This window comes from Ovis canadensis, chromosome 4 (assembly GCF_042477335.2).
Source record: "Ovis canadensis isolate MfBH-ARS-UI-01 breed Bighorn chromosome 4, ARS-UI_OviCan_v2, whole genome shotgun sequence".
NCBI lineage: Eukaryota > Metazoa > Chordata > Mammalia > Artiodactyla > Bovidae > Ovis > Ovis canadensis.
The window spans coordinates 84,485,803-84,619,918 of NC_091248.1; the positions used below are offsets into that span (position 1 = coordinate 84,485,803).

Consider the following 134,116-nt stretch of genomic DNA (forward strand, 5'->3'; position numbering starts at 1 on the left):
ATTTATCCACCCCCTTATTAACAGATTGTTAAGCTTCAGATTTTTCACAATTGAAAAACAATGCCACGTACACTGAACATATATACTATGTACTTGCTTAACTGTTTCGCTAAGACAGAGTTCCAGAAGTGAAATTGTTAGGTCAGTAACTAATCTTTTAAATCTCCTTAACCCATCAGTTAGGTAAGAATCAATAAGTATTACTATTTAGGATTTAAATATTATAACATTTCATTAATAGATTCGCTTATAATATGTAAGTGTATTTTTTAAAAAAACATACTTTTACAACTTTAAGAGTATGGAGTAATTTTGGGAAAGATTATGTTTTAGTTACATTAATTTCATATGTGAGTAGCTTTCTGCAAAAGCAGACTAAAGTCAAAGTTGTTTGCAATGTTTTAGCAATATGTCATCAAGTCATATGTCTGTATATATTATTTTTAACATCAATGTCCAAAGCAGCCAGTCTTCATTTCAGCAATGCTACCCATAACTAAGGATGTTTATGGAGATTGACAACTGTTAAACCACTGAATGCTTTTCAAAATATATTCAAAAAATTTTATGTGTGAAAACATTTCATCTAGGAAATCTAATTAAAAGCAAGGTTATATGTATTTGAAACCATTACAAGTAAGTAAACTTATAAAATTTCCTGCTTTTCACCTAAACTGTTTGAAGCCTTCTACAAACAGTGTAATGGTTACCTAGTGTGTCAGGTTCTATTACGTGAGCTAGAATATGTTTTCAGAGAAGAAGCTTGCATCCGATGACAGACACTTCCTATCTGCTAGGACTCATGTATAAAAATTGGAACATTGATCCTTTCATGTAGAGATTTTCCATAGCAAGAAGATAAAGGGAAATCTTGTTATGCTAACTGATTTACTAATCAAAAGTAGCCAGGACATTGAAACCTAGAAACTAGTTAATGGTTTGTAACAAGTCAGAAATAAAGATGTTCAACCAAGAAAATGACATTAAGCAGCACTGGCTACAAGAGAAAAGAGCAGCCTGTCAGAATCACACGAGGACTGTGGTGACAGGTAGACAATAAAATGGGATGACACTGGGTCCTCTCACCAGGGGTGTTTCCAACAGCTTTCTCTTGGGAGTTTCCATGCACTTCCTTTGTAGGAAACCTTCCCTTTAAAAATGGCAGCAGACCCTTTGGAGGTCTTATTAAAATTCTCCTTCTGTGTTATGAAGTGTGTTGTTTAAGGCAGATGGCAGCACCCGAACAGTTCATTCTTCATCGTATAAAGGAAAGTGAGAACAACAGTCACACCAAGAAGGTAGCTTGTGGCTGACACATCCCAGTAACATTGCACGGTGGCCATCGTCAGAGAGGAGATGAATCAAAGGGGAAAATCAGTCCACAATCCCACCTAAGATGGCAGAAAGCATGAATCTAAACAGAAGCAATATGGTACATAATGAATATTTCATATTCAGATTGATACCCATTATATCTGCAAACAAATTTCATATACCAGTTAAAACCTCCATAGCACCACTAGGATAAACATTGTTTTTTGTTTTAAGAGAAATTTCCTTTCATTCATTCTCCACTATAAAACTGCAGCTAAAACAGTGTAACTCTTCCTACCTCATTATGGACTATAAAGGCTATGCCATGCAAGAACTGAAAGAAAGCAAAGAGCCTAACTATTGCCCCATGACTTCTTTCGTACAAGTAATTTCAAGGAATCAATCTACTTTATCTAAAATAATGCTATCACTTTTTTACTTAACCCTGTTCTAATGTAAAGTTAAATAATTTCCTGTATGTCTAAAGTAGTATAATACCACTAAACTATTTCCAATAGAGTAATAGCTTTGAGAACACTCTTCTAAACCATTTCTCTCTTTTTTTATTCTATCCCAACATATTTTAAGTTATATGACAAAATAAACATTTCATAACCTTTTTCAGCTGAATTTTTTTTCTACTAATGTCATTTCAACCAGTGGAAGATCTATATTTTCCATGCTGCAGTTCAACATCTAGAATTATTTCTGATATAGATTAGCTGTCCCTTCATGAACCGTGAAAGACAAAATCTAAGCCTCTTTAAGCCCGTCTTGTTTGACAGCATGCACGTATTTACATGAAATATAAAGCAAATATTTGTTCTTTTCATACAAGCTGTCAGCACAAACTTGCATTGTTTAGAAACCTGTTTAGACAAACAGAATTGGCATTTACCACATAACATATGGTAAAAGGTCAACAATAGGTAAAATCAAAAATTATCGAAAAAGGAATAAAGCGTTGACATGCATTTGTGGAACCAAAGTTGATCACATTATGCTGAAACTCATATAGTACATTGACAATTAAAACTTCATTGTTTATTCATTGTTTGTTTAAGAAAATGTGAGGCTTAATTTTAGTTGCTTACTTATCAGAGTATTAACTTTTGGTTCACTGCAGGGATAGGTGTAAGAAAACTGATACCTGGAAAGTTCCCAATTAAAATTGCTTTTCAGATTTTTCTCCACAGAACTTTCTAATTGTTAATAGGAACATACTCTGGACATTTCTTGATATTACTGCCACCTAATCGGGTCACTGAGCTACCAACTCCAACTGCCCAGGACAGTCAGGCTCTTGCTTTAAGGAACCAGTGACTCCTGAGTGTGCAGGAGCAGTGGTTTACTGAAAAATCAAACATGCTTTCCTCCTGCCTTTAGGGTTTGCACTATCATGGCTTTCCTGGCGAATGCCTCCATCCTGGGGGCACATTGCCTCTATCTCTAGACCTGCTCTGTTCTGAAGCCACAAGGACAGGACTTCTGCTTCCTGTGGACAGCGTCCCATCTGCTGAACACACATTTTAATAAGTGAACTCTATTTCAAGGGAAATACCTATTGGTATTAACAAGAAAATAGCATCTCTACAAGATTCTCTGAAAAGAAATGCTGTCAGTGCCACTCATTCTACCTTCAAAGACAAGTCCCTGTAATTACTTTCTCCCCTTCATTTCCTTGTCCGGATAAAGCAACAAGATCAAGAGAACCTATCCATTTTCCCCAGATACCTTCCAAACTGTGTGTCCGCTTTTGCAGGCTGGGATCAGAAATTTCATTATCTGTATTTGTATTAGTAATTCACTGCACAGAGAGAACAGGGGGCAGAGGAGGAGAGCAAGCATGAAAGCAAACATCAGACAGACAATTGTATATATGCAAATGCTTGCAAATTTCTGCCAGCATCTCCCTATCTATAACCAAGCAACATGGAAGCCTATTCATTCCTCAGTCTCTTCACTGCCAAACATAGTTGTGGATTTGAAGGGGAAAATTCAGGAAACATTGAACTTTCAGCCACTGAGACTAAATCTAACTCAAAAACTATTATATAAAAGGCTAATGCATAAATATAATCAATGATTTTCTAGAAAGACATGAGATATGCAGCCTCCTGGCCACAGAGAGCAGAAAAACAAAGATGCCCTGGGAGGGGGCGGGAGAAGGGATCTGTAGCAAGTGACTCTCCAGCCCAATTGTCAGAGGACTGAAAGGGTTACCTCCAGGCTTCATGTCGTGCATGTGCACAAGGTGCCTGGGCGAGAAGGGGTATGGGAAACCAAAAAGAGGCACGATGAAGAAAATGCCCCCCAATTCATAAATACAAAGCGTTCACTGTCAAATGAATATACATGGTGTTTGAAATGACAACAAAAATCATCATGTATTTTGTTTTGCCTTGAAATCAATTATTCTCAAACTGTTGGTAATAGAAAATTTCATGACTTCATTCTTATATGTATACTCTACTCACTGTAAATCCCTTTCACATATAGTAATTCCATTCATCCACAAAATTATGTTTCAGTGTAGGGTCAGCATTATACCCAGTTTACAAGTAAAGAAACCTGGACATGGAGGTTGAGCCAGCTCCACTGTGAACAGAGAGCTAAAGGGGTGGGCCTGAAGAAAATCAAGAGACTTGTGAGAAGAGAAGGGAAGTGGGTAGGTGAAACAATGGATGTTTACTATGTCTACTAGTTGTCCTTCAGCTACGGACCCTGATTCATTCTGTCTGGTATTATGGTGAGGTGTTTTCATGTGTATCTGCTCTCAGATGGACAGCCCCTGAGAACTATGTATCTGTTATCATTGTATCTCCTGAAGGACTCAAGACAATCCTTAGAATATAGGATATGCTCAATAAATGTATTTTTGACATTATTGTTTCATTAAACTAGTTTAAAGAAAGTGAAAATGAAGTCGCTCAGCCATATCTGACTCTTTGCGACCCCATGGATGGTAGCCTACCATGCTCCTCCGTCTATGGGATTTTCCAAACTGGCCTTTTAAACTAAAAGACCACTTCAGGTTTTTTAAGTTCTGTGGTGTCTTGTTCCTTTTATTTCATGGATATACATAAAATCTCAAACACTGTTAAATACTTTCTAACACTGTCACAAGAGAAGACTCTACACATGGACATCACCAGATGGTCAACACTAAAATCAGATTCATTATATTCTTTGCGGCTAAAGATGGAAAAGCTCTATACAGTCAGCAGACAAGACTGGGAGCTGACTGTGGCTCAGATCATGAACTCCTTATTGCCGAATTCAGACTTAAATGGAAGAAAGTAGGGAAAACCACTAGACCATTCAGGTATGACCTAAATCAAATTCCTTATGATTATACAGTGGAAGTGAGAAATAGATTTAAGGGACTAGATCTGATAGACAGAGTACCTGATGAACTATAGACAGAGGTTCATGACATTAAACAGGAAACAGGGATCAAGACCATCCCCATGGAAAAGAAATGCAAAAAGGCTCTCTGGGGAAGCCTTACAAATAGCTGTGAAAAGAAGACAAGTGAAAAGCAAAGGAGAACAAGAAAGATATAAGCATCTGAATGCAGAGTTCCAAAGAATAGCAAGAAGAGACAAGAAAGCCTTCCTCAGTGATCAATGCAAAGAAATAGAAGAAAACAACAGAATGGGAAAGACTAGAGATCTCTTCAAGAAAATTAGAGATACCAAGGGAATATTTCATGCAAAGATGGGCTCAGTAAAGGACAGAAATGGTATGGACCTAGCAGAAGCAGAAGATATTAAAAAGAGGTGGCGAGAATACACAGAATTGTACAAAAAGAACTTCATGACCCAGATAATCATGATGGTGTGATCACTCACCTAAAGCCAGTCATCCTGGAATGTGAAGTCAAGTGGGCCTTAGAAAGTATCACTACGAACAAAGCTAGTGGAGGTGATGGAATTCCAGTTGAGCTATTTCAAATCCTGAAAGATGATGCTGTGAAAGTGCTGCACTCAATATGTCAGCAAATTTGGAAAACTCAGCAGGGGCCACCGGACTAGAAAAGGTCCGTTTTCATTCCGATCTCAAAGAAAGCCAATGGCAAAGAATGCTCAAACTACCACACAATTGCACTCATCTCACAGGCTCTAAAGTAACGCTCAAAATTCTCCAAGCCAGGCTTCAGCAATATGTGAACCATGAACTTCCAGATGTTCAAGCTGGTTTTAGAAAAGGCAGAGGAACCAGAGATCAAATTGCCAACATCTGCTGGATCATGGAAAAAGCAAGAGAGTTCCAGAAAAACATCTATTTCTGCTTTATTGACTATGCCAAAGCCTTTGACTGTGTGGATCACAATAAACTGTGGAAAATTGTGAAAGAGGTGGGAATACCAGACCACCTGACCCGCCTCTTGAGAAAGCTGTATGCAGGTCAGGAAGCAACATTTAGAACTGGACATGGAACAACAGACTGGTTCCAAATAGGAAAAGGAGTGCATCAAGGCTGTATATTGTCACCCTGTTTATTTAACTTATATGCAGAGTACATCATGAGAAACGCTGGGCTGGAAGAAGCACAAGCTGGAATCAAGATTGCCGGGAGAAATATCAATAACCTCAGATATGCAGATGACACCACCTTTATGGCAGAAAGTGAAGAGAAAGTCAAAAGCCTCTTGATGAAAGTGAAAGAGGAGAGTGAAAAAGTTGGCTTAAAGCTCAACATTCAGAAAATGAAGATCATGGCATCTGGTCCCATCACTTCATGAGAAATAGATGGGGAAACAGTGGAAACAGTGTCAGACTGTATTTTGGGGGGCTCCAAAATCACTGCAGATGGTGACTGTAGCCATGAAATTAAAAGACGCTTACTCCTTGGAAGGAAAGTTATGACCAACCTAGACAGCATATTAAAAAGCAGAGACATTACTTTTTCAACAAAGGTCCATCTAGTCAAGGTTATGGTTTGTCCAGTGGTCATGTATGGATGTGAAAGTTGGGCTGTGAAGAAAGGTCTGAGTGCCAAAGAATTGATGCTTTTGAACTGCGATGTTGGAGAAGACTCTTGAGAGTCCCTTGGACTGCAAGCAGATCCAACCAGTCCATTCTAAAGGAGATTAGCTGTGGGTGTTCTTTGGAAGGAATGATGCTAAAGCTGAAACTCCAATACTTTGACCACCTGATGCGAAGAGCTGACTCATTGGAAAAGACTGATGCTGGGAGGGATTGGGGGCAGGAGGAGAAGGGGATGACAGAGGATGAGACAACTGGATGGCATCACCGACTCAATGGACATAAGTTTGGGTGAACTCCTGGAGTTGGTGATGGACAGAGAGGCCTGGCATGCTGCAGTTCATAGGGTCGCAAAGAGTCGGACATGACTGAGCGACTGAACTGAACTGAACACTGTCAAAGACAGAACTTCAACAGTGGAAGCAAATAACCTATGTTCATAATTTACACATATTTTGACTGTCCTCTAAAATAATTTCTTCTGTTATTTTTTACACCGGTAAGAAAGAGTAAGCTTCTGTGGTGCCTTTCTAAGTCACTTCATTTTGCTCTTCTATTTTTGTTCAGCAAATGTCATATTTGCTGAAAATCCGAGTGCCTAAGACTCCCTGTGTCCTTTCATAATCTGTTAGCATGCAGTTGTTCATCATTTGGATTTCACTGCAGTGTAGAAATGACCTTAGTCTTTCCTTGAGTCATTTAATTTCCATCTTTCTGGCCTTTCTCAAGGAGTCTCCTCAAAGCCTGTAATCTCAAGTACCACTTCTTTTCCTTCTTTCTGGGTTTATAGCCACCCTGCTTGAGATGGCCCAGCATTTCCTGCAGTTAGACATGGCCATGAGCCTGAGTTCTTACCAAGAGATGTGGTGATGGTTACAACTACCAGATCATCTGTTTAAGGATGTCTGGGGTTTGATTTCAAAGAATCCAGGAAAGGGGAACATATCTGGGGCACAGAATGGTACAACTTCTACCATATGACCCTAACTTGAAACTGAGTGATGGGCACATGGGGATGAATTATACTACATTATCCCCACTTTTATTTCAATATATTTGGAATTTTCTATTGAAAAATAAATTCAAAGGTGCTTGCCCTAGTTGTGTTATCTCCTTTCCTTATCACTGGCTGGAAATAGAAATGACTGGAGCGAACTTGGAAAGCACCTGTGGAGGATGGCAGAGCCAGCCCCCCAGCCTGGGTCCTGGAGCAGGACTTGTCCACCTGTCTTGTAGACTTCCTGAAAGAGAAATTGATTTCTCGCTCATTTGAGCTATTGCACTCTGATAGCTACAGAGTTCTCTACATAACTCAAGCCCCTTATTTAGTTACATTCTATTTCAAAACAGACTGGACCATAAAGTCTTTGGACCATGAAGAAGGCTGAGTGCCGAAGAATAGATGCTTTTGAATTCTGGTGTTGGAGAAGACTCTTGAGAGTCCCTTGGACTGCAAAAAGATCAAACCAGTTAATCCTAAAGGAAATCAATTCTGAATATTCATTAGAAGGACTGATGCTAAAGCTGAAGCTCCAATACTTTGGCCACCTGATGCGAAGAGCCAACTCACTGGAAAAGACCCAGATGCTGGGAAAGATTGAGAGCAGGAAAAGAAGGGGACAGCAGAGGATGAGATGGTTGTATGGCATCACTGGTTCAATGGACAGGAATTTGAGCAAACTCCGGGAGACAGTGGAGGACAGAGGAGACTGGCTGTGGTGCAGCCATGCAGTCGCAAAGAGTAGGACACGACTTATCGACTGAACAACGAATTTCAAAACAGTCTCCTTTACTCTAACAGCCAGCACAGTCTCACTCATCTTCCCCATTCCTTTACTTTTCTTGGGCTCTCTTATTGGTCGGCAGGGTTTTAGAACTCAATCAGCATTTACTATGGTTACATTTTTTTTGTTCCTCTGGAGATCAGGCTGAACCACAAGCCATACAAACACCTAGATGGCACCAAGACTACCTTAAATCGCTCACAATCCAACTCACCGTCAAAACCCTTATAAAAATGTCACTTTTTAGTCTGGAAGTCTATTATTTATACAGTTATTGACAAACTTGATTTAGAAAAGAACTATACGTTACTATAGCAAAACTTAGGAGGAAGTAGTAATGTTGAGAACATCTCAATCAGATAATAAAAGGTTAAGAAAAAATTTAATTTTCTTTACACAAAATATGTTTGTATTCTAAACCAGTATTCTTGCCTGGAAAGTCCCATGGACAGAAGAGCTTGGCAGGCTACAGTTCATGGGGTCACAAAGAGTTGGACACAACTAAACGTGAGTGCACACACACACACACACACACACACACTCTAAACCACTGTGTCGGCTGCATCTGATCCACCAGTGTTTTGTCGCTCACCTCCCCAGGCCAGCACAATCCAACACAGTGCTTTCAGGATCTTTGAATTTCAGTGTGTATACAAGGCAAATGCTCCCCCATCCAGAAGTTTCTGTCCTTCCCTGTGGCCTCACACCAGCCTCTTCCACACTGACCCTGGCCATAGATTGGGCTCAACATGTATAGCATGAGGTCCGTGGGTTAAAATAATTTTCTAAAAGGAGTTGTTAATCCTTGTGATGAATTGCCACAGAAGGTCACAGACGCTTTCTCCAAAGGTCCTTAGAAATAAAGTAGATTTTCACAGAATGACTTTTAGAGGAGGTCCCGTGAAGGTCAGAGGATGAACTTAGGTAAACCAACAAAGAGAAAAAGCAAAAACAGGATGCAAGCTAATATTTGTTATTCGTTGAAACTAAACAAAAGGAGGAGTTTGGGGAAGTTCTCTTTTCAGGGTTAGACTGCAGGTTTCACTCTACTCACTTTTGCTCACAGGGGAAAACCTAATCAGCTGTAAGTACAGCCGACTATTCCCACCCTCGGCCCCCCAGTATTGTTCACACTCCACACTCCTCTCCCCGTCCTCCTGTCCACATCCTTCAGGAGAATTCTGTCTTTGCCAGACTAGTTCCTGAGCTATGGCTGCCCAGGTTGAACGAAGTGTGGGCAGGAATCGAGAGAATTGGGTTTACATTAACAGTAAATAAGGCTAGAGAACAAGGAAAAGGCAAGAGCCAGTGTGGGCTAGGATCTGGAAGTTTGGAAGAGACTAAAATTATCACAAGTTCAAAAAAAGCTGACAAGAAATGTGAGATGTAAATATCTATGTCTATCTATGTATATCTATCTAGAGACAGAAAGAGAAGAGGACTGAGGCTTTTAAGAAAGTTTTGGAGGTTAGTATCAGAGTCCTTTGGTATTTTTTAAAGAAAATTCAGTAAGGCTTTAAATTATTTTTCAGTTGCTTTTTAAAAGTCAGACTGGGCTTCAGCTTTAAATGGGATTATATGACATAGCAGACTATGTTTGGAAAAAATACTAGTCTGTCCATCAAGTCAAATATTCCAACTTAATCATCCACTATTTATTGAATATTGATTACTCTATTATGTACAAACTGAGCTAGGCACAGTGTCTTAGAAACAAATTAACCAAAAGAAATATTTCACCAAAATATTTCATCGAACGGTTTCTTCGATAACCGAAAAGAGGAATCTCAAGCAAAGCTTTGATTGACTGCCATGTAGACCTCGTGAATGGACACCTACATCACCATGTGAAGGTCTTCTGCCACAGAGAAATGAGACGTGAGGCACTGCAACAGCAGGTTCTCCTACACCCTCCCAACAACCAACGTCTTCCAGTTCCAGGAGGCAGACCTCTCTGAATCACCTACCACCATTCCTGAAGTTGGTCTACTGCTACTTTTGCTAGTTCTACCACAGGAAAGGGGCTTTAAGAAGGGTCTGTATACCCTTTGCCTACATAGGAGTGTAACTCCTCTCTGACTCTGGAACTCCCTCTGTATTAAACTGTGGCTGGTGCTGGGAGGCTGGGGCCGGCCAGAGATAAAATGCATATTCTTCATCCTCCAGGGGCTTCTGCCTGAAGAGAAGATGGGTGACCAACCGTGCAGCGCAGGGGCATGGGTGCTGCCAGAAAGGCAGTGCGAATGTGAAGTAGGTCCTGCGTGGAAACAGCAAAAGCGTCCCTGCCCTGCAGGGGGTGTGGTCAGAGTGGGCATCTGCACCAGGAGACATTTCATTAGAGTCTTGAATAACTAGGTGAAATGAACCAGGCAAGAAGGCATGAATAAGGAAACCCAAAGAGCCTTTCAAGCAGAGGAAACTTGCTCTGATTTCATCAGCACCTCACAACTTGCCCTCAGGGTGTATTATTATCTTCATGTTGTATATAAAGAAACAAACTCCAAAAGGTTGAGGGACCTACCCCACGCCACTCATCTTTAGGCAGTGAACCTAAGATTTAAACTTAGCACCATACTCCCTACCTCTTTACAGAACCTGGTCACTGAAAGGGAATCCTTCTCATTTAGTGATATCCACATTGACTTCCCTGGGGGCTCAGTGGGAAAGGACCCGTCCAACAGTTCAGAAGACGTGGATTCAAGCCCTGGGACAGGAAGATATCCTGAAGAAGGAAATGGCAACCCATCCAAGTATTATTGCCTAGAAATCCCAAGGACTGAGGAGCCTAGGGAGCTACAGTCCGTAGGGTCACAAAGAGTCAGACATGACTTAGTGACTGAGCATGCAGGCACCCATCTCTCACACCATATCCTCAAGCACACTTACGATGAACATGTACGTGCTCAGTTGCTCAGTCATGCCTGACTCTTTGCGACCCTATGGACTGTAGCTGCCCAGGATCCTCTATCCATGGGATTCTTCAGGCAAGAGTATTGAAATGAGTTGCCATTTCCTCCTCCAGGGGATCTTCCCAACCCAAGGATGGAACCCTCATCTCCTGCATCTCTTTACATTGGCAGGCAGATTCTTACCACTGAGCTACCTGGGAAACCCAAGGATGAACACAAGCGTCCCTTAATCATTCTGGGAAAAATATCTGAAGTATTATAGACTCAAAAGATCATGAAATTGTTATTATTTTTTTGGACAAAATTTTGTAACAGTATCCGGCCCCCACCCCCAGCACACGCACACACACACACACAAATACACACACACAATATATCAACATATGAAAGGGACTGGGAAGTCCTGCAAAAATAATAGGCCATGAAAACTTCCACCCTACCTCCTTTTTTCCTCTTCTTTCTTTTTTTAAAATAACATTTATTAACACCTTTAAAGACATTCTGTATTTAGTCTTTTTATTGTACTGATGAGAATACTGCAGTCTACAGAGGGTGGGAGCTGCCTTTGGGTATGTGTTAATGGCAGAGTCAGAACTCAATTCCACAGATTTCCCTCCTGTCAACACTCTCTTGGGTAAATCACACTTCAAAGTGTCCATTCCATACCTCCAATATATAAACAGTACACACAGCACAAGAGCTGATAACCTTGTAATTGTCAACTTACAAATTACTCTCTTAAAAAAAATACAAAGAAATCCCTAGGTGAGAGCTGAGATGGTGTATACAAATTTGAAGTGTGTTTATACACACTATTAATCGCCCTTGTCATGGTTTACACTAGTTATCCAAGTCTTGCTGATATCAATTGTTTATCTTCACAGACTTCCCACTGAAATAATAATACTAATAACAACTACTAGCTCTTTTTTTGCTCTCAATGTGAAGGATAACATTAATATATTGATGCAAATTTCCAGTGTTTATCTTCATGCATGCACTTAAATGGAACCACAGCTGAAGAAATCACTTCTTAACAAGATAATCACAAAACAAATCTTTGTACCAAGTACTTCATTACTAGATCAAATTCCATTATCACTAACTAAAAAAAAAAACAAAACTTTGGAATCTGGTTGGAATCAAGACAGCAAAAAAAAAAAAAGGTGGGAGAGGAGATTGGAAATCCTTTTGTTTTTGCAAAGATTCACATTATAGCACTATTTCTTATATTAAAATTGAAGTTGTTTGACTGGAAATTCTTTAACGTACAAATTTAAAAACATATTTCAAGAGCAGTCAGTACTCAACTTCTTAGAGTATTTATGAATAATAACATACTAGAAAAGGTCAATTGGGCTTTCTGTCTAAAAAGTTAAATATTCAGCGCCTGTATTCTGCATTTGTTACCAAAGTCCCCTTTATCAGCAGAAGGAGGCAAATGATACCCTGAAAATGTTTTAAACGTGCAACTTTGCTTATCTTCCTGTATTAATGATCCTTATGGCAGTTGTTACATTAACCTTATCACATTGCACAGCAATAGGGGAAACCGATTGTGAAAAGAAGAAAAAGAAAAAGCATTTAGTTTAATCTTGAAACCTTTTTTTTTTTCTAATCGAGCATTTTTCTGATTGTCAAGGAGGGTGAAAATGAATGTTAGATTTTTACTGGGTTTTCTTAAAACCTCAAAGAAGAAACTAGACATTTCCAAATGGGTGACTCATTAACCATCATATACTGTGAAAAGGACACAAATTAGACTATCGACGAATGGCTCATTCTATGAATTCTGGGTTTCCTGAGATCCACAAAGAGGCTCTGACTAGGAGACAGTCAATGGCTCCGGAGAAAGCCAGTTTCTCTTTCAAGGCTCCAAATCACTTATTTGTGGATATGTTATTCAAAACTTGCCATTTGCCTCTAAGACGTCTATGTCCTTCTTCATACATTCATGTGCACGTAGAGGAAATTCAAAGGCTCCATCTTTTAATCCCTTTTACTTTTGACAATAGTAAACCTGACCCTGAGACCCTTCTATCTTCTTATTCTCTCAAGGTGCTTGAGAAACCACCTAACTTTATGGCTAAAATTAATGTTTTTATTCAACTGCAGATGCTTGAGCTCAACACCCGTACCAGCAGGGTGAGAATCAGCCCCTTTCATTCCTTCAGCCAGGTAATATGCTTTTTCCTTTTTTTTTTCTTTCTTTTTTTCATTTTCCTTTTAATGCAGAGCAGGGCTACTGATTACAAAGAGGCAGTCTGACTCCAGCAATAGGTCTTCTTCACTAATCCTCACTGTCATGGAAATTCCAGCTGCTACAAGAATAAGAGGCTCAATCCATATTTGCCAGCTCTAATATGAAATCTGTCAGAACCCAAATTAATGAGTTCCAAATTCCTTACATCACGATAACAGGTTAAGACTGGTCAATTAATTACATAAATCCTTCCCGATTCATTGTGCGTTTGCAGCCCAGATTGTGTCTTACATTACTCCATGACACAGGCCTTTTGGCTCCTGTTGTTCTGCAGAAAGGCCCCATTTAAGTGGAGGCTGCCTGCCACGGCAAAATGTTAAATGTCACCCGTTAAATTTGCACTTTTCTATAATTGCTTTTGTTAAAAAAAAAAATTAAATTACAGCACAGGGCTCCCAGTACACCACTACGCAGAGGGCTGGGGTTGTACTGAATGGATCCCAGGGCAGGCAAGCTGTCTCTTAAGGTTTACACAGGTGTGATAGTTTACAGTCTCCTTTTTACCTGGTGCCCGGTAGGCAGCAGAGCCCAGAACGTGCACGTTTATGAAAAATATACCAAATTTCCCTAAGATCGATGGCAACAGAAACATGTATTCAGAAGATTCTTTTATGAAAAGATTAAAATAGGATTCTTTAGCCAGCTTCCCTTTTGTTTACCAGTGCAAGTATTAGATATATAAAACACTTGATCTAATCACCTTTTCAGGACTATATATTGTGCAGATGTGAGTTATACCTGTTCAGGTCTTTGTGTTGAATGTTGCTGATGGTTTTGCTATTTGTAACTGGCACATACCTACAGAGGGCGAATAATTGAGGATTAAGATCTCAAAAGACTTTTTAAAAAGTATCCAGACTTTAATCCTTATTAAAAAATCAAAATGCACCTGGAATTCCAATGGTTAGATTTAGATCTAGAACTGTAAGGGGTCCAAGTTCGGAATTCCGAGTGCCATCTCTCTTCACTGCACTACACTTCCGGTGGAGTGGACTCTTTATGCACCTAGTTGCTCTGTATCCAATGGAACCAGTGCCGGTTGTATTTCCTGCGTCATCCTTTTGACAGCTGGCTGTTCTGAGAATAAGTAAATGAACAGATGACGCTCCGAAGTACCGACGGAAACCTGGGTAGGGCGTGGGTTCTTTCCACTTGGAAGCCCCACCATCACACCACCAGGCAGAGGCTAGCCAGACCCCAGGAGGCGCATTCTCCCACGGATCGCCGGGCCACCCGCTGGCCTGGCAGCGCCCCCCTCTGTCCTCCTGCAGCCTTGCACCAGGTCTGCCACTGGCCGCGGCCTTTTTTCTAGGGTAAAGGAAGCTCGGCCTCTGGGCTCCCTTCAGTGGGGTGAAGGACTTGTCTTTCCCTATACGTTCCCCCCACACTCCCTCCACACACACGCACACATCAAACGTAGACCCAGGGCTGTTTCAGGACCCAGAAGCACGCGCTTCTTCCTCGGCGACCCAGTACCGCAACCAAGCGCACCTGTCCCCTCCCTACCCACAAGGAAGGGGGCGCATTAACGCGAAGGCGCCTCCACCGCAGGGTTTATTTAGGGCTCTGGGGAGACTACAGGGGAGAGGGGACAACCAACGTGTGCGGTGCGGGCGCAGATAAAACATTTGGAACGCGTGGGCTTCGCCCCAGCTCCATCGCGACCCCGGAGCGCTTCTGGGCCCCTAGAGGCCACAACCACACCCTAGCCGGCAGCGCGTCTTCGCCCTCTCTTGGGCCCGGCGGCGGGGTCGAGGGCGCAGCGCCGCGCGAGCTTCTGCAGAACAAAGACGAGTCCAGCCCTAGAGTGAGAACCGCCGCCGCCGCCGCCTCCCCAGCTCCGGCCCGGCCACCCTGACCCAGCTAAGCCCGAAACCCACCCGAGCGACTGGCGGCAGCCGGTTCCACGCCCGCTCCCAAACCAGCAGGGCCCCGGAAACGACTGAACCTGCAGTCCCCGGGGGTTATCGATATTCAAACCTCCCTCTCGCACCAAGCCCGTCACCTCAAGCCCCTCTGCATTATTATTTTTATTATTTTTTTCAAGCCGCCAAGCTGTCATTCTATTAGGAAGGGGGCCTCGCGGTGCCCACGTTCGAGCCAGGTGGGCAGGGGAGGGGGCACTGCAGGTCGGAGCTGTAAATCCTGTCTCTTTGCGGTTGTTGTTCCCACTCACCACCCGCCGCCCCCCTCCACCCGGGTTGGTTTTTTCTTTTTTTTTCCCCTTTCTTTCCGCCTAGCAGTTGCTATGGGTTACCAGGACGGTTGCCATGGGTTACCGGACTGAGGCCGGCTGGCTCGCTACCTGCCACCCAGTCGCCGCGGCCGGCGGAGCGGCCCGGGTGGGAGGCAGCGGGAGCGCGCGTGTGCGGGCAGCGGCGCGGGGAGTGTGCGCGAGCCGGCCGGGCGCCGCAGCCAACAGGCGGCCTGGGTGCCGCAGCGGGAGCGCCGCCGCCGGTGGGGTGGGGGGCAGAGCTATAAAGAAGGCCCGGAGGTAAGAAGCAAGCAAAAACACAACCACAAGTTATACCCGTGCTGTGCCTCTAGCAGCAAAGACAAGCGGTGTGGGGTTTTGGATGCGTCTACACTTCTCGTCGGGGGAGAAAGGGTATTTTCCTGTTTAGCATAAACCATCTGTATAGTGTCTTTAGAGTTTAAATTCCGCAGAAAAATTGTAGCTTTTTTTTTTTCTTGTTTCCTATTATTTTGAAAGGAAGTCTTTGGAATTTTGGAGAAAAGGGGTCAACTACCAGTTTGCGCAGCTAAAATAAATTAGCGTCCAGTGCACTGTTCCTAACAATGATCTAGAAAAGTTTCCATCAAGAGTGAAGAGCAATTGTGTTTGACTTAAAGGAACAATGGTGACTCGTTTGTGAGCTGCATATGGCAAAGAAGAAAGCCAGAATCCTTTGTAAATATTTCAAATTTAAAGCAATTGTTGCTTATGTACATCGTAAAGTTTTTGAATTCCATTCTGCTAAAATGTATTAATTCCGTATGACCTTTATGTGCAAAGGAAAATTGTACCTATGCTTTGAATGTCTAATTACAATAATTTCAGACAGTTTTTTGTATTTGAAAATGTGTGTATATACATGTTATATATATATAAAATAAAGGTCTCTATTCCAAACAAAAGCAGAAAATAGTATGAAATAAATTGTCCCTCTGTTGAAAAGATGCTGCATTGTATTCACAAAGTGACTTAAATTATTAAGAAGAAAACTTACTTAGAAATAGAATAAGCTTTTGCTATTTTTGTCTTAAAATTTTAGAAGCCTTTCATGGAAAAGGGTCTTCCTTTATGGCTGAAATATTGAAAACCTTATCTGTACCACAGCTGCTCAATAATGATGAATCCTCAAGGCACCAAAAAACATAAACTGAGTTCAAAACAGCATTCAATTTAATGTTGGGATATAATGGTAATTGTGGCTAAGCAAAATGAATTTGTTTAAATTCTTAAGAGCCATAAAATAATTTTTTTAATCTTACTATAGTAAGGTTATTGCATATCACTTGTTTGTATTTAATTATTTAGTAAAATATGAACCAGAGTTAAAAAGCTCCTGCAAGATATTTAATATCTTAAGGTACATAATTCAAGAGTAGCATTTCTGTTTTTCCTTAGTAATTTTTAAAACTTGAAATTTTAACTCAATTTCTTTAATCACTTTCTTCCAAGTGAGACTTTAAAAGAAGCCCTAAGTAACAGGTTGTTGACTTTCATTGTTGACACTTTCAGATTATACATAAACTCAGTTCTGAAACAGAACACATAAACTAGCTTAATAGGTGAATATCGTGCCCTTTCAGAATTAGCCAGAGAAACATAGTTTTGCTGTATATAAATCATAAAACATCCAGGTTAAGAATTCTTTAAATTTGTTACATTTTAAATAGTTTTAAGTAAACATCTATTTTATTTAGTCATGTAAGTAATTGTTTTCTTTCTCTAAAGAAAGCTTTATAAAAATATGCCAGAGAAAAATAAGAGACTTGAACAAAGCAAGAAAGCCACTAGGGGCTGAAGTTCATTTAAATCTCTCAGCTGCTGGGAAATCAGTTTTAAGAAGCCAGTACTTAGATATCAAAACAACCAAACCAAGGCTATGCCTTAAATGTATACAACTACAGTGAATATGAAATCAAATTTTAACAAAATTACCCATTAAAAATTACTGATAATTCAGAAATATACTGAATTTAGATCTAAGTCAGAAGAAATATATTGTATAAAATAAGCAATCCAACAAACATGTTTTTTTCATGTTTAATGTGAAAATGATGATCTCATGAAGTTTACATACCACAGTATTACGCATTACTTAATATCAATTTTGACGGCTATAGTTTCATCATCTAAGAATTACATTACAATTGGTGGCACGATATATGCTTTTCAAAACTACTGTAAAACATAACATGAATACAAATACATATTGCCAAGGAGCTGGTGACCACACTGAAATGACTGAATAGCAAACTTCACATGTCAGCAAGATAAAAAGAAATTGCTAAATCTTTTTTCCTCCAGTATTAAAATAATGAGTCTTAGATGATAAAGTAATAAGATCCAAGATACATTAAATCAAAATATTTACAAAAAATTCAATAACATTTTAGACCAAATAGAAAACAAAAAGGGAAAATTAAGGAAATCATTTATATTCTATATTTAATTTTTTTCTGTTGACTCTCAGTTAACAAGTATTTCAAAGACTTTTTAAAATAATACAGTAACTTTTAATAAACTAGTTAAAATGAGGGTGAGGTAACATTTAATTAAAGCAACAAGTTATCCCCCTTATATAAAGATATCTTCTTGTTAATTTCAGAGATATTTCATACCATTCAACAAGGAAGACATATGAACAGTTATCTCAAGAAAATGCTGCCTCATCTGAAATTTGAAGTTCAAGGTAGTTTATCTAAGATATTTTATCTTTGACCACTATAAAAAGAGACATTTTGTTAAATTATACCAGTCCTTAGGCAGATGCCTTAAAAGAAAGGACTTTTTAAAAATGAATAATTAATTCTGAAATTAGCAAGTTCATATCCTTTTCTATATTATGGGAATATTTACTGGCAAATTTTATTAATTTTTATAAGATCCTACTTTTAACTTAAAGTAACAAGCAACCGTCACAGATACTGAAAGTTATCTAGTGCTAAGAAATTGCACATTAAGTCAGAAAATAAATCATGAACCTCTAATTCTAATTACACACAGATAATGAAAACAAATGGTTGTTCCCAGAAACCATGTGTTAAAGCTGATTTTGGACAATGAAAATGTATTTCTGAATCTATATATTGCAGATTCGTTACCGCTAAGCCACCAGGGAAGCCCTCTATATATTGCAAATATAAGCAAAATGACTAGCGCTATTTCTGGGCTTTTTATTTTTAAAGATGTAAACATTATTTTAACATGTCTCTATTCATAAGATACATTTTCCATCTAAGTGTGAAATAGAATAATGGAAAGGTTAAACACTCTTAAAATATTTCAATCAACCATTCCAAAGCTCAGTGTTTTTCCAGTGCAGAGGAGGGACCCACAAAATTCCAGCTGCCTGTCTGAGAGGCATTCTGGTCTGTGCCGTCAGTCATACACATACCTGCTGTGTTTATGCTAACACTGCCCCAGTAATACAAGAAGAAATGCTCCATCTGGATTTGAAATGCTACCTATTTACCTATCTTTTAAAATGCAATAAAGCCAACTAGATTTTGTTTAAACATATAAATCATTTCATCTGAGGGCAGGATCTCATTTTACCAATAGCGTGCGCTGATCAAGGAGAGTGCTGCATTCACAGGCTTTTAGCTTTTCACAGAAGCTTAGCCAAAATAAGACAACATAAAAATACCACTAATAAACAACACAACATCTCTACAAATTTAAATACTTAATATGACAGTGAGCTTTAGGTAAGAATATATTATTCGCAAGCTTTATTCTCTATGACTGGACACAATTTGCTATTCCTAAAATGGTAACATTAGAATTATTTTTCAGGATTCCTGCGGAGCTGTGCTCATTTTACATCCGTGCGAACTGCTGTCATCACTACTATGTCCAAACCCAGAGGATGAACTGGAAAAGAAGAGAGGGGGGAAAATAATAAAAAGAGGAAATTGGTTTTCACAACACACTCAAAGCCTGAGTAACAGAGGAGAACTTTAATTATCTCCAGTCACAAAGAGAGACAGGAAATTTGGACTTTTAATTAGCCATTTGGAGTGCAGTTGGATATTTTTTTAGCTAGATAATTTAAACGCGAATAATTCAAGTCTGACTAAATGAAAGTCACATAATCAGAATGCAGATAATTGAATTTCTACTGCATTCATTAATTCAGTGTGGAGGTGTGTGTGAAGACTACTATGATGAGCTGTCACAGCTCAATAAAATCTCAGTCAATTAATTTTTTCATTATCTTAGTATTACATCAACAAAAAGTGGAGTGTATATATGTCTATACACATGCATATGTGTACGATGTGTTATATAAATATGTATACGTTAAATCAAAATGCAAGGAAATACCTTTCTGAATCATAATCTATATCGTTTTCTTTTTTTCCTTCCTCTTCTTCAGGGAAACGTCTGTTCATCAAGGCAAACTTGTGAATTGCTTCTTCTACAGAGTACTTGGTCTGCCCAGAAACACATGCCTCGATGTCTTCTGAATTCAGATGACTTTGCAGGAAGAGGTGAAGGCTGCTATCTGAAAGCAGAAGTGCATTCTGTAGAACCCTATGTAAAAGAAAAAAGAAGACACGATCAGTGCACAGGGAGGGACAGTTAGAGGATGGGAGAGAGAAAAACATTCGAAATGTGCCACTGAAGTGATTTCTCTACTCTGGCAAACTTGGCATCAATTACAGACTCTCCCTATTAAAAGGATGAAAGCATATGTTAACTTTTATTCGATTATTTGGAAATTTAGGTGAGTAAAAACATGAAGCTAATAGTTAAGAACATCTGTTAAAAGAATAACTTCAAGGACATTTCTTCAATTTAACCATCTGTTATGACCATGTGGATTAATTATGGAAATATTTTGCTTAGATAGAGAAATTTATTCTGCCTTTAAAAAATTTACTGCCTACCAGCATGTCAGTTCTGTGATCTTTATTGGCTAGGCTGTCATGAAACATCAAAACTTTCAACAACTATTAAAAACTGTATCAAAAAGTCAATACATTTCTCAGCATGTCTTACATTTTCAAACTTTACAAAGATGCTTATATAAAGGTTCACAAGGGCTCAATTGAGAGGGAGCATTTTTTGAATAGTTAAGGTTGACCTGAAATTTCTCCAGAATCTTCAGCATATTTTAAAATGAGTCACTAAATAAAATTGCTCCCAGCCAGTTTTACCATGTATGTAATTAAAATATGATAAGTCTATAACAAGTACATAAAAGCCTTCCCACATTCCAAGATCAAAGTTTACAAAGGGAGTACAGATTTCAGCTAGTACATCATGGAGAATGAAAAAGTGCCCTGTAGCCAAAGATATACATGCTCAAATTCATTTTATCAGTTAATGTGTCTTTTCTGAAATGCATATCAAAGAACACCCTTATGTTTAAATAAAAACTGGTTTTCTCTTTTTAGCAACGATTTTGACATATGATAATTTAGTCTCTGTTAATAGTTCAATAATGATATAACACAAAACACTAAGACCGGATGCTGGGGACAAACCGGGAACACTGAAACGCAAGTATAATTCTGTTCAACACAGGATTTTTCATATGGAGATCTATGAGAAATAGAGTCTTTCAGACCAACAAAACTTACCTTATATTCTGCGTGTTTAAATGCAGAAAACAAGTTAATTAGAAAAGTAAACAAGTTAATTAGAAAAGTAAATCTCTTTTGATCATTCATGTCAATTTACTTAAAAACCAAGGTCACTGGAATATTTCCTTCTCTTTCAAATAAGACAGTTATTTCTTAAAGAAGGCAAGCATCTAACAATACACAGTATCAAAACCAGAATCTGGCTGTCCTCTTTGCTTCAGATAGGTTTACAAATGGTTTTTGAGAAAACTTTCTTTACTGACCTACTAAAATGAAAAGTAAAACCTTTGTGCGTTTTTAAAAGGCAAAGCCTCAAGCAAAATAGCTAAATATTTCTACTCTTCCATGTCCTCTGCCCTGAATTCCCTCAGTAAATGACCATATCACATGATGAAGATTAATTTACCAAGTACAAGGAGTAAAGTAGTAAATCCTTTTTACTACTCTTTGAGATTTATTTTCTACATTTATAAATGTTTACCACTCTTGTTTTAAATGCTTCAAATCAAGAGAAGATTTATACAGCAACGACCCATTAATATTAACTTGAATTCGCTGTGAAGTTTGAACTGAGTGTTTCCTGTGTCCTTTTGTCAGTGGTTTCCTGCCCATGATGTTACAAGTAACTGTTCATGGGATTATACTTACTGCTTTGTTTCTGTTGGAAATGTGTTTTATTTTCTTTATAAAATAATGGGTAATCTTTAAAATTGATTTTGGATGCTTCGAGGCATTACACCACAAAAGTAATGAGCACTAATGCCAATGATATTGGACACAAATTCATTTTAGCTTTATTTCATGTCTAAAGCAATTCTATTGAGCCTTGAACTGGTCACACACTGTTATTAACTTGCTAGTAACCTAACACATGGGTACAGCAAACAAAAGTGATCAGAGTCCAGGTTGATCAGAACCTCGAGGCTACTGTCTTTTTTCTTGAACTATAATTCAATTTCCAATTTTACTGTACATTAGACTCATTATTTCCTTCTTGTCTTTCTGCTTCATACTGCCATCTGGAGGACACACAAGTGAACAGCCAGAGGGAGCTTGGCACACCTAGTTCAAAATTCTGAAAGGGGAGAAGGATGTGGCTGGGAACATCTGAAGACCGGTACAGAGTCTTGAGTGCAATAACATCTGCCCAGTTTAGGTTTTGTGAATTTCCTCTGTCTGGTTAGCTAAATTTATGCCATTGTACTCCATGGATAAGTTTTAAATAAGCAAAAATAATTTTTAATTGTATTTATGATTTTTATTTTCAGTCAAGTGTTTCATTCCAAAATTAAAAATACAAAATTTTCAGTGTTTTCCCATCTGGTTCAGTAAGCATAATTAGTTCATTTTAAGTAATATCTGATTTACTATATATCAGAGTATTGTGACTGCCATCATAATATTAAATCCTATTTTTACCCTAGTCATACTTAAACCACATTTGCCACAAACAAATTTAATAGCAGAAAATCAACTCCAAACTTGACATCAACTTCAAACTTAAAGAGTACTTTGTAAAACAGTCAGTAAAATGTCACCTTTATAAGTCTCCATAAAAATAAACGTATATAATTTTCAAGCCCTCATAAAAGGAACAAAAAATAGCCTCTAGAATTTTAAAGGAATTTTAAGCACAAGGTATTTATAACATGAGCCAAAAGTTATTCCTTTCTCCATAATAACTTTAAACAAAGCAAAACCTGTTTTTGCTCGAATTAAACACATTTGAAAATCTGGTTTTCCTCAACACGAGTTTATTAGGTGTATTCTATATTGCTTCAGCTGAGAATATATATAGCTATGCAAATCATGTAACCCTAACTAAGGATGCCCTGAGTCTACAGAACCCAATATAATGATATATATACACATCTGTATAGCGGGTGGAAGGTTAGCAGTTTGATGTAGAAAAAAAAATTAATTCAGCCTGTTTACCTCTTACCATGAGAAAAAAACAAAACCTACAAATCTTCATTGAAGACATTCATGATCTGTGCTGTGGTGCCCTCTATTGAACATAAAGACTTATGAAAATTGTGTGTGTGTCTATGTGTGTGTGTGTGTCTGTGTGTGTATAAAACTAGCTGTAGTGTTTCCATGATACCCTTTCATAAAAAATTTTTTATATAAATTCATTAAATTTTTAAGACATACAGAACTGTAATATGAAAGTCTACCTTGTAAGGTACGTGTAGTTATATTAATGGGATGAATTCAGTAAAGAAGAAAAGCTGGCACCCACTTGTGATAGCAAAGTACAAAAAATAGTAGGAATGCCAGTTTCATAGCTGGAGACTTACCAACAGAGCTATAATTTAGTCTATAACTTCTTTGTTCATAACTATTAGTAAAAGTGACTTACAATTTAAAATTAGCCAGGGAGGAAATCCCAAAGGGAGATTATACCCAAGACTGAGGAAAAATGAATACATTTGAAAAATTTCACAATCATACCAACTTTAGCTAGCATTTAAGAGTTCTAATTATAAAGCTGCCAGTTCCTGGGATTAATATAGTGCCTCCGCCTTTCTTATAATTTCCTTATCTATAAAACTGAGATGAAACTTGACCCCTAATATTGTCATAGGTATTGAGATAAAACACGTAAAAAGCTAAACATAGCCAGTCTTCAATAAAATGGTATAAATTCCTCTTATTTGGTACCTCAGCAAAGGAACAACTTTCTAATTTCTCTATGAAGACTGCCTGGCTATGTACTTTGTTGTCAAATATGTATTACTTCACAAATGACCTTAAAATGGAAAAAATACATATTTATATTATAGATACACACCTATGCACAGAAATAGCAGTATTTTGGTTTCAAAGAGGTTGAACATATATAACACTCTTGGTTTATAACTTCAAAATTTATATAAAAACCAAGTTTTTTAAGAATTCAAAAAGCAGCATGTTTTATTTGGGGCATTTATTGGGGAGCCCCCTAATTTCAGTCCCCTTCATCATCACCAGTTTAAAAACCAAGTCTTAAAAATACATGCTAAAAAGGGAATTCCTGGTGGTCCAGTGGTTGGGACTCTGTGCTTCCACTGCAGGGAGTTCAGGTTCAATCCCTGGTCAGGGAACTAGGATCCTACATGCTGTGTGGTGCAGCCAACAATAATTAAAACTACACGCTAAAAATCTACAATACACAGGCATATTCCGTACTTTAATATTGTGGTGTTTTCTTCTTAAATTCCAGAAGTGCCCTACAAACAAGGAACAGGGTACCAATAGTAGCCTCACTTAACGGGTAACCCACAGGGCCTCAGAGGACACCAAGGTGGGGCCAGGACACAGATGGCTGAGTTGCACGTGGCATCCAGGTTCCCAAAGTGGGCTTAGGCTGGGGGGACAGAGGGGTCCACTAGAGGCAAAGACATGCAAGGTTGCTATTTCTACACACATGGGACAAAGAACAAGACTATGTATCAGATTTGAGGGGCACAGAAAAGACGGTGGGGAGGATAGCAGGGGCCACAGCATTCAGAGCATTTAAATGAGGACTGAATCCAATGGTGTGGTATTAGACTCCTTGTTTCCTTCAGGAGCAGACTACACAGAAGCACCAGCTTTCATTTTTCATGTGAAATTCATCTCTTGGAGACTAATGTTCACAGACCATAATGGGACAAATACTCACAATGGTGTCTGCTCCATGATTTGACTTCTGGATGACATCAAGATTCAACTTTAATGAATCAAGACATCCCTGATAAGTAAGCAGTTGCCTCCCCGCTAGAATGGAAGCTTCAAAAGGACATGGATATGTGTCCGTCTTGTGCAGTCCTATATCCTCAGTACCCAGCCTGGTCAAAAGCAGTCACTTCATACATTGGCTCACTGAGTCCTTTCCCAACCCTCCTTTGAATGACACAACTATCCATGAGGTCGGTGATGCGTGTATTACATTATTGCACTTTCCAGCAAACCAAGGCTCACAGGAATGATTGACTTTTCTGAGGTTACAGAGCCAGAAAACAACCAGGAGCCAAGATTCACAGGAGAGCTGGAACCCAATCCCTCGAGCTCCTGACCCAGGACACTTTCCATTATGACCTGTGCATGAAATTCAACCAGCAAACTGCCAAACCATACAGCGTGCAAGAATAACCTAGAGTAACTAAGCACAACCCCTCAACAGCCTACTGACTCTCACACCGGCATGAATTTGGCTGCCCAATTGTGCAAGGAAAGGTCATGTTCAAAACAATGAAGTAATTCCTAGTCAAAAAAACACATGCCTTGAGCTTAACAAGCAACATAACCAAAGAGACACATGGTGTCCTTTGATGTCAAATAAGGATACTTCTCTACAGAAAACAGGCAGCTCCCCAGATGCTTACGGAGACTTCAGGATATGACTAGCCCTGTCCAGGACTCACTGGCGATGGCTGGTCTGCAGTTTTCCCCAGTAGCATCTGGAGTGACAGGCCACTCTGCAAACTTGTCTGTGGGGATCAGCTCTTTAGGGAGAGGCCATCAGCCACCTGGGTCTCATATAGACAATTAAAATTGGAGCTATCCCCAAAGGGAAAGGGCAGGAAAAACTTGAGCAGGTTTTTGTTCTGTCATGCCTATGAAACGCCACAGAACACCACTGTTAGGATTTCTGAGGACTTGGCTTGGTTAGATTCTTCTGTTCTCTTGTCATTTTTATTCCTCTGTTTCTACCCTCCCTTTTTCTTTTCCAGCCCTCCCTCAATTTATAACCTTGGCTGTTGCTGTATGTCTCCATGACCCCTTCAAAGGAAAAGCATGATACCAATCTAATAGAAATAAATATTAATATTCATGCGGATACTTAATACCCAAGCCTTTGATGAGTGAGCCATAGAGAGAGAGAGCCAGAGGGCAGTATATTATTTCAGGCTAGCTCAAAGGTGCCAAGTAGAAAATTCAAGATGGCTTCAGATCCTGAAGCTAGTAGAAAAAGAGTTCAGGAGACTGGGCCCTGCCAGTAACTAGTAGTCATAGGACTCAGCTTATTCCCTTATCTATAAATAGGAACATAGAAAAATTAGCTCAAAGCTATTTCATGTCTAAGTGCATTAAAACAGTAGCTGGCACTTGGATATCACACATTATATTTCAGTCTGTTGTGAGAGCTTTACATTCATTAACTGATTTAATCCTCTTGACAGCCTTATGAAGTAGATACTATTATCACCCCATTTTACAGGTGGGCAAACACAAGCACAGAGGAGGTAAAAGGCTTGCCTAAATTCCCAGCTAATAGGTAGCAGAAGCAGGATTTGAACCCAGGCAGTCTGGCCTCAGAGTCTGTGTGCAGATTAGTGTATTGTCCCACGGGATGAATATTCCAGGATTACAGAGTAGAAATTTAAAAAAGAGGAATTATAGCAGTATGAATTCAAGTCACTTTCACTGCCGTACCAACCATTACCAAGTGTTCCAGAGCTAATAACCCACTGTGTACATGTGTGCTAAGACAATCAGTTGTGTCCAACTCTTTGCAACGCCATGGACTGTACCCACCAGGCTTTTCTGTCCATGGGCTTCTCTAGGCAAGAATACTGGAGTGGGTAGCCATTCCCTTCTCCAGCAGATCTTACTGACACAGGAATTAAACCCATGTCTCTTACATCTCCTGCATTGGAAGGCAGGTTCTTTATCACTAGCACCACTTGGGAAGCCCCAATAACCCACTAAGACTATTTAAACACCAATAAATACTCCCTTATAAACATTCCCTCCAAAGAGTAGCAACAAGTTATTCACTCAGAGGATCTCAGAACAGTGTTAGCAGCCCACTGTAGAGCTGATGTTGGTATGTCGATCCTAAACGTTGTAAATAAAGAGAGTTTCTAAGAAGTGCCTTTTAATAAGGCACATTTATTTCCTGGCAAATTTTACTCTTGTCAGCTAAACTCCCAAGCAATTTGGCTCTGCTTTATAGCTTAAGGGAGTATATATTTATTATCTGATTCAATTAGTTCATTGTTTTCTTTCTGGAAGGTTTGGTCCTGAATATGCACTGTGTGAGGTAAGCCACAAGGTGGTGCTCTAATATAGGAAATGACTGAGCACAGCACAGCACAAATCGATTTATAGTTCTCAGGAGGACTAGTATTGGCTTCTATTGCCCAATACCTGAAAGTTACTGTAGAGGACTGAATTGTGTCTCCTTGAGAGAGATGTTCTTCTTAAATCCCAGTAACCTATGATCATGACCTTATTTGGAAATAAGGTTTTAGCAGGTGTAATTAAATTAAGGATCTCAAGACAAGATGATCCTGGATTTAGGGTGGGCTCTAAATCCAATGATTGATGTTCTTTTGAGAGAAAGGAAAGGAAATCTGAGACACAGAGAAAAGAAAGACATGTAAGGATGGAGGCAGGGATTAAACTAGCTTCCCTGGTGGTTCAGACTCTGCCTACAATCTGCCCAGGTTCAATCCGCAGGTTGAGAAGATACCCTAGAGAAGGGAATGGCAATCCACTTCAGTATTCTTGCCTGGAGAATCCCTTGAACAGAGAAGACTGGTGGCCTAAAGTTCACGGGATTGCAGAGAGTCAGACACGACTGAATGGCTAACAACATAGGAAATAAATTATTGAGCATCCCTCCAAAGCAGATTATCAACATTTTAGAAACAGGAACATTCTCTCCGGCTTGACCACAGGACCCTCAGTTCTTACAGAATGCTGTGCTCGCATGTCCCATCTGGCCACCAGAGTTTCTGCACACTTACTTTCTGAGGAAATCTTCCAAACCCTGACGACGCTGATCTACATGCTGGCGATTGTTCATGTTGAAAAATAGGTTTTTAGATGGAAGTTCTGGCAGTTGTCTTATGAGAAAGAAAAAAAAATTTTTTTAATCATCAAATCAAGGTGATTTAGTTACAGAAATCCCTCAAAATGAAAGCAAATCATGCATGATAATTATCACATAATTATTATATAATTATACACATATTTTATAGTTATATTATACAATAAGGATATGAAGAAATCAGTTAACTTAAAGAAAAAATATTTTTAAACATTTTTGAGGACTTTCATGATCAATACTCATATAAATTAGTATAATTCAAGTGGTAAATTTTGAATTCAGAGGCAACAGCCAAAAAAATAAAGCTATATATTGCAATTGAGAAGAAAGCCTACAAAATCCTTCTTATATATCAATACATGTCAATTTTTTAATTGATGTATATTGTTTACAATCTTATGTTAGTTTCAGGTGTGTTCCATTGTTTTTCAGGTTGTTATCCATAAATTATTACAAGATATTGAATATAGTTCCCTGTGCTATTCATTGTTACTTATTTTATATATAGTGGTGTGTCAAATTTTTAAATATTAAATATAATAATAAAGTCTTTTTCAATATACTCTTTAAATCACTTACACCAGTAATGCATTACTTTGGAGTCTCTGCCTCAGCCACACAAATTCTCTATACCTTCTTCTCACACAGGATGTTTTCATTGTAAAACACATGCTATTGGTCTGTTTAAAGAAAACAAAAAACATAAGCCAAAAATGTGCTTTTCTTGTATCTTTAACACTCTATATGTCCCAATATTCATTTAAAGTAGGATTTTAAAAATCAAAAATAGATTTGCATTTATGCCAGACTCAAATCTTGCATATAACCCACCAACATAGCATCCATGAAGACAGCTGGGGTGACATTAATGAGCAGTGATGTCCTAGGGCAAGGCATGAACCTGCCTTTCCCTGAGTCCTGACATAGCTTCCTGCTCATCTATAGCACTCCTTTCAGAGGCAAATCATAAATATTAGACAAAATCCTGAAGCATAAATGATCAGTAAAAGCTCAGGGTTATCCATTGCATTTAACCCCATCCATCCATCCGTGGAGAAGTCTTTGGGGATTAGCGACACCTTCTCATGGTCCTCAACGTGACATTGCAGAAGGCCACGTCCTTGATACGGCCATCGCCACAGACCACACAAATCACCAGGGATCCTGAAGTCACCTTTAAATAAGAGATCAGCATTCCCCTTCTCTACTAGGTGTGCAAGAGAGTGTGATCAAGTGAAAGAGGCGTGTAGTGCACAGGACAAGTATGTATGTGGAGAACCCAAAGTCCAGTACTGGCTCTGCTATAAGGAAAGTGACTTGAACTCCAGTTCCTCAGATGGGAAAATAGGGATGAGCTAGCGCATCCCTGTTTCCCAGGGTCATTGTCAGGACTGACAATATGCAATGGTAAATGTTATCTCAATATTATCATTAGTTACTAGATGTAACTGGTACTTTCTGTTACTTTAAGGCAGATTTAGGAAAAGCCACCCTCAGAGTCCCTACCTGAAGCAAAACCTCGATGCTTCTCCTGTGGGTTTTACCCAAGGCTGTTTCTCCTTTGTGTAAAACAAGAGACTGGCTTATGTCTATTGGTTTTGTAAGAAGATCTCTATTCTGCCTATTAATTTCAACATTCTATTTAATAATCTTTATACTACCAAATGAGAAATTTTTTTGCCCCAGAGATTGATATTATTTCAAAAACTGTTATCAACCTGCTTAATATGCACCAAAGGCTGTTTTCTCTGGGAAGTGTCAGTGATAGTAGGCATTCCTAACCGTCCCCATGAGATGTACAGCACAGTTCCTGGTATTCCTGAACTTTATAAAATTCAAAGAATCTCAGGATGCAGAGAGGTTAAGAAATTTGTCCACAAAGTAGTTACTGGCCTAAATCTCATTGTGGACAATTTAGCAGCAAAACGCGCTAGATGGAGTTTGTAGCACAATAATAACATTGTGGTGTGGATTTCAAAGCACACCAGGGCCTCCCTCTGATGTGACCCTTGGGGACTCAGTCGGCAGGCCGTTTACATCAGAGTTTGTGCCCCAGTGAGGCCTGGGTGGGCATCCTCTCAGTGCTCTCTCCCTAGAGAGGACCAGGCCACTGCAGAGCCTCCTGAGCCTTGGGCACAGACGGAGTCCAGGTCAGCTCCCTTCATTTCTCTGCTCAGAACCACTGTGGATGGAATAACTGGAGATCCATGTGGTGCCCACACCAGACAAAGGTCTATCTATAAGTCCTTCATTTGCAGGACAAGCTCAGGAGAGAATGCATGAAGGGCTACTCACCTCGACCATCTGTTAGTTTAAAATTCCAGGTAAATGCTACGACTTCAGAGTTGTCTGGTATTATTTCCCTTGAGGCTAATTTAAATGGTTTAAACACCAGCTCCTCTACCTGCAAAGCTCTATGGGTCTATGGGTGCAGTGTCTAAGCAAGGCTAACTAGAACTATCCAGGCTCCCCACCCATTCCTAGTCATACAACAGGTGGAAGCCTCTTCAGGATCAGGTTACACTGAGAAAACTAATTTATTAAGTTCCTCTAAATCTAGTTGCTGATTTCTGCTATCTACCAAGCCAAGAACATGTATTTATTGTCAATTTATTAGAATCTCAGAGAAGTGCCAACCACTACTACCACAGAAAAATGCCGGAGCACTACCAAATAGTACTTGTGGAACCCATTATTTCTGGCTTTTAATGGACATTTCTGAACTCACATCAAGTTATTTATGTAGAAAAGAAGGATCTATACTTTCATTAACTCCCTAAGGATAATTCAATTTCATACCTACTATAAAGTGTGTCAATAAATATGTCAAAATTTGACCCACAAATTTTTTAGAGGAAGTCAGAAGGCAACTAAAGAATTTCATTTTCAAATGCTCAGTCTTATATACTCGTGTTATAATTTTCCACACAGAATGCATATCTAGAGTGACCTTATGGGTAAAACCAAAGCAAAATCAAAATACAAGGCATACCCTGATAATGCCCTTCAACACCATCATCAAAAAAAAAGCATTCTGAGTTTTTACTTATTTTCTAAGTTGAGGAAGTTTGAAAGAAAAAGGGAAGAAAAGAGAAAAAAGAGAAGTTCAGTGGCATTGAGGTGACCAATATAATAATTTAGCTACTAACAATGGGAAGAGTAAAAAGTGGCTAAATTTTATCTCACTTGTATAATACTACATAGTCACTGAGAAAATCTGAGCCCATTTCTATGCTTTCAAGAGAAGTCTGAACTAAATTAGACAGAAGAAATGACTATCTTCATGGTCAAGGGCTAATAAGCTATATACACCTGTGGGCCAAATCCAGACACCACTTGTCTTCACAAATAAACTTTTACTGGAACACAATTACAGTCATTCATTTATGTATTGTTTATGGCTGCTTTCAGTTATCCTGAGAGTCTGTACGGCCCACAAAGCCAAAGATTTTTACTACCTGGCCCTTTACAGAAAAAGACCTTTATTCAAGATAATTATAGGAGGCCACACAACACACAATACTCCTCAAAAGATTATGATACAGTATTATTTCCTAATAAAATAAGTCATTTCTAGTTAATTACTTCTCTTAATTACTCAGAATTGAGACCAAGGCAAAAATAATTGCACATATTCATTTCCCACTTTTCTGTTCTACATATAAAACACTGCACATCTCTTTTCCAGAGAACTCAACATCCTCTCAGAACTTAAGATTTATCAGGTAATATAGTCTGCAGAAATATGCCATAACAGATCATAAAGAAATACCATTAATGAGCTATAAAAACTCTGTGAATTTTAGATGTTTCACATCTTCAACATGAAGGCAATAAACATTAAAATATTAATATTAACAAAGGTACAACGAGGAATTCAAATAAGTCCATTTTTCAACTTTAGGAACCATCATATTACTTCATTTAAGAGACAAGCATTAGTTGCAATCATTCAAATTCAGTTCTTTGAATTAGAAACATTTTTATAAATTTCACTTATATCGTAGTACCCATCAAATGAATGCTACCTAAAAATTACTATGATTTCTATGTACTATTGATGGCATACTTACATGAATACATATCTCATAGTCGATATAAGAGTGCCAGAAGTCCTCCTTCTGAATCCTAGGATCTCGAACCCAGACACTTACAAATTCCTGTAAGGGCATCACAAAGAAATATGTTTCCAAACTGCAAGTAGGGCTCCGAAGGGCTGAGAGAAATGACTGTACTAGAACAAAACTGAAAGGCGCTTTAACTTATGTGGTTGTAATCCTTTAAAAAAACAAGAAGTTAATGAATCAAGCACCACAGGAAGTCCAAAAAACACTATTGCCACAAATGGAATTTTTACAATAATGCAAAACTGAGCTGGGCTCGATTTGGTTTTACAGGTTATATGAAGACAATAAGAACAGAGTATTCTGAAACTGATTTTCAATTTTTAATCATGAAAAATAGGTTCACATTTTTATCAAGTTTTAAAAAAGGTCATTTCATTTCTCTGCATTAAAACTACAGGCCCTGCCTGATAAGTTACTTGCTGCTGCTACTGCTAAGTCGCTTCAGTCGTGTCCGACTCTGTGCGACCCCAGAGACGGCAGCCCACCAGGCTCCCCCGTCCCTGGGATTCTCCAGGCAAGAACACTGGAGCGGGTTGCCATGTCCTTCTCCAGATAAGTTACTTGCTAGAACACTAACAAGAAAGAGTGACAAAGGTCGTGTGAAAAGCAAGCAAGGAGGGCTGAAAATCACTTTTGCGCACCCCATGCCTGAGAATAAGCAATACTAACTTAGTAATATGAACAGAAAGATGGGTACTTTTAACATATGTTTCTATTCTTAAAATACACTTTCCCATGTGGTAAACTACTTCTTCATAACAACCTCATGTTATAGGTAAAAGTTAGAGAAGTTAAAAAAATACAGAGTAGATCATTTTATTCCTTTTTAAAGATAATAAGAACAGGAAACACGGGGTAAATTTTAAAATACTTTTTGAAAAAGTGCTCTTCACTACATCAGCTTAATTTTAAAATATGAAAACATGTACAACAAAAAATTGTTATGTTTGGCATGATAATCTTTGAAAGTATTATTAATACATTTGGTGATTATAAATTTGCTAACTGAATTTCATTTTACATATTTTTAACCTTTTGTTTTGAAGAAGAAAAAAGACTTCAGGACTGAAATTGTAGGCATTTCTACTGCTTTGCTTTAGCACATCTGAGAAGCAGGCTGTCAATCCTCCAGAGCAGCAGCAGAAGAAATATTATGGAGTTTTCTGGACAAAGAACCTCCATTCTGTTATGCAGATAATAAAATGAGAGTGTGCAAGACAGAAAATTAACAGAAAGGGAGAAAGACAGTCCACATTCCCTTAAACAGCTTTTGCTACCTGTAAGTCTCACCTTCTAAAGTAATACTTTGTTCTTGCATTGGAGATTTCTACCCAACTGCTTGTTCTCAATACGCATACAGAGGTGAAGACTTAATGCTCCAAAAAGACTTATTTTGAAATCTTTTCATTATGTATTTTTAAAGTCATTTAGAAGACAGACAATAAAAACAAGGCAACAATACAGCAATGTTCTAAACATTTTGGCCATTATTTCTTAAACACACATTCTTAATTATAAGAAGGATTAGAAAAACAATTGTTGATAAGAGCCCCTCTTACATAAAGTGTAGCTGGTTCAGTGTAAAGCAGATTCCGCCCAGGGGCAGAAATGAAACAGAACCCAGGCACCCTGCCCTCAGGACACATTTCACCGCCATCTGCTACCAGAGTGTGTACTTAACTCATTTTCCCGCAGTGCTTTTCACACACCCATAGTTCTTAGAAGGAATGAATCAATCATCAGTGAATCAATAAACAGAGGGACAAATAGGTTAAGGATAGGAGAGAAGATCAGAGTCCAGGGTAGACCACATCTAACCCTCTAAAGTGTCCCCATACACTCAGGGCAAGACAGAATGTTGACAAGGGCTACCAAGGTTATCCTGCCCCCATTCAGCCGGACTAAGGGAGAAGTCTCCTAGTCAACCAGTCACATGTAGGCCACACTCCCTCACAGGGTGCTGGCAGCTCCACTTTTCCACTGGAGAAGCAGAAGTTCTTGAAAATCCCACAGGGAAAATTAAATATTTCCAACAGTTCAGTGTTCCACATTAACAGCAGAAGACACACACCCGTTACTGAAATAGTGAGCCTTTCCCCAGGTTAAACAAAAGCGAAAAGACAAACAAATGCATTTGCCAATTTTATACAAACCTGTCATTTAAAAAAGGGTTTCTGAACTAAAATTATAGAATCCACAGTTACTACAGCATCACAGACTCCTTGACCACTCAACATATTATTAATTGAAGATGGTAGTAATGACAAATATTTCTCAAAAAAATCAGAACTTTTCCCCCCTGTTTGTCTGCTATTGCCCAACTACTAACATCTAAACTTTGAGTAATATGTCCCTTTTCATGGAAAGAACACTGAAATTATGGTCACAAGACCAGGGGTGAATTCTTGTTCACTTACTTCCTAAATTATGTGCTTATTCACTGAGCCTCTGTTTCTACATCAGGAAAATAGGAATGATGGCTATCCAACCTATCTCAGCTGTTCATTAAGAGGATCAAATTATAAAATACCTGTGAAAGCAGCAGGAAAATTTTATTGTGCTACATGAAGTCAAATATTATATAGACAGGAAAGTGCTTATAAACCCAAAGCATGAAGGTCTTCCCATAGACCTTGGTAATAAGCAATTCAGAAAAGCTAACACAATTATCTTTTTCAAGTACAAATTTATTAATTTAAGAACCTAGTAGCAAATACTTTAATACTGTAATTTTTCAGTAAAAGGCAGAGACCTGAAGATTTCACAGGACTTGCTCGGAGCAGGCCCCTCATAATATTTGTAGAAGGAATGAATATCATAATGACAAATTACAGTAAGGAACCTAGTTCCCTCATCTTAATGGGTTAGAATTCTCAGATTCTACCTTTATTAATACTCATTACATCTAATCTTTCTGTAGGGAAGGATATGTTGAAAACAGATTCTAAAACTAAGCTGGGAAAAAAAAAAATCTCCTAAGAACACAGCAATGCAGGCTCCAATGAGAGCGTATTTTGAGTTGGAGGCACACTCAAAATACACACTCAAAATTAACTATGGTGCTAAGTCTCCAAATACTTTCTCAGTCCTGAAAATCTTTAACTTGGTTGAAGTGCTAAATAGTAAGCTTCCTTCCTTCTCATTCCCTTCCACATCTCTGTGGCCCTGAGAGCCATCCCAAGCTGCTGTTCTTCACATCCTGTTACCATTCCAGGGTGACCTCATCCAAACATATGGTTTCAAGCACACAGCATGAACTGATGATTCTCTCTCCATCTCGGTCCAGGCATCTCCCCACATATCCAGCCTCCTGCCCAGAAGGTTCACTTGAAAATCCCATTAGTGCACAGAGTCCACACCCTTCCCACATCCTCCTCCTCATCTCATCCCCAGCAACCCAAGCCAAAAATCCAGAGTCCCCAGACTTCTGTTTTTGACTCGCTGACCAAGTCCTGCAGTTTCACACTCCTCTGATACACACACCACTCTATTCCCTCTGTGAGTGCTCTGACCCAAGGACGGATAGCATGCCCAATGTTAATGCAAGTGCTACTAATTGATCTCTGGGCCTGTATCCAATTCATCCCCCATATTAAAACAAGAACAGTTCCAAAGCACACATCTGATGATGTCATTTTCCTGCTGAAAATCCTACAAACCTGTCCCATGACCTTCAAGATCAAGTTCAAACTCTGTAGCTAGCACAATACAGCCTTTCATGATTTTCACGCTACTTATCTCCAAAGACGAAGCTTGGGTCACCATACATGATAGGTCATTTCACCCCTGCACGCCTCTGAACACGCTGTTCTCTCTGCCTGCACTGCAGTCCTCATCTCGCTTTCTGCTTTTTCCTTTATTGTCATCATCTGGTTCTTTCATTTTTTGCTAACTCAAATCCGTTTTCAAAACGTAACTCAGTCTCTAGAAATCCTTCTGAAATTCCTCTGGAAATCCTCAGATTCCTCCAGTCTGATTAATTTGACTCTTCTCCAAGCCCCTGCCGCCTCCAGGCAGACCTTGGGCATCCTCTCTTTTCACCGTGCCTTGTTGCACTGTACTTACCTGCAGGCCTCCTTCACTAGATGCTAAGCTCCTTTAGGGTAGCTTAGGCTTTGCAGTATAACTTAAGTGCCTGGCACATCCAAAGCAGTCCATTAATACCACTTAATGAATAAATGAATGCCTGTAGGAATAAATGAATTGTCTTCAAGGGGAAAAATAAAGATGAGATCAAACTTCAACTGAAATAAAAACCTCATCCACTTGGGCTCTTGGACTCCATGAATTAATGATAAGTTATTTAGCAGCTGGTCTAAAGTTTATCTTAATTTAACAAACTCCTTCCTCTAAGGGCGTGCCAATTAACAGCACATGGCTACAAGAGCAATGTTTAAGATCTATGAGAATCAACTGTTTTTCGAGCACCCTAAAGAACTCCAGAAGCACCTATTTACATAGAAATAATTGAAAATCATCCTGAGAGCTCCAATAACCGGAGTCCCCTAAGACTTCTACCAGATGACAATTTGTTTGCCTAGTTGGAGTTAAAATGTGTACTTGAAAGTAATAAAAGTACATTTATTTTAAAATATTCCATAATTCAGATGGGCCTCCCCTCCCCCACACCACAATTAGTAGGAATTAGTGAAGTTTCACGATACTTCCAGCTATGAACAGCACACCCAGGAAGCCAATGTTCACCTATAATCCCTTAATTAGACGCATCCCTCATGATCCTGCCCACCATCCTTCAAGGGAATGTTGACAGCCTGTCAGCCACAAAGGACAGCTCCAAGTTCCATACCTAGAATCATATGGATTTCCTATGAAAATTGCTTCTGCAGCAGCAGTTAGTCAATTTAATAACCTTATTAAACACTTTAATGACTTCTTGAGCCTAATGATTATTTCTAGTATGAAGAAGTCAGGCAGAGTAGAATTAAAAATTTAAGCTAACCGATCCCTACTGTTCTCCATGTGAAATAGGCTTCTGAAGAAAGACTGCTGCACTGTTTGAAAATCTAATTCCTATGTTGTCTTATAATAGTCACGCCTTGGTTCCGGTGTACCCCCTTCCCTCTCCCAGCCCCATTCCACGTTCAACGTTTATCCACGTATCCATCTACCTTGTCTTTTTTCCCTTAGTCCTTATATGAGATGAAATCAACAGTAAAAATCATCATACTGAACAAAGCATGCATATGGGTCATGCACTGCAGTGTTTTACACGTTTTCCTTTAATCTTTACAACAATCCTAAGAGGTCAGTAATATTATTACCCCATTTTACAGACTTTAAAAAAAATTGGCTTCTAAAGCTTGAACAACTGGCTCAAAGTCAAATGGCCATTAGGCTCAGCTAGCTTTCAAACTCTGGTCTGCCTTGCTCCAAAGCCTGGGCCTTACACACATTCTATCTGGTGGTTCTTAAGCAATAAATAATAAATCTCCAATTTCACTGTATTTTCAATTTCACATAAGTGCATTATTCTGGAGTGGAAAAAATTATTTTCTTTGCTCTTAGCTACAGCATCAGTTCAACCAGCATGCTCTTCTGAAATTCTGTCCCACTAGCCTCTCAAAGGCCTTATATTTTATTTTCATATTTGTAGCACCAAGCACAGTACTGGCATCCATTAGTAAGTACTCATGAAATGCTTGAGAATTAATTAACCAAGTGATTTCCTAGAAGATTCAAAAAGAAAGGATGTATAGGTTCTGTATGCTGAAAATTATAAGATGCTGTTGAAAAAAATCAAAGAAGTATATACTTCTTTGTATATATTTATGGATTGGATGGTTGGCTGGCAACACCGACTCAATGGACATGAGTTTGAGCAAGCTCTGAGAACTGGTGATGGACAAGGAAGCCTGGCGTGCTGCAGTCCAAGGGGTCACAGTCAGACATGACTGAGCAACTGAACTGAACTGAACTGATGCTGAAGCTAAAACTCCAATACTTTGGCCATCTGATGCGAAGAGCTGACTCACTGGAAAAGACCCTGATGCTGGGAAAGATTGAGGGCAAGAGGAGAAGGGGGCAACAGAGAATGAGATGGTTGGATGGCATCACTGACTTACTGGACATAAGCCTGAGCAAACTCAGGGAGAGAGTGATGGGCAGAGAAGCCTGGCATTGCCGCAGTTCATGGGGTCACAAAGGGTGGGACATGAGTTAGTGACTGAATGAACAATAAAACTTTTAGAAAAGAAATATAGGAGAAAACTTTTGCAACCTACAGTTAGACAAAAAGCTCTTAGATTTGACAGCAAGAGTATAATTCATACAAGGTAAGAGAGCTAAGGACTTCCCTGGTGGCCCAGTGGTTAAGACTCAGCACTCCCAATGAAGGGGGCACAGGTTCGATCCCTGGTCAAGGAACTAAGATCTTGCATGCCACACACTCCAGCCAAAAAATAAAATACTATAAATAAATCATTTAAAATGTTAAAAAAAAAAAAAAGGAAAGAGAGCTAAATTCTACCTCACCAAAATTAAAAGCCTTTGCTCTGTACCTCCTGCAAAGAGGCTGCAAAGACAAATTGCAGACTGGAAGAACATATCTGCAAATCACTCAATCCTCAAAGGACTTATAGTTAGAATATACAAAGAATTCTCAAAACCCAACATTAAAAAAAAAAAAAAACCACACACAAAGAATTCAACTAGAAAATGGGCAAAACACATGAAGAGACATTTCACTAAGGAAGACACACAGACAATGAAGAAGCCCATGAAAAGACGTGCAACGTCATTAGCCGTTGTGCGTGTTTGTTAGTCGCTCAGTCATGTCCAACCCTTTGCAACCCCATGCACTGCAGCCCGCCAGGCTCCTCTGTCCAAGGAATGCTCCTGGCAAGAATACTGGAGTGGGCTGCCATGCCCTTCTCCAGGGGATCTTCCCAACCCAGGGATCGAACCCAGGTTTCCCGCATTGCAGGCAGAATCTTTACCATTTGAGCTACCCAGGGAGCCATTCAGTTCAGTTCAGTTCAGTTCAGTCACTCAGTCGTGTCTGACTCTTTGCAACCCCATGAATCGCAGCACGCCAGGCCTCCTTGTCCATCACCATCCCCCAAAGTTCACTCAGACTCACGTCCATCGAGTCACTGATGCCATCCAGCCATCTCATCCTCTGTCATCCCCTTCTCCTCCTGCCCCCAATCCCTCCCAGCATCACAGTCTTTTCCAATGAGTCAACTCTTCACACGAGGTGGCCAAAGTACTGGAGTTTCAGCTTTAGCATCATTCCTTCCAAAGAATACCCAGGGCTGATCTCCTTCAGAATGGACTGGTTGGATCTCCTTGCAATCCAAGGGACTCTCAAGAGTCTTCTCCAAACACCACAGTTCAAAAGCATCAGTTCTTCAGTGCTCAGTGTTCTTCACAAGAAGCCATTAGGGAAATGCAAATTAATACCACAATGATATGCCACTACATACCTATCACAGTTTCTAATGGTATTATCACTATTTTTTTATTTTAGCCATCTTGACAGATATACTTTTTAAATCTTCACTGTAGTCTAGCTTTAATCTTTATAGTATAGTAAACATAACTGTGTTAACTGAAAAAACATTTATTCGGATTACAAAAAGATGAATACAGACAAAAGATAATGCCCAAAGCAGAAGGTGTTAGGCTCATGAGTTTCAGTTTTTTAGAGCCTTGATGAGAATTTTATATCACAAAAATGAAAACTTGTTTCATTTTATACTCCCTTTCTCAGAATATTTTTTTCCTATTCCAAAGTATATACCATTTTATATGTTCATGTATTTGAACTGGAAGACTCATTCATTCAATCAAAATCTGTTGAGCCCTGGCTCAGTGCCAACAGAGAAAGAATTTAACCCAACACCTTATTCACCAGGGTTCTAACCAGGACTCCCACATAATAATCTCAAAACGAAAATTTAGCCCATTTCACACAAACTACATTCTTTTACAAATAACATGCTTGAAAGGCAGAAGAAATGTACCAAGTAACCTTCCTTTATTTCTTGATAACAATTATAATAAATAACCTAAAAGACATACTACAAGGGATGTTACTCGTCACTTTATAGCTTGAAGTAGGTTTAAATGCCATCCTCTGGCAGTTTTGAATGATGACTTTTAAGAAAGCTTTTATTACTTCAGGATAAATAACTGTGGGTGAGCTTTGCCTTTTACATGAATTATAATAATTTGTGATGTTACAAGCTTCTCTACACAAGCAGCATCCAGAATTAAGTACAGTTACCTTTCTGCATCTCATAATAAATTAGGAAAAGTGAGTCGAAAAAGACTCACCTTTTACAACAAGAAATAATTGCCAACCTGTGTTAAACTACACCACAAGAACACAAAAGATCAGCAAAATCCAAAATATGAAAATGTCTACAGGTCAAAAGGTGCAGTTTCTTCAACAAATAAATTGCACAAGGGGGAAAAAGGGCAGAATAAGAGGTTTTAAGCAATATATTAACCAAATGTCATGTGTATTCCTTATTCGAATCAGGATTAGAATAACCAAATATACAAAGTTTTTTTCAACATCATCAGGGAGACTTGCACACTAATATTTGATGGTATAAAGGAATTAATGTTAGTTATTTAAGCTGTGATAATGTGGTGTGTTTCTAAGAAGGGTCATTTGTTAGAAATGCATACCGAAATATTTACAGATTAAATTACACTGTGCCTAAAATTCATTTCAGATCATTCACCGGGTGGTAGCAGAAGGAAATGGGTGGGGGTGGGGCTTGGTCATGGATTAATAATGTGTTAATTGTTGAACCCTTAGGCATATAAGGGTTCATTATATTGTTCTACTTTGTATATGTTTAAATTTTATAATGAAAAGTTAAAGCCAGTAAAAGAAGAGAAGCAAGAGAGGAAGAGAAAAAGGGATGGAACTCATCTCAAGAGGACTGCTTTACCAAGAGACACATATGGCAACCGAAAGTGAGAGGAAGTCAGAAATGTGAATCTAAGAGCTAACCTGAGTTCAGCCTGTACTAACACCACTAACATAATGACGTCCTAACACTTACCTACCTCTGGAAAAGAAGAGTTTCTCACTATCATAAAAATAAAATATTATGTAACTAGAGAGAGACACAATTGCAAATTCAGATGATAACACCATGAAAATGAAGTCCCCCTCCAACTGCACTCCTAGTTTCTTGTCCACCTATCTAGGACTTTTATATATTTTTAATATTATATATATATACATATAACTGGCATATATATGAATATAGCATGTATACATGTGCCACACATATATAATATTATATACATAAGTAGCATATCAGTTCAGTTCAGTTCAGTCGCTCAGTCGTGTCCAACTCTTTGCGACCCCATGAACCACAGCACGCCAGGCCTCCCTGTCCATCACCATCTCCCGGAGTTCACTCAAACTCATGTCCATTGAATCCGTGATGCCATCCAGCCATCTCATCCTCTGTCATCCCCTTCTCCTCCTGTCCCCAATCCCTCCCAGCATCAGTCTTTTCCAATGAGTCAACTCTTCACATGAGGTGGCCAAAGTACTGTAGTTTCAGCTTTAGCATCATTCCTTCCAAAGAAATCCCAGGGCTGATCTCCTTTAGAATGGACTGGTTGGATCTCCTTGCAGTCCAAGGGACTCACAAGAGTCTTCTCCAACACCACAGTTCAAAAGCATCAATTCTTCGGCATTCAGCTTTCTTCACAGTCCAACTCTCACATCCATACATGACCACTGGAAAAACCATAGCCTTGACTAGACGGACCTTTGTTGGCAAAGTAATGTTTTGAATATGCTTTTGAATACGCTGTCTAGATTGGTCATAACTTTCCTTCCAAGGAGTAAGCGTCTTTTAGTTTCATGGCTGCAATCAAGTGATTCTGGAGCCCAAAAAATAAAGTCTGACACTGTTTCCACTGTTTCCCCATCTATTTCCTATGAAGTGATGGGACTGGATGCCATGATCTTAGTTTTCTGAATGTTGAGCTTTAAGCCAACTTTTTCACTCTCCTCTTTCACTTTCATCAAGAGGCTTTTTAGTTCCTCTATATATGTGTCTATATATGGATGTGCTCACTTGTGTCCAACTCTTTGCAACCCCATGGACTGTAGACCTCCAGGCTGCTGTGTCTATAGAATTTTCCAGGCAAGAATACTTGAGTGGGTTGCCATTTCCTTCTCCAAGGGATCTTCCCAACCCAGGATTGAACCTGAGTCTCTTACATCTCCTACACTGGCAGGCAGGTTTTTTACTACCAGAGTCACCTGGGAAGCCACCTGTACATATATATATATAATTTTTAATGCAAATGGGAGCACACTGTAAATACTGCTTCATACCTTGGTTTATTCATTGCAAAATCTTTTAGAAATGTTTATGTGTGAGCACATAAAACTCAATGCTATTTGTTTTAAAACAAATTGTTTACTTTAGTACAGTTTTAAACATACAGGAAAACTGTTCAAAGATAACAGAGAATTCTCATATATCCTATATGGGATATATGGAAACTATATACACAGTTTCCCTAATTATTACACCATATCATATATGTAGGGAGGAAAGGAGGAAGGAAAAACAAATTGATTTCTGGCGATTGGGAAAGGGTCATGTCTTGTCTGATCGTTGCCCTTTAAATGTCCCCAGCATCACAGGACACCAGGTAGAGGCCTTGCTTATGGATATTCTTCAGTATTATTCATGGGTTCCAGATTAGTCAGTTTCCAGTCAGAAATCAACATTTAAAAATGCTTTCCTAGAGCAAGCCCAAAACATTACCATCAGTCAGCCTAAGTGTATCTTGGACATCTAAGTGTCAAGCTCAGAGCCAACACATCCAAAATAGCAGCACCTCCCTTCTAACTCTCCCTGTAGGGGCCTGAGTGGCTGGGTCCTCATGGGGCCTGGAACTTTCCCAGACACTTTGGTTCTGCTCTGCTCAGGGTACCTGCTGCCACAGAGCTAATGGATTTATTGTCACTCAAGTGTCAATAAATGGTGAAGTGAAGTGGAAAGTGTTAGTCGCTCAGCTGTGTCCAACTCTTTGTGATGGCACGCACTGTAGCCCCAGGCTCCTCTGGGCATGGAATTCTCCAGGCAAGAATACTGGAGTGGGTAGCCATTCCCTTCTCCAGGGGGTCTTCTCAACTAGGGAACGAACCTGCACTGCAGGCAGATTCTTTACCATCTGAGCCACCAGCGAAGCCCTAATAAATGGTAACTGACATTATATCCAATATAAAGTACGTGCATTTTGAAGGAATAAAAACTCTTATCCAAAAGGCATGAATCTCTAGAAGTTTAACTCAGCCATCACGACTCAGGAGAGCTGGGGAGACACACACACACAAAACAGGTCTCAGCACACCCTTCCTGTCACATCACATACACAAGACTGTCTCACTTAAACCAAGAAAGCCCTGGGCAGAGGAACAAACCCAGTTCCTTGGAGGGGCTAGAATGTCACACTCCATGAGACTGTAAACTGCTTATTTACATATCACATAAGATGAGCTCCACGTAGCTGGAGCCAAAGGGCCTTAGTAATATAGAAAACTCAAACTGTTCATTCTGGACATTAAAATATACAGAGAACAAAAATGCCTGACTCCACAAAAGACACCGTCTGAAACGTGTTTCCTGTCACAGCCACCTGCCTTTTCATAAGGGTTCTGGGTTCTGTCTCATTAAACAGAAGAGTTGATTCAGTTGGGTCCATCTAATTATTCTTATTAAAATATGTAACCATAATATTTTAATTGTAAATTAAAGCTGCATGCATGAATGAATCTGAATTCATTTTAATTTTACAATGGCCCAGTGCCAAGGCCTTTTTATGGGGAAGATCCATCAGCACGGATACTGCTCTCGTGGGAATTCAAACCAATGTGCAAATGGAACATGTTTAACTAACAAGGGAGCCTCTCCCTCCCTGCTCTCCTCTCTCTAGATTTATTGCAGTAATAAAGCTATTTTAACGAGAGAGTGCAATTGACTCCCCACCACCCTCAATCTTTAAAAGAAAAATTTACCAAACTTCTAGGCTGGCACTACCAGTTAGGTAGAACCAAGACGTCAGTCCGGGGCCATCTGCATCTTAAACTTTCTCTTTTTTTGCCACACCGCATGGCTTGTGGGATCTTAGTTCCTCAACCAGGGATCGAATCTAGGCCCTAGCAGTGAAAGCATGGAGTTCAAACCACTGGACTGCCAGGGAGTTCCCCGGTGTGCATCTTGAACAAGGATGGTAACTAGGTCTCGATTCATGTGCCAACCTCATGATTAATTAGCAACGTTTCCTGTGGGCACTGAGTGCAAAGTGCTTATACACACACTGCCCCCTGGGTCCGGATTCTAGAATAATTAGGGATACTGCATTCAGCCCTCACATACCTAGTTGTGGGGGAATCGAATTCTTTTCCACTAAACAGCCACCAGCCACTAGAATATTTAAAGTCTCCACCAAAACCTCCTCCACTGCTAACTGGCACTGACTCCAGCGTGCTGCTGGGTAGGTGCTGATATAAAAATACCTTGATAACTGAGGCTTGAGGAAAGCCTCTTCTTGACTTATAAGCTGAGGCCTGAAAAATAAGGAGGAGTCAGTCAGCCAAGGTGGTGTGAAAGCAGTGGGAAAAACATCTATGAAAGCGCAGGAACCCAGGGCTAGCAGAGCAATAAAGTCCCTGAAATAAGGAGTGAGATGGGTGCTGGGTGGAGGAAGGGTGGGAGACAAGCCTGGGGAAAGAAGCAGGGTAAGATCATCTGGAGCCTTAGAAACCACATTGAGGAATTTGCACTTTGTTCTAAGAGCAACGTGTTAGAAGCCAGGAAGTTACTCTGACCACATGCAGGAAATGAACTGATATGTGACGAACATGAATGTGCTATGGCACATTGAGAATCTCGCTTTGCTGTGCTGGTTTCTTGCTAACAGAGGCCAAAGTAAATTTCTAGACATTATACCTCTTTCTCCTTATGGGTATTTTCCTTTTCAGTTGAAGGACTTTCCAGTTTAAAATTCTTTAACGTTATGCAGTTGCATTAACACTCTGTGTGTGCAATGCGCTCAGTCATGTCTAACCCTTTGGAACACCATGGACTGTAGCTCACCAGGCGTCTCTGGCCATGGGATTCTCCAGGCAAGAAAACTGGAGTGGGTTGCATTTCCTTCTCCAGGGAATCTTCCTGACCCAGGGATTGAACCCAGGTCTCCTGCATTACAAGTGGTCTCTTTAGTGACTGAGCCACCAGAGAAACATTAATGTTATAATAACATTAAGGTTATGATGTTATATAACCTTAATGTTATAATATTACATAATTATTTATAATAAAGGACTTTCACAAGGTCAATAAAATGCTTTCTTTATGTAGTCGGTTAAAATTTGTGTCTAGTTTTTATGAATTGAAATGAACTAAAAATTAACATCAAGCAATTAAACCAGCCAAGTCAAAAAGAAAAAGAAACGCTTCTTCTAACCGGAAAAAAAGTCTCTGTTGCTTTCATGGGGAGCTTTCCCCACCAAGAGAACAATTTTTAAAATGTGCCTTTGGAATAATGCTGGCTGTCAGCACAGCCCTGCTCCCTTGGCATAGCCTGCCCAGGGCTCAGGCCGATACAGGTGTGTAGTGAAGCATTCAGCTTACCTGAAGGGAGGTCTGGCCTCTGCCTCTGACTACTGGGAGGTGATCTCTAGGGCCCAGAATGTCCTGACTGACAAGAGTTTGTTTGCCTGGGCTGTGACCACAGGACAGTCTAACAATGTGAATAGGTTGGAGGCTTAAGGTCACGCTGCATGAGCCATGACCTCTGGAGGAACTGGAGACTAAAGGCCTGATCCCAGGAGGAGTGGACACTAAAGACTGACCATGCAGGCAGGATGTTGTTGTTGTTGTTCAGTCGCTAAGTCGTGTCTGACTCTGGGACCCCATGGACTGTAGCACGCCAGGCCTTCCTGTCCTCCACTATCTCCTGGAGTTTGTGCAAGTTCATGTCCATTAAGTAAGTGATACTATCTAGCCATCTCATCCTCTGCCGCCCTCTTCTTCTCCTGCCTTCAATCTTTCCCAGCATCAGGGTCTTTTCCAATGAGCTGACTCTTCAAATCGGGTGGCCAAAGTATTGGAGCTTCAGCATCAGTCCTTCCAAGGAATATTCAGGGTTGATCTCTTTTAGGATTGAGATCAATATCTGAATATCCTGGTTTGATCTCCTTGCAGTCCAAGGGACTCTCAAGAGTCTTCTCCAGCAGGCAGGATGAGCCTCAGAGAAATCTCTGGACACCAAAGGCTCTGGGGAGCTTCTCTTAGGCATTATCATACAGAGGAGAACTACTATCACACCCAGCAGCTCTGCATTTGGACCCTTCCAGGCTGACCCTCTGCACCTCTCCCTTCAGCTGATCCTAACTGGTATCCTTGCTCTGTAATAAACCATAACCGTGAATGTAACTGCTCTCAGTGAGTTCTGTGAGTCTTTGTTGTGAATAATCAAAACTGAAGCTGGTCTGGGGAACCCCTGAACTTGAAATCACTACTGGAAGTGACGGCAGTATGAGGACTTGCAGTTTGGCCAGCTTCACAGAGAAGGTGTTTCCTGAAGCAAGCAGCTTGGTCCCAGTACTGTTTAATACAAGGACAAGGAAAAAGCATCCCTGATCATGGTACTGGGTGGAGCTCATTCTGTGAGGATGTTAGGGAGACTGACTGGAAAGGGATACAAGGTAACTTCTGGGGTTCTGGAAGCATCCATACCAAGTGAAAACCTACTGAGCTGCATACATAAGATATGGGCATTGTATGCATTTACTGCAGTTTACATGTGTTATACCAATTTTTACAAACTAAAAAACAAAAACACTGCCTTTGAAAATGGGGTGGGGGGCAGCCTGGACTACAAGTGTGGAAGTGGGCTGGACTACTGAAGAGACTCTGAACTCAAACACAGGGCTGAAAGAAAGAATGAGAGATCTAGCAAAGAAGTTTTCTGGAAGAATTCTCTGAAATGGATTGTTCAGGGTTTTACATTTGGGGAAAGCAAACTAAGGACCACGCAGCCGTGTCTGACTGTGTCTGCGACTATGTGTGTATACACGGAACTGTTGCGTGTACACATGTGACTGAGCCTGAAAGGTCCAACGAAACTACTGAGTTTCATTCAGCTCACCTAGTAACGACATGTGTACTACCACAATCACCAGGGCAGACAAACAGGTTCTTCCGAGGGAGACCGCTCAACCCAGGGCTGGTGCGCTGGTCATCCTACCCATCTTCCAGCCAGATAGCAACTCAGCAAGCTGGAGTCGGAAGCCTGGGAGGCCAGGCTGGGATGGGGAAGGGACAGCCTTCCCCAAATTATGTGAAACCAACCCCAGAGATCTAAGAGGCAACAAGCAGGACAAAACTGAAACTAGTGGCAGACAGTTACCCTGGGTGGTTACCAAAGGTGGGGGAATTCAGAATTAAGGAACGGAGCAGAAAACCCGAGACAGCAGGCCAAAGGGAGACTGTTCAAAGCAAAGCGGGGAGCAGAGCCTGGGAGAATTCTGAGTCATGGAAAAAGATACTTTCAGAAGCAGTGGATGGGAGCGAGCAGAGAGAAAGTGCAGCCACTGGAACCAAAGAATAAGGGCCAAGATGGCTGCAGCGATGCTGGGGAGAGAGGGTGTGGGAGCAGGAAGACAAATGCTTTGTTATTTCATTAGCCCCCTTCTATGATGCCCTATGGTATCTTGGCTTTCCTCTACAGATTTATGGTTAGAGAACGAAGATCCAACCTTGAGTGAGTCAAAGCACATGAAGTCTTTATTTTCTGATTTCTTAAGACATACCTCTTTCTGCTGTTCTGGAAACATCTTCAACACAGAACACGATCAATCTGAAAAATAAGATACAACACTTGGTGATTTGGAACCTCCACACAGGAGTAGATAGGCCCCTCAGGGCCTCCCGCCCAAACTCTCACTGAGAACCTGCCCTCTGGGTCTCTGAAAAGTGTACCTGTGCTCCTCCCAGACCCTAGACCCTGCAGACTACACAAGAATGAAGATCGGTCCACCTGGGGATTGGGCGTTTGGGACATGGCAAGACCAAGGCAGCTAGATGATGACAGGCCTTCGAACTGAAGATGAGGCAGAGTCAGGCCAGAGTCAAAATCTTGGGAAAATCAGACGGGGCTGGAGATGTCAGTGAGCAGAGGGGCCATGAGGCACAGCAGGGCATGCTGGTTAGCACTGAGATGGAGAGAATGAAAAAGATACCCAGAGATCCACCACTGAGAAAGGCCCTGACGGTTTCACTATCAACCCTGTATCACTATCAACAGCCCATTCCTTTGACATTTAAACTACTCCGAGTTCAGATAAGAGATGGTGTGGCCTCAAGAAGGACAAAGGTTGGAACCTTGACTCTGACCCACAGTCAATGCAGGCAGCCTATCGGCTGATTCCAGACCCTGCATGTCCCTAGGATTGTCTATTGTTCCTTAAACCCTCATTTATTACAACAGCTCATCGGAGTTAACACCTACTCCTTGCCCCTTCCCACACCCTCCCCCCCAAAAATTAAATCCCCCGACTATAGACATGCACACGCACCTTACAATGGAAAGGTGGCTATGACTGCAAAGTCAAAATCTGCCTTTATTCTGATAAAGTACATCTGACCTCATTTTTCCAGATGATTATCATCCACAAGTATTTCCTGAATCTCTAAAAACATCCCTGGAACCCTAGGGAATACGAGGAAGCAGGAACACCAGCTCTGGCCTCCAGTCCCACGTGGTGTTGGGGAGGAGAGAACCCACAGCAGACAGAGGAAAGAGCTCCTGCAGGAGGAGAGCAAGCCTAAACAGGGAGGTGGGGGGATGTCACCTGGGAAAGCTTTACTGAGAAAGTACTTAAGCTGAGGCCTAAACAGTGGTGTGATGTAGCCCAGAAGGTAACAGGAAAAAGGCATTTTAAGCAGAGGGACTGGGATGAGCAAAGGGGCAGAGGCTGGAAGGAGGAGCAGCTCAAAGAGTTTTGGTTATTGAAGGAATCTCTGCATCCCCTGAGAAGTAGGCCATGGGTTGCATCCATCTGGGGATTTGGCTGAAACAATGATTTGGCGGGTTCTTGACCCCTTCCAGATCCTCCTGCCAAGTCCCACTCCTCTTCCACGATGCTGCCCAGAAATCACCTACCAGCTCTTGCCCCAGCTCTTGGCCCCCATTACACAGTGAATTACGCGACTCCCTGCTGGCATTAACCTCACTGGCATCACAACCTTTGTATATTCTGTCTCCCCAGTTGGCTGAATTTCTCCAACAAAGCATTCTGTGTTTTCTTGTGTAAACTTCACAACCATCCTGTGAAAGAGATTTAAATGTCCTTACTTTACAGGGCTTCCCTGGTGGCTCAGAAGGTAAAGAATCTGCCTGCAATGAAGGAGACCTGGGTTGGGAAGACTCCCCTGGAGAGGGAAATCGCAATCCACTTCAGAATTCTTGCCTGGAGAATTCCATGGACAGAGGAGTCTGGTGGGCTACAGTCCATGGGGTCACATAGAGCTGGACATGGGTGAGCGACTAAGCACACACTTCACAGGTAAGGAAATAGAAGGAGGGTTAAGTTGCCCCAGGTCACAAAGGAAGGGAGAGATGGCAAGTCCACTTCCCAACCCTTGTCTTCTCATTGCCCAAGGCTGCCTTCATAACTGTGTGATGTAGACAAATGGTTCAAAGTTTGGGTCTTAATTTAATTCTCTCCAAAGGGTTTGAGTTTTCCAACCTCTCCCAGCCAAGGCAGAGGTACTCTGCAATTCCCATGGGGCATTGGCTACCCTGAGAAGCTAAAGACCAAGTCAAACTGTAAAAATAGGAAGCTAAGAAGTTTAAACCTGTCCCAAAACATCACAGAGAACACATGGTCAAGCTTTAATATTTTGAACCTGGATAGTGGGATAGGGGTGCAGTTAGGGGGCAAAGAGCTTTATTTTCCACTGATACACTTCCATATTGTTTGAATTTTTCCATAATTTTACACTTTATGAAGTAATAGTCATTTAAAAATAGACACCATAATTCTATCAGAAGTGTTAAAAAAAAGAGATGACAGGCCCAACATAGAGTTACTTGTGCTCAAACCAAGACTTAATTCCTAACCCGTCTGCCATTACAAGGCTGCCCAGGTGGTGCTAGTGGTAAAAAACCCACCTGCCAACGCAGGAGACACAGAAGACTTGGGTTTGATCCCTGGGTCGGGAAGATCCCCTGAAGGAGTAAATGGCAACCCACTCCAATATTCTTGCCTAGAGAATTCCATGGACAGAGGAGCCTGGTGGGGTACAGTCCATGGGGTTGAAAAGAGTCTGACACGACTGAAGAGACTCAGCACGCACTGCCGTTACAACCTTTCCCAAGAGTGCAATCCTAATCAGTGTGGAATTTTCTAGTCAGCACCAATGAGGCCGCTCTTTCGATCCCCCAAAGGAAGATGAGGTAATCCCCATCTGTCCCCCCAGGGAGGTTACCTAAGCCAGAAATGATCCTTTTGTTTGTTTGCGGCTTCTTTGTCTTGCCTCTGAAAACCTCTCCCTCTCTGCAAGCCTCTGGAGCCCCTCTCTGCTTGCTGGGTGGAATCTGACAGATTCATGAGTCGTTCAATATGCAAATTAGATCCGTAAAATCTATCAATACTTGGTTGCATTTTTGTTATTCTACAGAAGAAATAATGACTCAAACACAAATTACAGAAGTTTTTACTTCATGTTAAATAAATAGCAGATTCAAATGTAGGAAGAGATGCTACCTTTACAACACGTGACACACCGATAAAGTGGGGGGGGGGAAAGGAAAATTATATACTTTTAAAAAGAAAATAAAGCAATGTATTTGATGACTTTTCTTACTCTCCCTTTGTGGGGGGGGAGGGGGAACAGCTCAGTTAATTTCACTTTTTGTGTTTGTTTCATTTCCTCCCACAATGTTCAGCAAGCTTTCTATTCAAAAAAAGAGAAAAAAAATCACTGACTTCTTATTTTCATCTATTTAAGGATTTACCATCAGTGGGGTTATTTAAAATTCAAGGTTTAATTCAGTGCCAGTTTTCCCCAGAGCAACTCTTGTTGGCACCTATGTCCTTTGCAGGTCTGCAGTGGGGACTGCAGGTGGGGATAGGGGTGGAGGGCACAGTCCTCCCCTCCTCTGGGGGAAGTTCTTGGCCAGGGTCTTGCTGCAGGGGGTGGCTCTACAGGTACCCTGTTTCCTATCACCTGGGGGGCCCTCCTCAGACACAGAAAACAGCCTCAGGGATGGGCATTGGACTCCAGAGAAGCCCATCCCTAGGGTAGCCAGGTGCCAGAGGCGTGGCCTGGCGTGGAAGGCAGGGAGGGCTGGCACCGGTTTCCTCTCAGCATCTGCAGTAGGAAACACCAAGACTTGGCAGCTCTCTGGGTCCTGAAGCTAGGAAATGATGGTGAGAAAATGGAAAGATAACAGTGCTTTAACTGGAGTTCTGCAGACCAGAGCTTATACTTGAAAAGAAGTCATGATGCAGATAAAAGATCTCTTGAGATAGTAAAGAAACTGGCCACCAGAAAAGCTGGGTTTGCAGAAGCCAACTTCAGCTGCTGACGTGCACGCGGCTGCCTGCACCGGCACCATGACTCGCAGGTCTTACTTCCCCAGGGGCTCAAGTGCCCAGGGCCTCCGGCTCCCGCGCACAGCACCCTTACGATAGACAGCCTCTTGGTCGACCTTGAGGGAGATAGCAATTCATGTAACCAAAAGAGCTCAACAAAAAAGAAAAAAGAGCTGCGCCAAAACATGAGAATGGACAGAAGCGGGGCGCCCATGCACTTTTGAGAAGGGCCAGCAAGGTGTGCAGAACCATCCGTAAACCAGACGCATGTTGCTCTTCTTAGAGCTTTATAAAGGCAAAACTCAAATGGAAAAATAAGATGAAATATGAAATTCAGTTAAAGACAAAAATTATCATTTTTTTGTCTGGAAAGACAAAATTACCATTAAATTTTCCCAGCATTTATCACGCAAATACTCACAAATATATTAAAGAGGGTGGCTGTTGTTCAGGCACTAAGTCATGTCCAACTCTTTGCGACCCCATGGACTGCAGCACGCTAGGCTTCCCTGTCCTTCACCGTCTCCCAGAACTTACTCAAACTCAGGCCCATTGAGTTGGTGATGCCATCCAACCATCTCATCCTCTGTCACCCCCTTCTCCTTCTGCCCTCAATCTTTCCCAGCATCAGAGTCTTTCCTAATGAGTCTAAAGAGAATGAGCAGTCTAAAAAAATTACTGGTTCATAATACATAAAATAATGAAATACTAAATTGCTAATCTCTAAGACATCTCTACAATGGGTTCCAATTATGGTCATAACTCCAGTACTCTTGCCTGGAAAATTCCATGGACTGAGGAGCCTGGTAGGCTACAGCCCATGGGATCGCAGAGTCGGACACGACTGAGCGACTTCAGTTTCAGTTTCAGGGCAAACGTAGGGTCTGAAATCCAGAAACAAGAAAAAATATATACATACGTATAATATTTTAGCCTCACAACTATTTTGGAGGCCTTTAGGATAAGTGCTACCTTTGACTTACGGATGCTCCAGACACAAGCATGTGCATGACCTCTCCTTCCCTTCATACACATGCTAAGGAGAGTTACTGAGGGATAGCAAAATACAACCAGGATAAACAGAGTTCAAGGGGGAAAGTCATAAAAAGCAGATGAAGGAGAGAGGAGGTGACCACTAGAGCAGACAAGCAGGCAATACTGGACTTCCTAACATGTGCTGTGACATCCTCTCTCCTCAAAACAACCCAAACTTCCCAGATCAAATCCGAAAATATTTTTCACACTTCCCGAACAGTCTCCTTCCTCTTTAATGCTACCAAGTTTCTCCTAATTAGTGATTCATCTGGTCTACTCATTTTCCCCTTGTAGAAAAAGCTGATAAATCTCAGAAGTTGGGGGAGGGGTATTAGTAATTTAAATATTTAATGTGAGTCCAATTGGATTGCATTTCTATTAACCAAGAGCGATCAATCTTCACCTACTCACTCCCATCCCCCACAGCACAAAACCATGCACTCTTGGTTATATGGAGTTCTTTCCAGTCTGATGTATCCCTCAGCGCCCTGCCACAGGACCATGAAAGACCTAGGCACACAGCCTCCTGAAGAAGAATAGAAGATGCCCTGCTCTTTTCTCCTGTCAACAATTGGAGAGGCATTCTTTCAACTCTCCACTCACCCTACCCCTTCACTTGATAAGAGGACTTCCCATCAAAATACTACCTGATGGTAGCATCAAAAGAAAAAATATCTGGAGGTCCAGTGGCTAAGACTCTGTACTCCCCAATGTAGGGGACCTGGGATCCTTTGTGCTGCAACTAAGACCTAGCACAGGCAAATAAATAAATATGTTTTTTAAAAAAAGAATAAAATGCCTAGGATTAAATGTATCAAAAGTGCAAAACACAGTCTGAAAACTCAACACACTATTCAAAGAAATTAAAGATCTAAACAAATGGAAAAACATCCCATGTTCATGGATTGGAAAACTTCATATTGTTAATATGTCAATTCTCCCCCAAACTATTTGACAAATTCAGCACAATCTATATCAGAATCCCAGATAAATTCTTGCTAAAAACTGACAAAGCAATTCTAAAATTCCTATCTAATTGCAAGGAACCCAGAACAGCCAAAACAACCCTGAAAAAGAAGAAAAAGTAGGAGGACTCTTATTTCCTGATTTCAAAACTTGTTACAAAGCAATAGTACTCAAGACAGTGTGGAACTGGTACAAGAATAAACAAATAGATCCACAGAATAGAACTGAGAGTCCAGAAATAAACCCTTACCTCTATGATCAACTGATTACATAAAGGGTGCCAAAACCATTCAGTGGGGAAAGAACAGCCTTTTTCATAAGTACTCCTGGGACAAGAGGCTAGCCAAGAATTAAGTTGGACCCCTACATTATGCTATATATAAAAGCTAATTCAAAATGGACCAAAGACCCAAGTGTTAAGAGCAAAAACTATGAACTCTAAATGAAAACAGGTAAATATATTCATGGCCTCAGATTTAGCAAAGGATTCTTAGATATAATACCAAAAGTATGAGCAACAAAAGAAAAAACAGACTTCATGAAAATTAAAGTTTTGTGCTTCAAAGGATACCGTCAAGAAAGTGAAAGTCAAAGCACAGAATGAAAAAATATCTGCACGTCATTCATCTGATAAGGAACTTGTATTCAGAATATATAAAGAACTCTTACAACTCAGTAATAAAAAGACTTAAGGATCTAAAGTAAAACAGTCATGGTATAAATGAAATTTTCTAAGAGAATAGAATTTATATGTTCTCACCAAAAAATTAAAGGTAAATAAGTGAGATGATGGGTGTGTTAATTAACTCAATGGGGGAATCCTTTCACAATGTATACATATACCACTGTATTGTACACTTTAAAAATTTGTCAAATGTACCTCAATAAAGCTGTAAAAAAATACTAAAAAGACTTACTTTAAAAATGGGTAAAGGATCCTGAATAGACATTCCTCCAAGGAAGATACACAAATGGACAATAAACACATGAAAAGATGCTAGATGTCAATAATCACTGGGGAAAGCAAATCAAAACCACAGTGAGATACCACTTCAGTTCCATTAGGCTGGCTAGAATAAAAAAGTCAGACAATAACAAATGTTGGCAAGGATGTGGAGAAATTGGAACTGTCATATATTGCTGGTGGAAATATAAAATGGTACAGCCCCTTAGGAAAACACTCGTATTTTCTCAAACAATTAAACAGAGTTACCATTTGACCCAGCAATTGCATTTTAGGTATATACTTAAGAAAAATGACACAAATGTCCACAGAGAAACTGGTATATAAATATCAGCATTATTCGTTAACAGTGAAAAAGTGTAAACAACCCAAATGTCCGGTAATGGACAAATGGGTAAGCAAAGTGTGGTGTATCTATGTAAGTGGTGTATCTATATGAGGGAATATTATCTGACAATAAAAAAGAATGAAATACTGACACAGCTACAACAGAGAAAAACCTTGGAAACATCATAGGAAGTGAAAAGAAGCCAGTCACAAAAGTCCACATATTATGCAACTTCCATTCACATGAAAATCCAGAATAGGGAACTTTATAAAGACAGAAAAGAGATTTGGGGTTGCTTAAGGCTTGGGGCGGGGGACAGTGGGTGAAAGAATGGAGATGGGGGTTACAAAGGGTGATAGCTAAAGGACAATGAAATGAAGTAATGAAAATATTCTAAAATTGACTGTGGTGATGGCTGCACCTATCTATGAAGACACTAAAAACCACTGAATTGTATATTTTAATTGGGAAATTGTACAGTATGCAGATACCACGGCAAAGCTATTAAAAAAAAAAAAAAGTAGAGTACTATCTAAAACCCTTCATTCATACCCCTAGTGTCAATCATCCTGCAAACCACATCTGCCAAGAGAAAAACCCTGCAGGCACCATCTCTCCCAGCCCTTGTGGCTGCCTCATCCCTACCTGGTTCTGACTCCCTCCCACCTTTGCCATCTCTTCTTCTAACCCTGTCTTCCACCATGCCCTAGGAACCCTCAATCCCAAGCCAGCAAATGTCTCACACCTGCATTATCTCAGCAGCTTTAGCTGAGCTTAGTCCTGGCTTCTCCACTCTCCTCTTCCCTGTAACCCTCCCAGGCTGAGGCTGCTCATGTCCTCAGCACTCCCATTTCTCAAGATAAGGAGAAACCAAATTCCCCTGGTCATTGTCATCTCCAGACAATAACTGCCAAGAAGCACCCAGAACCTAGGCATGGGATCCAACTCCCTTCTCCTCACCTCCCAGCATCAGTTCCTTCTCCCCAGACTCCTGCTCCTCATCTCTTCATTTTTAGAGGCCTCCTCCGTGTGTTCCCCGCCACTTTTTCCTGATCCCTCCAAGGAGGACCTCATTCACAGCATGACCTAACGGTCCCTGGTCTCACCCTATTAGCCTGTTCCTCTTCATTCCTGTAACCTAATCCTTTGTTTATCAATAATTTATCAATCATGTGGCCGCATCCCAACCAGGAACTGTTCTTTGAAACAGAACACTAAAAGCCTCCTCTGACCACCACAGCCAACCCTTCCTTTTCTCACTTTCTCACTGTCATACAATTTGCTCTTCCTCTTGAATGGAAAGCCACCAGAAGTTTTGATCCTACCCTCTTATTCCTGCTCCAGACTTCACTTCCTTACCATTCAAGTTTTCTCCCCTCCAGCATCCTTATTTTCCTGTTCCATTGACACACAGCCCCTTTTATCTACCAGTCCCCCAAACACGGATCAACATAGCCTCTGTCTCCTCCACTTCTCTCTTGTCCTGTTCACTGTCAAAGAAAAATCCAGTCATTTCTGTGACAGGCTCCATCTCCAGGTTCTGAGTTCCAGCCTAGGTGGGATCCTCCAGGGTTCAGGAGCCCCTCCGCTCATCCAGCAGCTTCAGACCATTATATCTCATCCAGCAGCCTCCTCCTCCTCCTGGTCTACTCCCACTTCATCAAACAGTAAGACCATCAGGTTTATACTCTTCATCTTGGTCCTCTGCTACCTTGAAATCTACCCATACATTCACCCACTTCCCTTAGTCTCAAAAAACACAAAACATAAAACTCTTCCCTGTCTTCACGATCTTATCTTCCCTACCTTCCTCAATACATCAGTCCATCAATTATCCTACCTCCTTAATAACTCCAGCTTCTTTCTTTTCACTAGTCCCTTCTTCCCCAACAAGCAAGCTCGGGTTCCTCTCACCCCAGTGTAGAGGGGAAGGCCTGGCTAGTCCATCAGTCTAGGAAAGACCCGGCACTGCGGTAGACATCAGAGATGGGAAAATGACCAGGTCCTGGGTTTACTTACATCAGAGTGGGAGAAGAAGGAGCGTTATCCAATAAATGGACAACTCATCCATAAAAAAGAATGAAAGTTTGCCATTTGCAAAACATGGATGGATTCAGAGGATATTATGCTAATGAAACAATTTGTCTGAGAAAGACAAATACTGTATGATATCACTTATACACAGAATCTAAAAAATACAAAACCAGTGAATATAACAGACTTTCCAGGTGGCGCTAGCGGCAAAGAACCCTCCTGCCAATGCAGGAGACATAAGACTGGGTTCAACCCGTGGGTCAGGAAGATCCCCTGGACAAGGAAATGGCAACTCACTCCAGTATTCTTGCCTAGTGAATCCCACGGACAGAGGAGCCTGGCAGGCTACGGTCCACAGAGTCGCAGAGTCAGAGTCAACTGAAGTGACTTAGCACAGCATGGTGAAAATAACAAAAAAGAAACAATCACAGATATAAAGAACAAATTAATGGTTACCACTAGAGAGGGGAAAGGGAGAAGGTCAGGATAGGAGTAGAGGATTCAGAGGTACAAACTATTAGGTACAAAATAAATAAGCCACAAGGATATATTGTACAACATAGGCAATATAATCAATGTTTTATAATAACTATAAATGGAGCATAGGAGAAGGCAATGGCAACCCACTCCAGTAATCTTGCCTGGAAAATCCCATGGGCGGAGGAGCCTGGTAGGCTGCAGTCTATGGGGTCACGACACGACTGAGCAACTTCACTTTCACTTTCATGCATTGGAGAAGGAAATGGCAACCCACTCCAGTGTTCTTGCCTGCAGAATCCTAGGGATGGGGGAGCCTGGTGGGCTGCCATCTCTGGGGTCACACAGAGTCAGCCACGACTGAAGCGACTTAGCAGCAGCAGCTTTTAAAAATTGTGAATCTACATTGTATACTTGTAACATATAACATTGTGCATCAACTGTACTTCAATTTTTAAACACTCCAGGAGGAGCAATCACCTTGTGCCAAAGTCCCAAGGCAGAGCAAGCCTGGCTTACCTGGAGCTAAGGAAGCCATGGGGATGGAGCTGGTGGAAGACAGAGAGGGGCTCAGAAAGGGAGGCAGGCGCCCTGTGGACCTCAGTGAAGAATCTGGACAGCCTGCGGGCATTTCCAGCAGGTGAGAGACAGAATCTGACTTACAGACTATCAGGGGCCAGAACAGAAGCAGGGAGGTCTGTTGGGAGGCTACTGACGTGGTACAGCTCACAGGTGGTGGTGGCCCAGACACAGAGCAGCAGCAGAGGGAGGTATGAGAGGCTGTTGGTGTGCTTCCCCCTTTGTGCATATCCAACTGGACAAGAGAGTAAGCAATGACCCACGGCTGCGAGGAGAAAAGGACCACGGCATCTATCTATTCAAGAAAGGTTCAAGACTTCTTGGTGGTCTGCGCTCCCAATGCAGGGTGCACATATTCAATCCCTAATCAAGAAACTAAGATCCCACATGCTGCAGAGTACAGCCAAAACAAATAAATGCATTTTAAAATAAATAAATAAAGTTGTTTGTTTTTTGTTTTTTGTTTTTTTAAGAGAAAGGTTCTGCGAGACATGCTTCAGGGGAAGAAGGCAGACACTCACGGTAGCTCAGGCCCTGCAGGTGATGAGTGAGGTCCTGGTGGGGAAGAGGGTGTTCTTCTCCCCACCTCCACACTGACACCAGAGGCTGGTCTTAACTTGCAGATGGTGAGTGGCCTGTGCTTGGTGGGGGACCTGAGCAGTTTTTGTGGTGAGGCACTATGCATGGCTTCCCAGCAGAAGCCACAGACTCACACTCACCTTCCGCTTTAATCAGGGCAATTCCGAAAGGGTCACCACAGCCTCGTCTCTGCTGCTCCACACCCGTTCTCTGTCTCAGTCACCACCCCCATCTCACACCCAAAGGAGGCCACAATCAGAACCTCCTTGTGCACATCCCCATCCAGACATCCTCCAGGCACCTCAAACTGACTGTGTCCCATCCAGGCTGGCTGTCGCATGCCACCTCTTCCTGCCCGCCCCCAGAAGACAGCCAGTTCTCCCTCCTCTTATGCCATCTGTCTTAGTTAATGGTGTCAGTATCCACACACTGACTCAAGCAAGAATCCCAGACACCATCTTTGATTGCTTCCTTTCCCTTACTTTACAAATCCAGCTGGTCAACAAGCCCTGACCATCCTTTCTCTCTAAAGCCCATTCCCTGCTCACAGCCTCCAATGTCTCTAGCCTAATTCAGGCTCTCGACATTTCTATCCTGGACTCGAGCTGGAACAATGGTAGATTCCTGGGCCGGTCACCCTTAGCAAGTGCTTATAAACGATTTTTGAACAAATGAAAGAGAATGCAAAAATAAAGAAAACGATTGAGTGAACAGATGAGTGAGGAAATCAAACAAAAGAATCAATGAATGCCGTGTAGAAACAAAGAAAACTAAAAAAGATATAATCTAGTGGAAGAAATGCAGCCAAGCAGGTACAAGGTGTCAGGTGACATAGTGTTATAGCGTGGGAGGGACGGAAAATATAGAGATTGTCTTCCAGGTGTCAAGGATGAAACTGGGCACTTCATATATGCTTCACACATGACTCACCCAGAAACCATGTGATATACTGTGCTCCAGATGGGGAAATCGGCATTCAAAGAAGTTACTGAAAGATAACTACCCAAGGCCATCCAACACATAGGGGCAGGGCTCAGACTCAAACCTAGGTCTGCAGTCCCTAAATCCCATGTTGGTTAATGGGCACAGGCTTAAAGGACGGGCCAGACTCCAAAAGATAATGATAATAATCAACACCCAGAGAGTCCTTCTGCCAACGGTCACTGTGCTCAGCACTTTACATGTATCCTCACAAAAAATTCTATGAGGTAGATGTGAATATTAGCGCCATTTTAGACTTAAGAAAACATAAGTACCAAGAAGGTAACAAGTAATTTGTCAAAGGTCATACAGCTACTAAGCAAAAGAATTGAGATTTGAGCCCAGGTGGTCTTGCTGCCATGTCCATGTTGCCCTAATGATGGAGGTGAGATGCCAGAGGTGGGTTCCAGGTGGGAGGAGTGGTCTGATTACCCAGAGAAGCAAGAAGTTACAAAAAACTTTGGAGAACAGGAAGTGACTCATTGTGGCTGGGATCAAGAGGTGGTGGAAAGTGGGACTCCAGGGAAAGGTGGGACTAGACAGGCAGCTTCCTATCACCTGGTCCAGGCCATTGGCCTGACTTGTCTGATCAGGTTCCTCCCTCCTCCACAAGGTAGTCAGCAGTTGGAGGAACACATTCACCGTTTCCTTAACCAAGGTGTTTCGTTTTCTTGCATCTGAACGTGGAAAAGGCAAAGGAATAACTGACTGGTTCAAGGTTTTACCGTTAACTCCCCCATATTCCATGGAGATAATATCAGTGCCATGATCCCTTGGCATTGATTTTTTTAATTATTTAAGATAATTTTATTTATTTGTTTTTGGCTGCACTGGGTCTTCATTGCCGTGTGGGCTCTTCTCTAGTTGCAGAGAGCAGGGGCTACTCTAGCTGAATTGCGTGGGCTTCTCCCTGTGGTGGCTTTTCCTGCGGTGGAGCACGGGCTCTAGGGCATGCAGGCTTCAGCAGCTGCAGTTCCCAGGCTCTAGAGCACAGTCTCAGTAGTTGTGGCACACAGGCTTAGTTGTTCCACGGCATGCCGAATCTTCCTGGATCAGGAATCAAACCCATGTCTCCTACATTCTCAGGCAGATTCTTTACCACTGAGCCACCAGGGAAGCTGTGGCACTGATTCTAACACATATTTAGTTTGAAAAGATTACCCTATTTTTAAAAGTCCTCTCTGATTTTTTTCCTGGTACTGTAAGTGTCCAATACATTGTCACCTTTACACCTCATTGTGCTGTGCTGTACTTAGTCGCTCAGTTGTATCCAACTATTTGTGACCCCATGGACTGTAGCCCACCAAGCTCCACTGTCCATGGGATTCTCCAGGCAAGAATACTGCAGTGAGTTGCCATACCCTCCTCCAGGGGATCTTCTTGACCCAGGAATCGAACCGGAGTCTCCTGCATTGCAGACGGATTCTCTACCAGCTGAGCTACCAGGGAAGCCGTTACACCTCACTACTATGAGGTTATACACAAGTCTGTCAAATACAAATTTCTGTTAGGAACACTTTAGCAGAAAAAAATGAAAAGGCAGATCCCTAAAACTAACTTTTAATTTGAAAACTTCTTTGGGAAATTAAAAAAAAAAAAGAAGAAGACCAGGTCCACCAAATAATCCAAACAAGTCCTTGGGTCATTTTTGAGCCTACTGTGGTCATAATCCATCAACCACAGGAAAAGGTCATCTTGAAATCTGCAAGTGCTATTCTAGTTCCTTCTTTCTTGAAAATCTCAGGGGGGAAAATGATCAAAGCCTCCCAGCTTGAAAGAGACCAAGATGGTCCTTCCCCATGGTCAGGAGGACAGACTAAGTAAGATAGCCCAAAGGAATGCCCTCTGACCTCTGAAAGTAAATATTCTAAAGCAAAAGAACTATTTTGCATTTTTTAGTTCAAATTAAATTTAAAGTGGTATAATTCAGGAAGTTTGAAAAACAGAGAAGTAAAATTACCACCCATACTTAGGATGACCATATGGCCTGGGTTAGTCAAATCAGTACTGGCTTATACGGGTCACTCTGTAATTATTAATAGCACGCACACACATACACACATTTTAAGAGTGCTCAAAAGCATTGTGGTTTAAATGGTAAGTTATTTCTGGTCATCCTAGCATAATCCACTGTTCAAAAGAATCATCACAGTTTTGGTATATTTCTTTGCTGACTTTTTCTTACGTGCATATTTTTTTATCATCATAATGAAGTGTTTTCACAAACCTAGATCTTTTCTTCAATTTTTATTACAACAAAAATAGCATTCTATGTTCCTAGATAGTTAAGTCACAGCATTCCACTGAGTAAATGTTACCTTCTACTGTTGAACATTTAGGTGGCTGCAAGATAGCTTTAAAGGAAATGAATTTGTGGGGTACTTGGCTCAGAGGTTGAAGTGTCTGCCTGCAATGTGGGAGACCTGGGTTCGATCCCTGGGTCGGGAAGATCCCCTGGAGAAGGAAATGGCAACCCACTCCAGTATTCTTGCCTGGAGACTCCCATGGATGGAGGAGCCTGGTGGCCTACAGTCCACGGGGTCACAAAGAGTCGGACACGACTGAGCAACTTCACCTTCACCTTCACCTAGAGGACCAGTGTATAAATCTCGAGAGAAATTTCAACCTAAGTGAGGAAGAGTCAAAAAAATTAGTAATTAGGAGGAATTTCACTAACTCCATTTTTATGAACAGGGGAGTCCCCTCTTTCCCTCTAGACCAAGCAATTTCTGCATTCTTCCCTGATTAAGGGCTTGCTGGATTCAATTCCAGCATGCCTGTGTGACTTTTCCATTTGTGCCCATACAACCCATGCTCCACACACGCAGAATGAACCTCTCAATACAAAATTCAGATCAAATGCCTCTTCTGCCTCAAGTCCACCAACACTGGCCACTGCAGTGAGAATAAACTCCAAATCTCTGACCATGACTTAAAAGCCTCCCCGCTCCCCACCGACTTACAGACCCTGTGGTCTGATCCCAGCCTACAGTCCTACTTTACCTACTTCTACTCTCTGCTTTACTCTCTGCCCTTCTCTCCATCTCTTATTCCATCTCAGGGCTTCTATACCTACTAGTCCCTCTTTCTAAAACATTTTTCTCTAAATCTTTTCTGATTGTGTCCTCAGCTCAAATGTCACCAGAGTCATCTCTGCTGCAACACCTTAACTAAAAGTTTCCTCCCAAAGTCATTCTCTTTTCAATTACACTACTTTATTTTCCTTACGGCACTCAACACAATCTGAGTCTATGTTATTTGTTTATAGGTGTATCTGTCCCTGTGATGTGGGCTCCAAGAGGGCAGAGACTCTGGCTAGTTCACTGCTGCACCCCAGAGCCACCTCATAATAGCAGATGGACAGCATATAACTAGAAGGAATAAATGACACTGGTCAGAGAGTCACCATGAGAACAGGTACCCATTCAATCTGAAAAGTACTAACATTCTGAAAGAGATGCGGATACCAGACCACCTCACCTGCCTCTTGAGAAACCTGTATGCAGGTCAGGAAGCAACAGTTAGAACTGAACATGGAACAACAGACTGGTTCCAAATAGGAAAAGGAGTATGTCAAGGCTGTATATTCTCATCCTGCTTATTTAACTTATATGCAGAGTACATCATGAGAAACGTTGGGCTGGAAGAAGCACAAGCTGCAATCAAGATTGCCAGGAGAAATATCAATAACCTCAGATATGCAGATGACACCACCTTTATGGCAGAAAGTGAAGAAGAACATAAAAGCCTCTTGATGAAAGTGAAAGAGGAGAGTGAAAAAGTTGGTTTAAAGCTCAACATTCAGAAAACTAATATCATGCCATCTGGTCCCATCACTTCATGGGAAATAGATGGGGAAACAGTGTCAGACTTTATTTTTGGGGGCTCCAAAATCACTGCAGATGATGACTGCAGCCATAAAATTAAAAGACGCTTACTCCTTGGAAGAAAAGTTATGACCAACCTAGATAGCATATTCAAAAGCAGAGACATTACTTTGCCAACAAAGGTCCGTCTAGTCAAGGCTATGGTTTTTCCTGTGGTCATGTATGGATGTGAGAGTTGGACTGTGAAGAAAGCTGAGTGCCAAAGAATTGATGCTTTTGAACTGTGGTGTTGGAGAAGACTCTTGAGAGTCCTTTGGACTGCAAGGAGATCCAACCAGTCCATTCTGAAGGAGATCAACCCTGGGATTTCTTTGGAAGGAATGATGCTAAAGCTGAAACTCCAGTACTTTGGCCACCTCATGCGAAGAGTTGACTCATTGGAAAAGACTCTGATGTTGGGAGGGATTGGGGGCAGGAGAAGAAGGGGACGACAGAGGATGAGATGGCTGGATGGCATCACGGACTCGATGGACGTGAGTCTGAGTGAACTCCGGGAGTTGGTGATAGACAGGGAGGCCTGGCGTGCTGTGATTCATGGGGTTGCAAAGAGTCGGACATGACTAAGCGAGTGAACTGAACTGATTAACCCCTTTGTGTTGTTCTACAAAATGATCAACCACTACTATTATGCACAAATAATGAAATTAATGAAATAAAATGTTCATCCAAGAACACATCAACACCAATATACAATATTACCTGGATTAAAGGAATTAAATTTTTGCTTTGTAGTTCTCTCCACCAAAATATAAAAAAAGAAAACCTCTAGCAGTCTGAAATAAATAACAGGGGTCTCTAAATGGCATTTAGGTCCATGACCAAATTTTTAACAGTCCACAGTAAAATGGGAAAAAGAAAACAATGCACTGAATTTCTAGAAAGCTAAAATCTTTCTATGTAAAGTACTCTGCCTTATTTTTAGATTATGTCTTTTCTATTTTTGGGGTATCAAAATAAGCCTCTCTTTTGTAAGAAAACAATAATTGTATCTGATCTGTTTTGAGGAGGTTTTCATGCCCTTTATATAAAAAGCAAAAGGTTGGCAATCCTGTATTAGGCCTTAACTTTCTTCTATCATTTTAGAAACCCAAGAACTCCGTAGAACTGGGTATCATTCATCTCTGTTTTCCCTGTACTCCTTCTCAACTGTGGCCCTTGGAGGTTTTACTAAGCCCACAGATGTACTGACTCTAATTCTGCAGCACCGGGGGCCCCTGGCTCTACGGTGAAAGGTTAGGATCAATCAATCAATCATTCAATCAATGAGTGACATCTATCACGGTAGGGAGAAGGGTGGGCAGGAGATGGGAGATGGAGTTGAGGGAGACTGGCATGCGCAACGCATCCAGAAAAATAACCCCTCCCTAATATCAAACCAGGCTTCCCTGGTGGCCCAGTGGTAAAGAATCCACCTGCAATGCAGGAGATGGGGGTTCAATCCCTGGGTCAGGAAAATCCCCTGGAGAAAGAAATGGCAACCCATTCTAGTATTCTTACCTGGGAAATCGCATGGACAGAGGAGCCTGGCGGGCTACAGTAAAAACAGTTGCAAAGCGTCGGACACAACTGAGCGACTAAACAACAAGCAAACAATATAAAAACTACCTGGAAAATTATAAGTGAAACATTTAAGCGACTTGTCTAGCCCCTTAACAGAAGTCATTGTTGAACCCAGAGAAGTGAGGACAATGAAGCCACAAGGATGCCCAGTGGTCAGCCGGCCTTCGCTGCCTCCCGGTATGTGACCAAAATCGTGGGAAGCTGTCAGTGCGGCAGCCGTGAATTCATAGGCGGTGGTGAATTCACGACCAAGGTAGTCTGGCCAGGAAAGAGCTTGGGACAAGGTGTCACAAGACTGACCGAATTAAACTAACCCAGTGGGAATCAGTTTCAAAGAAGGCTAATCTTGTGATCTTGTCAGCAATTTTTAGAAGTCCAAAGGTTAACAAAACACCAAGAAGGAAAACAAATGCAGGCAGCTGGGGACTGGGAAAGAAGACCATGACTGGCCTCTTCTCAGGGCAGACTGGGCATCCTGGAGTGAGCAGAAGTCAAGATTTGAAAACTGTTACCCGCATATAGTTTGGGAAAGGGTGAAACAGAGGGGAGAAGCATCATGCACATTAACTAGCTCTGTCCAGGCTCGGGGGCTCCAGGTGCCGCTGCTTTCCCTGCCTTGGTGGAAACCAAGACGGGATTCTATCCGACTCAGGCCAGAGCTCACACTCCACCTGGACCAGAACACAGGATTACTGGCTCCAAAGCCTGGAGCTCACACACCCTTCGACCTGGCATCCCTACATCTGGGAAGGGATCTTCGAGAAGGACCAGCACCTAGGCGCTAAGCCACACATCTGAGTCTGCTCACCGTAGCCATGTTTATTGCTAAAAAAGTTGAGACCACCCGAATGCCCATTCCTAAGGGAGCAATTAAACAAAGGGAACCCCATTCACAAAAACCTTGTCGTTCAAAACACAGGGTAATATGGAAGTACTAAGGGGAGGGGGCGTGTCCATGACACACTAAGGGGAAACGACAAAGGGGAAACTGCAGAACAGCAGGCAGGGTGATTCCAGTGTTTCAGTATGGACATAAATGTGTATACACACACTGATATGCACAGAAAAAGATTCCAGAAGGATACACGCCAAAGCGTATGCATGTATATATACACGTGCATGTGAAAGCAGGGGAGAAGGACCCATTTTCTTATTTTTTACTTTATACACTCCTGGACTGTTGACAACTTTTTTTTTTTTTTAATATATTGCCTTTGTGATTTGAAACTATAGATCAAATAAACCTGTAAGGACATAAAACATATATAAAATAAACAAGAGCCCCTCACCCCAGTCATCGTTATTCCTCTTGCTCAATCAGGAAAAACCAGTCACTAGGACGGAAAGCAAGGCTGGAGAAGGGACTGCTCTGGCTTGCCCCCCTTCTCCACCAGCTGCTGGATATTTCTCCCTCCCTTAGCTGACACATCAGGTTGTATTTTTATTTAGTTCTGATCAAGAACAACACATACTTTTTGAAGCAGGATTTGCACTAGCAGAGAACAAAATAAGAAGTGCAGAAAAATCGGTTCAGGAGTGAGCTCTGCCCAGTCTGCGGCAGTATCAGGCGCTGACAGCCAGCAGCTTTTTGGCCGAATGTCTCCTTGATACGCCTTCCTGACTCCACCCACAGAGTCTACACCCATCTCTGAATTTTTTTTAGGGGGGGCCACATCATGCGGTTTGTGGGATCTTAGTTCCTTGACCAGGAATTGAATCCAGGCCCTTGGTAGTGTAAACTCAGTGTCCTAATCACTGGACTGCTGGGGAATTCCCTACATCTTTTATTTATAATGCATCCTCCCTTTGCTTCCAAATGAATGTGAAGTAGTTCTCCAATAGATTTAAGGCAGCAAACAATAACTGATCTAATGATTGTAAAGTTATTAACATAGGCACTGAGGTAAGAATGAGGGAAAAATGAAAATCTTATTTGAAGTATAAAGTCCTACCACTCATAAGCATATTTAATTTTTGGTTGCTATACACTAATGCTCCTTAAAGCCTGTACTTCAAAAGCAAAGTTTACAACTATCAGGAAAATAACCTAGAAAGACATTACTACAGTATCTACTGCTGATTCACTGAATAAATCTAAATTCAGTAAGCTTCCTCAATGCTCTTCAGAGGCAGCTAACATTTTTCATAAGCCTTCCTCCAAATTATATAATGTATAACAAATCTTCTGACACACACCTACCTTGCTAACACAGCAGTTAGATCATCTTCAAAAACTTAGCTTGAAAGGTAGCAACAAAATGTTTAGAGCTCAGGTTTGGAGACACTCACATCTGGGTTCAAATCCCAACTATGCCACTGATGGCTGTGTGACCTTGGACAAGCTACTTAACCTCTTTGAGCCTACATGTTCTTACAGAAGAGGGAAAGATACTAAGCCTTAGAAAGAGGAAGTAACTGGCTCAAAGTAACCACCACAAGATCACCCACTTGTTCAGGGGCAATGCTGGAATTCAAACCCATCTGTCACTAGATGACTGCTACTCCCTTTTCAGATCTCTGTTCCCATCTCACTATCTCTGGGGAGCTTCCCCTAACTCCCTCCAGCACAGTCAAATCCCCCTTGTTACACTTCCCCTGCACCAAGCTCTTCCTCTGTGGTTCTGATCTCAGCGAGATTCTTACGCTTATTCATTTAGGCATTGAGTTAATGTCTATCTCCCCACCAAACTGTAGGCTCAGGGACGACACAGCTCACACTGTTCTTTATTTAGAATCTCTGGCCTAAAGGGAGATCTCTGCCTTAAGGGACCAGGTAATTAATGGGTTCTCTACATACATTTATACTGACTGAACAAATAAATGGGAGAAAACAGTGCTCAGAAATCACTCAGCCACTCAGGCACCGCACTAAGGAAGCACAGGCAGCCCAGTGTTCATTGACGTATGGGCATCGTAACACTTGACACCGAGGTCTTTTTCGGAACCGAAGAGGATCTCAGGTACAAAGCCTCGCAGAGGTGAGATGGACACGGCAGCATCCTCGCAGCTGAAGGAGGGCAGTGTGAGGTATGGACTCTTCATCAACCTGGTTAATACATTATTAACAATAAACTGCTTTTCTGATTCTTCTGATTGATTTTTCACTATATATGGCTTCTGTTTTATTTTTCCTGCTAGTTTAATTAGTTTTCCAATCCCTTCCTTGAATATCTTTTTTCTTAAAATACTTTAAGCAGAATCACATGTCATTCACAGGCTAGGTTCTTAACACTCAATTGTGAAACTGAAAACAACTGTAATAAAGGAAACTATATATACACACATACACACACAAAGTTACCAAATCTATGTACTTCTCCACAAGCCACTGCCACAAGGAAAAGCCCAAGTGTTTCAGAATATCGTATTTTTAAGCAAGTCATACAGTACCATCCCACATTACACTCACTCCCAATGTAAAAATACTAAGCCAGTAGAAACATTAAGCTCTTTATGAGAAAGGAAAATATCCACAGGAAGCTATTTTAGTCTAAAAAGATTTTAAAAAGAAAATTATATTTGTGACTTGTCAAATAGTGAGGTTCTCAGGGTTTCAGGATTTTGATTATCACTCAACAATAGGCTTGATTTCACAATGTTTTTATTTTTTTTGCCACAAGTGAACAACAAACTTTAAGAGGTGAGAAAAAGTAGAGAAAAGCAGGAGATGGAGTTTTGCTACATGAATATTCAGGAAAAAAAGGAAAATTACGAACTTAGCCACATTGGTTTGGCAGAGCCTAAATTCACATAAGGCCTAAACTATCTGCCCCTTTTCAGTAGGCATGTAATTCCTCTGCACATTTTTTCCAGAGATTTAGAGATGTTGCAGGTCCCACCAGACAGGCCAAGCAATCTTGAAAAGTCCAGTTAAGCAACCTCCCAACCAAGAAAAGTGCCTCAGGTGAGTGACACTATAGCCTTGGGGGGGAAAGAATTCATTTACAGGATCTAACAAGATCACGTGTCTCTTAGATGAATGGGGCTTCCCTGGGAGCTCAGCTGGTAAAGAATCCACCTGCCAGTGCAGGAGACCCCAGGTTGAATCCTGGGTTGGGAAGGTCCCCTGGAGAAGGGATAGGCTACCCACCTCAGTATTCTTAGGCTTCTCTGGTAGCTCAGCTGGTAAAGAATCCGCCTGCAATGTGGGAGACCTGGGTTCGATCCCTGGGTTGGGAAGATTCCCTGGAGAAGGAAATGGCAACCCATTCCAGTATTCTGGCCTGAAGAATTCCACGGACTGTATAGTCTATGGGGGTCTCAAAGAGTCGGACTGAGCAGCTGAACAACAGCAACATCTCCACTTACTCCTCCTGGTGACTCTTAAGAAGTCGACAGTGCCCAAAGTTTCTGCTTTGCTGCGAAGCTGAGCCCCTCTGCCTAGGAAACAGTCCCACATCCAGGGAGCACACCTGGGCATCAGGCTCACCTGTCAGCCCTGGCGGAGGAAGAGAACCCTCATAGACCGTCTTCCAGTTGTCAAATACTAGGCAACCCATTCCAGGCACTTCACACGTAGTACATACATGACTCAGGCAGAAACCATGTGCATCTTGTGCTCCAGATGGGGAAACCAGCTGAGGGAAAGGAAAAGATAGGGCTCTCAACCCATTCACCACCACCCAGGACCAAGGAGACCACAGCCCAGGCTGCTGCTTCACAGGGAGCCCTTAGTCCTGGCTAACCAAAGACTGCCACTTCAAATCACAACTCAGCCCTGTCACCGACATTACCGTATGCTTGTGAGTCAAAATCACATATGCTTTTATTTCCTGTTTGCTCTCTGTCTCCACAAGATAGCCTGTGACTCTTCTGCTCAAGAAGCCATTCTACATACTGAGAGGCCACAGCCCCCAAATGGCCAAGGCCGAAAGGGAGTCGGCTTCTGAAAGACAACAGGGCAGGACCAGCCATCAGCCCCTGGGAACCTGCCAAAGCCACACAGTTAGGGTTGCTGCTCCTCTCTCTGCAGGAACCCAGGAGAGCCACTGTAGACACCAGAGTGCTCTCTCTCCAGACACTGAGTCCTGGGATCTAGTACCAGGTACCAGGGCTTCCCCGGTGGCCCAGTGGTAAAGAATCTGTCTGCATTGCACAAGATGTGAATTCAATCCCTGTTCAGGAAGATCCCCTGGAGAAGGGAATGGCTACCCACTCTGCTGTTCTTGCCTGGGAAATCCCACGGACAGAGGAGCCTGGCAGGCTATAGTCCATGGGGCGGCAAGAGTTGCCCATGACTGAGCACCTAAACACCACCCCCAGTCCAGGTACTAGGTAATGGCCCCTGATCCAGATATACCTCCAGAGTGGCCCAGTGGTCAGAGTCAGGGGATGAGGCGTGATCATCATGGTTAGAGGTCAGGCTGCTCAGGGAAAGGAGACAGAGACGACGAGGGGGAGGGGGAAGAAGATTCTGAAGGCAGGGCTCAGAAACGAAGCCTCCCTCCCCTCTTAAGGAAACTTGACCAGCGCCCTAACTGCACCCACTGTCACCCTACCTACTGAAACCCTTAGGCTCTAGGTGGCTGCCTCAGCCCAGCTTCCAAGGCCACCATCTTCTGGCTTCACACTCATCAACACATTTTCTGCTCCCTCCTCACTACTGCGCCCACCACTGAGATGAGAGCCCCCTCCTCGTCTCCCCAGCAAGAGGCCTGGTGTCCCCAGATGCTCCCCCACCTCTCTCTGCCTGGCCCCGCCTTACTCTTCCCTCATTAGGACAAAACATCAGCTGCAAGCACTCCCACAGCCCTTGGAAAGGCCAGGAACTACTCCAAGCACTTTATACACATCTACTTCTTTCCTCAGCACGAGAGCCCCTTCAGGAGGCATTATTAGTATCCCCACTTTACAGATTAGGAAACCGAGGCACACAGAGATGACGTGACTGTCTCAAGGCCCCACAGGCAGCACCCAAGTCCCTGCTCCCAAGGAGGGAGCTGCAGTGCCTCTTACAACATAACTCCAACTGCCACCTCCTCCCCAGGTCTCCCCTGGCCTCCGCGGACACCTCGTGCAGAACACCTTGCAAATCTCCAGACCACTTTCCACACTGGCTGGAGTGAGGACTGGCTAGGTTCTTGTCTTCTCTCTCCTCTTAGACCAAAAAGCCCCTGACTAAGGCCTTGGGGTATTTCTACATCATCTTTGTATTAGTTTCCTGTTGCTGCTGAAACAAACTGCCATTGACTTAGTGGCTTGAAACCACACAAATTTATGACCTTAGTTTTGTAGGTCAGAAGTCCAACACAGATCTCTTCAGGTTAAAATCAAGGGCTCGGGCTGTGTTCCTCCTGGAAGCTCTAGGGGAGGATCTGTTTCCTGCCTTCTCCCGCTTCCCAAGGCTTGGCTCATGGCACCTTTCTCCATCTTCAAAGCCCACAACATATCATCTCTCTGACCCTTCTGCAGTCATATCTCCCTCTGAACACGGCTGGGAAAGGTTCTCTGCTTTTAAGGATGCACATGACTGTATCAAGCTCACTTGGATGACTCAGGATAATCTCATTGATCAAGGCCCTTAACTTAATTATACCTGCAAAGTCCCTTTTGGCATGCAAGGAAAAACGTTCACCGGCTCCAAGGGTTAGAATGTAGACCAATGTGGAGGCTGTTATTCTACCTACCACACTCCTTGTACATAAACCTTGAACACAATGGCCCCCACTGAACTTCAGGAGCTGCACCAGTCCCCAAAGGCTGGATTATATGGCCCTTCCATGGCCTCTGATTGAGGTGGACATTAGTTCTGTACCTCCCAAATCCACCAAGAACTCTTTGAAGGAGTACCCCCAAACAGAGAAAGTGATAATACATGGTAGACACCTAAAGATGTCTGATAATCTGGGGATCAAACACATTGCTAAGGAATTTACTGCATTCAGCTCATCAATCCCTACCTCAACCACTATTTTCTATTTTTTGCTCTGTATTTTACTTTTATTATTTTTTAAAGCTTAACACTTGTTTAAAAATGTAAATAATGCAAAAAGATTCTCCTTCTCTCTTCTGCCTCTTAGTCATTTTTTGGTATCCTTCCAGAGACGTTTTATGCATCTGCGAGTAGGATATATTCCTATTTATTTCCTACCCCCAACTCCCTTTTCTGTAAATGCTAACATCACTTACAGTCCTTCCCATGCCTCACTCTTAACACAGACTGCTCCACAGCTGTCCACAGAGCATCCTGGTTCTCTTTTTGGGTGCTATTCCACTGTGCACAGCCAGAGCACAATTCAGTTCACCACTCCCCACACTGACAGATACTCTTTTGCCATTAGAAACAGTGCTCAGCAAGTTTGTGTGAATTTGTCTGAAGGATAAATGTCGCTAAGTGGACTGAATCAAGCAAGGCAATGTGAATGATTAACTCTGGCAGGTTCTGGCAGATGCCCTCTGCAGGGGACTAATACAAATTCACAAAGTGCGTATGTATGAGTTCTGTTTTCCCACATCCTCCCTAACATGGATGGTTATCAAAATTTTTTACTTTTGCCAAACCCAGGTAGGTGAAGTGTAGTATGTTTCAATGCACTTCAATTGGTATTTTTTAAATTATGCGTGAGGTCAAGCATTCTTCATGTGTTTAGGAGTCATTACTTTACATGGACTTTTTGTTCATATCCTTTGACATTTTCCTACACCGTTCTGTTCTCTTCCTTATTAATTTGTAATTCTTTATGTATTAGGGAAATTAACCCTTAATGCATAACATGAAACATATATTTTTCCATTTTGTAATCTGCCTTTAGTTTTCCTTACAGGGGTTTTGCTATGCTGTTTTTAAGTAATGAATTGTATCAATTTTCTCCTTATGGCTTCTAAGTTTTACAGCACACTTAGAAAGCCCATTCCTACTGAAAAGTTATAAAAATATTCTCCTTTGGATTATTCTAGAGATCAGTCACCTATGAGCAGTGAAAAGTTCTTTTCTCTGGTCATGGATTTACATCCTGGCTATAATGTGCTTATCATATGCAAACAAATTTTACCTTTACAAAGTAACTTTTATTTTCTGATACTCTGGTGTTTATAAAGCACTGTCCCATGACAGCCAGTGAGACAGGCAGTGCAAGACTTATCTGTCTTATTTTATAGAGGATAGCTTCCTAAGCCAACACCCAGAGAGGTTAGTCTCCTATCCACATCCACACAGTATGGCCCAGACTCACACTGAGGACTCCGGAAGCTCTTCTCTCCTCTCCCCTCCACTGCCTCTCTGCACAAAAGGACATCTATCTCATTAAAATCTTAAAGGACATCACCAAAGGCATTTCTAAATAACTTCAAAAGAATGTGAATAACTTTTCTATTGAAAAGACAGTATTGGACTTCCCCAGTGGCGCAGTGGATAAGTATCTGCCTGCCAACTCAGGGGATACAGGTTCGACATACCAAGGAGCAACTAAGCTCGTGAGCCACAACTACGGAGCCTGTGCTCTAGAGCCCGGCAGCTGCAACTACCGAGCCCAGGTGCCGCAAGTACTGAAGCCCACACACCTGGAAGCCTGTGCACTGCAACGAAGAATAGCCCCCACTAACCGCAACTAGAGAAAGCCCACACAAAACAAAGAGGACCCAGCACAGCCAAAAAAGAAAATAAATTTTTTAACAAGGCCTTGAATGCCATGCCAAGGACTAAAGGGGAAAAAAAAAAAACAAAAACAACCCCACAGTATTATTTAAATGGGCCACACAGTGATCCATTCAACAGTGACTCATCCTCAAATGCCTGTGCCAATGTTCTCAACAACAGGCAGGATTCCGTGTTCCTACAGTGTGCCTATATAACCCTGCAACATTTACTGAAAATTAAGAGATGCAAATGTCCCCAGATCCCAAGGCTTCTGAGTGGATCATCAAGAGCAGCGCTTCTCATTTTGTGGTGAGTTATATTTAAGCTATGCAGGGCTCTTTTCAAATGACACATATCCCAGCCTTCTCATCACCCACCCCCAGAAGGGTATCCCCCCAGGAGCGTATCACTTGCCCCCTCAAGTATACTGATGGAAGAAAATGTTTGAAAACCACTGTCCAGAGCACAGAGTCTGTATCTGCACAATTCCTGTATACCGCACGGCCTTGGTTCTCCCACCAACCCGGACTCTTCCGCCATAGTGTCCAGTTGCCCTAATGAGGTCAGTTCTGAAGTTACCCCCTCCGGTCCTTTGTGCCTTTTGCTTCCTCTGACATCCCCCTCACCCTCTTCCCTCCCCAACCCACAAAGAGGGCCCCTTCCCACCCTGCAGGTATTGGTTTAAATGCCACCTTCTCGGGAGCCTTTCCTTACTGCCCACTAAAGCAAATTCCCCCCAGTAGCGCTCCATCCTTTTATTCCATCCTTTTATTTTCTCCTTTAAATGTGTCAGTCTGCATGATTTTTATCTATTAATTTACTTTCTTGTTTATTGTCTGTCCTCTCAAAAGTCCCACAAGGGCAGGGGCTTTGTTCATGTCATTCACACTTTATAACCCTAGAACAGAGCAACATCTCTGGCATATAATAAGTGCCCATAAAAAATGGGTCAGGTAAAAGTTGGCTTAAAGCTCAACATTCAGAAAAGTTGGCTTAAAGCAACCGGTCCCATCACTTCATGGGAAATAGATGGGGAAACAGTAGAAACAGTGTCAGACTTCATTTTGGGGGGCTCCAAAATCACTGCAGATGGTGACTGCAGCCATGAAATTAAAAGACGCTTTCTACTTGGAAGGTTATGACCAACCTAGATAGTATATTCAAAAGCAGAGACATTACTTTGCCGACTAAGGTCCGTCTAGTCAAGGCTATGGTTTTTCCTGTGGTCATGTATGGATGTGAGAGTTGGACTGTGAAGAAGGCTGAGCGCCGAAGAATTGATGCTTTTGAACTGCAGTGTTGAAAGAAGACTCTTGAGAGTCCCTTGGACTGCAAGGAGATCCAACCAGTCCATTCTGAAGGAGATCAACCCTGGGATTTCTTTGGAAGGAATGATGCTAAAGCTGAAGCTCCAGTACTTTGGCCACCTCATGTGAAGAGTTGACTCATTGGAAAAGACTCTGATGCTGGAAGGGATTGGGGGCAGGAGGAGAAGGGGACGACAGAGGATGAGATGGCTGGATGGCATCACGCACTCGATGGACGTGAGTCTGAGTGAACTCCAGGAGATGGTGACGGACAGGGAGGCCTGGTGTGCTGCGATTCATGGGGTCGCAAAGAGTCGGACATGACTGAGCGACTGAACTGAACTGAACTGAACACTTGATTGAATTAGTCCTAGCTAATTCTCTCCATTTCTGCATCACCATCAAGTTTTTAAGTAGCCCCAACCACATGGGCTGGGAGGATGGACATTGGACAACTTGCCCGGCCCCTCCTGTTGGCCATCTCTGCTCATGATTACTCAATCATTTTGGGAAAAGAGAAAGCAATTTAGCCAGCAACAGTCCAGGGTGGCATGTGTTGAAGACCACATGCCTTCCTCTATTGTTTTCTCTTTTTCCTTCTGGTCTAATTCCACTGGACTGTGGAGGATGAGACTGGAGAATGATGTTAAAGTCACACCATTCATCATCAAAAACAGCAACCAAACTAAAAATAACAGACTGTTAATGATGGGGCCAGACACTGTGTGAAGAATGCAACATGAATCATCTCATCTAACCCTCAAGAGAGCCCCTCGGGCAAGTCTCACTACCTCAGTTTTACAAATGAGGAAGAAGCGTGCAAGGTCATAGAGCTAGTAAGTGAAGGAACCAGGACCCAAACCCAGCTAGCCAGACCCAGGAAAGCCCTTGTCCTCCCCACACAGTATCCCCTACATCTAACACAGCATCCAAGTTACATGCTTAGAAATAAATGCTAAAAAGGGAAGTATGAGAGGAGAATACTAACCAATAAATAGAATTATTTAAGTCTCAGATGCTTCAGGGATGTGGAGATTGGAGGCAGAGTTCTGTCTGTACATGAACTGGGAAAGTTCACAGCCATACTTCCAGAAATGATTTTTTCGTTCTCAGAAAGGAGGTAATATTGAGACAAGTGTAGTGTCTTCCTCTGAAAGACCTCTTTTTAGGGTCATTAGCTATAAAGGAGGACCCCTAAGAATAACTAGAGGGCAACAACAATCCAATTCAATGAGCAATTACTGAGAACCCACTATGTTTAAGAGTTCTAGGTTTGGTCCTGACAAGGGCTGTTTTTAATGGTTAAGGCACACGCCCTGAGTTCTAAGATGTAAAGATGTCCAGATACAGACATGAAACAGTCTCCTTGTAATGCAAACTTCACTCTATGTGCCAAAAGAAATAGCACTGGTAACAGGGTTACAGGAAGGAGGAGGGTGCAAAGGGAGAAGCTTCATGAAGGAAAGGAGGACCTGACGAGGCCTTGATGCTTGCATCAAGCAGGGAAAACAGGACCAGCCTGGGGTGATTAAGGAGTAGCACCACTTGGGAATTCCCTGGTGGTCCAGTAGTTAGGACTCCATGCTTCCACTTCAGGGAGCGCAGGTCCAATCCCTGGTCGGTGAACTACAATCCTGCCAACTGTGATGTGTGGCCAAAAAAGAGGAAGCAACAGCATCACTTTCAGTAGACCTAAGTGTTCAGCCCCCCAGCAGTGGAGGGCCTGCATTGACAGAATATCATGAGGAGGTAAGCTGGGAAGAGCTCTAATGGGCATCCTAAGATGGGGAAGTCCTGAATGATGAGAGGAGGAACACTGACTTCTCTTAGAAGGCAGGGATGTAGTACTCAGAAGCCTGCCATGATGGTGATGATTCATCTGGGGATGGGGTGGAGGATGGATTGATAGGCCATGAGCTTCATCAGAGAGCTGCTGGAATGCACCAACCAATAGAAGAGATCAGGAGGGTGGGAGATGGCCAAGCACATTTCAAAATAACAAGAAGCAGAACCCTAAGGATTTGGTGGGGAGGGGTGAAATCATTTTGTGTGATACTACAATGGTGGACACATCATCTATTTGTCAAAACCTGGCATGTACAACACTAGGAATTAAGTGAACCTCAATGGAAAGTACAGACTTTGGGTGACAAATGTATCAATACAGGTTCATTGACTATAATGACATACATGCCACTCTGATGCCAAGGCTAACAGGAGAGGGGAGGCGGGTCATACATAGGATCTCTCTGTATGTTCCATCAGTTTTGCTGTGAACCTAAAACTGCTCTTAAAAATCAAACCTATTAGGGCTTCCCTGGCAGTTCAGTAGTTAGGACTCCATGCTTCCACTGTAGGGGGTCCCAGTTCAATCCCCAGTCAGGGAAATAACACTCCACAAGCTGCACAGCAGCCCCCCCCCAAAAAAAACACATCAGGTTTATTTAAAAAGATGTATGGGGACTTCCCTGGTGGTCCAGTGGCTAAGACTCTGCGCTCCCAAAGCAGGGGACTCAGATTCCATCCATAGTCAGGAAACTAGATTCCATACACCAAACTAAAGATTCTGCATGCTGCAACGAAGACACGGCACAGTGAAATATTTTCTTTAAAAAAGATGTATATAACAAGAATAACTTGGAGACAGCATGATGGAAGAAGGGCGTCAAGAGTGACTCACCAGCCAGGGACTGGAAGAAGACTGGCGTCACAGGCAGAATGGGGAAGCTGGAAAGGAGGTCTGTTTTTAGAGGTGAGAGAGAACAAAGATGAGTTCAGCTGGGAACAAGCCAGGATGATGGTGGACATCCACACAGAACAGCCTTCAGGCACCTGAAGAACAGTTTGGGGCTCAGATAAAAAAAGGGTAGAGGCATGCAAACTGGAAGCAAAAGCAAACACTACCTGTTCCTCTTTTAAAGTGATAAATTGTCTTTCAAAAAGGAAAACCATTGCAACACACGGGAAACAGTCTTCCCACTTTGTTGCAAAAAACTCTTGCTGGGGAGGCAAGTTTATTTACAAAGGAAGACAGCAGCACCAGGGGTTGTGATATACTAGTCACTTTCAACTCTGCCCAAAGTGACACCAGTCCAGATAGGAAGAACTGGCAAGTTATCTGGGGCACAGCAAGAGGGGCATTTCACCTTTAAGTAAACTGTCCCCTAACAAGGTTTTCCAGGTGGCACCAGTGGTAAAGAACCCACCTGCCAATGCAGGGAGACCTAGGAGACCTGGGTTTGATCCCTGGGTCAGGAAGACCCCCTGAAAAAGCAAATGGCAGTCCATATCATCACTCAGAGTATCAGACATGACTGAAGAAACTTAGCACGCATGACCCCCTAACAAGAGTAGGAAGGACAACGTGAATGCCCAATAGCCTGACTCCCAACCCTGATTCTGCCCCTCGCCTGGGGAGATTGTTTCACATCTCTGTGCCTCAGTTTCATCATCTGCAAATTGGGGATAATGGCCTGTTTCATGGATCAGCTGTAAAGATCACATGAGCACATGTGGAGCTCAGCTACTGCATCAGCTACTGTCACTGAGCATTACTTTCTAGAGTTTTCCAAGACTCCTGAGGAAGAAAATGCTGAGGTCTCTTCCTGATTATCACAGAGCAACTGTGCCTTTCTAAAAATATCCCCTTCAAGTATCGGATTTGTCAGATGGGACAGGAATATTTACAGAAGCAAAATATTTTAAGTCTATATGCTCTGAAACAGCCTGCACAAGAAGTGCACACCTTGGCCTTTCCCTGTGGCACAAACTTACCCACAGTTGCTTGGCATTGGGCTTGACCCAAGAAGAAAGAGATAACACATAAAGTTATTATGTGTTAATAACTGTTAATAGTGGGTAAAATGCCAAACATAATATTCCTTAAACTAGCTGCCCAAAGCACTGACTGCAATCCAAAGCATCTGACTCATATCTGTCCACAGACCCAGTCTGGCAAAGGTCTCACCTCAAACAGAGGTCACGTTTTTTTCAAGGTTTCCCAACCATCAGGGAAAAGTGCAAGCTACAAAAAGCCGGTATCAGGTCTGCACTCCTCCATAAAAGGTGAAACTGATCTCCCAGTGTAGGAATTTTGAGGTGCATCTGGGCAGAAGCAGTCCCAATTCTCAGGGTCTGATCACCCAGAGAGAGCTGACAGAAAGGCTCCACATCCCCTGCTTTGAGACACTAGAATCTAGAATCTAGGGCTGTGGGAACACCTGCCTCCTCCTCAGCGGTCCCAAATGCCACTCTACAGTAAACAGGGCTGATGTACTAGTGAGGCAGGGGAGGATAATGATCAGTAATAGAAACCTCCTTCCTGTGCGTTATATTCATAGTTTCTAAGGAGCAGCGGTTCCCTGCCTACAATGCCCCTTATTCTGTTCTGCACTTTGAACTGTTAGGGTTCCTAAGTCTGAGACAAACTGGAGAGCATCCATAGTCATAAAGATAAAGACCCTGTGGCTCATGGGTAAGGGAGGAGGGTGAGGGGCAGGGCTGAGAGACCCAGAGAGGGACCCAGGAGATGGTGGAAGATCAGGAGGCCCACAAGGTGACTGCTCAACTCACCTAGTAAACTCTTCTGAACCAGCAGAGCACGTGGCGGGGTAGATTTCTCAATCAGTGAAAGATTTCGCCATCAAGATGGAGAAATGGGCTTGGACTTCTCTGGTGGTCCAGAGGATAAGACTCTGAGCTCCCAAAGCAGGGGCCCTGGGTTCGAAGCCCACATGCCACAACCAAGTCCACATGCCCCAATGAACAACTAACGATTCCCATGTGCCACAGTGAGAAGATCCAATGTGCTGCAATGAAAATGCAGTGCAAACCAATTTTTTTTTTAATCTGACATATGTGTATATATATTTTAATATCTATAAATTTGGTTTTGACATTCAATCTTTATTCTAAGCGGCATTTACTTTTGTGAATGGTGTGAGGCTTGGATCTCATTTTTTCCTAACTGGACCGATAACAGTCCCAATAAACTTTACTACAGTAAATTTAATCACATGATGAATTTCTATCTTGACAAGGGAACTAATTCTGGACTTGCTATTCCTGGTCTGAAGTAACGTATTTTGATGTCCAGTTGAACAATACATTTCAAAATATATTGCCTATTAGTATAATGTATTGATATTTTCCCAGGAAAATTTTTATCAATTTGTAAAAATTAAGTGACTTTAAAGTGCTGGCCTAAACTAACAGCAGGTTCATGACCTATTAGTCTTAGTCAGTCACTGGAGCATCAAGCTTTGGCCTGACTTCCCAGTGATTCACACCCTACATGGAAATCTCAGACTTCGTGGAATTTCACTTGAATTTACAAATCCCTCAGCAATAACTTTCCAACACTACAATTCGACCAACAGGCCTGAACAGCATCTTTGTGCCTTAACCAATACATGTTCTGACTCCTTCCTTGCTTTCTCTCAAAACAAGTTTTATCCTCCTGGCTCTCATCACACAGTGCTATAGATTCCCATCTTAAATCAGTGCAGAGTGGTTCCGCTAACAAGACAACATGCCAAAAGATGATGTATTTTAAGAGTGCTTCCAGGAAACTTTGTTGGCCTCTCCCACACTGGGGAAGAGGGTGGGAAAGCTGGGAGTCTTTTGGCTTTTTGTAATTCATTCACCTGGCACCACTCATTCCAAAGGGAAATACTGGGGTGTGATGGAAAGAATATGAGACTGGAAGTTAGGAAACCTGAGTTTTATAGTCCCCTTTCTACTTCTAAGTAGCTGCATAGCTCAGATTAAGCTATTTCTAAAATTAGATTATAGGAATAGAATAGTCATTACCAAATTTTCTTTCTACCATGAATGACCCTTTAAGAATCTAAAGGAAGGGCCTCCCTGGTGGCCCAGTGGTTAAGACTCTGCACTTCCCTGTAGGGGGCACAGGTTAGATCCCTGGTCAGGGAACTAGGATCCCGAATCCCATGCAGACAAAAAGAATAAATAAATGAAAAAGTATTTTTAAAAAAGAGAATCTAAAGTAAGCTGTGGATTCTCACCTCTAGAATAATATACTCTTGTACAAGAGCATGGAATCATATGTTTTCAGGGAGTTCACAGACTCCCTAAAGCCTATCTCTGCATTCCCAGGGTCAAGATCACTGAGACCTACCACAAACTTCTAAAAAATAACACAGAATACAACAGAAATGTATGTAGAATCACAAAACCTTAAGCAAAGTTGAATCATTTCCAGAACTAAAAGCATCTTCTTCTCCTCAGAGACTGAGAGGAGGAAGTGGTTTCTTAGGGTAAAATAAATGAAAATGCCAATTTAGGGCTGCCCTTGATTGAGGTCTGGCTAAGCCCTTTACCTACATTCAGAGAGGAGTGCCTGAGGGAGAGTACCCATTCCAGAGCCAGGCTGCCTCGTTCAAATCTCGGCTCCATCATTTATTAATTGACTTAGGCTTTGTGCCTGTTTCTTCTTCTGTTATTGAAAAGGGGATAAGGGAAGGAAAAAAAAAAAACCTAGGGCAGAATAAAAACAATACATATCTCAAGGACTGTTAATATACATATGGTACTTGAAATCAAGCCTGGCAGACGCTAAGCCCTAAATAACAATTCCACGTTATAGAAATCTGGGACACCCAGAAAGCTGGGTGGTTAAGATCTTGAGCTGAAGAGTCTAGGGAAGCCATAGATATCTTGATAACTCATTTTCCCTCAGATGTAAACAGAATCTGCTTCAGAGGTTTGTTATAAGGATTAATGAGCCTGCCATGTTAAAAACTCTTCACAATGCCTAGTACATAATCAGTGCTCAGTAAATGTCAGCTATTGTTATGAACAATTCTGGGAGACAAGGATTATCAGTACTTTTTTTTAGTTCTCAAGAAAGGATAAATCATCAAGTTAAGTGTTCTGCTGACAGTACCTCAGTTAGTAAATGATTATCCCCAGATTTCAACTCCAATGAATCTGAAACCAGAAGTTGTAACCACTATCACACACAACCCCTTAATTTGAACAGGGCTTAGAGAACAGAAAAGCTGATTCATACCTACTAATTTTATGAGAGAGAGAGAGGGAAAAAAAGACTGTTGGTGATAAGAGTCTTTTATCCAAAATGCAGGGTATTTATTCTCCAGGGAGGTCAGTCATGACTGGCCAAAAGCCCTCATTTGCTTCTCTTAGAAATGCAAGACTGGAAAGGCTGGACCCTGGTCTCATTGATTTCAAACCCCTGGCAAGTAGTTGTTAAACCACAGCCCTCACATCAAAAGAGGAAAAAGAAGCCATTTCCCATAATAGCTGAACAAACAAACTGAGTTCCCTAAAATGCAAGTAGAGACCCTAAGGCTGAGAAAAGTATTAAGAATGCTCCAAAATCACATAGAAATGCCACAGTAGAACACAACATTAGTCTTTAAACAACAAACTTTTATGCGGGAAGGAATGAAGGTGTTTATGCCTGTTTCCAACACCAAGCTCCAGGGGGCCTTCCCTGGAGGAAGTAAAATAAGAGGAAGTTCCTACCACAGCCCTCTGTTGCAGGAGGAAAAGCATAGGTTCAGTCAGTCAAGAGACCCTGGTGAAGGGCGGTGTCACCTGAGAGCCACACCCCACTCCTCCAACACCAGTTTCCTCCCTAGTGAAATAGTCACCTCAGAAATGAGAATGAAATAGACCAGCAGGAGAAACAGGGTGGTCCACTGAAATACAGGTCAGTGCTAATCACCTTTCTTCACATCTTCTATATATTTTCTTCTGGGTGTATGGTATTTTTTGTCTTCTTTCAAAACAGTCCCATTAGTCAATCTTAAATCTACCATGCCTTTAAAAAGCGGGGTGGCGTGGGGGTGCGGTGCGTAGGACTAGGCATCATTGATCATTGGAAGAGATGGTAGAAACAGCAGAAGCATCTCATTCAACTGCATCCTTGGAGCTTGGTCCATCGGATGGAGTAGCCAGTTCCCCTCTTTGGCTGCACTCATCCCTGCCGCCCAGCCCCCTCCCAGGGGCTAAGAGGGACTTTATGCATTCCCAGCCTACCCCCACCCCCACGCCCCTAGAGGTGTGGAGAAGGCTAAGGACGGAGGGGGTCAGAAGCCCACCACAATCTAGGCCTGTTTCTGCTCTCACTGGCTGGATGACTCTGCTCCCTAGGGCCTTAGTTTCCCAGCCTTAAAATGAGAGGTTTGAAGGAGATCACATGAAAGCCTCCTGCCTGCTCTAAATTTCTAAACCTATTATTCTGATACATAAACGTGTTCTGCAGAAATAGAAGCCCTTACTGGCAAGCAGGGCTTGTGGTTCTACGTCCCCCTTCCATTCCCCTCAATCCCCCGCGGTCCATCTTACCGAAGTATGATACATCAGAACTGAAAAACAGGCTGTTGCTTTCCCGTGGCACCAGACCTGGTAATCAGTAAAATCAGTGGATTTTCTCTCGGGTCTTTTCCCTCAATCCCACAATCCCAAGAAAACCCCCTGCCTACTCCTCCCAATTTCTAAACTCAAAACTATCCTTTCGTGAATTAAAAATACCCACCCCAACCCGGCCTGGTGTAAGGTGTCTCAGCACATTTCCCGAGCCCCGCCCCCCCCTCCGCCGGCGTCCGGGATTCCACCTCTGCCCCACCTTCTCCCCGGGGTGTCTTTTTAGCAGGATCGATCCGATCCGTGCCCTCCCCTGGCAAACCAGCCGACCGATTCCTCTTCCCCGGCAGGAAAAGAGGCAACGCCCGGCTCCAACCCCAGGAGACCCAAGCATCTTCCTAGCCCGCAGAGAGAGGCACCTGGGCGCAGAGGAAAGGGCCTTAAGCCTCCGCGAAGGAAAGGAAAGGGCGGCTGGCTAGTCCCTGGTCGCGGTTCCCACCCGGCGGCGCGAGGGAGGCCTTCCCGGCCGATCGCCTGTCACTTACGGGCGGCACCTCCAGGCAGAGCCGGGCAGAGCAGGGCCAGCGGGCCAGCGGGTGGCGGAGTTTGCTGACTCAAAGGCGCGGCGGCGGCGGCGAGCGCCGAGGAGCGCACACGAGCGCAGCCCCGCGCTCCCCGTGCACGTAGCGGCCCCGCGCCCGCGCTCCGCGCCCGCTATCTTGGCCGCCGCACCGCCCAACCCAGGTACGGCCCCGCGGAGGCCTGCCCCGCCCCTGCCGCGGACCTGGAAGCTGCGCTCGGCCCCCGAGGCTGGGGAGAGCTGTGCGGCTACTGGGGGGCGCCACTTAAAAGCCACCAGGAGCTTGCTAACCCCGTTCCGCCCCCTTAGTTGCTTACGGAGAGGATGGTTGAATGGGAAGAGTGATAGATAGATAATGGTACAATGTCAATGGTAGAACCTAGGTGGTGGGCATATGAGTGTTTACTGAAAAATTCTTTCAACTTTTCTGTATGTTTGAATTTTTTCACAAGACATCCTGGGGGGAAAGAAATGAGGTCTGTCAAGGTGGCTGAATCAGTAAACCGTTTTCCAAGTGGCATCTTGGGTTGCATCTGACCCACTTGTTCGCGTGGAAAGCCGCAATAATCACTTAAACCGCTAATGGGTGACTACATGACAGAATAATAAAGGCAGTGTTTTTAAAAATCCACTGAGTAAACGTTAAAGATTTTACTGGTTTTATTCAATGATTCATGATTCAGTTCAGTTCAGTTCAGTCGCTCAGTCGTGTCCGACTCTTTGCGACCCCATGTATCGCAGCACGCCAGGCCTCCCTGTCCATCACCAACTCCCGGAGTTCACTCAGACTCACGTCCATCGAGTCAGTGACGCCATCCAGCCATCTCATCCTCTGTCGCCCCCAATTCCTCCCAGCATCAGAGTCTTTTCCAATGAGTCAACTCTTCGCATGAGGTGGCCAACGTACTGGAGCTTCAGCTTTAGCATCATTCCTTCCAAAGAAATAGCCAGCATCCAGTTCAGCAGATAGGAAGAAGTGCTAAGGAGTTGTACAAAATAAAAGGCTCTTACAGACTTAAGGCCGGGAGACAAGGAAGTTATCCTAGCAAAAATCGGATTGGTCATGGCAAGATCACTTTTTTCTAGAAGACAGAGGTCTATCAGGGAGACAGTCACACTGCTGACCAGGTTGATATTAAGTTCCCATTTTGTGATGTCTCAGCAGATGGCCATAGTGGTAAAGACCCAACTGCCAATCCAGAAGACATAACAGAGCAGGTTAGATCCCTGGGTTGGAAAGGTCCCCTGGAGGAGGGCATGGCAACCCACTCCAGTATTCTTGCCTGGAGAATCCCATGAGCAGAGGAGCCTGGCGGGCTACAGTCCATGGGGTCCCAAAGAGTCAGATGTGACTGAAGCAACTTAGTACACAGTGCCAGTGCTCACCATAAGTGACTCCTTTCTGGGCCTATTCTCTCTCTTTTAATAGGAGTCTAACATTTCATAATTTAAACATGAATTTTCTCACTAGACACAGCCAGCCCCATTGATCATTCTAGGTCATTCCAGGCTTACCTGAAAATATCCAAGTCTATATTCCACACTCAAATTGGCTTAAGAAAACTTCTAAATCTACAATGTTGTGTCCTTAACATCTGGGATCCTAATAATTCATTGCTAAATCTTGGATCACTTGCATTTAATTTCCTAAAATCGCAACCCAGCTATAACACACAAGTAAATGTAAATATGATCACTTCTGAGAATCAAGTTAAATTATCTTTTTCAAATTCTTTTCCCTATGCTGCACAAAGCATTGACTAGAAAACAACATGCAGTATGTGTCTAAGATCCTAAGAGATTCTGCAAAATTAAAATCTTTCTAAGTATATTATCAATAAGAGCATGATTTTATAATGTGGGCAGAGCATTAAAAAATAAAATAAAAAACCTTTGGAGAGTCTATAGGAGTCATTTAAATATCTGCCTTCCACAGAAAGGAAGAATATGAAAAAAATTCAGAATAGAATAAAGTAATAATGGATTTTAATCCGCTCTATCAGGGTAGCTACTAGGTGGTGTTTCTAGTTTAAGAATTGTAATGTACAACCTGAATCCAGGGGACTGAGCTAAGTGACCACCACATTTTTAGATTGTGACTTTTTATTATACTATCAGGGAGAAGACTGGACTCTCTGGTTCTTAAGAAATCCTAGGAAGCTAATAAAATCACCATAAAATTGCTATTAAGAAGAAATCCTCTTGCCAGTTCCAATCCTACCTCAACTCTGGCTTCTAGGGTCAAGTTAACTGATTCAAACCCCAACTTTATCACCTCTCACTATGTGATACTGGGATAATGAAACTCTCTGGGCCTCGTTTTACCATCTGAAAAAAAAAGAGATGATAATAATAGCACCAGCCTCATAGGGTTGTTGTGGGGGTTAAGTGAAACATTTCAAGTAAAGCTCCTGAACTATGCTAGAACATAGTAAGTGCTCAATAAATTTTTATTATTATAACTGTTATTACAACATTGTTCTCTTCTCTAATTTCTTTCATCTCCAAATGCCCTTAGTTAGACATATTAAGGAAAGCCAACTGTATCCCCTACCTCTAACTCAAGAATCAATAAGAAGACAGAGTCCATCTGTCTCCTGGGGAAATTGCAAAATGTACAGACAGTAAAAATAGAATTTGCCTGGACTTGATCTTCAGCAGTTATAATTAACTGATACAATACAGTTATTCTATACTATCCAAAATTTACATGAATTGTCCTGCCTTCTTGAGAAACACTGTCATGGTACATATTCATTCTGTAAAAAAAAATGGTCTTATCATTCATCAAACAACTAATAATGAGATGTGAGCAAAAAAATTTAAACAAATAATTTGGATTTTGATTTCTCATTTTACATCATCTTTTTGCAATAATATGAAGACATACTGATTAATGTGAATAAAAAGAATTTCTCTTGACTATCACTGATGGAAAATTAATCAGTCAATCTAAGAAAGAAATGGAAAATTTCATTAGTGCCAAATTGAGGATTATAACCTGGGAACAGCCTCTCAGAAAACTCAGAGAACTGTTCCACCCATTAGAGGTCAAAGCATAGTTACATAGGTTTTTGAGATAGAGGACTGTACCTTAAATGACCTATTAATAGTTTGCACAATCTGGATCTGCAAGTACCAAGTATTGGGTCATCATGGTGCCTTACAAGATTAAGAAGGAATGTTATCTTTAAGGAGTTGTCTTCTTGGTGCTAGGAGAATGTTGTTCTTTATGACTGAGTAGGCATTTTTGCTGCTGTGGAGGTCTGGTCAATGTATAACGCAGATACACAACACACAGTAGAGTGGGAAAAGAAGGCCAAAGGCCAGAGAAAATTTTTCATGTTTAAATTTTCCTTTACTTGCCTTAGAATATGAGCTTTATTTCCTCATGATCAATCTAATGTGTTTTTTCAAAATACCTCTCTTATGCATCCATCCCCCCGAAAAAAGCTAGAAAAAAGTTTTGAGACTGCTTACTTACTTGTAAGGTAAAGAGGTTTAGACTTCTCCATCTACTCACTCCTCCATCTTCCTTATGTGTTTATTGACTACTGTTCTGCCAGTTAACACCCCAAACCTATTAACTTTGGCATAACCTTTGACCAACTCCGTCCCCTGATTCACTCAGATCCAAGTCCTGTATATTTCTTCTCAGTTAGATCTTGGTGTTACCTTCTGCTTTCCATTCTCATGTCTAAACTCTCAGTTCAAAATCCTACAATAGCCTCTTTATGAAACTAAGCAGGACCATGTGGGACTCTTTCCTGTAGCCCCTGTTTTTCTTGTTTACAGGGAATAGACTCCAGCCTCCAAGACCTTCCCTGAGTTCCAAAGGGTAGATTGGAACAGTTGCTAATCAGGGAAGAGAGAATATGCAGAGACACAGAAAGAGATGACTTGCCAGATTGAAGGGAGGGCAGGCCCTGCAAACACCATGATCCTTATTTGCAACTCATCCCTTGAACCATTGCTATAAAACTCCTCACCAAATCCTCCCAGTTTGGAACACCCGGGTTTTTGAGGCACAAACCCTTTGTGTTCCCATTTGCCTGGCAAGTCAATAAAGCTATTCTTTTCTACTTAACCCAAAGCTCTGTCTGAGATTCGATTTGGCACTGATGCAGAGGCTGAGATTTTGGCATCATTTACAATGGTCTGATTAAGTAGTTTTCAAATATTTTTAGCAACAGGATATTGTCTTCACAAGAACCTCATTTATAAACTAGTGAAACCAGTATTTCACTACTATACATTTATTAGAAGATTTCAATTTTGTAACATTAGTTTATCATAAAGAAATTAATGTACTCCCAAAAGTTGCTTTGCTGACTCAGTTCAGTTAAGTCACTCAGTTGTGTCTGACTCCTCGTGACCCCATGAATCGCAGCACGCCAGGCCTCCCTGTCCATCACCAACTCCCGGAGTTCTCTCAAACTCACGTCCATCGAGTCGGTGATGCCATCCAGCCATCTCATCCTCTGTCGTCCCCTTCTCCTCCTGCCCCCAATCCCTCCCAGCATCAGAGTCTTTTACAATGAGTCAACTCTTCACATGAGGTGGCCAAAGTACTGGAGTTTCAACTTTAGCCTCATTCCTTCCAAAGAAATCCCAGGGTTGATCTCCTTTAGAATGGACTGGTTGGATCTCCTTGCAGTCCAAGGGACTCTCAAGAGTCCTCTCCAACACTACAGTTCAAAAGCATCAATTCTTCAGCGCTCAGCTTTCTTCACAGTCCAACTCTCACATCCATACATGACTACTGGAAAAACCATAGCCTTGACTAGACAGACCTTGACTAGACAGACAGGCAAAGTAATGTCTCTGCTTTTGAATATGCTATCTAGGTTGGTCATAACTTTCTTTCCAAGGAGTAAGCGTCTTTTAATTTCATGGCTGCAATCACCATCTGCAGTGATTTTGGAGCCCCCCGCCAAAAAGTCTGATAGTTTCCACTGTTTCCACATCTATTTGCCATGAAGTGATGGGACCAGATGCCATGATCTTCGTTTTCTGAATGTTGAGCTTTAAGCCAACTTTTTCACTCTCCTCTTTCACTTTCATCAAGAGGCTTTTTAGTTCCTCTTCACTTTCTGCCATAAGGGTGGTGTCATCTGCATACCTGAGGTTATTGATATTTCTCCCTGCAATCTTGATTCCAGCTTGTGCTTCTTCCAGCCCAGCATTTCTCATGATGCACTCTGCATATAAGTTAAATAAGCAGGGTGACAATATATAGCCTTGACATACTCCTTTTCCTATTTGGGACCAGTCTGTTGTTCCATGTCCAGTTCTAACTGTTGCTTCCTGACCTACATACAGGTTTCTCAAGAGGCAGGTCAGGTGGTCTGGTATTCCCATCTCTTTCACAATTTTCCACAGTTTATTGTGATCCAAAATCAAAAGTTTGTGAATGACTCTTGGAGTCTCCTATCAGGGTCAACATCCAACTTATTTCTCTATTCAGTTGCTCAATTCTGAGAAAATTCTACTCTATGCTGAGAAGTATTTGTAAATAATAAGAGCTTGTAGAGGAGTTTTGAGAGTCCCTTGGACTGCCAGGAGATCAAACCAGTCAATCCTGAAGGAAATCAATCCTGAATATTCATTGGAAAGACTGATGCTGCAGCTGAGGCTCCAATACTTTGGCCACTTGATGCAAAGAGCTGACTCATTGGAAAAGACCCCGATGCCGCGAAAGATTGAAGGCAGGAGGAGAAGAGGACAGCAGAGGACAAAATAGTTGGATGGCATCACCGACTCAATGGGCATGAATTTGAGCAAGCTCCGGGAGATGGTGATGGACAGGGAAGCCTGGTGTGCTGCAGTTCATGGGGTCGCAAAGAGTCAAGATACCTGAGCGACTGAACAATGAGTGGTTGCCCTACGGTTATAGTTTATACCAGAATGACTGGTCCTACTACTCATTTATCACTTGCAAGTGAGCTGTCTCACCACCAGACTTCCTCTTCTGGGAAATGCACAGTCTTGGGGGAACTGTCAATCAAGAGTGGTAGGGGAGGCAGGTTCTGAGACCCAAGTGAGCCAATCAGACTCTTCTGGAAATTTGAATTATGAGGGAAATAGCATCAGATCAGGAAATTAATTCAAGCTCCCAATGCTGGGAGCCTGGGTTCAATCCCTAGTTGGGGAACTAGATACCACATGCCATAACTGAGAATTTACATGCCATAACTGAGAATTTGCATGCCACAATTAAAGATCCCACAGCTAAGACCCAACACAGCCAAATAAATAAATAAAAGCATTGATTTTAGTGCCAGATTTTACTTCATTATTACAAACTAAAAATAACAAATTTTTTGGTTAAAACTGACCAAGAACAAAGTGTAGCATTACTGAGCATATCCTGAACAGAAATCCAGGTCCAAGTCATGTAACTTCTAGGCCTTTGATACAAATTGCAGTATAGTATAATTACCACCAACCTCAACCAAAGAGCCAGTGGAGAAGCCCATCTTCTTGGATGGAGCAGTTAGAGGTTCCTGTTCTGCGTTTATGGTAGCCTTTATTTCACATCTATGGCACTCCTTCTGGATCATGGGTGCGTTACAGCCAATAGCCATGCTGAGATAGTAGAGTGCACTGGTTAGGGCTCCAGAGTCAAAGGTTCAGTTCTAATTCCAAAACTTTTACTTGGTAGCCAATTGACCTCAGGCGTATCATTTCATCTCTCCCAACCTTAATTTTCCTAACTGTGAAATAGGATCCACCCTACAAGGTTAGAGGAGGTAAAGTATATAAATAACAGCCCAGTTTTGCAACAGAATTTTTTAAAAACTTCATAAATATTATTTAGTGTGCAGTCAAATTCATATTTTATACCAAGACCAAAAAAAAGTTAAACATAAAAAATTATCTCTGCCCTTTGGCTTCATCTCTCTCCCCTTTGGTGCACTGTGTGTCTGCATTATGCATAGACCAATCTGCCCCATTTTTGGACGTTCTCCTACATCAACAAGACAACTCCTTAAAAGATAACATTCCTTCCAGATCTTGTTAGGGGCTTAGATCAAGATGTCTAAACCATCCACAATATGCGTCATTTAATGTACAGCCCTTTGTCTCAAAATATTTGTATAACTGTGCCCTGACATATATGTATATGCTGTTGTGGTACACAGGCTTCTCTAGCTGCGGAGCATGGTCTTAGTTGCCCTGCAGCATGTGACATCTTAGTTTCCAGACCAAGGATCAAATCCACATCCCTTGCACTGGAAAGCAGATTCTTTACCACTGGACCACCAGGAAAGTCCCATGTGCCCTGACTTACCAGAATAGTTCCCAGAGCTTTCTGAGATGTTCTTCCAGGGTTCTAGTCCTCAGATTTGGCTTGAATAAAAATTTCCCACTTCTTTCTTAGATTAACTGTTTAATTTTATATATAGATATAGGTATTGATATATGGTCTAGAAGTCCAGACTCAAATTTTGAACAGATGCCACCCCTGAGGAGAAGAATGACCCAATACTGCTGCTGGTCCATGTAACACCTTTGTGAGAATTTTTTTTTTTAAGCTTCTTTTCTTCCAGACAAATTACTGCCATCTGCTGGAAAACTATCATTTTAAAATGTTAAAACTGACTACCCTGTGACAAGAGATACCTAGCGTTGTTCAGGACACAGCCTGCACAACTGTGCTCCATGACCCTAGAGGCCATGCCCTTTATGGGTAATGATTGAACTTCTTATAATGAAACTGAGATCCAGTTACATTCTGAGGTTTATTCAAAGCAAGTTAAGTTGGCCACATGAATAAACATTAGTTTTCAATGTGTTAAAATTTAGCACATAACACATTTCAGTGTACAAAGGTGGCTGGGTGCCAAAGCAATGAGATTTGTGGGTTGTCATTGCCAGCATCAGAGACTCAAAGCTTATAACTGCTGGCAGGGCTTAAGTAGTAGCAAGCTTGGGTATCAGATAAGACACATTTATTACCTCTCAAATCCTTCCTTTTAGATGGCTGCTGCTGCTGCTGCTGCTAAGTTACTTCAGTCATGTCTGACTCTGTGAGACCCCAGAGATGGCAGCCCACTAGGCTTCCCCCATCCCTGGGATTCTCCAGGCAAGAACACTGGAGTGGGTTGCCATTTCCTTCTCCAACGCATGAAAGTGAAAAATGAAAGGGAAGTCACTCAGTCATGTCCGACTCCTAGAGACCCCATGGACTGCAGCCTACCAGGCTCCTCCATTCATGGGATTTGCCAGGCAAGAGTACTGGAGTGGGTTGCCATTGCCTTCTCTGTTTTAGATGGCAAGAATGCAATAAATTCTTGCATAACAAAGTATCATTTCTCAGTAGTCCCAGGCATCCATTTTCTTGCTTTTCTTTATGTTTCAAATATCATTTTGAAGCACCAGGAATTGATGCACCAGCCATTTGCTCACAGCAGCTTAAAATATTTTTGAAATATTGATTTAAATTAAGTATTAAATTAATTCAGTTACATTTCTGTCTGTGTGGATTTAGATTCTCATGGTCAAAATGTGATGCCAATTAGCAGTGAATGTTAGAACTGTGAAGAATATTGTTTGTATGAAAGTATTAAATAATATTCCATTCAGTTCAGTCGCTCAGTCATGTCCAACTCTTTGTGACCCCATGGACTGCAGCATGTCAGACCTCCTTGTCCATCGCCAACTCCTGGAGTTTAATCAAATTCATGTCCATTGAGTCAATGATATCATCCAGCCATCTCAATCTCTGTTGTCCGCTTCTGCGCCCACCTTCAATCTTTCCCAGCATTACAGTCCGTTAATTCATCCAAAAAAATCAAATTTAGAATAGCCAGTTTATTGAAATAAATTAACAAATTTTATGTTTGCTAAACAGAGTTTTTTTTAACTTTAATAAGTGATATTGAATGTTTAAGAAGAATTCGCTTTTAAAAAAACACTGGAAACATTCAGTAAAAATATGTTCAAAATTTGTTCATTTTGAATAAAGCTACGTATAACTTTTAATTCTTTGATTGTTACTGTCAATAGAAGAAAAATTACATAAAAAGATTCATTATGATCATAAAATTAGTGATTTAGTTAAAATAAATATCTTTATGAACAAAGTGAAGTGAAGTAAAAGTCACTCAGTCGTGTCTGACTCTTTGCGACCTCATGTACTATACAGTCCATGGAATTCTCTAGGCCAGAATATTGGAGTGGGTAGCCTTTCCCTTCTCCAGGGGATCTTCCCAACCCAGGGGTCAAACCCAGGTCTCCCACATTGCAGCCGGATTCTTTACCAGTTGAGCCACAAGGCAGGGAGGGATATTTATGAACAAAATACAATAATTTATGAATTATGAATGTATTACTTTATTGCTCATACAAACATCGCCAACCCAACAGAACATCCAGATATGCTCAATAATCGAATTTAGTCATCTTTGGTATTTCACTAAACGTCAATCACATAAAAACATGACTATGAATATATTTTTCAATTTTGACATTAGGAAGTTTGATCTGTCAAAGTAGAAGAATAGATTATATTTCATTTAACAGTCTGTCAGGTTGATTTATAACTGGTAAATAGTTAGACACATGATATGCCTGTCTTCATTTTACTCTTGGCCAAGGACTTATAAACACATTTATGCAGATATAATGAATAAAATAAAATTAATATCAAACTACATAGAAGTATCATTTCAAGATGCATCATACACCTAAATGTAAAAGGTAAAATTATTAAGCTTCTAGTGAATATTTAGAATGCTATTTGTTGAGTTTAAGGCATTAAAAGCATTACTCATCAAGAAAAACTTGATAAGTTGGGCCACATTAAAATTAAGAAGTTCTGTTCATCAAAGGATACCATTAAGAGAGTAAAAAAAATTAACCAGAGTCAGAGAAGATTCTTGCAATATATGAAATCTGACATAGGACTTATATTCAGAGTATACAAACTACTCCTAAAAATCAATTTTTGAATAGTCAGACAACCCAAAAGAAAAATAGGCAAAATCTTGAACTTCCTGAATGATGATATTCAAATGAATGATAAGCATATAACTAAGTATTCAGCCTTATTAATCATCAGAGAAATACACATTAAAAATGTCAACTAGAATACGACTAACAGTACTAAATTCTGCCAATGATGTGGCGCAACTAGAACTCTCATAATCCACTTAGGAAAATCCTTTGATGTCATCTATGTAAGCTGAACATACACATACGATGTGGCCTAGTAAGTGCATTCCTGGATAGATGCCCAACATAAATGCACACACATGTTTTTGAATACATGTAAGGATATACAGGAAGGTTCTTAGCAACACTATTAATAATATCCCAACTGTCAATAACCCAAATGACCATGAGCATCAGGAGAGAAAAATAAATTGTCGTGTATTTGAAATGAAACAGGACCCCATGGTCCTTCCCACCATGTCCTCGACATACATTTTGCTGTGGAAAAAGTTAGCCAAAAAATAAAAGTTTAATCAGGGAAGTGAGAAAACGCAGAAACAAAGATAAACAGTCAAACAAGACTAAATAATAACAGTTTAGTCACTAAGTATAGTAAAAAAATCTTTAGTTCCTCTTCAAGGGCCATAGATAATAATCTGAGCCATATCCTGTGAGCTATCTTGTGGATACTGAAATCCCACCAGGTGGAAGAAGTTAACTACATGACATAAGCTGCCAGAATTCTGGGAACTAGCCTCAAGAAAATGGGAACAAACCAACCCTAGAACTGAAGATTAACTGTACTTAAAACAATCAAGATGACACTTCCCGTCTCAAGACAACTGTCAGAGCTGGCTGTGCTGTTTCCACATGTAGCCACCTTCTTCCATTTATAAAAGCTCTTGCCCAGTGGTTGTCAGTGGTGGGGCAGGGATGGGGGGAGTAGGCCTTTGGACAGGAGTCCACCCTTCCTCACCCTACACCGTTGGTTCCCAGAATCCAAAATAAAGCAAACTTTCCTTTCCACCAACCTTGCCTTTTATCTGCTTTTGAGCAGCGAGCAGCCAGACCCCACTTTCAGTTACATAGTCATACAACACTGAGAGTGAATGCTCCTACTGCTGTGCACAACAATGTGAAGGACCCTTATCCCATATTGTTCCATGAAAGAAGCCAAACTCCAATACAAAACAGGCAAAAGTCGTCTGCAGCATTATTAGTCATGGCAGTGGGAGGCTGTGACTGGAAGGGGAGTGAGGCAATATTCTATTCCTTGACCTGGCTGGTGTCTACACAGGTGCATAGGGAGAATGGACACACAGAGACAGATAAAGATCTGATCAGATTCCCCTCACACATCTCACAGCTCAGCCTTTGCCAGCCAAGAGACCACTGTATCTAATCTCCCTCCTGTAAACTCTTTATGTGCTTGGTGCTCAGTCATGTCCGACTCTGTGAGACCCCCATGCCTAGGCTCCTTTGTCCATGGGATTCTCCAGGCAAGAATCCTGGAGCCATGCCCTTCTCCATGGGATCATCCCGATCCAGGGATCAAACCCGCATCTCTTACATCTCCTGCATTGGCAGGAAGATTCTTTACAGTTTGAGCCATCAGAGAAGCCAGTGTAAACTCTTCATACTCCCTCTAAAGGTTCTTCTCAGAATTTCCTCTTGGGAATGGAAAACTGTTGACTCCTAGCTGAAGCGATTGGTAATTCTCCAGGACGAGGACCTCAGGGAGGGTCATCAGTGCTCCACTGCGTGAGATATCTTCCCCTGACACTCTGTGGCAGCCTCGAATAACCACTGAAGTCAAGTCCGTGGTTTTGCTGGTCCTGGCCTTCCCTTCATGAGATTATTTTTTCATTGCTTCAGTATTTGGCAGTTTTCACTGCCTTTGAGGATCCTGATAAGCATCATTGGAAAATGTAGATATAGCTTTAAGAATTTCCCTGCTCAGCGTTTGGATATTAAAGAAATGAAGTGAATGGATATTTTTTTAAAAAAAAAGGAAAGAAAAGAATTTCCCTGCTCAATATTTACATAAGCAAGAAGAGCAGCATTAAGAATTTGAGCAATATGACTTCCATGAAGATCTTCATTCCGCTCAGGTAAAATCTTCCCTGGGCCAAAGTCATCTGTTTTCAGCCCTGTGAAGCTTGCTTGAGCCAGCAATGAATGATTTTATTTGGTTGAATTTTTTTTTAATGTGGGCCCTTTTAAAAATCCTTTTTGAATTTGTTACAACATTACTTCTGTTTTCATGTTATAATTTTCTGGCCTTGAGGCATGTGGAATCTCAGTTCCCTGACCAAGAATCAAACCTGCATCCCTTGCAATGGAAGGTGAAGTCCTAACCACTGGACCTCCATGGAAGTTCCTGTTTGGTTGAATCTTATCAAAGTGGAATAAATGAGCTTTTGTGAGCAAATTTTTTTGCAATCTCAACTAGATGTGACTATCACATTAATTCCTGCATAGTGAGGCATTTTCTTATTTAACACACCTTGTATACAGTTTTGTGCATGCTGCCCTGCCTCTCTGGCCTCCCAATCCAGAGACACAATTGATAACCTCCTGTCCATCACAGTGACATCATTATCGTTGTTGCTGGAGGCAGCAGCAGGAGCAGCTTCCTAGAGATGATCAAAAGGAAAAAAATACAGGATGAAGTGAGGCTCAGGGATGCAGTGGGATGGAGTGGGGTGTTCTTTAGTGTTTATGACTCAGTCCCTTTTTAAAAAAGAAAACTCAAATTTAATGGTTTATTTTGTCTGCATGAAAGTATGTTATGGCAGAACATCAATATCAGCTTCAACTAACTGGCAGCAAGATAATTGTTAACAAGTTCACATACTGTAATAAACACCTTGACTCCTGTGTTTGTTTGTTTTTTTTAATGTTCTTTGACAGTTTTCAAGTCTCACAATTCGCTCATGAGTCTGGTGCTCCCCACTTTGCTACCAGCAGGAAGTTCAAACACATACAGAATCTTCACCTTGGCCTTACTTCGAAACGTTAGAGTACCCTCACGCCATTCTTTTTTCCCTGCTCTCTCAGCTATTCAGACCTGCTTAAGAGCCACCCTAGTCTCCTCAGTGAATAATAAACCTATTCATGCTCCCTTTAAAAAATTTGTATGTATTTATTTGGCTGCACTGGATCTTCATTGCAACATGTGACATGTGGCATGTGGATCTAGTTCCTTGACCAGGGATTGAACCCAGATCCCTTGCATTGGGTGTGCAGAGTCTTAGTCACTAGACCACCAGGGAAGTGCTTTCATGCCTTTCCGATCTGTATGTGGCATCATCAGTTTCAACATCCCAACCAAATTTGGGATTGGGATCCATTCTATTTTTTTCTGAGTGGTCATAACATATTCCCTTAGCAAGTGTCCCTTGTATCATATTCTTAGGTAAAATTTGTACAGATGTGCTACAGATTCGGAGAAGGCAATGGCACCCCACTCCAGTACTCTTGCCTGGAAAATCCCATGGACGGAGGAGCCTGGTAGTCTGCAGTCCATGGGGTGGCTGAGGGTCAGGCACGACTGAGCAACTTCACTTTCACGTTTCACTTTCATGCATTGGAGAAGGAAATGGCAACCCACTCCAGTGTTCTTGCCTGGAGAATCCCAGGGACAAGGGAGCCTGGTGGGCTGCTGTCTATGGGGTCGCACAGAGTCAGACACGACTGAAGTGACTTAGCAGCAGCAGCTACAGACTCACTAGGGTTTAAAATAACCCCAGGTGAAGGCCCCCAAATGAACTCCATATCTAAGTATAAAAAATGGTACATCTACGTTAATGGCCAAATCATAACGCTTTGAACTATCACCTGCTTGAGAGCACAGTCTCAGCTTCCCTTCCCTCAGACCCCTCCTCCAGGTATCGTTGGAAGCCCCCAAAGCGGTCCTCATGTGTTGATAAATCTGTCAGCATCAGCCACCACCTGGAATTATCATATTCTTTGTCTATTGCTCCAACAGTCCCACGTTACTGTCCACTGCCAGTAAAGCTACTTCAAGGAAGTTCGCCTTGGTTGTCGTGATGGAGCCAAGTTGGGAGAGAAATTTGTCTTTTTCCTCTTGTATGAGCTTCCTCCCTGACCCGACCCAGACACTCCTCCACATTGCTCTCCAGTGAGTGAGACAATGCCCCAAGCTTTTCCACTTGTTTTGTCACTGCACAGGAGAAGGCAGTCAGCCCTTTCCTGAATGCAAGCCCGCTTTGAGGAGCATTCTAGGAACTCAGATTGTCAGACAATCTGATAGCTTTAGAATTGTTTCCTGCAAGCCATAGTTTCCTCTGCCACCCTGGCTGTCACTGGCTCTACTTGACAACCCCTCCAGCATCTCCTGGTTTCTGTCTCCTTGGCAACAGACAGGCCTGAAGGAGCACACTTTCCATCTTTTCTCCACAGGACAAAATTAGGGTGCCCACAAGTAGTTCACCACAATGAAACAAAGACAATCGGATAAAAAGAAAATGGAGAAATAAAGGAGCAACTGATCTGAACAATGAGCAAAATAAAAGAATAAAATTAACATGTGGACCTAGAGATTATCATACTAGGTGAAGTCAGACAGAGAAAGACAAATAGCATATGATATCACTTATATGTGGAATTTAAAAAATGATACAAATGAACTTATTTACAAAACAGAAACAGACTCATAGGAAACAAATTTATGGTTAACAAAGGGGAAAGAAAGAGTGGGGAGAGATAAATTGGGAGTTTTGGATTAGCATATACAGACTGCTATACATAAAATAGATAAACAACAAGGATTTACTGTATAGCTATACAGTATATTCAATATACTATATTCAATATCTTGCAACAAACTATAATAGAAAAGAATCTGAAAAAAAAAATATATATATATATATATTTGGGCTTCCCTGGTGGTAAAGGATCCACCTGCCAATGCAGGAGACGCAGGTTCCATCCCTGGGTCAGGAAGATCACCTGGAGAAGGAAATGTCAACCCACTCCAGTATTCTTGCCTGGAAAATCACATGGACAGAGGAGCCTAGTGGGCTACAGTTCATAGGGTCACAAAGAGTTGGACATGACTGAAGCAACTGAGTATATGTATAGGCTTTCCTGGTGGCTCAGATGGTATAAAGAATCCACTAACACAACATTGTAAATTAACTATATTTTAATTTTTAAAAGTTAACAAAAGCAAAAGAAAATATGTAAGGATGGAAAGAAGTAGTGAAAATGGCAGGTTATAAAAGGTATGTAAATTACCCTTTCTTTTTTGTTTTCTTAGAGAAGGCACATAGAACAGGTATAAAGTGACAACTGTAATTTCATTTTCTCAAGATATAATCCATTTCTCTATGTTGTTTATGAAAATAAATCTGACTGTAAACCCTGCTGCACTGGATTAGTGGGAAAGTCAATCTCAGGCATTACTAAATGCCTGTTAATGCCTTCTCCCACAGTCTGATTCCTGCCTCCATGCCAGGCTAAAAAAGGAACCAGAGATTTTACTCAGAGCTAAATATTTGAGGAAGCTTTAGATTTCTAGTTTCCACTGGTTCTCACTGAGATGCTCATTGACCAAACTCTCACAGTCCTTTCATGTTATTTCTGTGCCATGGCATTTGATGAAGCTGCACCAAAAAAAAAAAAAAATTGCATGTTCTAAGCATGTTAACAAAGACAAATAAGTAATTCCATTAGAGAAAAAGATATCATAAATACAAAATAGGCAGAAGAAAGGCAAGAACAATTGGGTATTAAAAAATTGCGAATAAAAATTCTGGGGAAAATTATACTCAATGAAATTTAAATCTCAATGCACCCACGAGATAAACTCTAGGCTGGACACAGGTGAAGAGAGAATTATTAAACTGGAAAACATAATTGCAGCATTTGCCCAGGATGTATCAGAGACAGTTGAGAGATGTGGCTAATAGCATTGACAGAGTCCAAAACACACACAAGTGGTACTCCAAAAAGAGACATTGGATTGAAAGGTTGTAAAGTGATGTTTCAGTTCAGTTCAGTCGCTCAGTCGTGTCTGACTATTTGCAACCCATGAACCGCGGCACGCCAGGCCTCCTTGTCCATCACCAACTCCTGGAGTCCACCCAAACCCATGTCCATTGAGTCGGTGATGCCATCCAACCATCTCATCCTCTGTCATCCCCTTCTCCTCCCACCTTCAATCTTTCCCAGCATCAGGGTCTTTTCAAATGAATCAGCTCTTCGCATCAGGTGGCCAAAGTATTGGAGTTTCAGGGTTAGCTTCAGTCTTTCCAATGAGTATTCAGAACTGATTTCCTTTAGGATGGACTGGTTGGATCTCCTTGCAGTCCAAGGGACTCTCAAGAGTCTTCTCCAACACCACAGTTCAAAAGCATCAATTCTTCAGCGCTCAGCTTTCTAGTCCAACTCTCACAACCATACACGACTACTGGAAAAACCATAGCCTTGACTAGACGGACCTTAGTCGGCAAAGTAATGTCTCTGCCTTTCAATATGCTATCTAGGTTGGTCATAACTTTCCTTCCAAGGAGTAAGCATCTTTTAATTTCACAGCTCTAATCATCCAGAATTGTTAAAAGTCATGATTCTTCACATAGAAAGTTCACTCTAAAATCCAGGAAGAAAGATAAAACTAAACCTACACTTAGAGTTGTAAAAATGATATTCTAGAACAGCAGAGATAAAAGAAAATCTATGAAGCTGCCAGAGAGAAAAAGTAGATTACAGGAATTATTTACACTGACTATAACCTTCGGTTAAGAATCGGCCTGCAATGCAGGAGACCCTGGTTGGGAAGATCTGCTGGAGAAGGGATAAGCTACCCACTCCAGTATTCTTGGGCTTCCTTTGTGGCTCAGCTGATGAAGAATGTGGCTGCAATGTGGGAGACCTGGGTTCAATCCCTGGGTTGGAAATATCCCCTGGAGAAGGGAGAGGCTACCCGCTCCAGTATTCTGGCCTAGAGAATTCAATGGACTGTATAGTCCATGGGGTCACAAAGAGTCGGACACGACTGAGCAACTTTCACTTCACTAATCTTCTCACCACCAGCAACAGATACCGGAAATGCTTAGCAAAAACAAATGACAATCTGAAATTTTTTTTTTTATCCAGCTAATTGATCATTCAAGAGTGAAATCAAATTTAAGATACACTTAGATGAAGGGAATTTCATACCCACAAACAAACAAAATCAGGGCTCTTGAGGTAGCTACAGCTCTGGCCCACAGGGAGGTCAAGGGATACCGAGAAAATGTACTGGCTCTGAAAACAGTTGCCAGGAATTTGTGTCCCACGTGCCAGGCACCATCTTACTTTATCCTTCAATGCCCCCACCATGGGAGTAGTCAAAGTACATAAATGTCAAACAGGGGATATATAGTGTTACACGTTACTTTGCCTCTGCAATAACTCATTTGCTTGACATCTTTAGAGGATGTTGCTGCTGCTGCTAAGTTGCTTCAGTCATGTCCGACTCTGTGCGATCCCAGAGATGGCAGCCCACCAGGCTCCCTCGTCCCTGGGATTCTCCAGGCAAGAACACTGGAGTGGGTTGCCATTTCCTTCTCCAAGAATGTTATATATTTTCCAGGTGAGATGAAGTAGAAAACAATAACACTCCCCTCACTAGAAAATTCTGGCCAGCACAATTGCTTGCAACAAACTCCACAATTATTATGAAGAATGTACAACCCTATTACGAAAGCCCAACACCTCACAGATAAGAGCCCCTTAAAATTCAGCCAGACCTCTTCTCCTTTTATCTACTGCAATTCTTCACTATGTGGTAGCCCAGAAAGCAAAAAGGGACAGGAAATGTTAGAGATAGATATGACAACACCAGCAAAGAGAGAGGAAAACTTTTTGAAAGCAAGTCTGAGAAGATCCCTGTAGTTCCAGCCTCACAAGACTGACGTCCACCCACCCCACTAGACTCTGAGCTTCCTGAGGACAGGACCTGTGCCTGCAGACATCTGTAGCTCCAGACACAATGCCTGACACAGAGAGAGTAGGGCCTTGATACTCACTAGGATGGAAGGGGGAGGAGATGAGGGAAGGAAAGGAAAGAAAAAAGGAAGCTGAAAGGAACGCTCTGAAAAAAAAAAGCAAAAACCTAAAACCTGCTAAGAAAGCCCCAGACAGCTGATCCTAAGGTGTATTGACCTATTTTCTCTCTCTCCCTCTTTTTTTTCTTTTCTTTTCTTTTTTTTTTTTTTGCCCACGCTTTGTGGCATATGGGATCTTAGTTCTCTAATCCAGGATCAAACCCATACCTCCTGCAATGGAAGCACGGAGTTTTAACCACTGGAGGACCACCAGGTTAGTCCTTATTTTCTCTATTCTTTATTCTCCTGGGGTCTTGATCCTGGAGAGACTGTCCCTCCCCACCTCCCTAACCTGGGCCAGCTAATTCCTAGAAAAAGCAAATGACTCCCCTGCAAGTACGCCTTTAATATACAAATGAACCAACCAATCCAGAGCTCAAGCCCTAACCCTCTGGTTTATCAAACTCTCACACACCAAGCCAGTATTCTCCCTGCCCTAAATTGCCCCAGGCTTCCCTCATAGCTCATCGTAGAGAATCGCCTGCAATGCAGGAGACCCCTGTTTGATCCCTGGATCGGGAAGATCGCTGGAGAAGGGATAGGCTACCCCCTCCATTGTTCTTGGGCTTCCCTGTAGCTCAGCTGGTAAAGAATCCGCCTGCAATGTGGGAGATCTGGGCTAGACCCCTGGGTTGGGAAGATCCCCTGGAGAAGGGAAAGGCTATCAACTCCAGTTTTCTGACCTGGAGAGTCTATACAGTCCATGGGGTCACAAAGAGTCGGACACGACTAAGCGCCTTGCACTTTCACTTTAAATTGCCCCAGGGTCAGGTGCTGAAAATTAGGGACTGCCCAAATAGCCCAGTGTGTGGGTGTGCTCAGTCTAGTGTCTGACTCTTTGTAGCTCACCAGGCTCCTCTGTCCCTTGGACTGCAAGGAGATCCAACCAGTCCATCCTAAAGGAAATCAGTCCTGAATACTCATTGGAAGGACTGATGCTGGAGCTGAAACTCCAATACTTTGGCCACCTGATTTGAAGAACTGACTCATTTGAAAAGACCCTGATGCTGGGAAAGATTGAAGGGGGAGGAGAAGGGGATGACAGAGGATGAGATGGTTGGATGGTCTCATCGACTCGTGAGTTGGAGTAAACTCCGGGAGTTGGTGATGGACAGGGAGGCCGGGCGTGCTGCAGTCCATGGTGTCGCAAAGAGTAGAACACAACTGAGAGACTGAACCGAACTGAACTGAGGCTCCTCTGTCTATGGAATTTTCCAGGCAAGAATACTGGAGTGGGTTGTCATTTCCTACTCCAGGGGATCTTCCCAACCCAGGGATCAAACTCTCCTCTCTTGCATTTGCAGGCAAATTTTTTATCACTGTGTTACCTGGGAAGCTGTAAATAGCCCAGAGCCTGCTGAAATTATTTAAACTATCTATTCAGTGTACCTACTCTGCCTGGCGGATTCCTTCCCAAGAGAATCTCAACAAGGCTCTGAGCCAGGCTCTGCCCTCTCCCACTCTCCTGTTACCTGGCTGTCCCTGGTCCTTCCCCATGTGGCCTTGTGTGGAGGGCGTGGTGGGCCTCCTGTATCTACAGATCAGCGTGGATAAACGTCTTCATGACAATCATGTCCATATCTGTGGGGCTTAACTATGTCTGATTAAAAAAAATTCTAAGTACATTTTTAATACACAAAGTGGCCTTTCTTTCCGTAGAAATATCTTTCCAACTAAATAACAGAATTGTGTCAAGAATAGAGATAGCTTTTGTGGATTTTCCCCGTAATATCTATTTCATTAAGCAAAGGGAAATGAAGAAAACTCCACAAATTATATAAAAAGAAAACAAACAGCCTATATCTTTGCATCAAGCCAAAGATATGAGTCCTTTAAAGAGAGAGTCTCTTCTTTTCTTCCTCAGGTACACTACGGTCAAGCACTGAAGAGATAATAGCTTGGTTCTGGAATTTTTTTAAGTCTTATTATCTAGAGAGCCCGGTTCAATTTCCAATTGAGAGAAGATGAAATTAACAATACAAGTAGCATTGAATTGTGTGAAGCAATATTGAGACAGAGCTAATCACAGTCTGTTCTGTTCCACTGCCTCATTTGGAATATTTCTCTTTCTTCAGTTTCACTGTGATTCACTTTTCCTGGAAATTAGTGTGAACAAGAAGAATCCAGTTCAGGCTGTTCTGGAGTTCTTTTCCTATACAGAAATGAATACACTCCAGCTGTGTATCAATACCCTAATTAGAAAACATCGCCTCTGTACTTATTTTTTCTAAATATTGAAATATCTTTCTTTGTTTTCCACAATTCCCTCTGTGTAAGTAAGGCCATCAGAGTAAACCCACAGCCATAGATCATTGCGACCCTTTTCTTTTCCCCTGCTTTGGTTTATATTTATCTTCTTAAAGTGTATTAATTCAATCAATATGTATTTCTTGAGCACCTACTAGCTGTCAGTCTACTAGTTGGTTCACTAGATATTGTCCATTTCCTCATGGAGCTAATAATCTAATTAGAGACACAAATGTTAATTTAATAATCACAAGTTAATTATTAAATATTTCTATATCAAGGCTGAGATTAATTTCTACCAGTCATGAAGGAGCAACTTTTAAAAGGGAAAGTTCAGGCACTGAGTGCAGGCAACCATAGGGTTAATCCTGACAGAGAAATACAAGAAGCCAAGAGAGCTAAGGAAGAAAGAAGAGTAGGCTGTGTAATTTCGCCCCAGAAAGTATCTCTCTTTCCTTGTGTCTCTAAGTCGTCTTTTTCTGCACTCCTATCCAGTCAGCTTTTTCTCCACAGCAGTTTAAACACAACATGTATGGTCCGGGAAACAAATTATATCCTTAGGTTGTTCTCAGACTTTTTCAGAATTGTTTTGAATTATTGAAGCAGTTCTAGTCAGTGCTCAGGTCTCTATCAGCGAGCTGGACGAGAACTGCTAAGGGCAAGAGGACTGCACACTGAGGTGACAGCTGGGCCTGGGGAGTTACCCTGGATGCAGGCCTGGCTTCCACATGCTAAGTTCTAGCCATCATGAACCACCGCGGCAGGATGGTTTAAAGATACTAGCTCATATCCTTCCTTCTTCTCTCCCCACCCCTTGCTCATCCATAGATGTTTTCCTTTGGTTTCCAAAACCCTAACCCCACTGAGATTAACCTAAGCATTCCTGAGTACACCAAAAAAAGCATTAAGAATGCATTTGATCCAATGAACAGTGGCCTAATAAAGAGGAGTTTCTTTTTTTCTTTCAATCAATAGATAGTCCTGAGGTAGGGCTTTGTTATTTGGGTTCAGAAACTCTTTGATACCAAGGCTCTGGGGCCACATCTCTTGAGTTCGATCTGCCTTCCCATCGTGGTTGTAAGGCAGAGTGAGCACATTCTGTGTAGCAGAGGTAGTCACCCCTTATCTCTGTGGCATACTCCATTTTCAGGGATGCTGGCCCAGATTCCAACTTCCAGCACCCTTCCACCACCCCATTCCCCACTGAGATCTTTCTCTGGCCACCAAAACCTCCTAGAACAGCACTCAAGTAATAGTTGATGAGAGTTGGTGAGTAAATCCTGTTACCTTGACCCTGAAAGGGGTGATCACATTAAAATGAAGGCTCTACATTGCTCCCCAGGGGGAAATAGGTCTCAGTTACCCACACTGGGTGACTTGCTTTGAGAACTCATCTTTTATTGACTTCTTGGCCTTCCTGGTCTCTCTTCCCCACTTTTCTACCAATGTTTCTTGGAAACATCTTCCAAAGAAACCACTGATGCTCACACCCTTATTTCAGAGTTTACTCCTACGGTAACCCAAGCTAGGACAGGAGCTGATGACAGCAGAACCAGAAGCTCTATTGTCCTCCTGCTTTTGCCTCTGAGGAGAGGGGGAGTTTCCCAGAAACCTTCTGGAGATTCCTCTTACAGCCTATTGATCCAAGTGGCCCACGTGGACTCCCTCAGCTGTTGGGAGGCTGGAAGAGCGGCTGTGGTGGAGGATGGACAAAAGACTAGGGCTTGGTCATGGTGCTTGAGTTGGCCAGTGTATTTGTCAGGATAAACCTCAGGAATAAGGGAAGGAAAATCCCAAACAAGAGTGACTTAGACAAGGTAAAAGGGTATTTCATTTTCTCACGTAAGAACTGAGAGCCCACTACACATTGGTCAGGGGACTATGCTTTTACTTCGTTGCTCCTTTGGTCCACAAGCCCTGACTTCCACCCCAAGTTCACCATGTGGTCTGAAAGATTTCCTATGTGGCAGGTATTGTTCTAAACATCTCATATGCATTGTTTTGTGTAATCCTCTTAACCTTGTGACTTAATTGCTATTATTACGGAGATACTAAGGGGTTAATTAACTTGCCTGCTGCAGAGTGGCTGAATCAAACGCAATCTGGATCCAGAGTTTATGCTCTTAAGTTGTGCTTTTAAGATAGTATAGCCCTGCCCAGAAACATGGATGTATCTGCATTTATTTAAGCATTCTTTAATGTCTTGCCCATTTCTACTATACTTATTACTATTAGAGACCTGAGTTCTTAGACTTTTGTATCAATAGAAATTGAAAAGAGGCCAGATAAGGAACTCAGTCAAGGCTTTTTGGGACTCATGGAGCTGAGGGAGCAGGAGCAAGAATAAGGAACAGGTGCCCTTGCTCCTGTGTGTATGTTGGTGGGGGGCAGGGGAGGCAAGCTGGTCGAGCTGGTCCTTTAAATGCTGAGATGGCGGAGGTGGGTGTTTTGTGGGGTGGGTGTGAGGGGTGGCTTCGGCAGTCTGCCCATCTCCTTGGTGGTGCTGTGTGCAGAGTTTATGAATACTGTCCTGCATCATTCTTCCTGCACCTTAGAAGTGGCAGTTGGGTCTTGGCCCTTTAGTATATTAACACGCCCTTTTGTTCATAACGTGCCTCACTTCCGCCTGCGGGCAGGATTTTTAGTCTCCTATGGTTGGTTTGTATTCTGTTGCTGAAGGAGATCTTTGTTCAGATGCAAGCACTGAGGTAAAGGGCCTCAGGTCTCAACCTATCTCATTGCTAGGGTCTTTATCTTTCTATTGTTAATGGCATTTTGGAAACTGTTTTCTTTATGGCTGGGGTATCTAAATTTAATGAATTTTTTGTATATTGGCTCTGTATCTCTCCATCTTACTAAATTTATTAATTTGTCTGAATAATCTTGGTTTTTTTTGTGTAGACATTGATTATCTATGAATCAAATCAATTTTGTTTATTCATTTCTAACCCTAATACTTGCCTGCTTTTCTTCCCTCCTTCCCTCCTACCTTCCCTTCCTCCCTTTTCTCCCCTCTTCTTCCCTCTCCCTCCTCCTTCCTTAATTCAATGGCTAAAACTCTAGTACAGTGTAAAATAGAATAGTGTAGATTTTTCTTTTTCTTGTTCTTGATTTTTAAGGAGACCATTTCTCATGTTTTATTAATTAGGATTATTTTGACTGTAGGTTTTCTGTAGATACTCTTTATCTGGCTAAAGAAAGTTCACTCTGTTTCCTGGTTTGCCAAGGTTCTTTTTTCACAAGTGCTGTCTCTACAACTATTGAGAATATAGTGATTTTCTTCTTTAATCTATTAATGTTATGAACTACATTTATAAAAATTTAAAAATAATATTTATTTTTATTTATTTATTTGACTGTTCTGGGTCTTAGCTGCATCATGTGAGATCTAGTTCCCTGACAAGGGATTGAACCCTAGCCCCTGCACTGGGAGCATGAAGTCTTAGCTGCTGGACCCTCAGGGAAGTCCCCTACATTTATAAAACTTTTTATGCTAGATTGGACTTGTATTCCAGGGATAAACTGAATTTGGTTTAGGTGTATTATCTTTTCTACATATTGCTGTGTTCAGTTTACTAATATATTTTTTAGGGTTTCTCACCTATGTTCATGCATGAGATTGGGCTGTAATTTCCCCTTTTTCTACTATCCTATTTTGTTTAGGTATCAAGGTTGAGGACTGTTTCTTCCCTTTGTATTCTTTGGAAGTCTTTTATTAAACTGGAAATGATCTATTTCTTGAAAGCTTAGGAAAATTTTCTTATTGTCATGGTGATTTGTCCTATTTTTTGAACATTGTCTTAACTTTTTATTTTTAAATAATTTCAGTTTACTGAAAAGTTGCACATACACTAGAAAGAATTCTTATATATCATTTACTTGGATTCCCCCAACTGATAAGCTTTTATCTTATTTGCCTGTTATTATCTTTGTACTGCATACATATTTTTCCGAACTATTTGAGAGTAAGTTGCAAACATGAAATTTCATTATCTCTTAATTCTTCAGGTTATGTTTCCTAAAAACAAAAAATGCTCTTCTACATAACTACATACAACCAATAAAATTAACATAGATATTATATTTCCATGTATCCACAGACCTCATTCAGATTTCACTGTTAATCCCAATACTGTCCTTTAAGGTCTGAGATCCAATTCAAGGTTAAAATTGCACATACTGTTATGCTTCTGAATCTTTATTCTGGAACAGTTTGTCTTTCATGACCTTGATATACTTTAAAAGAACAGTTTCGTTACTTTGAAAGTTGTGCTGAAATTTGGATTTGCCTAATTCCCCATAATTATGTTCAAGGTATGTACTGCTGACAAAGAAAATACACAAGTAATGATGTGTTCTCAGTGTAACATATCAGAAGGTGCCTAATGTCTATTTGTTCCATTACTAGTGATGTAATGGAACTTGGTGAAGTTAATGTCTTAACTTAATGTCTTGGTTAATGTCTTAACCAAGCACTTACTTAGCACTTGGTTAAGTTAATGTCTCCCATGTTTTCCCACTGTAAAGTTAATTAGTAAATATTCTGCGCTATTAATTAACAAGTAATCAATTACCAGTTTGTGAAAAGAGACTTTAAATATCCTGTTCCTCATCAACTTTCAGCCATATAATTTAGGATTTATTGATTATTCTTATCTGAATCATTTATTACTATTATAGTGGTGGTCAATTGATTTTTTTCTAATTCTAACATTCCTTCTATATTTATTTGTTGGCATATACTAAAAGGTAGAGCTTTACTTTCTCCATTTGTCTATCCATTTTTTTATCACAATAGACTCAAAGATTCCTTATTCACTATGTTAAAATCTGATGTAATTATTTATAAAAAAACAAAATTATTTTTATAGCATGTATTATTACGTATTGTACAGTGGGAAACCCCTCAATACTGGTTTTATGCCCTTTTGACATGCTCCCCATAATTCTTTGAGGATTTTCTTACTTTTCAGTGCAATAAGAAGTTCAAGGTAATTTCTCTACCCTGGACCTCTGTTTCAGTCATTTCTCAAGGAGCCTTGATTCCTTTTCCAGGAGAATGATATTTAGTTAACTTAGAAATGAAGACCTGAGTACAATGCACACTCATTGTGTCTGATGTGTCTTGCTTCTAGTTCTAGGCTTGTTACTGTAGATTGAGTTAAGCTGCCTTTAAAATTCTCTGTACCAGACTTTGGCTTCCCTGGTAGCTCAGACAGTAAAGCGTCTGCCTGCAGTGCAGGAGACCTGGGTTCAATTCCTGGGTTGGGAAGATCCCCATGGAGAAGGAAATGGCAACCCACTCCAGTACGCTTGCCTGGAAAATTCCATGGATGCCTGGTAGGCTACAGTCCATGGGATCGCAAAAAATCAGACATGACTGAGCAACTTCACTGGTTCACTGGGGAGTGCAGTTTCCCAAATGCCCAGCAAGGAACCAGCTACTGATTAGCTCGAGCAATATCTACCACACATCTACCACTATGAAGTGAAGTCGCTCAGTTGTGTCTGACTCTTTGTGACCCCGGGGACTGTAGCCCACCAGGCTCCTCTGTCCATGGGATTTTCCAGGCAAGAATGCTGGAGTGGGTTGCCATTTCCTTCTCCAGGGGATCTTCCCAACCCAGGGACTGAATCCAGGTCTCCCGCATTGCAGGCAGATGCTTTAACCTCTGAGCCACCAGGGAAGATCTGCCACTGTACCAGGCTTTAAATGACTTGAAGCCAGACCTGAGCTACCAGCCTAGTGAGTTCCCACCACTTCTTTTCATCAAGCCAAAAATTTGCAATTTTGGATATAATAAGAATTCTAATGGCTTAAATCAGTTCAGTTCAGTTCAGTCACTCAGTCGTGTCCGACTCTTTGCGACTCCATGAATTGCAGCACACCAGGCCTCCCTGTCCATCATCAACTCCCAGAGTTCACCCAAACTCATGTCCATCGAATCACTGATGCCATCCAGCCATCTCATCCTCCGTCATCCCCTTCTCCTCCTGCCCCCAATCCCTCCCAGCATCAGAGTCTTTTCCAATGAGTCAACTCTTCGCATGAGGTGGCCAAAGTATTGGAGTTTCAGCTTTAGCATCAGTCCTTCCAAAGAACACCCAAAGCTGATCTCCTTTAGAATGGACTGGTTGGATCTCCTTGCAGTCCAAGGGACTCTCAAGAGTCTTCTCCAACACCACAGTTCAAAAGCATCAATTCTTCGGCGCTCAGCTTTCTTCACAGTCCAACTCTCACATCCATACATAACTACTGGAAAAACCATAGCCTTGACTAGATAGACCTTTGTTGGCAAAGTAATGTCTCTGCTTTTCAATATGCTATCTAGGTTGGTCATAACTTTTCTTCCAAGGAGTAAGCGTCTTTTAATTTCATGGCTGCAGTCACCATCTGCAGTGATTTTGGAGCCCAAAACACTAAAGTCTGACACTGTTTCCACTGTTTCCCCATCTATTTCCCATGAAGTGATGGGACCAGATGGCATGATCTTCGTTTTCTGAATGTTGAGCTTTAAGCCAGCTTTTTCACTCTCCTCTTTCACTTTCACCAAGAGGCTTTTTAGTTTCTCTTCACTTTCACCCATAAGGGTGGTGTCATCTGCATATCTGAGGTTATTGATATTTCTCCCTGCAATCTTGATTCCAGCTTGTGCTTCTTCCAGCCCAGCATTTCTCATGATGTACTCTGCATATAAGTTAAATAAGCAGGGTGACAATATACAGACTTGACATACTCTTTTTCCTGTTGGAACCAGTCTGTTGTTCCATGTCCAGTTTTAACTGTTGCTTCCTGACCCACATACAGGTTTATCAAGAAGCAGGTCAGGTGTCTGGTATTCCTATCTCTTGAAGAATTTTCCACAGTTTATTGTGATCCACACAGTCAAAGGCTTTGGCATAGTCAATCAAGCAGAAATAGATGTTTTTCTGGAACTCTCTTGCTTTTTCCATGATCCAGCGGATGTTGGCAATTTGATCTCTGGTTCCTCTGCCTTTTCTAAAACCAGCTTGAACATCTGGAAGTTCATGGTTCACGTATTGCTGAAGCCTGGCTTGGAGAATTTTGAGCATTACTTTACTAGCGTGTGAGATGAGTGTAATTGTGCTGTAGTTTGAGCATTCTTTGGCATTGCCCTTCTTTGGGATTGGCATGAAAACTGACCTTTTCCAGTCCTGTGGCCACTGTTGAGTTTTCCAAATTTGCTGGCATATTGAGTGCAGCACTTTCACAGAATCATCTTTCAAGATTTGAAACAGCTCAACTGGAATTCTATCACTTCCACTATCTTTGTTCGTAGTGATGCTTTCTAAGGCCCACTTGACTTCACATTCCAGGATGGCTGGCTCTAGGTGAGTGATCACACCATCATGATTATCTGGGTTGTGAAGATCTTTTTTGTACATACAGTTCTTCTGTGTATTCTTGCCACCTCTTCTTAATATCTTCTGCTTCTGATAGGTCCATACCATTTCTGTCCTTTATTGAGCCCATCTTTGCATGAAATGTTCCCTTGGTATCTCTAATTTTCTTGAAGAGATCTCTAGTCTTTACCATTCTGTTGTTTTCCTCTATTTCTTTGCATTGATCGCTGAGGAAGGCTTTCTTATCTCTCCTTGCTGTTCTTTGGAACTCTGCATTCAGATGCTTATATCTTTCCTTTTCTCCTTTGCTTTTCACTTCTCTTCTTTTCATAGCAATTTGTAAGACCTCCCCAGACAGCCATTTTGCTTTTTTGCATTTCTTTTCCACAGGGATGGTCTTGATCCCTGTCTCCTGTACAATGTCACAAACCTCTGTCCATAGTTCATCAGGCACTCTATCTATCAGATCTAGTCCCTTAAATCTATTTCTCACTTCCACTGTATAATCATAAGGAATTTGATTTATGTCATACCTGAATGGTCTAGTGGTTTTCCCTACTTTCTTCAATTTAAGTCTGAATTTGGCAATAAGGAGTTCATGATCTGAGACACAGTCAGCTCCCAATCTTGTTTTTGTTGACTGTATAGAGCTTCTCCATCTTTGGCTGCAAAGAATATAATCAATCTGATTTCGGTGTTGACCATCTGGTGATGTCCACGTGTAGAGTCTTCTCTTGTGTTGTTGGAAGAGGGTGTTTGCTATGACCAGTGTGTTCTCTTGGCAAAACTCTATTAGCCTTTGCCCTGCTTCATTCCGTATTCCAAGGCCAAATTTGCCTGTTACCCTAGGTGTTTCTTGACTTCCTACTTTTGCATCCCAGTCCCCTATAATGAAAAGGACATCGTTTTTGGGTGTTAGTTCTAAAAGGTCTTGTAGGTCTTCATAGAACCATTCAACTTCAGCTTCTTCAGCGTTACGGGTTGGGGCATAGACTTGGATTACTGTGATATTGAATGGTTTGCCTTGGAAATGAACAGAAATCATTCTGTCATTTTTAAGATTGCATCCAAGCACTGCATTTTGGACTCTTTTGTTGACCATGATGGCTACTCCATTTCTTCTAAGGGATTCCTGCCCACATAGTAGATATAATGGTCATCTGAGTTAAATTCACCCATTCCAGTCCATTTTAGTTCACTGATTCCTAGAATGTCAACGTTCACTCTTGCCATCTCCTGTTTGACTACTTTCAATCTGCCTTGATTCATGGACCTAACATTCCAGGTTCCTATGCAATATTGCTCTTTACAGCATTGGACCTTACTTCTGGGTATTGTTTTTGCTTTGGCTCCATCCCTTCATTCTTTCTGGAGTTATTTCTCCACTGATCTCCGGTAGTATATTGGGCACCTACCGACCTGGGGAGTTCCTCTTTCAGTATCCTATCGTTTTGCCTTTTCATACTGTTCATGAGGTTCTCAAGGCAAGAATACTGAAGTGGTTTGCCATTCCCTTCTCCAGTGGACCACATTCTGTCAGACCTCTCCACCGTGATCCACCCATCTTGGGTGGTCCCCCACAGCATGGCTTGGTTTCATTGAGTTAGGCAAGGCTGTGGTCCTAGTGTGATTAGATTGACTAGTTTTCTGTGATTCTGGTTTCAGCTTGTCTGCCCTCTGATGCCCTCTCGCAACACCTACCGTCACTTGAGTTTCTCTTACCTTGTATGTGGGGTATCTCTTCACGGCTGCTCCAGCAAAGCGCAGCTGCTGCTCCTTACCTTGGGCGAGGAGTATCTCCTCTCGGCCGCCCCTCCTGACCTTGAACATGGAGTAGCTCCTCTCGGCCCTCCTGCGCCCACACAGCCACTGCTCCTTGATGTGGGGTTGTTCCTCTCTTTTCCTGAAGAATCCCAGACGAGGCCCAAGATGAAAGGTTGTTGCGGAACTGCGAGAGACGCCAGGATTCTTGGCCTCCAGAGGAGAATAATTCAATCCAGGGCCAGAGACAAGGCTTGATTGCTCAGAGCTTTTACATAATAGAGTTTTATTAAAGTGTAAAAGGGATAGAGAAAGCTTCTGACATAGACATCAGAAGGGGGCAGAAAAAGTACCCCCTCGCTAGTGTTAGCAATGGAGTTATATACTTTTTAATTATTTATTACAGTGGATCAAAAGGATGTCTGGAGGTTGTAAAGAATGGCTTAAATAGAGGATAATAATAACAACAAACATTACATACTAGACATTATTTTGAGTATTTTGTGTAAATTAACTTATTTAATCATTATAAAATTTTATGAGGTGGTACCATTATTTCCCCCATTTTATTAATGAGAATTTCGAATCATGGGATGTTTAAGTAACTTGCTTAAGGGACTCAACTAGATCCTTGTATAAACAGAATTAATCAAACAAAATAAGGAGACCTTCTGCTGTAATGCAATCAGAAATATAATATGCAGTGTTTTTGCTAAAAGATTATGAACAAAGTATTGCATTTCTTTTTCTAAATCTAATTATTATCGAATCTTCATTCCACCAGGCTGGTGAGAAATTCAACCACAGTCATTCCTGGGGTTCCCTTACCTTCCACACAGGAGTCTAGAGAGCTCTAGGGCATTTAGAAAACAATAGAAGACCTCAGACTTCTAGCTCATATCCATTCCATCAGTCACCACTCATATCCTCATTTCCAAGGCACAAGGTCCCTGTTCATTCTGGCCACCCTGCAAAGTTAGAGATTCCCTGCAGAGGCTAAGATCTCTGTGTCTGGGTCTAGCTTGCCTGCCCCCTACTGGGAACACTACCAAGTTTGAGCCTGCTGCCTACCTCTCCCAGGATCTATTCTCGATCCATCATCCTCCCTGCCCACTCCTGGATTCCTAGCATAATTTTTTCACAAAAGGCAGGAATAGCCATTTTTAAGAAGTTTCTTTCTTTAAGTCCGGTAAAAAAAGACACAAGAAGACAAGGACACTTAAAGAGCCTAACTACCTTCTTGGAGTGCAGAAGAGAGGAAATCAAGGAAAACAAAGCATAGAAATTATCCAGCCCCAAATCCAAGTGGTCCAACTGATAACTCAAGACCAAATCCTTGCTGGTCCTAACAGAACAGTGATGAAATTCCCTGTAAAGTGATGCGTGGTCTTCATCTTCTTATGTGGGGCAGATCCAGCTACCGCCATGCCATACAACCTAAGCACCAAATCTAAATGATACCGCATGTAAAATCTTGATTGATTTATTTTCTGACTTGAAAGAACAAGCAAGTAGAGGGCTTAAAAATGTGCCACCAATAACCAAGTTCTCACAAAACCCCTTTGGAGGACCAGTGAAAAGACGAATTTTTCCCCTTAAAGATCCTCCTCTGATGGCAGTCCTTCAAATCCACATAGTAAAAGCCAAAGTCCTTTCAGTGATTTTCAAGGCTCTACATGTTCTATTGCCATCTGCCCCCAGTCAATGTTCATTTTAAGCCTTATCATTGGAAGCATAAGGTCCCATCTGTGTTGACCAGTGCTTGATGTGGTCACAGCATTTTGGGGTCTTGTGCACAGATTTGTGGCTCTAGAAATTTGCTTTTGTCCATAAGCCAGAATTAAGCAAACAGACTTAAGTTAACCATACAATTTCTGTTCATTAATTTTACAGTGAAGAGGACGTAACCATCCAATGAAAGGAATAGATGTGTCCTCTATCACTGTATTCCTCTTCTGCCCAGGGGGCAGAATTATTGACCAAAAGTCTTCCTAGAAGCATAGAATCAGGGTATGGATTTCTGGAGGTCAGGGTGCAGGGTCAGACAGAAGGTATATTTACAGGTGACCCTTGAAGAACACTGGTCTGAACTGTGCTATCTACTTATGCAAGATTTTTTTTTCCACTAAATATGTACATGATCTGCAGTTCATTGAACCCCAGGATTCAGAACCATTTATATGGAGGGCTGACTATAAAGTTATAGGTGGATTTTGACTGTGGCAGTTGGCACCCATAACCTCTGAGTTGTGCAAGGGTCAACTATATTTAATCCACAAACTGGATGCTCTCATACACTTCAATGGCAATGGCAAATTGGTGTACCTTGGGGAGCAATTAAGTACAATCTATTAAATTTTAAAAGGCATATACTCTTTGATATAATAATTTCACAACTAGGAATACAGTGTGGTTTTCACTTATGCAAAGGATATATACGCAAAGATATTCACTGGAGCATTGTTTAGAAACAGTCTAAATATCTATTACCAGGGAATTGGTTAAATAAAGAAATGGAATATCAGCTGATAAAAAAAGAATGAGTTAGTTATGAATTGAAAAATAATAATGTCCAAGGTGAATTTTTAACCACTTTGTTAAAAGTTATATAGAAACACTATGCATATACTTCTATAACCCATGAAGGGTACATGAGAAATGGTAATAATGGGTAGCTATGGACAAACCTCTGGGGTCCACCTGTACCAGTCAGGGAGCCTCACCAGCTCTGAGGTCAGGTAGATGAAATCTGCTTAGCATCCCTATGATAGGGAATAAGGTAAAGCCCTTTTAGTGACCTTTGTCTCTTTGCGTCCAGAAACGTCCCTCTACCTTGAAAAGTACTTTGGGCAGTGTGATCAGATTAAGTAAATAGGCTGGGAAGTCAGTCCATCCGGGTTTGAATCCCAAATCCACTGCTCATAAATCCTGCAACGTTGTTCAAGTTACTGAACTCTGTGATACAGTGTTCTCATCTAAAAAATGAGATCATAAACTGAAAATATTCTGAGCTGTGTGTGCGGTGGGGGGTGGGGGTTGAATGAGTTAATATATGAAGGAAGTTTAGTTTTTGGCACACAGTAAGCACTAGAAATATGTGATCTATTATCATTATTATACCCAGAGAGGGAAGGAAAGTAATCTCTAATTCTGGCCATCTTAAGATAAGAATGCTTGTTTTCACTGTATATATATTAGTAATGTTTCATCTTTTTTCCTTAATGATGAACATGATTTCCTCCAGGGGAAAAAAATTATTCTGATGAATTGAAAAAAAAAAAATCCAGGTCATGGTCAATCTGAATGAACTATCTAGTTCTCCCCCAAGGTACACTGGGGCAGATCATTCATTCATTCTTGAGCATTAGGGTCAGATTCCCTCTCTCCATAGAACTGGCTAAATGTACCCAGATTTATCATGCATATCATCCTCTCTTTATTAATTCTTTCTTGAAGGACAATATAAAGGATAAAAAATTTATATTTGTATAAATATAAAGTTTGATCTTTCTTAGTTATAATCACATCACACCACACTGTCTTGATATTTCATCCAGATAATTTTAATTGACTTTGACTGCCCTGAAGTCAATCTCATCTTCACAGTCTGCTTCATACCTCAGTACTTCTCATCAGGTCTCCCCATCCCCAGGTCTGCTCCTGAAACTCCAGTCCTCACATTGATGAACAAAGTCCTTCCCTGCTCAGAAGTTTCGTTGGCTCTCTCAACTGCATAGAGGAATAAGTACTAATTAAAAAGTTTTCATTCCAATCCCAAAGAAAGGCAATGCCAAAGAATGCTCAAACTACCACACAATTGCACTCATATCACACACTACCAAAGTAACGCTCAAAATTCTCCAAGCTAGGCTTCAACAGTACATGAACCGAGAACTTCCAGATGTTCAAGCTGGGTTTAGAAAAGGCAGAGGAACCAGAGATCAAATTGCCAACATCCGTTGGTTCATAGAAAAAGCAAGTAAATTCCAGAAAAACATCTACTTCTGCTTAATTGACTATGCTAAAGCCTTTGACTGTTGATCACAACAAACAGTGGAAAATTCTTAAAGAGATGAGAATACCAGACCACCTTACCTGCCTCCTGAGAAATCTATGCAGGTCAAGAAGCAACAGTTAGAACTAGACATGGAACAACAGACTGGTTCCAAATTGGGAAAGGGGTACATCAAAGCTGTGTATTGTCACCCTGCTTATTTAACTTATATGTAGAATACATCATGAGAAACGCTGGACTGGATGAAGCACAAGCTGGAATCAAGATTGCCGGGAGAAATATCAATAACCTCAGATATGCAGATGACACCATCCTTATGGCAGAAAGCTAAGAGGAACTAAAGAACCTCTTGATGAAAGTGAAAGAAGAGTGAAAAGGCTGGCTTAAAACTCACCATTCAAAAAACTAAGATCATGGCATCTGGTCCCATCACTTCATGGCAAATAGATGGGGAAGCAATGGAAACAGTGAGACATTTTATTTTCTGGGGCTCCAAAATCACTGTGGATGGTGACTGCAGTCATGAAGTTAAAAGATGCTTGCTCCTTGGAAAAAAAGCTGTGACCAACCTAGACAGCCTATTAAAAAGGAGAGACATTACTTTGCTGACAAAGGACCATATAGTCAAAGATATAGTTTTTCCAGTAGTCGTGTTTGGATGTGAGAGTTGGACCGTAAAGAAAGCTGAGTGCTGAAGAATTGATGCTTTTGAAATGTAGTATTGGAGAAGACTCTGGAGAGTCTCTTAGACTGCAAAGAGACCAAACCAGTCAATCCTGAGGGAAATCAGTCATTGGAAGAACCGATGCTGAATCTGAAGCTCCAATACTTTGGCCACCTGATGCACTGGAAAAGACCCTGATGCTGGGAAAGATTGAAGGCAAGAGGAGAAGGGGATGACAAAGGATGAGATGGTTGGATGGCATCACTGATGGACATGAGTTTGAGCAAGCTTCAGGAGTTGGTGATGGACAGGGAAGCCTGGCATGCTGCAGTCCGTGGCATCGCAGAGTTGGACATGACTGAGTGACTGAACTGAACTAATTAAAACCAAAATAGAATAGCAAGTTGGGGGATTTTACTTTGTTTGTTTGACTCTCTTGTTGGCAAAAATTTAAAAAGTAAAGAGTGCATATATTGGTAAAGATGTTGAGAAACAAGAATTCTCGTATACTACTGGTGCAATTAACCATCTCTCTGGGGATACATCTGAGAATATGTATGAACATTTTTAATGTGCATGTCCTTTGCCTCAGCATTTCCTATCTGGAAATTTAAGAAAATAATGCAAATATACAAAGATGGTTGCATAAGAATTAAATGTAGCTTTGAATGATAATAATAGAGAATTTGTTTTCCATTTGTGGTGTATTATAGCATGGAATACCATTAAAATGATTATACAGATCTGTATTTATTGACAGAAAAATATCTAGTATATAAAACAATGTTTGGCACATGGTAGATATTCAATAATATTTATTGGATGAATCAATTTATAATAGTAGTTATAAAACAATATATACGTTTCTATTTTTTTAAATATATGTATCTCTGTGTTACATTATATTATATATATGTCTCTGCCTCTCTCTGCCCCACCCCCTTTCTCTATCTATCATTTACCTATCTCTGCCTTACTGGGTTTTTCCAGTGGTCATGTATGGATGTGAGAGTTGGACTATGAAGAAAGCTGAGCACTGAAGAATTGATGCTTTTGAACTGTGGTGTTGGAGAAGACTCTTGAGAGTCCCTTGGACTGCAAGGAGATCCAACCAGTCCATCCTAAAGGAGATCAGTCCTGTGTGTTCATTGGAAGGACTGATGCTAAAGCTGAAACTCCAATACTTTGGCCACCTCATGCGAAGAGTTGATTCATTGGAAGACTCTGCGAAGATGCTGGGAAGGATTGGGGGTAGAAGGAGAAGGGGACGACAGAGGATGAGATGGCTGGATGGCATGACCGACTCGATGGACATGAGCTTGAGTGAACTCCGGGAGATGGTGATGGACAGGGAGGCCTGGCATGCTGTGGTTCATGGGGTCACAAAGAGTCAGACAAGACTGAGTGACCGAACTGACTGACTGAACTGACCTTAGTATCTGAAAAAAATCCTAGACAGGTATTGATTTAAAAGTGGAGAGTAGAGTTGGGAGAAGCAGGGTTTCACTTTCTGCTAATTGGTCTTCGGCATTGCTTAATTTTTTAAATTAGCATATATCAATTTTATGATTTATTTCAATTCAGAAAGATCAAAATCATATTGTGTGGAATGTACAAATAATTCATACGTATGATGGAAGGGTAAATTCCTACAGTCCTTACAAGGATAATTTGGCACTTTGTTTCCAATTCCTTAAACATTAGCATAGCACATGATGCAGCAATCTCACATGACGGAATTTGTACAAAGGAAGCAAACAAAAATTCCCACTAAAATGCCTAATAAGAGAAGGTAGTTAAGTAAATTATAATATCCATATGAGAGAATAATGTCAGCCAAACAGTATGTAATCACATTTTGGGGATGTTAGGAAATGGTCCCCCATATTTCCTTGAATCACTTGCTCTCTTCCCATTCAGTATGTGTAGTCATCATCTCAGTGGAAGAGGGAAAGATTTTTAAGGTTCAAAAGGTGAAGAGGCCAATGTAGATAGATGAAAATGAGCTCAGACCAGATACTAGTCTTCTCTTCTCTTCCCCCAGCCTTCGGCAGAGAAAGGGGAAGGATATTTAATCTACAGAGTCAGTTTCTACTCCTAGATGGAAAGGGGCTTGAAAAAAATATTAATTCACTTATATAAAAGAGTTTAAAGAGTTATGATTCTTGCACAGGTGAGTTTATATCTAACAGATATAAACTTTATATTCTAAGATTTTTTAAAGTGTGCATGAAGAAGATTGAAGAATATATATCAAAATATTCACATAATGAATTTTTCTCAATATTGGCTCTTTTTTAGAATGAATAAGAATTACCTTTGGAATTGAAAAATAAAAGTGTTAATAGAAATGCTCCTAAGCACAACTTTTCTTGCTTTTCCTTTTAATAATATACTGTAAACACTCAGTCTCTCCACTTTGCTGTCACTATCAAGGTGCTATATTAATAGCTATTGTCTTTGCCAAGCTTACCTTTTTTACTCTGTATTAAATCCAGTGTTCTGGGAATTTTTCTCTCAATCATGTTTGTTTTTTTCCAGGTTTCCATGGTGAAGGCAGAAGTAGGCACTGACAGCTGTTGTCATGGATATAGATGACACTAAGTTGGCTTAAAAGTATGTGATGACAAGATAACAAAAAGGAATTATATAGTCTCTGAGACAAAATTGTCATTCTTTAAAAAAAAAATTGTCAGTGAAAGATTTGACAGTGATTTCCATAGAGCATTTTCTGCTTTCATTGTTCTTTTATGAAGAGAGATGCCTGGTGATGTAAAGGTCAAACCTGGACATGATCTTACTGTAAGCTTACTGTAAGTAAGCTGATCTTACTTCAGTCACTAATCCACTGTGTTCAAGGTCCTCTGAGCACATTTGCGAAAGGGTTTAAACAGTGACCTGGAAGAGCATCCCAGGGTTCAGAATAGTGCCTTAGCTCCAGCTTTAAAAACATTTTTGCCTGCAGGTTTCTCTGCACATTATGTATTCTGAAAATAATAAGGTGTTTAATTCACAGACAGTGAAATTGAGAAAGAGATAGATTAAAAGTTGGCCGAGGTTGAGGCTTCTCTGGTGGCTCAGTGGGAAAGAATATCCTGCCAATACAGGAGACACAGGTTCAATCCCTGATCCGGGAAGATTACACATGCTGTGAAGCAGCTGAGCCGTGGGCCATAACTATTGAGCCTGTGCCTAGAGCCCAAGAACCACAGCTACTGAGCCCACATTCTGCAACTACTGAAGCCTTCATGCCCTGCAGTCTGTGTTCCGCAACAAGAGAAACTACAATAAGAAGCCTCTGACTGCAATGAAGAGTAGCCCCTGCTCTCCGCACAGCTAAATAAATAACACAATTATTTTTTTAAAAAGTTGACCAAGGTCACTCAGCTGGGTTGGGAGGCAACAGAGATCCAAACCCAAGACTTCAGCTGGAACACTAATCACTACAGGAAAAATACACAAGCAACGACGTTTATGAAGTGCCTCCTATGAGCAGGAATACAGCAGGACTTATTCATGGTGTTTTAAATTTCCCCACAGCCATGAATGCTGAGGGAGAATTATCATTCTGGTTAAACAGATGAGGAATGGGAGGAACTAAAAGCATTTGTGATTTCTCCATAGGAAAGGGCATCTCAGGCATGAATCCAGGAATTCAGGTTCTACGTCAAATGACCTTGAATGAGTTTTGAACATCCTTTTCTGCGAGGCTTGTGGAACCCTAGTTCCCTGACCAGGGATTGAACCCAGGCCCTCAACAGTGAGAGCACAGAGTCCTAACCACTGGACCTCCAGGTAACTCCTGAACAACTTATAACTTTAACATTATGGTTAAAATGAAGGTCAGATTACCTCTGGGTAGGGGTGAGGCTTGATTGGAAATGCCCATGAATGAACTCCGTGGGAAGAAAGGAACGTTCTCTACCTTGATCTGGGTGATGGTCTGATAGTTGTATCCCTGTGAAAGCAGTCATTGAGCTGTAATTGTAAACTTAAGATTTAGGCATTTGATTGTAAGTAAATTTTATCTCAATAAAGTACCTCAAAAATATTGCTCACTGTTCTACCCCAACACCTGTTTTACATCAGTGTCATCAGCTATGATAAACCTAGACAGCATATTAAAAAGCAGGGACATTACTCTGCCAACAAAGGTCTGTATAGTCAAAGCTATGGTTTTTCTAGTAGTTGTGTATGGATGTGAGAGTTGGACCATAGAGAAGGCTGAGCACTGAAGAATTGATGCTTTTGAACTGTGGTCTTGGAGAAGACTCTTGAGAGTTCCTTGGACTGCAAGGAGATCAAACCAGCCTAAGGAAATCAGTCCTGAATATTCACTGGAAGGACCTATGCTGAAGCTGAAGCTCCAATACTTTGGCCACCTGATGTGGAGAGTTGACTTGTTAGAAAAGACCCTGATGCTGGGAAAGATTGAAGGTGGGAGGAGAAGAAGAGGACAGAGGATGAGATGGTTGGATAGCATTGGTGACTCAATGGACATGAGTTTGAGCAAGCTCTGGGAGGTGGTGAAGCACAGGGAAGCCTGGAGTGCCGCAGTCCATGGGGTCGCAAAGAGCTGGACATGACTGAGTGACTGAACAAGATCAGCATGCATGTGCAAGGATGTGACATCTTCTTTTTCACTTATTTTGATAAGAAAACATTTTCCACATTGTATCATAATGTGCATATTTGTCATCTTGAAATGATGATGTTGAAATGTTTAGAAATATTTTCCTATCCTTTCACTTGATTCTCAAAGCCACTCTGCCAAATGGGAAAAACAGACATTATATTCCCATTTAGTAAATAAAGAGAAATAAGACTCAGGGAAGTAAATAACTGATTTTATTTATAATGATTTATTTTCAATCTGCTTTCGAAAAATATTAGAGGTATCAGTTAAGAGACTTGTCCAAAGCCCTGAGGAAGCAGGGGTAGAACAAAGACTAACTCTGGGATTGTTGCTCATTCCTCTGGGCCACAGGTTCTTTTAGCTGCTCCCATCTGTGCATCTCACAGGTGTGCACTAGGGCTCAACGCAACTATTCACGTGCCACCTGGACATCAAACTGGTCTCTGATTCTTTCAGGCGAGAAGGTAAGAAAGAATATGCAGCACAGTTACATACCTAAAGTTCTCCCCCTTTGTAAAATTACATAAACTACACATTTTAATTGTAGAAGAATTGGAAATCCAGATTTGGAAAAATTCAAATAATCAATGAAACAGCAATGCTCAGACATAACCACTGCTAGTACTTTGGCCTGCATCCTGTTCTTTGTGTTGGTATATGCATAGCCGTATTTTCTTTAGGTTAATACCATATCACAATATTTATTCATATTTATAAACACAAAACTGCATCATCTCAATAACTATACAGGCCTCATGATATAACCACACAGTTCTCTTAATGTAACCAACCCTATTTTAGCATCACATGTTACTTCTAATATCCCTGTATTGCAAATAATGCTTCTTTTGAATAATCTTAAATGTATATATATTTTACATTTAAATATATATTGTATTTGTTTTATTTTCTTAGAATACATTTCTAGAAATAGAATTGTTGAGTCAAATTTCTGGGTTTTAAAAACATGAATATATTTTAAAATTACTTCCACAATCATATTTTATCAATAATGACAATTCATGAAAAAAAGTCATTTCATTTTTACCACCTAAACAAACTTTTCTGGTATTTTTGTTTTTCTTTTTAAACCTTGTCCATAAACATAAATAATTTATACAGCTATAGTTTACTAACCTTTCTATCTTCTTTTTTATTATAACTTTATTATAACCTATTAGCACCTGCTCTTTCTAATTTTCATTTGTAATGATTATATACTAGTTTATCAGCTGGAAACACCGTCTCTAGTTAACAGGCCCTTATTGTTGGACATTCAGATTGCTTTCAAACTTTCAATTTTATGCTGTTTTCATTGCTGTAGATGCAGGCCTAATAATATTTTGGCTAGTTTGAGAAGTCCAGTATTGGCCTAAAAGGCATGGTTCTTAGGTTAGTCCAGTGACCAACCACAGCTTCATGATGACGGGCACAACAGAAGACCTTGCAGAGCAGGGCTCTTAGCACCTGGAGCTATGGCTGCTCCCAGTATCAGCAAAATCAGGAAAGGCTATCAAGGGCCTAGGTTGGGCTTACCTAGTCCTGCTTCTCTTGATTTACCTCTGCCTCAAGAACTGGTTTTAAAACCCACTGCTTCTAAGACTTTCTCTAAAGACTCCTCATCATGTAGAGATGCCTGTAAATACCACCAATCCCATCCGTACCCCACCATGCTTGGTTATATAGATACTGCTCTACACAACCCTGGGGCTTGCAACCCAGTGAGATACTCCCATTCTTACCTCAAATCCAACCCCAAACTAAAATACACAGTTAGGAACTCAACTGTTAAGTTGAGCACCTACTTTGCAAGGAAATTAAAATCATTTAGAAATTTTTAAAAAAGCAGTCATGAGTAGGGGTTATGTAATAGATGTTATGTATTTGTTAATACAGATGGTCCTTGACCTAATGATAGTTTGACTTACACTTCTTCAACTTCAGGATGGTGTAAAAGTGATACAAGTGATACAATTCAGTAGGAACTATACTTTTTTATTGAAGTAGTTGATTTATAGTCTTGTATTAATTACTGCTATACAGAAAAGTGATTCAGTTATACATGCATACACACACATATATGTATTCTTTTTTTAAGTCATTGAACTTTTCATCCATAGGCTTTTTTTCAGTGTATCTGATTTTTTTTAGTGGCCTATAAAAGTTTCCAGTTACATTTTATTATGGAAGTATATTTGATTTACAGTGTTGAGCCAAACTGCTGTACAGCAAAGTGACTCAGTTATACACATATATAAATTCTTTTTTAAAAATATCCTTTTTCCTGGTTGATCCAAGGAGATTGGATACAGTTCCCTGTGCTATACAGTAGGACCTTGTTGTTCATACCTTGAATTTTGAATTGTGATCTTTTCCAGCCTAGAGATTCATAGTATGATACTCTCTCCTGATGGGCAAGGCAGCAAGCCACAGCTTCCGGTCGGTCATACAATCATCTAATTAACAACCACACATTTACAGCCCTTCAGTATCCAAACAACCATTTTGCTTTCCACTTTCAGAACAGTATTCAATAAATTACATGAGATATTCAACACTTTACTACAAAATAGGCTTTGTGTTAGATGATTTTCCCAGCTGTAGGCTATTGTTTTAAGTGTTCTGAGAATGTTAAAGGTAGGTGAAGCTAGGCTATGATGTTAGGTAGATTAGGTGTATTAAATGAATTTTTGACTTAAGATATTTTCAATTTATGATAGATTTCCTAGTTGGGACATAACCCCATTGTAAACTGAAGATCTGTACTTTATATTATTTCTTTGGTCTGTCATAAACATCTTTCTGTCTGTAAGCACTGACATTATTAACATTATCCCCATTCCCCAGATAAAGAAACTATAACATAGAGAGATAAAAATCAACTAACTGGCCAAAAGTTATATAGTTTTTAAGTGACATAGCTAGATTTTTTAACTCCAAACCTATTGACTATGCTATCCTATGAGAAAACACTTTCTGTTCTACCTGCCCCACCAGAAAATTCTTCCATAATCTCACCTCTCAGTGACAGGCACAAATTAAAATTTCATGCATACCCTTTTCCTTTCAGTTCAGTTCAGTTGAGTTGCTCAGTTGTGTCCGACTCTGCGACCCCATGGACCGCAGCACGCCAGGCTTCCCTGTCCATCACCATCTCCCGGAGTTTACCCAAACTCATGTCCATTGAGTCAGTGATGCCATCCAACCATCTCATCCTCTGTCATCCCCTCTCCTCTCACCTTCAACCTTTCCCAGCATCAGGGTCTTTTCCAATGAGTCAGCTCTTCACATGAGGTGGCCAAAGTATTGGAGTTTCAGCTTCAGCATCAGTCCTTCCAATGAATATTCATGACTAATTTCCTTTAGGATGGACTGGTTGGATTTCCTTGCAGTCCAAGGGACTCAACAAGAGTTTTCTCCAACATCACAGTTCAAAAGCATCAGTTTTTCGGTGCTCAGCATCAGTTCTTCGGTGCTCAGCTTTCTTTCTCACATCCATACATGACTACTAGAAAAACCATAGCCTTGACTAGATGGACCTTTGTTGACAAAGTAATGTCTCTGCTTTTCAATATGCTGTCTAGGTTGGTCATAACTTTTCTTCCAAGGAGTAAGCATCTTTTTATTTCATGGATGCAGTCACCATCTGCAGTGACTTTGGAGCCCAGAAACATATAACACCAGTGATCCCAAATTAGCAGTTGTTACCCTCCAGGGGAGAATTGCCAACCTCTGGAGACATTTTTGGCTGTCACAGCAGGAATGGGTGTTACTGGCATCTAGTGGGCAGAGGCAATGTATGTTATTTAACATCCTACAATACATGGAGCATTCAATATGTCAGCAAATCTGGAAGACTCAGAAGTGGCCACAGGACTGGAAAAGGTCAATTCTCATCCCAATTCCCAACAAGGATGGTACTAAAGAATGTTCTCACCATTGGACAGTTGCACTCATCTCCCATGTTAGTAAGGTCATGCTTAAAATCTTGCATGCTACACTTCAGCACTATGTGAACCAAAAACTTTCAGATGTCCAAGGTGGGTTTAGAAAAGGCAGAGGAACAAGAGATCAAATTGCCAACATTCGCTGGATCATAGAGAAGGCAAGGGAATTCCAGAAAAACATCTACCTCTATTTCATCGACTACACTTAAGTATTTGACTGTGTGGATCATAACAAAGTGTAAAGCTCTTAAAGAGATGAGAATACCAGGCCATCTTAACTGTCTCCTGAGAAACCTGCATGTGGATTAAGAATTAGAATTAGATTAACAATTAGAACCCTATATGGAACAACTGACTTGTTCAAGATTGAGAAAGGAGTATGACAGGCTGTCTGCTGTCACCCTGTTTATTTAATCTATACGCTGAGCACATCATGAGAAATGCCAGGCTGGATGAGTTACAAGCTGGAATCAAGATAGGCGGGAGAAATATCAGCAACCTCAGATATGTGGATGATACTAGTCTAATGGTAGAGAGCAAAGAGAAACTAAAGAGCCTCTTGATGAGGGTGAAGAGGAGAGTGAAAGAACCGACTTAAAAACAATATTAAAAAAAACTAAGACCATGGCATCTGGCCCTATTACTTCTTGGCAAATAGAGGGGAAAAGGTGGAAGTAGTGACAGATTTCCTCTTTTTGGCTTCTAAAATCACTGCAGATGGAGACTGCAGCCGTGAAATCTGAAGACAATTACTTCTTGACAGAAAAACAATGACAAAACAATGACAGTTGTATTGAAAAGCAGAGGCATTATTCTGCTGACAAGTCTGTATAGTCAAAACTATGGTCTTCCCAGTGGTCAGTCACATATGGTTGCGAGAGTTGGACCGTAAAGAAGGCAGAGTGTCAAAGAATTGATGCCTTTGAACTGTGGTGCTGAAGACTGCTGAAAGTCCCTTGGACAGCAGGAAGATCAGATCAGTCAGTCTTGAAGGAAATCAATCCCAAATAGTGGAAGGACTGATGCTGAAGCTGAAGCTCCAGTATTTCGGTCCTCTGATGTGAACAGCTGACTCATTGGAAAAGTCCCTGATGCTGGGGAAGATTGAGGACAAAAGGAGAAGAGGGCGTCAGAGGATGAGATGACTGGATGGCATCACCAATGCAATGGACATGAACGTGGGCAAACTTCGGGAGATGGTGAGGGACAGGGAGGCCAGGCGTGCTGCAGTCCACGGGGTCGCAAAGAGTCAGACACAGCTGGGCAACTAAACAACAACAATACATGGACCAGCCCCCACAACAGTAATTATCCAGCTCCAAATGTCAGTAGTGGCAAGGTTGAGAAACCGTGCTCTACACTGTCTCATTTAGTCCTCACAGAAGCTCCACAAGGATCTTATCCCCTTTTTCCAGATAAGGAGGCTTTTCCTTTCCTCGGTTTCCTTTCCCAGGAAACTGAGGCTGAGAAGTCTTTGCAGTTCCACCCTGTGGTGGTAGGAGAATCTGCACTCATGTTTCAGTGTAGAAAAGCTATGGTCTTTTTTTCTGTCACTTCCTGCAAGGAGCAGGGCTCTCCTGACTGCCTTTCAGGAACAGCGGGGCGGGACGGAGCACGCTCTGTGCCAGTGCTGTTCAAACTGCAGTTTCCCATCTGTTAATACGTTGTGCACAAAATTAGTGGTGGTCTGGGATCAGCAAAATAATAATCATAATTATAAAAGAAAAATATTAGAAAACATGTAGTATTGTTTTGTGAAACTTTAATTTCAGATATGTGGGTGGGTGGGTATATACATTTCTGTTTATGTGAAATTTATATCTTCTTAAGATTCACCATCAAAATGTTTGAAAAGCCTGCTCCACATAGTTGCTGAGTTGTGGGCGTAACCCATTAAGAAATCCTTAGCCATGATCCCTGAGGATAATGAAGCCAATTTGATCTAATTCATGGATGATAAGAAAGAAAAGTAAAACTGGGTTGATTATATACTGGACACACTATCTCTGCAGTAATCATCCATTCATCAAATATTTACTAAGCATCTGCTCCACCTGGACCTGTTCTAGATGGTAAAGGTACTGCTGCTGCTGCTGCTAAGTCGCTTCAGTCGTGTCTGACTCTGTGCGACCCCATAGATGGCAGCCCACCAGGCTTCCCTGTCCCTGGGATTCTCCAGGCAAGAACACTGTAGTGGATTGCCATTTCCTTCTGCAATGCATGACAGTGAAAAGTGAAAGTGAAGTCGCTCAGTTGTGTCCGACTTGTAGCAACCCCATGGACTGCACCAGACTCCTCTGTCCATGGGATTTTCCAGGCAAGAGTACTGGAGTGGGGTGTCACTGCCTTCTCCAAAAGGTACAGTGGAGAACAAAACAACTATGTTCTAATGGAGCTTACATTCTGGTGGAGGAAGGCAGGCAACAGTCATACAAAGAGTAGAAGTGACCCACCTGATCTTTCTGGGAACTTCCTTCCCCTCAACATCCCAGTCAATCATTCCACTCAAAGGTGATACCCTGGTTTTTGGTGATTCTAGTTCATATCTCCCTTAAGAATCAGTGCAGTGATCAGCCTCAGCACACACGGAATTCAGAGACAGGAAAAATTGAAGAGGAGGGCTGAAGATGAGTGAGAAATCGGATAATACAATCCCCAAAACTTATAATTTACTAGCCCTTTTAAAATAGTTAGGATGCTTCAGAATTAGAGTTTTTAGCCCTTTAGTTAAAAATATTATAAATTCAAGAAACTTGTCTTCCCAATTTGTTTTTTGAAGAGCTGTTTTCTTTATCTTTCAGAGGCATCTATCTCATGCTTATAGATGATGAACAATGCATCTGTAGATTGGAGTTATGAATGAGTTGTGAATTATTGATATGGAATTAATACATAATCAAACTAGTGCTTCCTTTGTCACTGTGATACAGTAACACTGTTTAATATAGATGTACTGTTAGGATATGTTACACAACTTGGAATTTTACAAGATGTATACATACATGAACTGCATCTGACTAGGGCTGGAAGTGTCTGGTTTGTGAAGTGAGTTGAAAGTTTTTGGTCAAAGGCAGGTAAGGACATTACAAAGGATAAACCTACAAGTTTAGATGGAAATGGTCTTTAGGCTCTGGGAGCATGTGGATGTGTGTGGTGCTTGAGCAGATTAACTAGTTGAGCTTTTATTTACATCTTTGTCAAATGGTTAATCAGAACCAGTTGTGTGTGTGCTAGACACAGAAGATCAAACAGTGACCAAGACATAATCCCTGCCACCTAGGGGCTTGTCATAGGAAGATAGGCAAATGAACCAGCAATTATAATATCATGAAAGGTAAGAGGTGCTATGGGGCAGAAGCAGGAAGCTCACGGTAGGAAGTCTAACTTACAAATTTCTTTTCAGAGGGGGAAATGTAAAGTAGAAGGTAACAGAAGGCAGAAAAATTTCGTAAGAAATGGAGGAGATAAGTAAAAGAAGGGAGATCACAGAAGGGCAGGACATGTCTAAGTCTGTGTGAGCATTGTAAGGGGTACTTTGAGACCTCTAGCCTACCAGTAATTCCAATTTGGGTTTAAGTAAGTGTTAGGAACTAAAGAGCCTCTTGATGAAAGTGAAAGAGGAGAGTCAAAAAGTTGGCTTAAAACTCAACATTCAGAAAACGAAGATCATGGCATCCAGTCCCATCACTTTATGGGAAATAGATGGGGAAACAGTGGAAACAGTATCAGACTTTATTTTTGGGGGGCTTCAAAGTCACTGCAGATGGTGATTGCAGCCATGAAATTAAAAGACGCTTACTCCTTGGAAGAAAAGTTATGACCAGCCTAGATAGCATATTCAAAAGCAGAGACATTACTTTGCCAACAAAGGTCCGTCTAGTCAAGGCTATGGTTTTTCCAGTGGTCATGTTTGGATGTGAGAGTTGGACTGTGAAGAGAGCTGAGCACCAAAGAATTGATGCTTTTGAACTGTGGTGTTGGAGAAGACTCTTGAGAGTCCCTTGGACTGCAAGCAGATCCAACCAGTCCATCCTAAAGGAGACCAGTCCTGGGTGTTCCTTGGAAGGAATGATGCTAAAGCTGAAACTCCAATACTTCGGCCACCTCATGCGAAGGTCTTTGAAAAAACCCTGATGCTGGGAGGGATTGGGGGCAGGAGGAAAAGGGAACGACAGAGGATGAGATGCCTGGATGGCATCACTGATGAACATGAGTTTGAGTAAACTCCAGGAGTTGGTGATGGACAGGGAGGCCTGGCGTGCTGTGATTCATGGGGTCACGAAGAGTCAGACACGACTGAGTGACTGAACTGACTGAGTCACTCTGTGGTGTCCAGCTTTTTCCAGCCCCATGGACTGTAAACTCCTCTGCCATGGGATTCTCCAGGCAAGAATATGGGAGTGTGTTGTCATTTCCTACTCCAGGGGATCTTCCTGACCCAGGAATCGAACCTGTGTCTCTTGCATTGGCAGGCAGGTTCTTTACCTCTAGTGCCACTTGGGAAACTTTGGGTTTGGGTATTGTTTCTATGACACTGTTAAAGTACCTACATATTAAAAGGATGGGGAAGGAGGGTTAATGTATTTCTTTAGTTTGCCTATTTTACTGTGAAAAAATATTTTTGGAATGGATAATGGGACTCTTTTCAACATAGTAATTAAATTCCACCACAGAAGACACTTCAAGATTCTTTTCCCTTTTCCATTTAACAAATACAATTGAATAAAAATTCTTTTGCAAGCAATCTGCCTTTCTCCCCTCTGCAGATTTCATGGGAGCCTCCTGTGGCCACTCTTATGTAGCTACAACACTCACACTCGAGGTCCAGCTGTGTCCATGTCCCCTCCCACAAAGCTCTTTTCCCCTCACTGGAGATGGCTACCTCTCATTTAACATGCCTGCAAATATTACTTAGATATGGTTCTGAAAGATAGAAACAGGACATGTGGCTTTGAAAAATACTGCAGAAAAGAACTAAAATAGTAGTCTTAAACCAACTTTTAGTTATAGAATTACTTGAGAATGTGTTCCAATTATGGGCCATTCTCCATCACACACACACACACACACACACCCACACACACACCCACCCACCCACACACTCTCTCTCACTCTCTCTGTTTTGCTTTGGGCCTCTGGCATCAGGTTAGGAATGTCTGGTTTAAAGCACAGGTATGGGTAGTCCCCTGTAGAGGAGACCCAGGGCAGCTGTTTAGGAACCAGCGAAGGAAAGGAGAATCTCAGGAAGTGAGGACGAGGGACTAGAAATCTAATGATTTTTCCAGATATTGGCCCTGGAAGGTAGTAGTGTACAATGAATAAAAAGAAAGCTGTGCCTCACTGATAATGTAGGGTAAAGATTCTTAACCATTCTTTTAGAGAGGTTTATTCACACACTTTATGCTATAGAACAGGCATTGGCAAACTACTGCCTTTAGGCCAAATCTGCCTGTGCTTATTTGATCAACTACCTGTACTTTGGCCACCTCATGTGAAGAGCTGACTCATTGGAAAAGACCCTGATGCTGGGAGGGATTGGGGGCAGGAGGAGAAGGGGACGACAGAGGATGAGATGGCTGGATGGCATCACTGACTCGATGGACGTGAGTCTGAGTGAACTCCAGGAGTTGGTGATCGACAAGGAGGCCTGGCGTGCTGCAATTCATGGGGTCACAAAGAGTCAGACATAACTGAGTGACTGAACTGTACTGAACTGAACCTGTTTTTCAGTGATCCAAAAGCAAAGAATGGGTTTTACATTTTTAAATGGCTGAAAAAATATTGACAGATATTTAATGACTTGAAAATAAATGAAATTCAATTTTCAGTATCAATAGTTTTTTTGGAATATAGCCACACTCATTCATCTATGGCTGCTTCCCTGCTACAGTGGCAGGGTTGGTAGTTACCATAAAAATCATATGGTCCACAAAAGCCTTCTGCTTTAAATAAAGGTATAAGGCATGGGACTTCCCTGGTTGTACAGTGGCTAAGATGCTGTGCTCTCAATGCAGGGGTCCCAGGTTCAATCCCTGGTCAGGGAACTAGATCCCACATGCTGCAACTAAAGATCCCACTTGCTGGAACTAAGACCCACCTGGTACAGCAAAACAAACAAATATTTTTAAAAATAAGCATCAGAAGACTTAAGTGATGAGGTGAATTATTTGGGGCTAATATAAATGAAATAATTATTCTCATAAAAACAGACTTCTGAATTTCTTATATACCAGCTGTACTAGACAGAGATTTTACAAAGATCTTTCTTATGTACTCACTTTCATATTAATTCTTAGGGAACGTATCATTAGAACTAAAACAGCTTAAAAAATGCAATAAATCTACATATTAACTATTAATCTAGGGTCATTCCTTACTTAAAATACAGGGGAAAATCAAGAGATATAAACATCAAGGTATAATTTTAGAGTTGACTCACTCTACTTTCCATCCCCTTAACAAACAGAATTGCCTGTTCGCTGATTAGTATGCATAGTCATTCTGCAAACTTCAGCGCTGTCATTATTTATTTTAGCATCTCTAACATCTTTCTATGCTACAAATCAGAGTACTGTGACAATCACACAACTTTAAAAAATTTTTTTTCCTAAAATTTAGTTGACCAATTTGGTACAAGAATCCTTTCAATGAGCATGAAATATGATACCTCTCAAGAAAATTTCAGTTAAGATCTAAGGATTCTTTTATGATTCGTAAGCTAGTGAAAGTGTTAGTCTCTCAGTCATGTTTGACTGCTTGCAATCCCATGGACTATAGCCCACCAGGCTCCTCTGTCCATGGAATTCTCTAGGCAAGAACACTGGAGTGGGTTCAGTTCAGTTCAGTTCAGTCGCTCAGTCGTGTCCGACTCTTTGCGACCCCATGAATCACAGCACGCCAGGCCTCCTTGTCCATCACCATCTCCCGGAGTTCACTCAGACTCGCGTCCATCGAGTCAGTGATGCCATCTAGCCATCTCATTCTCTGTCGTCCCCTTCTTCTCCTGCCCTCAATCCCCCCAAGCATCAAAGCCTTTTCCAATGAGTCAACTCTTCACATGAGGTGGCCAAAGTACTGGAGTTTCAGCTTTAACATCATTCCCTCCAAAGAAATCCCAGGGTTGATCTCCTTCAGAATGGACTGGTTGGATCTCCTTGCAGTCCAAGGGACTCTCAAGAGTCTTCTCCAACACCACAGTTCAAAAGCATCAATTCTTTGGCGCTCAGCCTTCTTCACAGTCCAACTCTCACATCCATACATAACTACTGGAAAAACCATAGCCTTGACTAGACGGACCTTAGTTGGCAAAGTAATGCCTCTGCTTTTGAATATGCTATCTAGGTTGGTCATAACTTTTCTTCCAAGGAGTAAGCGTCTTTTAATTTCATGGCTGCAATCACCATCTGCAGTGATTTTGGAGCCCCCAAAAATAAAGTCTGACACTGTTTCCACTGTTTCTCCATCTATTTCCCATGGAGTGATGGGACCGGATGCCATGATCTTCATTTTCTGAATGTTGAGCTTTAAGCCAACTTCTTCACTCTCCTCTTTCACTTTCATCAAGAGGCTTTTTAGCTCCTCTTTGCTTT

General features: G+C 41.5%; 1 protein-coding gene and 2 long non-coding RNA genes across 11 annotated transcripts; 2 read left to right on the forward strand and 1 right to left on the reverse strand.

Annotated features, from left to right (window-relative positions):
• The first annotated feature begins 15,541 nt into the window (after positions 1–15,541).
• On the forward strand, positions 15,542–20,476 carry LOC138439401 (uncharacterized). Of its 2 annotated transcripts, none has more exons than XR_011256720.1 (3): positions 15,542–15,755; positions 18,100–18,183; positions 19,290–20,476. It is a non-coding gene; the product is annotated as an uncharacterized lncRNA (long non-coding RNA). The 2 variants fall into 2 exon arrangements; XR_011256721.1 differs by having other exon boundaries at positions 15,753–15,869.
• SNX10 (sorting nexin 10) lies at positions 17,521–84,092 on the reverse strand. 7 transcript variants are annotated; one of them, XM_069588155.1, is made up of 8 exons: positions 83,679–84,065; positions 83,242–83,298; positions 47,847–47,893; positions 31,961–32,047; positions 28,467–28,567; positions 27,805–27,903; positions 19,821–20,030; positions 17,521–19,367 (listed from the first exon to the last, which is right to left on the reverse strand). In XM_069588155.1, the coding sequence occupies exons 3-8, from the start codon at positions 47,868–47,870 to the stop codon at positions 19,286–19,288; spliced, it is 603 nt and encodes a 200-aa protein (XP_069444256.1). In that variant the 5' UTR covers positions 47,871–47,893; positions 83,242–83,298; positions 83,679–84,065; the 3' UTR covers positions 17,521–19,285. The 7 variants fall into 7 exon arrangements, with proteins under 7 accessions (XP_069444256.1, XP_069444254.1, XP_069444252.1 ...); XM_069588153.1 differs by having other exon boundaries at positions 83,805–84,049; XM_069588151.1 differs by lacking the exon at positions 83,242–83,298 and having other exon boundaries at positions 83,805–84,092.
• Positions 82,448–120,295, forward strand: LOC138439400 (uncharacterized). 2 transcript variants are annotated; one of them, XR_011256718.1, is made up of 3 exons: positions 82,448–82,603; positions 102,034–102,106; positions 118,935–120,295. It is a non-coding gene; the product is annotated as an uncharacterized lncRNA (long non-coding RNA). The 2 variants fall into 2 exon arrangements; XR_011256719.1 differs by lacking the exons at positions 102,034–102,106; positions 118,935–120,295 and adding an exon at positions 91,823–92,928 and having other exon boundaries at positions 82,457–82,603.
• Positions 120,296–134,116: the final 13,821 nt, after the last annotated feature.

Bases quoted from the DNA above. Each gene is read 5' to 3' on its own strand.
- SNX10 (XM_069588151.1), bottom strand. From the start codon at position 47,870: ATGTTTCCAGAACAGCAGAAAGAG. The intron at 28,568-31,960 runs GTAAGTATGCCA...TTCTTTAAACAG, and splicing joins ACTATGAGATATGTATTCAT to ACCAATAGCATGTGTTTTAC. The intron at 19,368-19,820 runs GTATTTCCTTGC...CTTCTTTTCCAG, and splicing joins ATAGATTATGATTCAGAAAG to TTCATCCTCTGGGTTTGGAC.